Here is a 115000-nt window from a genome sequence, read left to right on the forward strand (position 1 = left end):
CACAAATTTACAAACAGAAAGCAAACCCTTTGTACTCACAGAACATTAAATGGGTTATACGGTAGGTTCAGAAATGACAAAAACACAATTGTATCTCGCAAACAATGGTCGACTGACATCAGGATCAGATACTGTTAATCTACTAATTTATAAAAATATACAAAATACAGATTCTGATTTAATTTATACTGATCTTTTACTTTTTAAGGATTTATATTATACACTTAAACTAATAAGGAGCAGGGTTCTATAAACAAAAATTCTATATTATGAAAACAACTCAAGTCTGACCAAGTAATTTGTCTTCCTTAACGTGTGTATGAAATAACAAACAAAAAAGAAGCACACTGACTAGATTGTGCAATGCTCAAAATAAGAGAAAACAAATCCTGTACAACAGGTGCACAAAACCACTGTTCAAAGAAGTGGTTCTGGACTCAAGCCATGCTTGCAAGCATGCCAAATAGGTCAACTAATAAATATCCCAGAAAGGTAACCAAGAGATACACCCTTGACTTGATCAACAAAGAAAAAAGAATATGCAGTGTTCTCAGGATTAGTACAAAAAACAAAATCAAAACTTAAAAGGGACCAACTGTATATATATTTCCTAAATTATAACAACATTTTAAACCCTTTGCCAGCAGAAAAGAAAATATTTTACAAATAAAATTACCATACACCCTATATATATATATATATATATATATATATATATATATATATATATATATATATATATATAGACATAGACACACACACACACCACCTAGTTTTATCATTGTGCCCACAGTTTTAAAGGTTACTGCAATTCTGACATCCTGTAGCCTTACAGGGAATAATACATAGCTTGAGTCTTTCACTTTACAGAAACTAGTTTCTTAGCATTTTATTTCTATGGTGGAGAAATTGAAAATCTGGCAAATCCAGAAATTAACATCTACAGTATCACCGTTAATGAGAAAATAGGGGGGCGGGGAGGAGCACGGTTGCTAAATAGTACTATAGCAACCGTTTTGGTTGATGGACATGCAGTTTCATCTGCTCCCAAATGTTATTCTCTGGCCAACTACAGTATTGTTTCATGTCCTTATTGTACCCATGGTGGGGCATATACATTAAAAAGGAAGTAGCAGGGTTTTGAAAAATATAGCTTTATACATCCCCACCTGTTGCTACACTGGTTTAAATAATGTACCTGTTATTTTTCTTTTCATTGTTAACATCCTGACAGCTTTTACACTATTTCAAAGCTCTTTTCAAAATGGCTGCTCTAGTGCACTGGGGTTTAAGAAGAGATGTATTCTCTAAATCACTGCAGGAAGAGCTATTAAAAGAAAAAAAAAACAACACATAAGTACTCTAGCTTTTCTGTTCCATACCACATCATGGATCGTTATTGTTGCGTTACCTGTTTGACACATCCCTGATCTCAAACCCCAGTGCACAAAAGTTGTCAGGATGTTAATGAAAAGAAAAATTACAGATACATTTAAACAGTTGTAGCAACATGTGGGGAGGTGTAACACTATATTTTTCAGAACCCCGCTACTTACTCTTTAAATTATTATTTTACTATTTTTTTTCAAAATATGCTTGCTTCAGCTTTGTTGTTAATATTTCCTTTAAATATCGGTGATCTGCATATTCCAGTCAGTTCTCATAAATGTTATAAACTAATAATGTAATGTATAATTGGACACCATTGTGTATGGATCCTGTGAATATACTATGTAACACAATTTTTGTTCCTGGGTAGTAAGTGTTATTTCCTAATTGCTTATGCCTCAAAAGTATAGAAAATGGCTATTATTCCCCACAAACTTTGCTTTTGTGACCAGGACAGTGATATTTCAAAATATCACTATTTCCAGTGGGAAAACGGGCAAATGTGTGTCTTTTCGTTCACATAAAGTCAGAAAAAAACAACATGTGAATCCAAATTAACATGTATTTATACTAAAGTAATACAAAGATGACTACAAAAGATTTAGAAGTGAGTAGTTTTTCGAGATTTACGATTATACTGTAAATACAACATATGCATCCAAATTAACATGTATTTATACTAAAGTAATACAAAGATCACTACAAAAGATTTAGAAGTGAGTAGTTTTTCGAGATTTACGATTATACTGTAAATACTTCTAAATCTTTTGTAGTCACTTTTAAATCTTTTGTAGTCATTTTTGTTATTACTTTAGTATAAATACATGTTGGATTCATATGTTGTTTTTTTCTGACTTTATGTGAACGAAAAGACACACATTTGCCCATTTTCCCATTGGAAATAGTGATATTTTGAAATATCACTGTCCTGGTTACAAAAGCAAAGTTTGTGGGGAATAATAGCCATGTTCTATACTTTTGAGGCATAAGCAATTAGGAAATAACACTTACTACCCAGGAACAAAAAAAATAAAAAAATTTTATTACACAGTGATATCACACTATCATTTCTCACCCACAAGCAACAGCAATTAGGAGTACTGTTTGTGTGAAAAACACAAACTAGTATGAAAGCTATGAGTGATTTCATAAAGGCACTGTGCGGCAAATAAGGCCTTGTGTAAAACTAGTACTCCCAATTTAACAGTTTAAAATTAGAATCTGTATATGATAAATATAGCTTTAGCTCTGAAAGAACACGTATTTGTCAAGTAATTGAACCCCCATTTGATTTGTCGTAAGCAATAATAGAAAAAGGTATGACTGGTGTGTTCAAACAATCCTGATCAATCGTCTTTTTTGCATATTTTGCATATTCATCTTAAAAATGTTTAATGTTTTATCTGGGGTTTTATTTTTTTATGTTCTTTTTATTAAATACTGCACACCTTTTTAATATACAAATTGCAAATAACACAAAACTACCAAATTTATCAGTGAGATTTAAAACACAAAAACTTGCTAGAGTTCATATCCCTGCAAAAAGGTTAAGAGCTGTCAGCACTGAGGCACATCCTTTCTTTAAGGTTCATGATTGGAAATGAATAGCTAGAAGAGTCCTGGTATTCCCAAGAAACAGCCGATTACAGACCAAAACTTAAAATTAGCACTTTGGATTATTTGGGCAAGCCAGAGACTGTTGTATATTCCACTCCTGTAGTGACACCCTTAACGAGATTTAGAGATAAAGCAGCAAAAAATAACCGTTACCCAGAAACAAGGTAAACTGTGGAATTCTGAGAAAACATTTTCATGAAAAATATATTTATTGTGTGTCCAAATATTTAGCATTAAAAGGGTTAATAGACATAGGTTTTATAAAATCACCCAAACACAGAGATCTGTGAATCTCAGGAATTTAACTATGAACATGTTTTGGAAACGTTTGAAATTTTCATAAATTTAATAAACCATCATTAAAAAGGGTAAGGACTTCAGATTTTTTTTTTTTTTTTTTTTTTTAATGGTGCATTGTAAAAAAAAAAAAAAAAAAAAAAGTTTGCTAATTTCAAGCCCAGCTAAATATTCTGTTAAATATTCTAAATATTAGAATAAGCTTGCTGTATTCAGTCACTGCTGTCATCATCATCGTCGTCATCCGATACATTATTCATGGGAAATTTGTAAGAGTCTGATCTGGGGGGCAAGCTTGCACTCAGCTGCCCACTGGAGAGCTGATCGTAGCAAAACTCACAGACCCTCACTGGCTTGGAGGACTGACTGGGAAGCAGAAACTTTTTCTCTGAGCAGGGCCCACACACCACAAACCCACACTTGCGACAGTGATGCCTGCGGCTAACCGGTGTAAACTTGATTTTCTGACAACGCATACACACGGTGGCCTCTGAATCAGGTACCCACACTGCAGCATGTTCACTGTTTGGTGCTTTTCCGCTTTTTTCAAGCAAGTCGGACACACACTTGCTGATGTGGTTCATCCACTCTGACTTCTCTGTGGCGGTAGCTGCATAAACAGCAAAGGATTTGGTAGGAGTTTTTATAAGCCATCCGTTCCGTAGGTCCCCTTCATCCTCAATAGAATCAATTGTGACATTTTCCAGAGGAATTATGTGCTGTTTGTTGTACTTCTTTTTCTGAATGACAATGTTACCGTATACAAGGATGTCATTGAAGAGGAAAAACTGCCTGGCTTTCGGTTTCTTTCTGCAGAGTTTTGTTAGCACCCCTTCTCCGATGAGGACTCTACCAGGAATAGCCAGGGGTTGACCAGCTGCTCCAAAGCACCCCTCCACAACATTTATTCGTTTTGAATTTGCTTCGCTGTTAGCCAGGCGATCCACCATCTTTTCTTTCCTGTATACATAAACAAACAAACATAAATAAATAAATAAATAAAAACAGGCTACAGGTACTTGTGCAACATGTTGTCATAACTGACTAGAAGTATTCTCTGCTGTAATTGCTCAGAACATTATCTAAATTAATTCTCAATGTGTATTATGAGGGGTTTTATTAAACATTTTCAAATCAAATCCTCTTTCGAAACAGCAAGTAAACTAAACTCTAGAATGCATAAAATAAACATGGCAGTAACATGCAATGACAGAATTGTAAAGTGGTGTAAAACTGTATGGTCTACATGTGTATAAATGAATAAATACATAGATTTCAAACAAATCATTTTTACCTGAGCTGATTTAGGGTTGCACTAGTAAAGGGGTTGAATACTTATGCAACTGAGATTAATCTGTTTTTCTCTGTAAATCTTACTTTATATGCATTTTTTTAAAACTTTAAATCAATGTGGAGTAGTTTGTGTAGATTCTACATATAAAGTTTAATTTGAAAGCGTCGTGCAGTATGATCAGGTGTCAACAAAATGTGAAAACTTTGCAGGGGGGGGTGAATACTTCTGCAAGTATTTTCTCACACACACACAAACACACTTTTACTCAGCTTCCACTTGTGCCCTCTCTGCTAAATCTGAAGTAGTGCCTTGGGTTAACTATCTATACCATTTATAATTTTAAAGACTTCAAATCAAGTCCTCTTTTTCCCTAGGCTGCACAGATTCTTTTTACCTTTCCTCATACATAGCTCCTGTCATGAAGTCCCTGGATCAGACTCGATGATGTACTTTTTGTAGTGAGATGACCAAAACTGCACACAGTATTCTAGGTGGGGTTTAACTAGGCCATTCTATAACCTTAGCATATTTCTAGACTTATATTCCACATTGGCAAGGTACTTTTAATGGTTTCACTATAACCCCCGAGATCCTTTTCAAAGTCCTCGTCCCCTATTTCCATCCCACTCATTTTATACTTAGAATATGGATTTTTACGTCTCTGTCTCACTTTTTTTTTTTTTTTTTTTTTTTTTTTTTTTTTTTAAATGTTTTAATATACAACATTTATCAAGAAACAAGATATAAGCATACTATTTCATTAACTAAATGCATCAGGTATGTTTTTATTTCCTTATTACTGATGATAGAATAAATAACTACTTTATTTATAAACATTTATTTTGAGAAAATAAAATCGAGAGTAGTGTCCATTATTACTTATAAAGTCCCTGAGAATAAACGTGTATTATGTCATTGCAATCACTCAGGTGAAACAATGTCTTGTAATTTGCCCAAACTTCATGTATCTCTAAGCAGAATACATAATAAAAAAATACTTCACAAAAATACTTAAATAAATAATAATAATAATAATAATAATAATAATAATAATAATAATAATAATAATGTGTTGGGGGGTGGGGGAAGCAAAAAGTTTATATGGTTTCTGAAGTACTTTATACCACTAATTCCAAGATGCTACTGTAAAAAAATGATTTTTTATGAATTTTTATAGGAAGAGTCAACTACAGCCAAAAAACACCTGGCCCTCACGGAGCATCCCACTGACAACTGCTTGACCTTAAAAGGGTTAAAGGAAATTGATCATTTTACTGTGTAAAGGATGTAGTCATTACACTACACTCTGTTTGTTTCATAAAGACTTGTTGTCTGGAAACACACCAGTTGTTAAACTTGGCAAATAACAAGAATGCAGAATTAGCAATATTAATTTACTTATTTTAACTATCAACATTATATTTATGTTCAAATATCAATACAAGATACAATGTGGGGAAAAACTGAAAAAATGGAACTGGTCTTTCTTGAAAAAAAGAATTTGCTATTCCCCAGAATGGAAAAATCAGTAGCCCTACATCCTCCATTCTGGTTCTCACATTTAGTGTCCGATATCTGCATGTTAGTTTATAACCTCATAAACCATTTTTAGAAATAATACAGAGATCTGTCATTTTCTGGTACCTTAGCCCCACAAAATGTAAAGCAATAATAAACAAATAAACCCACACTGAAATCCTACATTCCATATGAATTAGCATGTACTATTTGTTCACTTACATATTTCAAGAGGCGAGGCAGACAAAAACAAACATGCTCCAAAACAATTTGCAAAAGCAATACCGAATTCACTCAGTTTACAGTCTTCTGTGAGGGAGACATGTACAGTAATAGGGATGGGCATTTTCACATAATCTAATACATGTAATTTACTAAACAATTAAACTTTACATCAACGTTCCACTGGCTAAAAATAATGCTACATAATACCACTGTAAGCAAAGGTCCACTGTATCAAATGCAGCACTTAAATCTAAGAGAACAAGAATAGATACACAACTAGAGTCTGCAATTCACAGATCATTCACCACGGCGATGAGCGCAGTCTCTGTACTTTGCTGATGTCTCCTGATGTCATATTATGTCATGTCATAGGTAGATTGGTCTCAAAAAGGATAACAAGATGACCAGAGATGGTTAGATGTAACACTGAGAGGTTGTGAACAGCTAAGCCAAGAGTGATGACTAGGTCTAAAGCATAGTCACGATTATGAGTACTTAAATAAAACTTTGTTTTACACACAAATATTAACATAATAACACACTACACAAGAAATGAACACACAAACAGCCCTCTAGGTTTAATAATTTTATTATCACTAACTATGTGGGATTTTCAGATGTCATTTTTGAGCTACCCTTGGCAATAAAGTTTCTTAATTCATATATTAAATGTAATTATTGATATTCAAATCTACATTAGTTATTTAGGGAATATAGCCATTATGGCTGTTGGGCAGTGTTCAATTGGCAGCCCGCGGGCCAAATCCTGCCCGCGAGAACCTTCCGTCTGGCCTGCTGAATGTCAGCTGCAGTGCTGCCAACTGGGCGATTTTTGGCTGTTTTTAATTTCGCTTTGCAGGAGAAAATTATGCCAAGCGTGTTGTCTATTTGTGAGCGGTTTTAGCAAAATGCTGTTTTTTTTTTTTTTTTTTTTTTTTATATATATATGAAATCGCTGCCATGATTAACCCTTAGCAGTCCATTTATTCAGCGCTTGTCAGGCACATCAGGTTCAAATTATTTTCACATGCGCGGTTTATTTTACATGTGCCGTTTAATTCCCCCCCCCAGAGTAAAACAGGTTTAAGAGGCACTGAGTGGCAAAAATACACTCAGTACTACATCTCCACCCAAGCCCCACCCCTTGTTCGCTGTATTTTCCACATACCTCTTTACAGATGTGCACATTGATAAATAACCTTCTGATCTCTCGTTTTATCACCAAACTCCTCAATAATGTGATTCAAGTCATTATTTTATTACCACAACATCTCAAAATGCTCTGCAAATGTCCGCGATATTCTTTGTGCACGGCTACATTTGGCTCCTATCGGTCCCACTCCGCCACTGACAGGTTTTCTCTGCTTTTTCTGGAGAAAAAATGTCTAGAGACCTGTGCTTTTTGATGATGTCAGACAGGGTTTAACATTGGACTGGAAAGGGAAAATTGTAATGTCGGACCTGGTCCGACATAGGACCGCAAAGGATTAAGGTTTGTTTAAATGCTTGCTGTTCAACCTGTCTACTTCTAGACACTGAAAATTATCTGAATGGATTTATGCATGCCCACACAAAGTGGGGTGTAGCCCCCCTTAAATTTGGTATGCCACCGCTACAGATTGAAGTGCTTTCATTACTTAACTTGCCTCAGTCTTTCGCACTCAGGGTTTCTTTTTTTTTTATAGCACTGAAACGTATTGGACGAGTCTACCCACTCCAATCGCATTGGATGGTGTGGGTGGGGTATTGTTTTAGACACTGCAGCTCATGGAAGTCAAAATAACTGCTTAGAAGATAACCGATTTTTTATTTTATTTTTTTAAATAGTGGAAGCAAGTGTAAAAATAACCAAACCAAAAACAAAGCAAATTATGAAACTCGTTTAGTAAGCGAAAACAAACAAATCAGAGGAAAGGCAGGAGGGGGAGGCCGGGAAGCCTGTGCAAAATAAATAAATAAATCAGAAGCATCGTTATAGTGGGTATGATGTTATATGGGAAAGAAAATGGAAATGGCTTTTTTTACAGCACTGAATTAAGTGGCATGATGTACAAGCGCTGCCAAAAACACAAACAAAATAAAAAAATCTTGGAGCAGCACAGCTTGTGTAAGAATGAGAGTGAAGAGTATTGAGGATCAATATGCATCACTGTGCGTGGAGGCACAGTCATTCTAAAATGGCAACATCCTATGGAAACATGCAATGGCTGTGACTAACTGAAAGAGAGGGGCATTTATCGGTGCACTGAAGTTAAGAATGTATTAACATTTGATAAAGTAGCCGGCGTAAATATAATATTAGGCAGTGGATTGCGCTGCCTTATTTTGACCCCCTGCATTCATTATCAGTATTTTTGCTTTGAAAATAATTGGTTATTTTTTTAGCAGTCATTTGAGGTTTTAGCTTCTCGATGTACTTAACACAGAAAACCTGCCCATTCAACTCTCCGATTGGTTAAATGTTGTGTCAAGACGTAACATAGCTGTCATGTGGTTCCAAGATTTTGTTTTTTTCACCCAGCAATGCACAACTGAGCTCCTCTGCTAGAAGCTCAATCAGTCCTTATTGTTAAAGGCACAGTAGCATGGGCAAGACGGGCGGAGTGGGTTTTTCAGCCGGGCGGCAACAACCACATTTTTTACAACAACTGGCAGCTCACGGTACAGATGATCACAGATGAAGGTGTTACACTGTCATCTTTGTTTTCCAGAATTCCTGAATTGAGTTTATCAGCTCAAGACATGCGACACAGATTAACCTGCTTTATATCATCTCGCTTAATATATTTATGATCAGAATTTTTCAAAAACCGCTATGCACCATAGGTTCTTTCAGAAATTACCTCTCAATATCATCTCACAAACCTGTTTACTGTCACGTTTTGTCCAGCCTGTCAAATGCTGCGTGGGCAGTCTTAACGGGATACAGTTCAGTTACAAAACACCAACGTCGCCACATTTTTCTTCTCTAACATACTCTTATACAAATGCACACAAAAAAATTGACATCTAATTGACAGCTCTCATCAGTCGACAATTCATGCCTTTTTTAGATATTGACACAAACTGTTTTGTTCCAAATGATTCAAAATATATTTATTCTGTAGTAAAGTATATGCATTTGCTTAAATGTAAATAAGGACTAAATGTACAGTATTAAAACACTGCTCTTTAATTCACCGTTAACTTACTTTCTTTTTTTCTCACACTCACACTGGTTTATATCATGACCTGCTTTGCATCACGATTCAGAATATAAAGGGGGTTCATTTGTATTTAATTTGGATCTGCATGCTGGGTAGATGTTTTGGAGCTAGCTTGGCTGAAAAAGCTTTGCTTTTTGTGCTTTTTATTAGATGGTTAAGGGGTTTATGGTGTGATGTTCAGTTTTTTTTAAACATGAACAACCCTTTGTGAAAAAATAGATTTATTTCTGTAATATTAAGTCAATTACTGAGTTTACTGATTTTGAACTGGAGCATATATGTGCATGTATGCAATGCTTTTAAAAGAATTGCTGAAGCGATACTCTGTAAAGAGCAGTGCTGCATAAGCATTTACCTTGCAGCACCAGTACTCCACATTGCTCTGAACGTAGGCAGAGACAGCATAGCAGCAGGGGACTGGGGGCATGGCCCCTGTGTGTGTGCCTTTATTTTACAGCAAGACGTTACAATATATAACATGTTAAAGTAGAAAAATATCCCAGGAGTAAATAATACGTTGTGTAGGCCTTACTTTACCACAGTGAATTAACTACAAAACAAAGGATGCCAAATAGCAGTTCACGTTAAACTTTGTTTAGTTTATTCCTGAAATAAATAGCACATAAAGCTGACAACACATTTTTGGTACTTTTTTCATTCCTTGCGTTTACTCACAGTAAACAGTAGCCATAGGTATGCTTTCATAAAGTAATAACATGAGGTTTACTTGTGTCTTGTTATAGCTGAACAAGCAAACAAAAAGTGAAATTTAACTTTCAACTTTTTTTGGTTCTCATTTATTACATTCCACATAACAAAAAATAATACAGTTGACTCCACATAACTGCATGGGCTCAGGACCAGTGTGAGGTCATGCACATCACCGGAGTGTGCACATAACAGGAGGGAGGGAATACAATGGGATACAATGACAAAGGTCTATATATACGTGTATTCATAACTTAATTTTATTACAAGTAACCCACAATACTGAACAAGTTCAGAAAAATAAACTAACTTGAAATACGTTAAGCATTTAATACAAAAAACACTATTCTCCGGCAACATGCGCTATGATAAGTAAAATAATGTACAGTATGTTAGCAACTTGCATAAACTAAGTTATTGTAATACAGTATAATAAAACAGGTTAAACAGGTGTATACAGTACCTTACTATAGATCTTGTGACTACAACAAAGCAAAACCATATTTGATGGAAGTATGAACAGTATTCAGCTGATTGCTGATAAACAGCTGTAAAAAAAAAAAAAAAAAAAAAAAAAAAACACCTCACAAGACTGACAACCATTTGCCTCCATGAAGGGTCCTGGTGTGCTGAGGCTTGAGTTACAGATTTACTGTGTCTTTCTTGCCTGCTTTTCCCACTGTCATGTCATTGCTATGTGCTCTACGTCACTGCTATATATATATTTTTTTTTAAGCTCTTGAACGTTGTTTGCATTATGCAATTATCCAAATTAAAATGCAATGTACAACAGACTTTGGGACTGCACAGCTTCATGCAATTAAGCAAATTATGCATTTAGAGGATATGCATTTAACTACATCATATAATCATAGACAATGATGCACTAAACAACGGGACCAACTGCATGCTATGCAAATAAGCAATTATCCAATATACAAATAATTGGAGTCAACTGTGAATCTATATAAAATCACTATACAACATTTCCAGCAAGTTGGCCACTGTTTAAGAGAGGCATTTCAGAATGAGGTGCTTCCCTTTTTTCTGTCCCATGAGATTCTGACTCGCTCTAAAGCAGCATAACACCTTTTTGACCAAGATGGCCTTCCACAGAAATCACAATGGGTGCTGACGCATAATCTGGTCTGTCTACTTTCTGCTGTCTAAAACTTTTAAATAGAGGCCCAAGAGCTGCTGTGTTGATCCGGTATTTTATTTTATATATTAATCTCACATATCACATGGAGCTCTTTTTCAGTTCTTTTCACAACTTATCAGGAGGCGATAAATAAGTGCAAGGTTTTTTTTTTTGTCATTTCTAGCAAATACGAGCATCTGAGTTTCGTATCTGAATACATGTCAAAAAATATTTGTTCAAAATATTCTGATATTTTTCCCAGCACTATTATATTTGGTAAACATTCCTTTAAAATCCTCCCTTCCCCCATTTCTAGTTTTAAGTACAGGCTAAATTGTTTTCAATATTTGCTGCAAGCTTGCTTTCCGCTAGTTCATTGAAGTGCAGACCATCTTCCATATAACATGCAGATCTTCCCCAAAATCAGTCCCAATTATTTATAAAGCCAATTTCTTCTTGCACCCCTGTAACCAGCTGTTTAATGCTGTAATTCTGCTAAAACATTCATTTTGGCTCCAGGTTCACAATCTTCCTCCATTGGAAATCTATTTGCCACATTAAAAGTATGTGATCCAAATTATTCTGCTTCCATAATTAGGAAGGTAGAAGACATATTAAAGCAAATGAATAAAATTAGCAAGCTATGTTTATAACAGAGTAAATTCCCAAACGGACTGTCAGTACCAGGAAAATGTCGCCATGACCTGCACACAAAGCATTTAGAATAAAATCTCATAACAAATACCCATGGTTTAGAAAAGTGGTTCCCAAGCAAAAAATTGAAAATCACTCAATGACTGTCAGTCAATGTCAATGTAACTGTATCCATGGAATTGTGCGACATACTTCTATTATAACCCACAGATTAACTAACGCTAAGTGGCTGCATTTTCACACACATTACCGGATACCATCACACACAGTTACCCGTCCCCACGTGTTGCTCAAACTGTTTAAATAACGTAGTTACAACTTTTTACATTTACGTCTGTTTCAAAGCTATTTTCAAAATATCCTCTCTACTGAACTGCCAGTGTAAGGATTATTGCCCACACTGTCAAACAAGTAACATAGCAATACCGATCTATGCTGTGGTATTGAATATCAGTTTAAAAAAAAAAAAACACATGATCTAGTTGCAGAAAAAACACCTATTCAAAGTTCCCCCAAAAGCCAATTTTGTCATAACATAGCTCGAGGAATTCTTGCACTTATGCTTGTTTTAATTTGCAAATTTACTCCAATATATGTAAATGCTTTTGTGACTCTTTTACAAATGTATTGTTAACATTCTGTTTAAGCCATGCGGTATTTCTCGATGTTTCTAAAACTACGGTATATTAACTTTCTTTTCAGCATACTGCACATGTTTAAACTTGTTGTGACTGTGAACACCCAACCCGTCTTTCTGTTAAATCTAAATACTTCACTTTTAATAGTCAGGCCTGTGTTTAAAATTCGAAGTTCTGACGTACAAATTATGACATGAATCGGAATCCTTCAGACTGGACCAAGCATTTACATCACTATTTTCCTAAACAAACTGGCTATGCACCCTTTAACGTAAGCAGTTTCTTTTTTTTGCTGTTGTTGTTGGTTTTAATTTTAGAAAAATGTTTAACTGGAGCAACGACATCAGTGGATAAGTGACTCCGAACTTCAGTGCACGTTTCAGACAAGCATGTGTGTAGACCAAATGGCGCATATATTCTATATATATATATATATATAGATATAGTATATATATATTATATATATATATATATATATACCAGTATGAAGCACGTACTCCACAATCAGAGCCAAATTTCAAAAGTACACACCCATTCTGCATGCATCAGCAAATACTTCCACCGTAGACTCATTACTTCAAAGCAGAGATGACTGTGCTTTAACTACAGAGCAGAATAAATAACCCAAAATTGAGTGTGTGTGTGTGTGTGTGTGGTGTGTGTGTGTGTAAATATATATATATATATATACTCTCTTTTGGTTTTCAGAAGTACAGCTGCTCAAGCAGTCAAAAACTTCCCTCAATCCTACCGTGTATTTTGTAATCTGCGAGTGAAACTGATGATGACAGCGACTGTACTTCTGTTCTACCTCACACGATCAGCCTCATCAGAGAACAGCTTATCACGTTTCAGTTAATGCATCCTCTCTTATCCTGAACAAAATAAGGATGACACTGACTTAGACATATGTGGAGATATTTATTGGCAGATGATAGTATGTGTGACTGGATGTCCCTTTCTTACCAGAGCGGGGTTTTTTTGTTTTGTTTTCCTCCCCCCCCCAATGGAAACATTACTTGTAAATATACATTTGGTGCCGCATTATTACACGGTATTTGTCAAACAATTGTACGACTGCTGTTTTCCCAGCTTTTTTGACCGGGTGGTTGTCAGTAAAAACTTATAACAGAACTAAAACCAACTTGTTCTTTTCGGAACAACCCTCTGGGAGTCAGTCACATCGCTCTCATTCGGTTTAGTTTAGAAGCTGCTAGAAAGTTCAATGCTTCTCGACGTTGTAAAAAAATAAATAAATAAATAAAAAACACTTTTAAAAAAGACCTACCAGTTCTTAATTTCTGCCAGGTACTTGGAGATCAATTTATATTCCTTTTATTCCAAACTAAAAGTAGCTAGCGACTACTACCTCCACTCCGCTGGTTCACTCTTCTTTCCTGCCGCTCGCTACTTTCCAAGCAATAACAATATGGCTCCCAGCGACGATGAGGGGGACGTATCCACGTACAGTGGGAGGACTCTGCACGTCTCTGGCTCCTGCTGTTGTAAACAACAGGAATTAAGTCTTGAAAAGGCATTATCTCAAACAGACCGGGACGGCAAGTATTTAAGTTTAGATGAAGAGAATATTTTTTTTTAGTTTATCTATATTGTATTATCTCCTATTTCAGAGAAGCACGCGACTATAATTAATTGAGTAGTATAGTGCATAATAACAACCCATAAACTTTAGATCACTTAAGACATCTCTGCTTAAGCCAGGGTTTTCTGTTGCATTAATATTACACAACTCCACAAAACAGCAATCCCTGATGAAAAAACAAAAAAACAACTTGATTACTACTGAAACACTGCTATGAGAGCATTACCCTAAATACCCTGTTATTATTGATTAGCAGAAATAAAATTTACTCAATTCCTACATGACTATATAGTATAAGGCATGTGTGCGCGATGAAGGAAACGGTAAACAAGTGGTAAGCAGGGAGCATCAATTCGACTGCTGCATTTACATTTACAAAACCCTATGCCACAATTGTTAAAAAAATGTAAATTTTTCATTCAGGAGGATGTGAATGCCACTGTCAGCCAGACCTGAGCAATATTTAGTCGGTCTCTTGTGAATTTGGCAAAGGCATAACAAATGCAGCCTTACCTGTTTTAAAAAAAATACACTTCCGAAAGATATTGCCTGGTTTAACAGCAATGTAGGTATTCTGAGTTTCAACCTTTTTAAAGATTGAATGTGACAAAATGCCTAGTTTAAGAGGTTTGCACACTTGCCTTTGGTGGACTAATATAATTTGCAAAATAATGCATGTTTCAACTTCACTTGAAGTGCAATGGACAAACCCTTTCCTGCATGTACAATAAGGTTTTAATGCTAGCAAAGGATGTATTAACCCAAAGGAGCCCTTGTCAAACTGAACCACTGAACTGTTTCAATGTGTGGTTCTTGTATAATTTATTGATGTAAATATAGATCCTTGGCACTCAAACCTGTCCTAAAAGAAGGCTGTAGCATTATCAATCAATCAATCTTTATTTTATATAGCGCCTTTCTTTTCGGAGTCTGACCTGCTTTTATTGTTATAAATTAATTTTTTGTAATCCTGTAATTTTTCTTTTTAGTTTTTCACAACACTGTTTTGCGCTGTGGTTTAGTCCCATATTTCTCAATTCCTGTAAAATCTTTTGGTAGACTTTATCATTTCGGATAGTACGAGTTAACCCCGCCCCCAGCCTTGCTCAGCACCAAGCCAGTACCAGATATCTTGTGAGGCCAGAGTTTCGTGGTTCCGGCTCTGACAGTGCGCAAGTGTGAAAAGGCCATCAAAAGGATAACAAGGATAGAAAGATAATTTTTATCATGAAAACAACAGTTAATGAAAAAAATTAATTAATGTCTTGGTTAGATAGATATTCACCCCCCCCCGGGTCAATACTTGGTAGAACCACCTTTGGCAGCAATTACAGCTGTGAGTCTTTTGGGGTAAATCTCTACCAGATTTGCACATCTGTATTGTGCAATATTCACCCATTCTTCTTGGCAAAATTGTTCAAGCTCTGTCAAGTTGGATGGGGATTGTTTGTGGACAGCAATCTTCAAGTCTTGCCACTCCAGTATCGCTTTGGCTGTGTGCTTGGGATCATTGTCCTGCTGAAAGGTGAATCTCTGTCCTAGTCTTAGGTCTTTTGCAGACTGAAACAGGTTTTCTTCAAGGATTTGCCTGTATTTATCTTCATCCATTATGCCTTCTACCCTGACAAGATTCCCAGTCCCTGCCGATGAAAAGCACCCCCATAGCATGATGCTGCCACCACCACGCTTCACAGTAGGGATGGTGTTACCTGGGTGATGTGCTGTGTTGGGTTTGAGCCAGACATAACACTTTGCATTTATACCAAATATTTCAATTTTTGTTTCATCGGACCACAGAATCTTTTGCCACATCTTTTCAGAGTCTCCCACATGCCTTTTTGCAAATTCCAAGCAGGATTTTACATGGTTTTTTTTTAGAAATGGCTTTGTAACACTTGCCTGCCAAGACAGAGCGGGGCCAGCGCCACAGAATGGACAAAACGGTATAGCCTGACTATGCCACAGAGGGAATTTCACCCTCAGAATTAAAACAAACAATAGGTTAAAACACATCTCTTAAATAGATTCTTTTATAGGGTGTGGAACTGGGATACAAATCAGAAGGACCACACAAACTACAACAATTAAAAATAATTCCAGGTTTATTTGAAGAGGACACAGACTCTGATCATAAATATGCACAATAACAAACAATTACTGCTACCACCATCGACAGCATATAACTGTGCAGACATGATGGAAGAGTTAAAAACACTTAGCAGCAAATCAACTGTGCAAAAACTCTTAATAAATACTAAATAATAATAGTAAAATAAGCAAATCAAATACACCCAACACATCTTTAAATCACACATATACAAACCAATAAAAACAAAATGACTACAAAAGATTTAGAAGTGAGTAGTTTTTCGAGATTAACGATTATACTGTAAATACAGTATAATCGTAAATCTCGAAAAACTACTCACTTCTAAATCTTTTGTAGTCATTTTTGTATTACTTTAGTATAAATACATGTTAATTTGGATTTATATGTTCATATGATGACTTTATGTGAATGAAAAGACACACATTTGCCCGTTTTCCCATTGGAAATAGTGATATTTTGAAATATCACTGTCCTGGTCACAAAAGCAAAGTTTGTGGGAAATAATAGCCATGTTCTATACTTTTGAGGCATAAGCAATTAGGAAATAACACTTACTACCCAGGAACAAAAATTGTGTTACATAGTGTAATTAGTGAGCAAAGAAAAGCCACAGTGAAAATGCATTGCAACCTCTATTTTGCTCTAAATGTGCCCCTTCTGAAAATCAGGCTGAATGTTTGTAAATGTGCTTATGATTTTATAATATAGTGTGAGAGCATATGGTGAATTAAGAGGAAGCCAAGTTTCTTTGCCCCATGGATGTATGGCTAAAAAAGAGCTGGAGTAAACTATATGAACCTTGAAATGTTATTGAATTCCAAAGACCTTTTCCTGTGGCATTAAGCAGTTGTTGTAAATCTTAATGGAGTAATCCGAATCCTCCAATTGTTAATGTTTTACATAAATAGCGGTATTCTAAAGAAGATGAGACTAGCTCTGCTAATCTGGACGCACTGCAGCCAAGCACAAGCTTAGGGTCTAGAAATAGGAGACTAAGTAATAGATAAATTCCTCACTGTCACTATCAGTCAGCAATCCCAGCATACCAGCTTAGATACTAGGCCAAAACATTGTGAAGGAAATTCCAGTAGGCATGATGCTTATTCCCAAATATCTGACACTTGGGTGCAAGCTTGCTTTCAAGTTTAGCATCTTTCCTTCTCTCTCTCTCATAGCTGTAGCTGTTAAACTTCACCATTGTAGAACATGTTATGAACTAACCTGCATTCTCACAATATAATACTACTAATTGCATTATAATTGACTAGATTGTATATTAATGTAATACTTTGCCATCCTGTTAAACGCCTCACCTAAAGGAATGTTATTTTGTGGATTGACACAAAGTATTTGCTCAAATGCAACATAATTTAAGTGTAATAAACTTACAAAACACAGAATAAAGTCATATTTATATGCAGCCTTTACTACTTCTTCCTGCTCCAACAAAGAGCTCTGTTTACATCTTTCATAACCGCTTCTTTGTTTCACCCAGCAATCCTCATTATTCTGGTTACATCATTCCGTTTGCTTCAAATCTTTATCACTTCTACTAGCAAAACAATTGTGCTTCACACCAGCATTAGACATTGTGGCCTTGCAGGTGCCTGGACTCTCTAAAACTCAGTACATTCTCTGATTAACATTTTATTCAGTTCCCACCCCTATAGTATACACTGAACAAAAATATAAATGTAACGTGATAATCAGGTGGATGACAGGTGTGGCATATCAAGAAGCTGATTAAACAGCATGATCATTAGATAGGTGCACCTTGCGCTGGGCAGAATAAAAGGCCACTCTAAAATGTGCAGTTTGGTCACACAACACAATGTCACAGATGTCTCAAGTTTTTAGGGAGCGTACAATTGGCATGCTGACTGCAGGAATGTCCACCAGAGCTGTTGCCAGAGAATTGAATGTTTATTTCTCTACCATAAGCCTACAAGCCGCAGACCATGTGTAACCACGCCAGCCCAAGACCTCCACATCCGGCTTCTTCACCTGCGGGATTGTCTGAGACCAGCCACTCAGACAGTTGATGAAACTGTGGGTTTGCAAAACTGAAGAATTTCTGCACAAACTGTCAGAAACCGTCTCAGGGAAGCTCATCTGGTGAGCTGAAATCAATTATTTACGTGACTTTTTTTACATTTTCCTCTCCACACCCGTTCTCCACTCACCGAACACAACCCCGATTTAGTGTAAACATGCTGCTTTTATGCAGCTGTACCGAGACTCGATTGCTAATCAATCATTCAATTGGAGTCTCGGTACAACTGCAGTTGAATTAATAAAGTGCAATTCCCAGTGCTCGCATATTATTACATTTTACCAGTACGTGAAGTGCTGTGCAATCCTCATGCCTAAATACAGATATACATTTTAAACACTTGTGCGCATACCCCATATTACGTCCCGTGTATCAATGACTATACACCAACATTAACACACTGCACGTAACACACAACATTGAAATTCACACGGGCGGGACAACATTGCCACATAGACACAAAATAAATCCATTGGATGGAAACATATTTTGTCTTCCTTTCACTAGACACGCAGAATGGAAAAGGACGCAGACGTGCATAGTCATGGTAATCTATTACACTATAGCAATGACCGTAAAATACTTGTTGTTAAAAAAAAAATGTTCAGCAATATAACAGCACTGATTATGGTACACTCCAGCCCTGTAAGTAGCAGCAATAAGCTTCATATTTGCCTTTCCCAGCAATATTAAGGATATTTACTTTTAGGCCCTGTCCACACTACATAACCGAGCTCGAGAATCATACTCAAAAACGTTTTAATTAATCCAGCTAAAAATTTAGCGTCCACACTGAAGTACCATTTCAGCATGGAGAATCCGCTATGAATGAATGGCAGTGAATGAATAATGATGATAGCGATTGCAGTTGGAGATGATTTATGAACTGTGAAGGGCACTCAGGGCCTGATGACTGTGGAGGGGACTCAGGGCCCAGGTGAAAGATAAATTTGGCCAGAGGTCTCGTCTCTGTGTGCTCGATGGCTGATGACGTTTTGGTTAGGGGCAGATTTTCCTTCCAGAAAAGCAACCAAGTTTACAATTCATGTTTAGTCGGGCATAATGCGAACACACATTAATGCTATTAGAATTGTTTGGTTACAGTTCTTAGCAGTGCAATGAATATTGGAAATTAATACAATACTATCCCACCATGCACTGTATTTTATTTTAAAATAATGTGTCATGCCCCATATTAACAGAGGTCCATATTGCTAAGTATTTTGGAAAAAGTAAATGCGAACAAACACACACACACACACACACACACACACACACACACACACACACACACAAGTAGGGCTTGAAGTTTTGGGGTTTTATGTTTAATCAGGTGACAAATGTAGCTGATTCTGTTATCATGATTAAACTCAGAAAAAGCTGTTCATTGCAAAACAATCTTTGCTGTTACCTTCATATCTTGCCTGAGCCTAATTCTGGTCCCTTTTAATTTTATTTCAAACAGAGCTGACAAATTAAGTGAATTGTTCCTAGCCAATCCTACTTTTAACTCACATTTCATTTTTGCAGTCGTCTAATTTAATGTTGTGCCTTTGTTATTTTCTGCACTAGTGTAACAGGGATGCCCTTACAGATTTTTTAAGCACAAAATTAATACCTAGTGGAGAGTGTACACTGACAGCAAGTCAGTTGTCAAATTAGTTTTTTTACTAAGCAGTCAGCATCTTCAGGGGATTATCATGAAGAAGACTGTTCATCTGAATCTCAGCCATTTACTTCTGACTGTACTACAGTGACCGAAGCAGTTGCAAGCAGTAGTAATGCACAAAAACGCAAAAAAAAAAAAATGTTCTTATAATTTTGAATGAGAGAGGAAGTATCCGTGGCTTGTTTATCGAGACTGCAAGATGTACAGTGTGTGAAAGAGCTGTGTTAATGTATATTTGATGGATGGTGCAGTACAGTGGGAGTTAGATAATTAAAGAGGTTTTATGGGCAAACATATGAGGCATTCTGAGACCTTGTGAAATCAACATTATGTCTTGTGCTGCAGTGTGAATAACTAGGTTGAAGACTTGGGTTCATAGTTAAACACTGTAATGTATGTGTATTTCTTTAACACGCACAGGGTATACAATGAAGGTTAAAACTAAAACGTAGTAAAATGACACCTAGCTCTTGTCAGGGCTCTAACTAAACATAACTGTTCTGGTCCCTATCTATGGTTCAGATGGCTACACTGTTTACCCAAGAACAAAAAATAAAGTTCAGCACAATAACAAAATGATAGGGGTTACACATAGTAACAGAAGTGGGATGCTCACGCAGTTGATTCACAGGGGGATCAGCTCCATGCCCTGACACCAAATGGAAAATCTCTTCAATTTGAAGGCATAGCACTGGTGGGTCGACTGCTTCGGAGAAGCCTGAACGACATGCAGATATATTCTTTTTTCCCTTTAATTCTGGCCGGAAGGTCTTTAAGCTTTCTCCTCCTACCCACCCGTGCGGTGTCCTCCTTGGCACAGGCCTGTGATGCCAGATCTTATACACTGGAAGCAATAATTGGTGTGTGCCATATGCCAGGTGAGGTTGGTGGGTTATTTGATGTGCATCATATACCACTCCTAGAACTACGGTTACATGCGAGTAACCCTCATTTCTAGGGACGTGGTTAAGGTACACTATCCACAATTATGGCAGACTCCTAGCAGTTCACTGGGAGGAGCTGTAAAAACACACACCCCCCTACTGCAGAACCAAGGCTGCAAGACAAGCAACCCAGCGTAACTCAAGGTCAATATGGTAATGGGATGTACAGGTGTGTGCTGACTTCCAGGTAACAGCCCTGCAGATTTCTGGATGGGATTGGTCCCTGGAAGTATCCATTGAGGCAACAGTATATCTGGTGGAATGAGCTTTAAGCCTTGTAACAGGCTCCCTACCAGCCAACCTATATGGTTATTTGAATGTTTTGAAATACTAGGAAACGGTAATAGTGCATTGAGACATGGCAATTATGTTTGTACTTGCATTGAGATCAAAAGTGCATGCAAATATAGTTCTATTTTTGTAAAGTTTATACGGTTCTGCAGACTGAAGTGGGTGCGTATGTGTTGAATGTACATGTATATCTATTGCTAAAGCACCAGTGGACCATGGTGTTGAATGTCTCTTGTCACCTGGAAAGAGTTGCATGTTCTATGTCTTACCTGATGATGGCAGTTGCTTGTGTTGTCTGTTTCCTTTTTAGCTGCTTGTGTGGGGGTGGGAATGGTGAGCTTGGGTTAAAAACCCTAATGCCACATCTCCTTGCTTTTGTGACAATGAGTTCAACCCTAACTGCTGCATTAACATCGTTTTTTGCAAGTAGTTTTGTAAAGTTAAATAAAATATCTATTTAGTCCAGCTCAGCATTATAAAACGGGAGACTGAATACCCAGTTGCACTGGCATAAAATTCCCTTAATGTTGTTTGAGATTTTTTTTTTGTACGAATTTTCTTAAAATGAATGTCCGTATTTTTTTCTTTAAACCAGTCTTTCAATACATTAACATGCTGTGTTTTTTTTCAATCTTTGTTTTCTTCTGTTTCATTTAGCTGTTCCTCATCTACTGTTATGTGTCTACTCTTGCTGGTCGACTTATTTTATTTGTATTTTTTTGTCGTCTTCACTCAGAAAGTTGGTGTTGTCTGGAGTTTAATCCCCAAATATATTAAAGGAATAGGTGGAATGTCACTCTTTTTATTTTATATATATTATAAAATTGTATAGTTAACTTGAAATCTTCAACTGTTAAATGCGGAAAAGAATTAAAAAGGTATAATTAAGCTAATGAATAGTTCAATTAAGGGTTAAATTAAGTCATTGTTAACTTGGTTGAAGTGAAAACCAGCAGACACTGAGGTCCACCAGGACCAGGAATGGGAAACCCTGCTCTAGCTCCTTCTCCATAGCTTTTCAAAGTCTGGCCGTTGTCTTGTGGAAGGTCCTGACACCATCTTAAGTAAAATAGACAGACACATATCAACATTTTATATTACAAAACCGTGTAGCATATTGTGTTTACAATCTAGCTTTTCTCCAAATTCTTGGACATTACAGTTTTAATATTAAAATGAAAAAGAATTATGCAATTTATTCAACCATTTATAATGCAAATTAACATCTATGTAATTTACGAAGCAATGACGGGACTTGCCTGTCTCTTTTGTCATCACTCTGAAATATAGTAGCTCTGCACCTTAATTTGCGTCATTCAAACATTTTCTTTCATCTTGCAGGTTTAGTAGATTTTTATTTTTCATTTAAGACCATTTACCTAAACTCATCTCCATTGCAGTCACTGTATAATGCTTTTGTGGCTATACAGTTATATTTTAATGTTTATTGATGCCAACAAGTGTGAAGCTCTTCACCTGCTCCACGATGTCACCAATTGCTCTTTGACAGGGTGATATCAGGCTTAGCCCCACAAAAAGCTGCTTTCTCCCTGTGACTACTGCTGAACTGTCTTACCCATTTTTACAAAAGAAGCATTTCACCAGCTGTTTACCCATCACCTGCCACTTGTCACAGTCATCCACTGTCCTGCATGATGACCTCAGTGAATGACCAGTGTAACAGCTCACTATTGAATGCACAGTTTATTCAAGCATTAAACCACATTTAATAGTTAACACTAATCAGAAACAAACCCCTGGTTTATTGCATTGTGACTGTCACTGCTGGAAAGTTAAATAGCCTTGACTGACTAAACATAAAGCCAATTAGAGCTAAACATCTTTGTTTGCAATTCCTGCATTTAATGATTGCAATTTCAAGTTACAATTTGTAAACCAAGTGCTTTGCAATGGTAATGTATTAAGTTCAGCCTGGAAAGTCTGAACTACCCTGTAAATCCTTCCATTAATGGCTATCGGCACTTTCATTAGTTTTTATTGTTGACAAGGTTGTAATCCAGTTATGTAAAACACTGATTTTTATTGTCTCATCATATAAAGTATTCATTTACAGCAAATACAGCTTTCAAGAGTACAAAGTCAAAACCACAAAGTAACAGAATAGATTCATATTTTTACTGGTACTCTTTTTAAAAACATAGTTCATAAAAGTTTCTTAGAAAAGTTTTCTAGTAGATTTGCCAAGATTACTAAATAAGTATGTAAGTAATTATAATGTGTGGTGTGTTCTAGGGTGGTGTTGTGTAAAGTGAAGTGGTACCTGCTTCTTTGAGATCTGGCCTTTTTCATAATTTTGCTCTTTTTCATGTTTATTGTCACAGCCCAGGTCTGACAATACTGCTCTAGCAGTGCCAGGCTCTGCTGTAACCCCTGCTCTGTGGGTAGACAGCAGGACCAGGTCATCTGCGTAGAGCAGGAATTTCATTTATTTGTCATGTAAAGTGAATCCAGGGGCTGCAGACTGCTCCAACACCATTGCTAATTCATTAAAGTAAATAATGTTGGGCTCAAACTGCAGCCCTGTCTCACTCCACGACCCTGTCTGAAGAATTCTGTTCTTTTGTTGACAGTTTTTATTCTGCACTTGTTTTCTGAGTACATTGTCTTTATTATGTTGTAAACTTTGCCCCCTACACCACTTTGTAGAATTTTATAATTTAAACATTCATGCCAAATGGAATCAAACACTTTTTTAAAGTATATAAAACAAGAGAACATTTTTCCTTTTTATTTTGTTGTACCCCCAGATTACTGCTCACACAAATGCCTCGGTAGTTATTGGGGTTGAATTTGTCTTTTGTAGATTGGAGATATAAACCCTTGGTTCCAGATGTCAGGGAAGCAGCCTACCTGTAGTACCAGGTTGAATAAATTCAGCAGGGCCTCTTGCAGCTCAGCTCTGCTGTGTTTTAGAATTTCAGCACTGATGCTGTCAGGGCCACAGGCTTTCCTGGGTTTGAGTCCCTAGAGCTTCTCTGTTAGCTCTTGAAGGGTGATTGGGATGTCAAGTGGATTTTGGTTGTCTTTAATTGAACATTCTAACAGTTTTAGTTTGTCTCAAGTTAAATTTCATTCTGTTATATCTCCATATATCAATAGGAGCAAAAAGGTTAAATACTGTACTCATGAAGTACGGAAGTGGTGCTCTCCCTGCTCAAAAAGTGAGGGGTCGGTGCTCCCTGCCAAACCCGCAGCACTGCACCCCTGAGTAATACCCCTAACTACCATAAGGAGAGCACATTTCAAAAAAAGTTATTTTTAAGACTTCTTTTTCTCACAGCAACAGAATACAAAACCTGAATTACATTAAAAGTTCAAATAAAATACACATTTGATCTCTATATAGACATTCATTATACACACAATAATAGCCTTGACATTGAAACTTACGGAAACTCTGTGATTCTGGCTGTTTTCCTGGGGACCAATCACTTCTGCACCCCATAAGAACAACTGAAAGCATCCCTAGCTGTGGCTGACTTAGCAGTGGGGATATTTCTGGTGCCCTTTTCTGATAATGCACAAATATCATTCATTCATGGTAGAAGACTGGACTCATAACAGTTGGTTTGGTAGCGCATTCCACCCCTGCAATTTAATCAGTCCAGTTTCTACTGGCTGCCTACTGGTCTCAATTAAAACTATATTTCTGCTCACTATTGAACAGACCATTGCCATTCTGAAACCCCTACACAAAGAGGCGTGCATCACAAGAAAATGGACAATGATTCTTCTAGTCATATCTTGGCTGGCGGGTTTCTTTCTAGCTGTCTCTCCCATGATTTTGAGCAATAATATTGTTTTGGAATACGAGGTCTCCTGCCACTACCAGTATCTGGTACCTTATGTTGCTTATCCCGGCTTTTGATTTTACTCTTCTCGGCGGCACTGTTGGCATATATTGTCATTAACCACTATATTACACCATACAAAAAATACGACATTTTAGGCAGAAACGAAGAACGAGTGCAGTATCACAAGACCCATTTTTTTAATATCAAAGCTGCTAAGACTATAAGGACGTTAACTCTTGCCTTTGCTGCTTCTTTCACTTCAGTCGCGGTGTTCGAAGTGGGTAATGTCATCAGGAATGAGTGGTGTAATTTTTCATTCTTTGACTTTTGGGTTCTGGCACCAAACAGTTGCTGGAATGTTATCATCTACAGTGTGAGAGACAAAAAAAAAATAGTTAAATCTATCTCATCTCAGAGACCACAGCACAATGAAACGGGTCAGCAAAGACTTTTTAGTGTGAAAGGCAATTTTCAGGCAACACCCATGATCTATATGGGTATGTGTACAAAATAAGTTGCTTTGACCTCAGTGTTTTTTAATTGTTGTGGATTTGTACAGGTAACAACATGAAATTGTAGATGTAGACCTAATGGTTAAAAATATGTGTAAGTAATGCAATCCAATGGTGCAAGTGTATAATAAATGAGTCAAGATCTAGCAGCCGTTGTAGTGTGACTGACAGATGGGATCAGCGCAACAGGGTTCACATTTTTGGAATGAGGACCCTAAAAAGAACTGCTTTTAAAAACATTTCACTATATTACTATCTAAGAAAAAAATATGTTTTACCCACCTCAAATTAAGTTTGGCATTGGAAAATGTTCCTTTTTGTAGACCAGTCATATTGTACTGTTACTGAATATAGTAGGTAAATGTTGAGTGAGTAATACACAAACCCTTTGAATAAACCTCGATGGAGTTCAGTACTAGGAAAATAACTGATCAGGTCCAGATAGGATTAGTCCTTATCTACACATGCTTTTCAGGTTCTATTTAACTTTTAAAAATAAATAAATAAATAAAACAATTACTAAAGACAAAATGCCATAATAACAACCAGAATAAAAATGTAATGATATGGTAGCTAGAACACTATCAGATTTTAGGACAGGGTATTAAAAAGATATTTGTCAGTATGACATCATTAAAGGTGATTTGATTATGGAAATCGAATATAAGTACTGCTCTCCTTATAACCTTGCATATAACAATGCAATATTGCTAATATATATAGTCAGAATTAAAGGTGTATCACGGGTGCTTTGGTCCTTCTTCCAGGTGAATGGAACCAAGTAAACATCTGGCCAGGACATAAAGCACTTTTATAATTGAATGACCCTCATTCAACATGGAGTGGGATGCCCCCCCCCCCCCCCCCCCATTACAAAGAAAATGCCTTCTCCTTATATTACATTTGCATTTCTCAGTCTATAAAATACTCACACAAAGTACATTTATTGTTAATGCATTTTTTGTGCCTACATTATAACAAAAAAACATATTATACATTGTGTTCCAACAAAAGTAACACATATTTTTTATTATAAATGTGAAAGCTTCTTGCAACAAATACGTTCTCTATTTGTCAAGGAAATGTGTTTTCCCTTATTCTGTTTGCAGGACCACCACAATCAAATTCCATTTCTAGGTATTTTCAGCCTAATTGTCGGGATGCCTTGTGAGAAGAGACCCTTATTAAGAAAATGCAATTCCTCTTCCAATACTAGTAAAACAAAAACAAAAAAATCATTTGCTCAAATAGTAATTTTCAGTGTGCTGCTGCTTTGTAATGCAAACCTGCTTTTACCCTCTGTGGGTTCTGAACGAGCCACAATTGTAATTTTAGAGAACAGCATTTATTTCAGCTGCATATTTTTCTGTAGTTTCCTGTAAATGTAATATATATTTTCAGTCCATATGTTTTTGGTTTCCTTCTATGCAATTAACATTTAACTATGAACATACCATAAATGGGAACTAGACTCCAACTGGAGCATTGCTCATTGTAAATAACTAGCAACAGTCTCATCTCTTTTAAATGAAAAGACTGTGGGTATTTATTGAGTGCTACAGGTAAAGCAGGTCTTGTTTGATCCTGTGGTCTATAATCAAGTTCAGTTTTGCACTAAAGTATAATTCCTTGATGTATGTTTACTCCATTTCAAAAAATGTTCTGTTGTTTAATTGTTTTGTGACTCTACCCATCCACATAGGCACAAAATCAACACTCCATTTATACCCCTTTATAGATTGTCTGTGTGGCCATTTTTTCCCCAGTCAAATTATATTGAAGTGATTTTTGTACATATATTACTTTAAAACTGCGTCTTATACAAAGATAACTATAAATGAATATTCTATTAAACTAAGCAAAAAATGTAAGTCATTCAGATGATGTAAGCTTAGCATAGTCCACTTATGCTGTGATTTGATTGATTGGCTGTTGGAATTGTACATGTTTGCTGATGTGAGTTTGCCATCAGTTGAAAAATCTTTGAAGAAGAGTGAAGAACTACAATACAATGACTGAGCAATATAAAAAGAAAAAGAAACAAAGCACAAAATAGGCCTTTTACTTTAATTATTGGGTGGACAAAAAGCCTTGAGAGAGCTAGATCAGCAGCTTATATTGTTTTGAATTTGAATGCATACCCAACACATGTTACTGCAAAACATCACTCAACCACTGAGCTTGTTGTCTCTAGCAGTTCTCCCTGGTCTTTATTTATTCAAACATCTTTTTTCTTTTTATTCCTGTGAGGGTGCTGAGCTACGTTGGGATCATATTGATATTGTGCAGTTACTAACAAACAAAAAAACTGACTGGTTGGTGTATTGGTCTAGGAAGGGGCTAGCTAGCCAGAAATGACCCTGCCCTTCTTGCCTTAACAGACCTGTCTTTGGTGAACGGTGGGCATTAGTCACAGAGCCATGTCAATCATACTGCCTGTAATGCTCTTGAACCCTAACGGTCCTTGGCAATGAGCTCAAAGTGGATTCAAGAGCTGCAAGATGCAGTATTTATAAGAAAACACTGAGCTCGGGACAGATGTCAAAAGTGAATCAAGAAAATAATCTTCATTATATTTCTAAAAGCAATTGTTGCAAACAACATTAAGTGTTAAATAACAACCTTCAACAAAGAAAGTGAGTTCAGAATCAAGAAGTCAGTATACCTCTTGCAGGTTCAAAGATTGGAATCGATACCCTCTTCTTCCAGTCTGGTTGCTTAGCAGGCTCACCTGGTGTAGCTATTAATAATCACTGCTTATATCACTGTTTAATTTCCTGTTTTCCAAATGCTGTCTCAAAGTTTGAAATTGAACTTTTAATTGGTTATGCTTAATGTGGGCTTTAGTCTGTACCCTCTGTATAGCCTGTTGCAGCCACAATCTTGCACTTCCTCTTTCTATAGCAAATTCAAACCTGAATTATGTTGTATTTTGTGGTCACTTGCTATAACTGCAATCTGGCATTTCATCTTCAAACAGCTGTTCTGTTAAAACACAGGAAGGCCTGGAAAGTCAATGATTATAAAGCAATTGCACAGGGGCCCAGCCTTTGGGGGGCCCAGCTCTGAGTCCATTTTGTTTATTTCTGAGCCCACTTAATGAATAAATGTAAAAAAAATATAAGCGCTGACTAATCTACTGGGATTAGAAAAATAAACTGTAGCAAGGTAGTATTGGCGGACTATCAATCAAAACACAAATTCACAAATCAGAGCTAAGAGATCTATCTCTCACTGGCCCTGCCAGTCTACAAGTTGCGCAGAAACAATACATTTAGACTTGCTTAGATCTTGGTCTGAGTTCTTTATCATTACCATCATCATCACCTTTTACATGTACTGTATGTGCTCGTAGATTTAAATAGTATTGAGTGCCTGTTCTTAACCAGTCCATACAATTATAATTTTAACAAACAACCAATACACACTTACTAAGTCTGTTGTTACCAAGTAACTGCAGGAACACTATTGGCAGTTATTATAACTACTTTATTACTTATTAAAGCTGCCCTATAATCAAAAGTCCATATTTGTATTGCTTTATGAGTGAAAATGTTACTAGTGTCTCAAAATATGCCAAAAAGTATTTCAAATGTAAATATCCAATGAGAACAAATTACCCATTTTCTAAATCATAGAAATGAAAAACTGTATACTAAAGCTGATGATACTGAATTGTTTTCTAATGTAAAATAACTTTGCACTAAACAGGACTTGCAGCCTTTTACAGTACATAAAGCAGTGAGGCTCAAATTAGGTTTCTGGGTTGATTGCCTGAAGACTCATAATTAGCAGATACAGTACTGATTTGTAAGGGGCTTCATTCTGAGCCATATTATAAAAGCGTGTGTAAAGGTCCAAGGGACAGTACTGATAGAGTGAAAACAAAACACAGAGAGGATACACTGTGGTTCAAAGTGGGGAATGGAAAAGTAATGCTTGAGTGACCGAAGACACAAATGCGGAGGGATACTAGTCCTGTGTTGTTTCTGTCTTCAATCACAATTATATTTTTTCAGTACCCCAGGAGCACCATTGTGTATTCTGTTTATACCACACTTATTTTTCTCATTATGATTTAATTAAGTCATTTTTTTCTTAATGATTAAACATTGCCATTGCGCATCAAGCTTGTTTTGCTTGTGAGATCATTTTGCACCACTACACTTTTTTTTTAGTTTTGCTCCAAAATCCTATTTTCAAAAACCTTTTTTTTTTTAACTCTGGCCCCATTGGTCCTGTGAATATGTTGCTGATGTCCATTTTTCAATCTGAAAAGAGGAGCAAAATAGTCCATTTACTGCCATTATTTTATACCTAGTTCAGGGTGGTGTAAAATGAGGAGAAAACTATAAAACAGATTGATCACAATGGTTTTCTATTCAATTGTTAATTCACAAACGGTATTGTTTAAACTAAGGCATAAATTTAATTTCATCATTTCCAAATTTATTGTAGCTACTACAGGATGATAGACGGAGGCTTGGATGTTTTATTAAAACATGGAAACCCATCAATGCATGTTTAAAAAAATGATATTCGTAGCTTATGCTTTTCAGTTATAGCAGTACTTTTTAAAACAATTAAATAATGAATTTGTAACATTTGCATAAAATAACCAAGTTTGTATCGTTATTACATTTGTATTATTATATGTCCTGTACTGCATATCTGGTCAGTATTGGTGCTAAATTATGGATAATGTTATTTTCAACAAAATATTCAGTTTGTACAGTATGCTTTTGTACAGTCCATAGTGTAAGTTTCAATACTTGTATCATGTGACTGTCCATTTCTGAATGTTACTAATTAACAAAAGTAATGACATGCTGGTTTTTTGGTATCATTTTCACTTTGGCAAACAACTATAATCTGTAGTTAATTATTAAATAAATGGACCACTGAGCATGCACAATCTTCCAAATAATTAAGCACAAATTACTTTAAAACATGCACGTAAACTCAGTTTTAAGTTTTATATTAATCATGTCCACTCTGCCACAAGTAATAATCGTTATCAATCATTTTGTGGTAGTTTACTTCCACGTGTCAAATATGCCAGCTGTACATAATCAGTGGCTATTTAGTATCATCATTAATTGGTTGTTGAGATAGCTATCAATAAGTCCAGTCACTGGTGTAACACTAATGTGTACATTCAGTTTGTTTTTAAATACACAGTAAGAGAACTGTATTTACTGTTCAGTTTGGTTTGTAATTCTCTATTTATTTGCAGAACATCCATGTGAGTGAGATTTGAAAATATTAGGAGTCCAATTTATAATATACTCCTGTGGAAGTATACTATGGTCAGGAGATGTAGTTATTTAACAAAACACATAACTGAGAAACAAAGCAATAGTCACCCAATCTGAGCTATCAGGTTGAAGATAAAAGGTTAATGAGTCTCACTGCAGACTTGACAAGTCGCTATCAGAGTAGGTGGTTGTGATTAGGAACATTAGAAACCCCAATGACTCCAGTGATAAATGATTCCAGGCAAGCTGTATAATTGGCATATTAGCGTTCACTAAACAAGTCTGCATTAATTGTATTAATCTATCAGACCAAGCAGTGTCCCTGGAATTAATCAAAACTGGCAACAGAAGATGTGACGGCAGTCTTAATTCCTCTTCCACGTTCGATTTTCTGAGCACTTCAACTTGTTTTCCTGTCACCTGTTTGCCAACCTCTATGACAGTACAATTTTGTTTTAGTTCATTAAGAAGATGTCATGTGTGAATAGGATAAATACTTCAATCAACGCAAGAAAATAGGTATGTGGCTCAATGTTTGTAGTTCCTTTTCAGATTTTATAGTCACATCAATGACGTCCAATTTATGGGGAAAAAAACTAGACTGAACAGCTGCAAGATCAAGAGTCCTTAGGCACCACCAAACAACAAAATACTGGAACAACAGATTGTGTATTTTCTCCAATTTCTATACTCCAATAACTGCACATGTTTAATACTGTGTCATGTTCATCAAATAACTATGAAAATAACTATCCGGGGCTATATGGAGGTACAGTACTTGTCCACTCACCAGTACATAAATGCACTTTTATATTGAAATGTTTTTTTAAGTTTTTGCAGAAATGTTTTGTTTTGTTATATGTGAGATTTGGGCTTTGCAGGACTGTCAGTTTGTATGCAGGAGTATTTTAGAAAAGATTTGAGTAGAAAGAAATCCATCAAAAATCTTAAATCTGGTTACTATCATAGTTTACCATGCTGGCATATATTGAAGTAATGCAGTTTTATTTTTTTACTAAGCCCCAACACCCTATTGAAAAGGGACTATTTTGCACAAGAATATGCAGCTTTTTAAATTGGCCTAGTTTTACCTTTGAAAAACAACCTCAGTGTTTTATAATTTCGGTAACACGCAAAACATTCTAAGAGTTATAGTTTTCTGTTTAAATTATACAATTGCATATTGTAATGTGTGTAGTATGTTTACTCGTGATACTGGCTTTCATAACTGTTCAATTGTAAGTGTGTGCATATGCAGTTGCTCTTCAACCAAAAGAGAATTGATAAGTTGAATGGCCTCCTCTTGTTTGTAACTTTTCTTTAAACTGATTCCAGGCTGTTATGTACTGCACAATATTTATGTAATAAGTGTCAGATATTTCCAGTCCCTTAAGCATAATCTTTATCTAATATGTGACAGCTAAATCTGTGCTATTATGTACAGTAATTGAGAAAAGAAATGTATGCCAGTGATGTCAGAACAAATGAGATCATTATCATAAATACCAAGAGCCAGGAATCAGCTACCCAACTGATGGTTTGATTTAAGTTTTACCCTACAGTAGCAACCAGCAAGGGTTCTTCTAAGGCATCCCAGAAACACACACATACACACACAAAAAAAAAATGTAGAGAGTATTGAAGGCATTCCGTGATTATAAGGGCATGAGGCTACAATCTCCCTTTGCAAACACCATTGTTTAGACTACTATTGCTCAAGCTCCTAGAGGCTTGACAGGTGAGATCCTGGACCAAACCAGTCTAAATCACTCCCCCATGTAGTCCAAACTGTCAATCATTCCCATATTTAGAAAACAATACCTATACAAGTATTGCCTCACCATTTCAAACTAAAATTAGAAAATCTTGTGACGTGAGAGGTCATGTGATTGGATGGCCCTTTATAAACTGTGACAGAGTTGACGTCACAATGGACTGATTGTGCACCAGCTTGTCTCTCACGAAGGCACTGCTCTCTTGACAAATGTGGCATATTGTTTTTTGTTTTTTTTCCTGTGATTTTCTTTATTTCTTTTGTTCAAGCTTGCAATTCAACAGCTGAAATCACTCCATATCCAGTGTTAGGTGAGTAAGTACATATGCTTCAGTCATAGTCACTCAAGCGTGTCATGGTCAAGTATGAATGATTGAGTGATTAATAAGAAACCAAAAACATTTTGTCAGTGTCCATCATTTATGTACCTTTTTTTTTTTTTTTTTTTTTAAATAAATGTGTTATGGTGATAAGTTTCTTTAGTTGCTTGGTATACTTACAATTTTGTGGGAGTGGATGTTGTCTTTTATATGGACAGCTCAAGCTCCACACCCATTTTAGGAAAAGCAAATACAGCAGGAGGTAACAACAATTACACAGTTGATAAAATATTCTTATGCAAGTTAAAGGTTTGTGAATAGGACACATCACTATTTTAAACCAGACAAACACATTTCATATGGTCACATAGCTTTCATAAAGATTCAGCATAAGAAACTTGCCTGTTCTTTTCGAAAGCAGACTATTAAAGTGTTATTTTGCCACTAATTCTGAAAGATTGTCAAAGAAATACATGGAACTTGCATATTTTATTTATAAAAAATCTGCAGGTTCTAGGTTTTATTGAATGCTTTCTTGTTTAAGCGATGTGAAATTGTTTCGTGAGTTGAAGTTGAGTCTCATTATACTTCCCTTACATATTCCCTGGCTGTGTCTGTTCGGTAAACCCTGTTACTATGGAGACATTCCAATTCCGTGGAAACCATTCATGGCAAGTTTTGATTGATCAAACAGTGTCTGCTTATACACAAAGCAAAGTCTGGCTACAGTCAACCCTTTTAAATTAGTGAAACCATCTTTGCCAAAAAAAATTGTGCAAATTATTATTATTATTATTTTATATCATAGTTTACTCTATTAGCAGGATCTATAGAATAAAAAAAAAAAAATCTATACTGGCATTTCAGCACATCAATTTCTGGGGCAAAATGACCCATTTCAGCCTTTTCACATTTTCTGTGTATTAAACTAAGAAAATGTAGGCCCTACTGTACAGTAAAAGCATAGTTTACAAAACTAGTACAAATTATATGGTGCAGAGCGAACAGCATTGCTGGTGTTGTTGCTCCACAACTATTAGACTCTTAGGCTGAAATTCAGTCGAATGATTATTGAACGATTGCTCTTCCTTTAGGATTACTGAATAATTGCTTCATTAGATCACTTCCTCATATGCTACATAAATCTCAGATAAACCTGCCTGGGCACTGCCGTCGCAATCCTACCCTCCACCTCCCCAGCTTCCACCTCAATGCAGACAGTCCCCTTGTTGGTGGGGAAGGGTGTGTCTTCGTCAAGGTCCACCCTGCTGACTTGGCATCGTCAGATCAGTTTCTCTTTCAGAGGGTGTGGCTACTTCTTCTCCCCTTAACAGGCAGGACCAACGGCCAAACTGTCTATAATCACATCTCACCACACCCCTACAAGCAGTCATGATCCCGACATTGAATATTGTACATGCAATTGGGTTTTACTGACATTTTTAACTCCAAGCTTTTGACATGTTTATTTATTAATTTTTTTCTTCTAATAGTTTACAGCTGTATTTCTTATTATATTTTGAATTATGCATTAGAATTGGGTACAGTAATTTAATAGCGTGTATATTAAATTAATAAGTGAATATTTCATAATCTGGCTTTCAAATTTAAACCTTCAAACTTTTCATTGGATGTTCAGTAGCCTAGACACAAGTGCAGGTGCAAAACTGAGAAAGCCTAATGAGATAAGCCAAGTCTTCTTGGACTGCAAAAACAAGTTTTGCAACCAAAATCCATCTGCAGACTCACAAGGGTCATCAGACTTAATTTCTTGGCCTTGCTGAATTACACAGCTAGTCACACCAAAATATTGTCCTGATATTTGCATATTAATGTCTCAATCTGCCTGACCATCTGCTCCTAGTGAATTCAGAATGCATTCTCTTCAGCTTACCCCCCTCTCTGCAAAACACATCTTCAAACAATATTTCACAAACAGCGCCACCAATTCAAAACTGCCCACATACACGACTATCATAAAGTTCTGCATTAAGTTTAATTTGGATAATGCCATTGTTTCTGAGGACTTTTGAGATACAGAATTCCACATTCTTTTTCTAGAATTATAATGATGGGTGGGGTATGCAGGGGTCTAAGCTTTGTGACTTCATTAAAACATGAAATGTGTGAATTTCCATGGATAATTAGAACAACTATCATCATCTTACTGACACACAAATAAAAAAAAAACCTTAAGATACTGAGAAAGATTTCCCCTTGAAATTATTGTTAATAGGATGTATATGTTTCTTGTAGTTTTACTACAAGACAAGATGTTCTGTTGTTGGAAACGGTTATTGCACAACCTGAAAACATGAATGAGCATGAAACGTTTCAAATTTTGTTAAAACATGTAAACATTATCAGATTTTGTACAGTCTATTCCATATATACATTACTGTTGCATATACACGGTCTTATACACATTAATAAATGTCTCTTATTGAAAATGTATTTGTAGTCCTTCTTGTTATGGATTATCTGAGTGGCACCATTCCAACAGGGGTGTGCCGATACTCTTCATTTTCTAAGTAATTGCATTTAAAAACAATTTAAGCTGCTAGGTATTAATTAAATGGAATAAAATGTGGCAATTGCGCAACACAAAACAATGCAACCTCTTGGTTCCCCTTGTTAACACAATTATTGGTCTCAATCAATAACAATCTGAGAGTGTTAATATAGAACCTGTCATGATCAAACTAACAAATTATTTTACTGTATATTTTATAAGTGATTATTTGTTTTATCTTTCCTTTATCCTTTTGATATGAAATCTCCCCCCCCCCCCCCCCCCCACTTTCCTTGGAAACGTGTTATCTCTGCTGTGAATTATGGGACTGTCGCCCTGGGCAAGGTGCTTTCTCTGATTAAACTCGACAAAACACATACCCCCGTTTCCACAGCAGTAGCTGGAATGGTCGTTGTTTTAGTTGTATTTGATACATACTGCATTTTTTCCAGTATGGCAGTACAACAGTCAGTACCCAGGCTAAGAGAAATTCGCTTACACCAGATTTTACAATATTCAAAGCAGAAGCTTCTTTAATTGCCATTGATTGGTACTACATTGCAAAGGTGAGGGAAGGCCGGCTTTTCCTGTTTTGAAATCAACACATCACTAAGGTCGGTGTGTTTTGATTTATTTAATACCTGCCAACAAAAACTACTTAAAGATAATTACTTGGGAAAATATGAGAACCAGCACACCCCTACTTTCCAAACACGTTAAAATTTTAATATTTAAGCATGAATAATCTTATATTTTAATAGTTTACGAAATTCAACAGAATCTATCACCCCTATTGTAAACCCATATCATGGTAACCCAGGAATAATAGTGCAACTATGAAATATTGTATCAAACCTCACAATTATGCTACTTCCATTTCCTTGTATTAAACCATTACAAAATGAAGTATAAAATACAAGACATAAATATGTGGGACTATTATAAGGGTGATAGACAGGCATTAAAGGGGGCCTTTGTAACAAAATGAAAGGAGACATGTCATAGTCTGCCAGCAGGGAGATACAAATCTGCATGGTTTTAAATAGACAGACACTGACATTACAACTTAAGCGTTCATATCGTGGATTACCAAAATAAAAATCAAACATTAATGCTCTTTTCATAGCGTAATCTGTAGTGTTTACCCTCAACAGGGAATAAGCAAGAGACTATTCAACAGACATTCTCTTCTGACAGAGCCCTCATCTGGGGAAAACAAGTAAGCCAAAACATTTTTATCACAAATTCGTATTATTAGCAGTCTAAGCCAAATTCATACTGTCAGTTTTTATTGATGTTACAGTAAACTGAAATCAATTTAAATTACAGAGCAATACAAATTATTATACATCTAAAAGTACTGTGCTTTTTTTTTTTTTTTTTTAAATAGCAAACTAACTGCACTCGAAACCTGCATGTCCCATTCTGATCACAGGCATTTAAATAACAAAAGCAAGGTGTCCTCAACATCAGAGACTGAGCGACACAGATAATGACTTGCATTCAGTTTGCTGTTCAAAGGCCTGTATTATATTGTTCCTCCGTCTTTCAGATTGGTTGACAGACCATTAGCAGGAATGCTGGAATCTGCAGCAACATCTTTCTTGTACGTTGGTGCCTCGTCCACGGCTTTCAACACCTCCACTCTTGTCTGCAAGCATAGTGCAATGTTTGCACTGCTGCAAGGAAATGATGCTGATGTGCGAGCGCTGTGGCAACTCTAAATGCATCGTAGGATCAGTAAACAGCACTACAATCCAGTACAGAGACACTGATCTGTTTGAACTAGGGGGCTTGTTTTATTCAAATTTTTCTCTGGCAGAAACAGGAAATTCATGTTAAGTGAATTTGTATTAGAAGTAATTTACATAAGGAAACTGCTAAATTTGGCAGGGACCATGTAGAAAATTCATGGCATCATGAAATGTCTAATCTGAGTTTTAACGAGAATTGACTGTAGTTGGGAACTACTTAAATTGGATTATCAAAATATTAAATATTGATGAGTCTGTCTCATTGTTGTACACACAGGACCTAGTACAACTGATAATACAGCAAGACCTTCACACTTTGTACCTGTGGCACCGGCACTAATCTTAGATTACCTTACCCAAAATAGCATTAGATATTTTAAGAGAAGTGCTAATCAAGGTCTGGAATACAGCCATGAAACATTTGTTAAGCATATTCAAAAAGAGCTTGCACTTGTTTGTTCATTAGTGATACTCCATTGCATTTGCATAATTGTGATGTTGACTTGTACACTTTTTGTAAAAACATGGAAAGGGCAGGGGACTATAAGCGAGTGGAAGCGACAGCGAGTGGGAGAAGTACAGGCGTGGAAAAGTATAGAGCAGTTTCGAAGCAGTTTGAAAGCAGGTTGACGGCTGCAGAAGAAACTAAACTTCAAAAAAAAAAAACCTCAACATGGTCTTCAAGCCAGTAATCTGTGACACCTGCTTGATGTGGGAAATCCGAGAAAACCCAGCGGAGCTAAACCAAGTGTGCGTAAAGTGCCACGCGATCCAGGATTTGCATAAACTAGTAAGTATGCTAGAAATGGAGCTAAAAGAAGTGAGACAGCAACAGGATCTTGAGGAACTGGCACACCCACAATTCATGGAAGTCTGCATCACCCCTAACAGACTGAAAGCCACCAGGGAGATAGAAGGTCAGAACAGCTGGGCTCAGGTAGGCAGAAGCAGGGAAAAAAAGAAACTTCGTCAAACACAACCACCAGAAATCAAAACAACCAACAGATTTGAGTCACTTCAGAATTTTGATGAGCAGAACCAACAACAAGAGAATGAAAGGAACAACATCCAGGACCCTATTGACAGTGGTGACCAGACAGCAAAAAGAAGGGAGGTCACGATTGTTGGGGACTCCATATTGAGAAACACAGCAAGTTCAATTCGCAGTTTGGACCCCCTTACTACAACAGTGTGCTGCCTTCCGGGAGCCTCGGTCAAGCACATCACTGAGAACGTGGACAGGCTCCTGGAACGAACAGGAGACGACCCGGTAGTAGTCGTCCACATCGGTACAAACAACATTGGAAGAGACAGACCAAAATCCCTGCAAAACAAATTCAGAGAGCTAGGAAGGAAATTAAAAGAGAAAACCAAAACTGTGGTATTTTCTGGTATACTACCCGCACCTTGCAAAGGACCATATGGACAGCTGGAAATAATTAATCAAAACGCATGGCTGAAGACGTGGTGCACACGGGAAGGCTTCACCTATCTTGATCATTGGACCACATTCTACAACGAGGACTATCTGTATAGACGGGATGGACTGCATTTAAATAACAAGGGAACTAGTCTACTCGGAGAAAAGATCCTCGAGCAGGTTCAGAAGCATTTAAACTAGAAAGGAAGGGGGGAGAAATCAACAAAAAAACAGAAGGGAGACCGCATCAAAACAAGAACAACAACTCAGGTAAGACAACCATTAAATGTATTTATCTAAATGCTAGAAGTATCAGAAACAAAATTCTAGAACTTGAAGCTACTGCACTAACAGGTAACTATGATGTGATAGGTGTTACAGAAACGTGGTTGTCTGAGAGTGATGGGGACGAATTTAATATTTGTGGGTATACACTGTATAGGAAAGACAGGCAGGACAGAAGAGGAGGAGGGGTAGCGCTATACATAAGAAACAGTCTTGAAGCCCAGGTGTTAAACCTGGACAAAGAAAATAAAACCGAATCAATATGGGTCAGAATAACGGACAAAAATTCAAAAGGCATAATAATAGGAGCATGCTATAGACCGCCAGATTCAGACGGTGAGCACAATAATCTGTTATACAATGACATTAGAAATGTGTGTAGCAAAGGAGAAGCCATACTAATGGGGGATTTCAACTTCCCCCAAATAAAATGGGAAAACCCGGTGGGTAGCGCGAAGGATGAAATAGAAATGGTGGAAATGACAAATGACTGCTTCCTAACACAATTTGTGAAGGCACCGACTAGAGGGGAGGCATGCCTTGATTTAGTCTTTTCAAATAACGAAGATAGAATAACTAAAACAGAGGTCAGAGAACCACTGGCAAACTCAGACCACAACATGGTCTCATTTGAAGTGTTTTTTAAATCCCCAAAAGAAATGACTAAAGCTAAGGTTTACAATTTTAGAAAAGCAAACTATGAAGGTATGAAACAGAGACTAACAGAAGTAGATTGGAGTAAAATAGAGAAAACACCCACAGAAGAAGGATGGTTGTTCTTCAAAAATGTAGTACTAGAGGCACAAAACAATTATATCCCTAAAGTAGACAAATCTAAATGTAAAACTAAATTGCCAAAATGGTTTAATAGATCAATTAAAAAAAATATTCAGCGAAAAAAGGCACTTTACAGAGCATTAAAAAAGGACCAAAAAGAAAGTACGCAGAAAGAGTACACAGAACTGCAAACGCAAGTCAAAAAGGAAGTTAGAAAGGCCAAGAGAGAAATAGAAATGAACATTGCTAAGGGAGCTAAAACCAATTCCAAAATGTTTTTCCAATATTACAACAGCAAGAGAACATTCAAAGAGGAGATTAAATGTTTAAGAGATACAAATGGCAAAATCGTAGATGAAGAAAAAAAAATAGCAAATATGTTAAATGATTACTTTTCACAAGTTTTTACAAAGGAAGATACTGACAACATGCCCCACATGTCATCCAGTTCCTGTCCAGTTTTAAATAACTTTAGCATAACTGAGGCAGAAGTGTTAAAGGGACTAGGAGCTCTTAAAATAAACAAATCCCCTGGGCCGGATGAGATCCTCCCAGTAGTACTCAAAGAAATGAAAGAAGTAATTTACAAACTGCTAACCAAGATCATGCAGCAGTCTCTTGACACAGGGGTGGTACCGACAGACTGGAAAATTGCAAACGTAATACCGATCCACAAAAAGGGAAACAAAACTGAACCAGGTAACTACAGACCAGTAAGCCTGACTTCTATTATACGCAAACTTATGGAAACTATAATAAGATCCAAAATGGAAAATTACCTATATGGTAACAGGGTACTGGGAGACAGTCAACATGGTTTTAGGAAAGGGAGATCGTGCCTAACTAACTTGCTTGATTTTTTTGAGGATGCAACATCCATAATGGATAATTGCAAAGCATATGACATGGTTTATTTAGATTTCCAGAAAGCTTTTGACAAAGTCCCGCACAAAAGATTAATTCTCAAACTGAACGCAGTTGGGATTCAAGGAAACACATGTACATGGATTAGGGAGTGGTTAACATGTAGAAAACAGAAAGTACTGATTAGAGGAAAAACCTCAGAATGGAGTGTGGTAACCAGCGGTGTACCACAGGGATCAGTATTAGGTCCTCTGCTATTCCTAATCTACATTAATGATTTAGATTCTGGTATAGTAAGCAAACTTGTTAAATTTGCAGACGACACAAAAGTAGGAGGAGTGGCAAACACTGTTGCAGCAGCAAAGGTCATTCAAAATGATCTAGACAAGATTCAGAACTGGGCAGACACATGGCAAATGACATTTAATAGAGAAAAGTGTAAGGTACTGCACGCAGGAAATAAAAATGTACATTATAAATATCATATGGGAGATATTGAAATTGGAGAAGGAATCCATGAAAAAGACCTAGGAGTTTTTGTTGACTCAGAAATGTCTTCATCTAGACAATGTGGGGAAGCTATAAAAAAGGCTAACAAGATACTCGGATACATTGTGAAAAGTGTTGAATTTAAATCAAGGGAAGTAATGTTAAAACTGTACAATGCACTAGTAAGACCTCATCTTGAATATTGTGTTCAGTTCTGGTCACCTCGCTATAAAAAAGATATTGCTGCTCTAGAAAGAGTGCAAAGAAGAGCGACCAGAATTATTCCGGGCTTAAAAGGCATGTCATATGCAGACAGGCTAAAAGAATTGAATCTGTTCAGTCTTGAACAAAGAAGACTACGTGGCGACCTAATTCAAGCATTCAAAATTCTAAAAGGTATTGACAGTGTCGACCCAAGGGACTTTTTCAGCCTGAAAAAAGAAACAAGGACCAGGGGTCACAAATGGAGTTTAGAAAAAGGGGCATTCAGAACAGAAAATAGGAGACACTTTTTTACACAGAGAATTGTGAGGGTCTGGAATCAACTCCCCAGTAATGTTGTTGAAGCTGACACCCTGGGATCCTTCAATAAGCTACTAACAACCAAATGAGCAAGATGGGCCGAATGGCCTCCTCTCGTTTGTAAACTTTATTATGTTCTTATGTTCTTACAAATGGGGTATTTTTGCAGAAATATCTCAGTCTATTGCCACATTCCCTCCCCAAAAGACCAGCTACTTGAAAAAAATATCACTTCCGCTGTGCTGTGCTCCAGTAGTTAAATAAATAATTAAATAAATAAAGATAACGGAAGACAGTTGTTATGAGATACAGTGCACCAAAAACATTTGTTAATTGATATTGAATAACATACCTGGGTCAACAACTCTCCACAGAGGACAATTAATATTAACTAAATAGCCACCTTTTTTTTTTTTTTTAAATGAATTTTTTTCATATAAAGTTGCTGTGTGAAGTAAATAAAATGCTTCTTTTTGAAAGCACATTGATGTGTCTCACCTCTATTCCTACAATGTCAGCAGATGATAACCTTTCCAAAGAGTAATAGAAATGATTTGGATGCGATCATTCTGGCATCATTAAGAGAAGGACAGAATGTGACACAAACCAAAAAAGTGTGTCACTCATTATCTTTCATGTAAGATTTCCACTTGCACAACAAGGTGGTGTTTATCTGTGGAATATATTTATCATGAGATTGGGGGTGGGGGTGTGTGTGAAAAGAATTTGTTTGCGATTTGTAATTCACAGCAGTCAGACAGTAATACATCAATTCATATAATATAACAACAGTTTAAAAACATGAAGTTAGTAGGTGTTCTTCCATGAGCGAATATATAAATTAATGGGAAGCAGAGGGTTTCTCGTCTGTAAACTTGGGTGAAAGACATCAAAGTCCGCTTTTCTCACTTTGTCTAAATAGTCCTCCAATCCAACCTGTCACAAAACAAACATTACAGGATTTAATATTGATGGTATCAGAAAGTACCAAGCACGACATCTTATGGCAAACACTAGGATTGTCGGTTTATACATGCACACACACTTGTGTCTAAAACAGGCAGTTAATGCAATATACAATTATGCATTACGTATGAAAAAAATCAAACACTTAAGGATTTCTCAAAATTCCAGTACATCTTGTGTACCGATGTCATATTGTGCATAAATCAGAGTTCTAAAAGATCCTACAAAAATAATAAAACACCCATGTTAAAAAAAACTTAAATGGGTCAGCTACAGCACCATGGTGGTAGTCTTAGAATCGTGCCAGTCTGTAGTGGCCAAGTGACTCCTTATAGTAGAAAAAGTTAAATCCTTCACTTCATCTGGCTGGATGTTGATCTCATGTGCCACTATATGTTACTGTAATATATGCAGTAGGAAGCATGACATGAGTATCAAATCATACAGTGGAGGAAAGGTGACTTTCATTCACTACTGATGCTGGACTGGAGGTGAATTGGCAAAGTTAAAGGACTTCATATGTCACTGCCAGTTCAGCAAGAAAGCTTAATTATACAACACAGCATCTCATAACTCACCGTCAGCATAAAGGCAGGAGCAGCTTTAGGTGGTACACTTTTGTTGAACGATCTTGCCTAAATAAATAAATAAATAACATTTATTTCTAAAGTGGGGAACTGCAAATTTATATTTTACCCCCCCCCCCCCGTTTACTTCGATCCAAAGCTTAATTAAAATAATGATGAAAGCATTCTGTGAGCTCACAAAAAGGCAGGGAACAGTGGCACTGGTTAATAGTTGCCATGTAGACCGCCAAAGCCACTACACACCAGATGTGACGAGACAAGCGAATGTGCGCAAGGACAAGACGAAGTGTATAGAACCTACACTTCTGATTAGTATTTTGCACATCCCAGACGACATCCTATTTTTTGCAATTTCTTCACGTTGACAACTAGGGAATTCAGCAAATCAGAGAACAACTTCAATGCACATGGCCACCAAGTTAAAGCAGTATTCACAAGCATACATAAACTTCCAATCTGTCGCATTGTGTCTGTGTTGCTTCAGATGTGTATGGTCACGTCACTGCAAAAGCACCTTGTCACCCAACGAAAAACTGCATCGCGTCTGGTGTGCAGCACCCTTAACAGCTCTTTGGGCACACTTCAATACTACTGTAAGCTGAAAGCCTGCTACTGTTAGTCCAAGGGTTCCCTCAAGAAAAAGAAAAACAATTCCAAACAAATTCCCCAAGGGTCTAAAGAATATCCATCCTGTTAACAGTTCAGTTAAAGAAATGCAGTACACAATATACAATTTGATCACAGGGTCTATTTTATTTGACTGTTTTTATTGTATTTAGTATGTCTGTAATCCCACCTGCTAAACAGCACTGGTATTTAGCTCATTAAAGTAGACCTAAATGTCTTATAGGGGGGAAGCTGAATGAAACTTTTGAAACTTAAGGAGGGAGCAAGATATAGCAGCTACACTTCAGGAACATAAAATTGCCAACCAAAATAAAACAGCAGCAATTGTAAACATGCACTTTCCAGTCAGCTGGTTTGATGCAATGAGATGCCATCCTGGACCTTATCAAGACTGGAAACAACGTAAAAGAAATTAAATTCAACTTATTACCAAAGTGCCCAAACATTTCCTTCTAGGTACAATCCCAATGATTTTGGACCTTTTGTACACGAGTGCATTGTAGCAAAAGTCTGTAAAACCATTGCAAAGCAACACAGCAGGTCCTGTAAAAGAGTTTTAGATATGGGCCAACAAAACGTTGACTTATACATACGTGCTGTAAATGAACATGTGCTTGGCTTGCAATGTCAAAAATGACTTCCCTGACGTTTGTCTCCCGACTGCCTCGCATGAAGTCCTCCTGCGAAACCCTGTGCTGAGAAAATTAAAAAAGAACACTCACTACGTGTCTTCAGGGCCGAACTGAATTTCAGAGACAGTTTTCATGTTTGACAGAAGCAGCGAGTTACCTGATGCTTTTCAGATCTAACCTCTAAATACCCTTTAGACAGCCTTCAGGGCTGCACCAGCTGTGCTTTACAATTTACTTCCTTTTTATCTCTACCTGACTATATTTTGCTGTAAAGGAAAAATATACATTAAAAAAAAGTATTTGTGACAAAATATATATATATATACTTGTGCCATTTTCTTTTCCTTTATATCCAAAACCATATACAGTATGTAGGCAACTTTTCTTTGTGTACACAAGTGTTTATTTTGTGTTAAAATGCATAAGTGCTTATCTCCTTTTCTCATGTGATTCTTGTCTGCCTGCTGATAAGATCTTGTTGACTATCACATTCACACTGTACACACACACTTTGTGAAAAAAGTGAGCTTGTACTTTGAGGATTCTGTAAAAAATACAAATGAAAAAAAAAATTAAAACTGTGTTTGCTTAACATTTTGACTACAAGATGTTTCCTTATATACCGGTATCAAAGAGGAACACTACTGTTCATGTGCTGACCTCACTGGAAGTCTTTTCACTGGTAAAAAGACGAAGCAGGGTTGTTCTTTGATATTTTAATGTCATTCGTAACGTCTCTCCCTGTTTCTCTCTCCCGAATGCCAGCTTCTGAGACAAAGGGCTGCCAGCAGTTGTTACCCAGACAGAATGCATCATTCCACTTCACGCCTGGACCTTTTTTGGTTTTCAGCACAAGCAGCCACTCATGCCAAAGAGATGTAAAATAAAACACTCACTAGTTATACTCAAATAATCAGGCACATGAATTTCAATCCCACTTACCAGCATGCAAATATCCATTGGAAGGTAGACTCTGCGTCTGCTGCTGTTGTACGGTGTCGCTCTTAGACAGGTAACTATTCCCTGAGCTTTCCCAATGTGGCTCGCAGCATGGTCTGCATGGACATCTTTTACACCTGAGCACAAATTCATAAGAAGAAGAAAGATATGTGAGATTTCTAAAGAATTTACAGTGCGATCGTAACAGGGAAATTGATGACTAAATACCAAACAGAACAAAAAACACTTCAGCTTAGTTTTAAGTATTTTCTACTACATAAAAGCACTAGTAATTATGCCACTTTGGTATAATATTAAAAAGAAAACTACAGCTGCCTAAAAAAACTTCACATTTAAAAGGGAGAAATGATTTACATGTAAATAAATCAATTAATGTGCCTAATAAACTGGTACAGCATGCTTTAGCCATTAATAATACATATTCTAAAACATTTTGAAAATACTGTGAAAAACACATGTTCCATATTACATGTTATTTGATTTCAATATCTAATCAACGTTTAGGTATTATAAAATGTATCGGATATTGTTCACAGACAACAATTAAATAGTCTCTTTTAAAGGCTTAATTCAAAATTTGAATTGAACAGCCTCTTGGGACTTTTTATGGAGTGAAACGAAATATGTCAGGATAAACAAAAAAAAAATCCCATTCTGTTAATAGTTTAATTCACAATTTAGAGGATAATTTAGTCATTTCAAATTAATTACATCCAATATCATTTTTTTCTGAGCTATCTAAGAGAGGCAATCGGTCTTAATGATGCCAGTAATGTGATTAATTATACTCAACCTAATTTAGATGGAAAGAGCCTATAATTATCATCTTCCTATGTTATGCGGCGGGCATCTCTTGCATAAACTGTAGTTATATGAAATGATATATATATAAAAGCACATTTACTCATATGGCTTAGTCCACATGGTTTTAGCACAAACACATCTTATTTAGTATATGAAACATGTGAAAACTGTGCACTGAATTACTGGGTTACAAAATTGAAAGTTTTGACATAGGTTTGCATATCATATTTATGTGAATACAACACACATAGGCGTTTTCTTTAATGATCCAATAGTTCATTCCTAATACCACTGTTGTAAAATGTATACCTGGTTTTCAGTGGCGCTAACTTCACTGTATGCAGTAATATTACAAAGGGGTCAGTAAATCACCCTGGAGGAACACCAAGTCGTATTTAGATCTACTGCTGTTTAGACCATTAAAACAGACCCTCCCATATCACTCAGTACAAATTGAATTTCCATAGTCTGCCAGTAGAGGGCAACAATAAGTTACAACTAATTTCTTTTCTCGCATGACTTTAAAAAAAAAATAATAATAATGTATGGAGGGGGGTTAAAAATAAATTCCTACCCAGTGCTTCCAACATTAGATATATCAGACTTGATTGAGCATTCTCTGCATAAGCTTCTAGCTCTTGAATATTTTGGTAAGCCCGGTCATTCAAATCTTTTTCCTGTAAACAAAATAATTGGTTTTAAAGAAGAACGTTCAGTACAACAGCAGTAAAGGTGTGCAGAGAACTCAGACCACATTTTGTCTTTAATTTCATATCACAGTTACCTCATTTGGCCACCTGGTGGTTTAAGATGCAACAATTCTATATAATAGAAAGTACATTTACAGCATTTATACACTGGGCAGCACTGTTCTATACAAAATGCAATTCCTTATGATGAGCAATTTAATTCCAATAAATAAAAAAATTTAAAAAAAACTCTATTTGTGTTTTCAGTTACATGGAAAAAGTACACCGCCAAAAAACATAGCTTAAAATACATACCCAACACCATAAACGCAGGCTTCCAACGCTCTCCATGATTTTGGCTAAAGAATGTCCAAACCAAGTTTATTCACGACTGAATAAGAACTTCTAAGCATACAGACAAGCAGACCAACAGGATTCCTCCCGCAAACCCCCAGATTACGATACAATAATTACAATTGGTACCAAGATAAATATGTCACTGTGCATATCAAATCAACCTCTCGTTTCATTTTAAACTTACTCTTTCATCAATGATTCTAGAGAACCACCTTTTTGTCAGCTTGTGCTTATTCACTGCCTGTTAAAAAGCAAAAAAAAAATTAAAATGTAAGACTGAAATCACTTAACACTGCAGCTCTGTTAATGAGTCTATACAAACTCCACTTAACTAATCTTGTGTATGTGTACATTTCCCCATGTTATTTAATTAGTTATTTAACTATTTAATTAATTATCTTTCAGTTACTTTTACATTAACAATGACAATGCTATACTTACCATGGCTTCTAAAAATGTACCAAAAACAAAACAAAGTACAACTTTGATAAATACAAGCATTTTTTTACATTACATACAAGTTATTTGTTATGTGGTTGTTATTTTGGTTCCTTATAAAAAGGTACCAAATAACATCATAACCTTTTACAATGCGTTATTAGGACAGTGTGCAGTAATTACAGTTGTATTGTTTCCACAGCAACAGGGAGGGAAGGACATACAATTCACTGTCACGGCAGTGCCAATCACATTAAACATACCATATGAAACAACCTCCCCCTTGTAAGACATCTTCAAAAAGTAAAACACTTTTTTTTTAATGAAAAATAAAGACAATCACTTGTCAATGCCAAAAAAAAAAAAAGTACAGACCTTCCACAGTTCTATGGCAACAGGTTGAGGTGGAGGGTCATCGTTATAAATATCTTCTAGCGTTTTCTTCCAAAACTGCATTCGCATCAGCCCTATTGTCTTCTGGGACACTGAATCCTTGATCTATAAAGTAAAACATCCATTAGTTTGTAATACAACTCCCAGTGCCGGTGTAAATGGTCTACTGTCCAAGACAATTAATAAACATCGGTCACCACTGCCTGATGCCTCACAGAGAGTTGGATGGGTTTGGAGACAGAGACCTGCCCAGTTTGCAGAAAATTCTGATTTATGATTCTCAAATATAACCCACAATTACATTAAGTCAGTGGATCCAAATAAACTAAATACAAAAAATAAATACACCATGCAGCCAGCAGGTGGCAACATTTTCCAGCTTAGTCTTGGCACCTCACGTGTCATGTCAACTCTGATTTCTTTCAGTGATGATAAAGATTGGTCAGGTACAAAATTAGGAAATGACAATCCCTACTCTTACCACCTTCTTAGTACTTATCAATGTAATTTCCTGCTGTGTTCCTGAATCACATAGTGATGTGAAGAAAGAAGCTGGAATACCTGCCTGAGCCAGCTCCACATTGAAGGCCCTCAGAGCAAAGGAAGATCCACGAGCCTCTGCAGGCAGCAGCAGCGAACAAAGGAAGCCTTCATAATCCCGGGCCCTGTAAACACAGCAATGGGGCATGCCAGAAAGTACTATCCTATTGGAAACATGATCAGATTCACACCACATACTGTGTAGCTTTGGTTTCAAAATGATCACTCATAATTAAATGGTTACAGAGATGGTTGGTGGGAAAAATGAATAAATAAAAAAAAATCATTAGCACCCAACGTTATCAATAAAGGACCAATTTGGTACATTTTCCTGGTAATTCTCAATGTGAGGATTGTATTGCAATTATGCAAGTAAATAAACACAAATGAAAAATGTTTTGTTTTTCCCCAGTTCTTCACTTTCATGGGCAACCACTGGATAAGGTTACATATGCACAAACTGACAAATGCAAATTAACTTCACTGCTGCAACTTTGCTTTTTCCTTGTTGTTGTCTACGTTTTACATCAGTAGCTCATTGGGCACATACATAATGTTATTTACATTTTACATAGTGAGCAGATAGGTTTGTTGATTGTTTGAGTAGTGTTGTTCCTTGGGATAACAAAATACTGAGCTCAAGTCATGTGATTTCATAAAAAACCTAAATTGCTAAAATGTTGATTAAGAATCTGTATAAATAGCCATTTGAGAAGACATAATTTTAAGTATTATAAGAACAGCGAAAGATACAATCATATCCTGCTTCAGTAATGAAGAAGGTCTGGTTGCTATTGGCGTGATTGAAGGCGGCCTGTCTGTGAGAGAAGCCTGGAGAATGAGATGTTATGCCTCAACAATCACCAGACTAGTCCAGAGAAACCAGAAAATTCAACTGATAACTTGCTTAATTAGACCTTTTTACTTGTTTTCAGCTCTTGAACAGTTGCTTATTTCAAGTTAGCTGTAAAATTTTATAAGTAACTTGAACTGCAACTGTTTAAGAGCTGAAAACAAGTAAAAAGGTCTAATTAAGCAAATTATCTGTTCAATTAAGGGTCTAATTATGTAATTAAGAGCTCGGCTGGAATGAAAACCTGAAGCCACAGGAGGTCCCCAGTACCGAGTTTGAGAAGCCCTGATGTAGAGAAAACATTATCATAATCATCATCTATTTATTGGGGGCTTACTCTTTCTTATTATAATTTATCTGGACATGTACAGTTGTCGAATAGTCCGAGAAGTATTGAGTCAGACTCCAAACTTGCTGTTGGAGGCGGGGCGTCATTCAAGCAAGCAGGCAGGGAGTGGATTGGCTGGTGCTGAAAGAACTGAAACAGGGTTGGGAGTTGATTGGCTGATTTTGAGGGAGGGTGTCGTCCCTGTTGATTTGCTGTCCAGTAGCTGCGAATTGAGCCTTCATTACCGTGTCCTGTCACAGTTATTAGTTCCCTTGTCTCTAGAAAGTATGTTTAAGTTATATATATATATATATATATATATATATATATATATATATATATATATATATATATATATAAAAAAAAAATCAGATTAGTTGTAGTTTAGAATGTTAATGGGAAAAGCCAGTATTTGTGCGCGGATTCATTTTAAAATATAATTCACAGTTAAGTACATACATACTGTATAGGGGAAGGCACTCATCAGCTTTTTGCACTTCACGGTCTCATTCACTGCGTTATCAATGAGCAGCATATTAAATGCAGGTCATACACATTCCTTTAGTGACAGCTCGTTTTTGAAATTTTGTGCGACAAAAAAAAAAAAAAAAAGATATTAAATCTAGCCATACCGAAAAACAATTACAAGACTATTCTGGGCTGATTTAGCTGAATCACACTGACTCAGGATTAGGTGCAAACAGGCACTACCTTACAACCAAGCAACTACATAGAGACTAGATAGGAGTGAATTTAGTTTTGAAGCGATGTTCGAAGCGGAATTAAATTGCAATGTCAAACAATTGCCATTTGTTGTTTTCACATTTAACTCGTATTCTGTGTCTTTCACAAGACACTAGGTTGTGTAGCACTAGAGCAAAGCAATATATCGTCCCCCTATTAGCGGTGCAGGGCATAATACAAGTATTAATTGGAATTAGGGAAATTAAGTTTTCTAAATCGAGCGACAATGCTTCTGTATATATTAGATGCTTATTATTTCAATATAACAATGCATTCAATTGAAATGTTGGGCGGATTTTAAACTGGGATACTTAGTGCTTACCTAACGAGATCAATGCAGTACTTCTCGTTGTTCTTCGATTCGGTGTTTGAGGGTGTCGTTGAGGCATTCCTTCTTGAATCTGCACAGGACCATGTCTGGACAAGGCTAGCTGCTGGTAAGAATGTTTTTCTATAGCTGGCAAATAAAGAACATCTAAAGGTTGCAAATATTTTACTAAAACTCATGCCTGCTGCCATATTGGCAATAACCTGTTACCCTTCAACTTTGAACTTGGCTTTTTGTGTTACTACTTCGTGGCGTCCTCCCTAAAACAGATTTCTCGCGCTTTTGTGTCCGGTTTACTTTTTTTGAATTATTATTATTAATAATAATAATAATAATAATAATAATAATAATAATAATAATAATAATAATAATAATAAATAGATGGCCTGTTTTTTTGTAATCGGCGTTATAATATAATCGCTGGTCTTCGCTATTTAAATGTGTTAACAGCATTAGGCCTAAGTATTTAATTATTCGTTAATGATGTTTATGTGTTTTTTTCTCATTCAAACGCCACTGTCAGATGTGTTCTTGTTATTTTTTTAATGGCTTCGTTTGTTACGGTCACATATCCTAGTCCTACAGTTTTATTTAGTTTGCAGAACTACATCACGTGGTCAACCTCACTTATCTGTCATGTGATTAAATTCCCGTCTGACCAGATGCTGGAGAGTATGTACTTAAAGTACATTTTGATACAATCTTAGTTTACATTATGGCTAAACATTATTTAAGGTTTCATATAACATTGTTGACTTTTCTTATTATACGTTGCTGTAAAGGATCAAATGTTGGGTAAGTGCTTTTATTTCATTTATTGTGTGTATCTTCTGAACTCTGTACTTGCAGCTCACTACCAAAAAAATCAACTTCCAATGTGGTTTACGTTTTAAGTAATTTTTACACATTTTTCACATTTGTGTGTGAAAGTGGTATTAGTTGGTTTTGAGAAGTAGCTGCATTAACGATGATCTTGTGATGGCCTTTTTTATAGTACAGTATTTCCGAAGATGCGTTTATAGTTCACAAACTGCGAGCATTTGTATTTTTGTTTAAGATAAAGTAAGTTATTTAGAGTAAAAGAGTTGTGTATAAGTGGGTCTTGTGTGTGATTTCTAAAACAACTTCTGTCTCTTCTGACAAAAATTCCAAACTGGTTGATTTTTAGACTTGTTTTTTGTGTAAATTGAAAATGAATTATTATAAATATTATAAATTCATTTCCCAACATTAGCCAACATTCTTTGATCACAGGTTATTGATAGTATCGGAATATGGTGATCAGTAGCATCTCTGTTCGTGGGCTGTCTGCCACAGTCCGAGTGTGTGTGTGTGTGTCTCTATATATATATATATATATATATATATATATATATATATATATATATATATATATATATATATATATATCCCTAATATATTAATTACCCAGGGCTGCACAGTTGATTTATTTCTTTGCATGTGAAACTACAGTAAAGTGTGTTGTGCTGTGTTTCTTTGTGGATCATTTTATACATTATCACCGTGCCGACAGAGCTAGTATAATTCTATGTGATCTTTTTTGTAATGAAGCGTGATGTCATGTTTTTGCAGTGGTGAAAAATATCACTCCCTACCAGCGGTTGCTGTGTGAATTGATCCAAGCCTGGACCAGCAATAGATAGGACCAAATCATAAGAAAGATATATTGAATGAGAAAGATGTGTTGATCAATATTTTCTTAGTAAAATGAAACATGAGCCAGTGTATCTGTGAATTGTCTGCTTCCCATGTATAGTTTTCCTCTGCGCACCAGATAAGAAAAACATTTATAAAAAATGTAATAATGTTATCAGCAATAAAGGTGAAAGGGTGTTTATTCATTGTTGCTGACGTGTTCGGAGAGATATTTTTGTGGTCACCATGATCTTGAGCAACCACAAATGCACAATGCAAACCTCATCAGGCACACAAGTCCCTGTCTCTCTATTTCTTAAACAGTACACTGTTTTGTGCAGCAATGAAGGCTATACCATTTTAATTGTCCCTCTTGCTTCTAAGAGTTTAGTACATGACTGTATCTCTGTTTCCCATTTATGGCGGTGCATGAATATGGTTACCATTGAAATGTGCACAGAATGTTGACATTAAGACACTCAATAGCTTTTTTTATTTAATTTTTTTAAAGGCTACAGTACTATGCCTATATGCCCAACAGCTTTTGTAACATCTTAATTTGAGAGAAAAGAGGAATGACAGAAACTCTTACAAGTGAAAAGAAGACACACTTTAAGGAATTGAACTATTAGTAATAGTTCAAACTCACAACATGCAACTGTCAGTTGGGTCCAAAATAAGGAGAAAAGTGGGATTGAAAACTACAAAGCTGCCTTTGTAATTACCATAGAAACATACCTTAGGAACTTATATAAGTTGTTGATTGTTATTGATTCTTTTTTGTGTTTGTTTGTTTCCTTTGTTGTCCCCAATCATATTGGCTTTAAATCTCTATACTTTTTCATGACTTATCTAGCAGCACTTTTATCTTTCAGAAACTCCTTAAATGATGACCTGCTGTTGCCCTACCCCCTGTCACAGGGACATGGGCCTCAACACAACAACAGATACGTGAGAGACTGCCAGCCTGTCATTCATGGCAATGTGACTTATGAAACCTGGACCAGTGATAAAACTGCTGATTTTCCTGTAGCTACTACCAAAGTATTTGTATCAAAGTTTCCCGTTGCAGATGGGACAGTAAAATCAGTCTATGGCCATATGACTGTTGTAAGAAACCCTCTGAAAACAGTATCAGTTTTGGAACCTGGAGGACCTGAAGGATGTACCAAAAACCTTACTGCTACAGTAGAAGAAACGGCAAAACCAAGAAAGTGCCTGGTTGCCCAGAACGGCGGCTTTTTTAACACCCTCTTAAAACAGTGCCTTGGAAATATTGTGAGCGACGGGAATTTGGTTCAAAATAGCAAAGGAATTCAGAATGCTCAGTTTGGGATCAAGAAGGATGGTACATTGGTCTTTGGGTAAGCACATGATATTACATCTTACATAATGTTTTCTTCACTGGTGTCCAACTTTCTCCACAAGGAGAGCCACTGTTACAGAATTTGGCCAGTGCTGAGCCGATAGCTTATTTTATTGGAACAATTAGATACATCTATAACTATAAAACACCCAATGGTAGTATATGTAGGAATACTTTTAAAACCATATGACAACAGCTTCAACTAGCAATCTTTCTTTATCATAGAATATTGTGAAGGAATTCTTGTTGAAATGTTTGTCATGGAATTGTATAAGTTTCTTTTAGTATTACTACCTGTCCGATGCAACATTTGAAAAATGAATAAAATGCTGAAGCCCATACAGTAAATGTCTCATTTTATTCCGGTCACATTGTTGCTTGTGTTTAAAATGCAACATCAGTATAACATAGTATAAGGAGGGGACTAGCCATAATATTTAATCTAGTTTCTTAATAATTTGACCTCCTTACACAGTATGCCCGTTGTTGTGGACTGAGTACAATTGAACTTGTCTGACAGGCAACTCGGTTCAGTGACTTGGAGGGCTGCATTTGGTCATTTATGTATATGGTGTGAACATTAACTAAGGAAGCAAACAATATGGTACATTTTTTTCCACATGATGTTTGTGTTTGGATAGTTTAAATGTCATCGAGATTGTACCCCCGTCTTGCTGTCCTGCTAACAGAAACAGACACACATAAAACCTGCACATTAAAATACGACTTTTGTTCTCGATAATAATGTAGTAATAAAGTATGGTTGTAAAAAGGTTATTTATAACCTCTTTTTTCACAAATAGCTACTTGTTGTAAGCATTAAAATGTTAAGGAAAGGTGAATAAAAAAAATACAATTACATTTAAAGCTACTAAAGTAGCTGTTGCAAAGTAATTAAAATAGAATAGAATTTACCATCATTAGTATACTTTATTCTTGCAATCGGTATGTAATATATATATATATATATATATATATATATATATATATATATATATATATATATATATATATATATATGTGTGTGTGTGTGTGTGTGTGTGTGTGTGTATATATATATATATATATATATATATATATATATATATATATATAGTGCCTATAGAAAGTCTACACCCCCCTTTCAAACTTTTCACATTTTGTTAAGTTATAGCCTGGAATTAAAATGCATTAAAATAGTTTTTTTTTTTTTTTTTTTTTCCATTTATCTGCACATCCTACCCCACAACTTCCAAGTGAAATCCTAAATTAGCTCAGGTGTAACCAATCGCCTTCAGAATCACACACCAAGTTAAGTGGCCTCCACCTGTGTTAAATTGTAGTGATTCACATGATTTCAGAATAAATTCAGCAGTTCCTGTAGGTTCCTCTGTTGGGTAGTGCATTTCAAAGCAAGGACTCGACCATGAGCACCAAGGCTCTTTCAAAAGAACTCTGGGACAAAGTTGTTGAAAGGCATTGGTCAGTTGATGGGTATAAAAAAATATTAAAGGCCTTGAATATCCCTTGGAGCACGGTCAAGATGATTATTAAGAAGTGGAAGGTGTATGGCACCACCAAGACCCTGCCTAGATCAGACAGTCCCTCCAAACTGGATGACCGAGCAAGGAGGAGAAATGTCAAAAAGACTACCAAGAGGCGAAAGGCAACTTTGCAAGAACTAGAGGATTTTATGGCCAAGACTGGTCAAAGTGCGCATGTGACAACAATATCCCAAGCATTCCATAAATCTGGCCTCTATGGTAGGGTGGCAAGAAGGAAGCCATTACTCAAGAAAGCCCACCTTGAATCTCATTTGAAGTATGCCAAAAAACACTCAGGATATTCTGTAGCCATGTGGCGAAGTTTTTAGGTCAGACATAACAAAAATTGAACTTTCTGGACTAAATGCGGTGTTTGGCGCAAACCCAACACAGTGCATCACCCAAAGAACTCCATCCCTACTGTGAAGCACGGTGGTGGCAGCATCATGGGGATGTTTCTCATCGACAGGGACTGGGGCACTTGTCAGGATAGAAGGGTAAATGAATGGAGCAAAGTACAGAGAAGTCCATGAGGAAAACCTGCTGCCCTGTGCAAGAAAGCTGAAACTGGGATGGAAGTTCACCTTTCAGCATGACGACTCAAAGCACACAGCCAAACCTACACTGGAGTCGCTAAGGAACAAAAAGGTAAATGTTCTTGAGTGGCCCAGTCAGAGCCCCAACCTAAATCCAATCGAGAATTTGTGGCATGACTTGAAGATTGCTGTCCATCAACACTCCCCAAGGAACTTGACAGAACTTGACAGAGTTTGAACAGTTTTGTAAAGAATGGTCAAATATTGCCAAATCTAGGTGTGCAAAGTTGGTCGAGACCTATCCCAACAGACTCACAGCTGTAATTGCTGCCAAAGGTGCTTCCACCAAGTATTAACTAAGGGGGGTGGAGACTTTTTATGATCTTTCAGTTTTGTATTTTTAATATATAATTTTTTTCCCCTTAACAGTGTGGAGTATGGTGTGTAGATAGTGCATGAAACTCTGAGGCACTGACAAAACAAAATGTGATTAAAAAGGTGGTGTAGACTTTCTATAGGCGCTAGAGAGAGAGAGAGAGAGAGAGAGAGAGAGTGAATGGGTATGGGTTTTTGTAACCCAGCCACCACAACGTTGATGGATAAATACTCATTTGATTGATACAGAATTCACAGTTTGAAGTAGTGGCATATGTTCAGTAACCCTAAAAACTGCAGATTGAAATACATCCTGCATGTTTGATTTTTCATAACATTATGATCTTTTATTAATTATTTTGTGGTGGTATTTATATCTCTCACTAAAGCTCCATCATACAGTAGGGATTAACTGTTTCACTGCCCCATTGTTTTAAGCTCTGGCCATACCAATATATACATTTTACAATCCATTTGGTCAGATATGCCACTAACATTGTGCCCCCTGGGAATGCTTTGTTTTTACTCACCATTTCTGTTTTTGTTGTTTGTTTGTTTTGTCTTTCATCACAGTTATCTGTCTGAAGATGATGTCCTCGATGAGAGGAATCCTTTCGTTCAGTTAGTAAGTGGAGTGGTGTGGCTCCTCAGAAACGGGAACATTTACATTAATGAGAGCAAAGCTGCAGAATGCAAGAAGACTCAGGAGACTGGTGAACCCTTCTTTTCATTACAGTATTTCATATTGTAACTGTGCTTGAAACATTTTGTCCAGTGCACCAACTTAATTTGCAAGATGTCTGTGATAGTCTCATTTTTTATTTTACAAAAAAAATGACACTTCAATGTTAAATATATATATATGTGTGTGTGTGTGTGTGTGTATGTATGTATGTATTTTTTTTTTAGGGACTTTTGACAAATTTGTTGATGTGGTGTCTGCAAGAACTGCAGTTGGACATGACAGAGAAGGACGGCTGATTTTAATCCATGTGGATGGACAGACAGGTGACAGAGGGTAAGACAAAGGAGCTGTATTCTTAAACAAATGGGTGAGCCCTGCTTGTTAGTAAATAAATTAAAGTAGGCTCTGTATTTTAGGATGACTGCCTTTTATGACGGAATGGCTTAATGGAGTCTGCTAAAAAAAAAAAAAAAAAAAAAAAAAGTTTCTTACTTGCTAAGGTAAACAAGTTTCTTGAGAAATATACCAGAAATATGATCTCCAGTGCAAGTCTAATTTTTTTGGTTACTTCAACATCCCACTTCAGTGCATATCAAAAGATAACTATTGTAAGTAAATAAATAAATAATTTTAAAAATGGGGTCTTACAAATGTCAAATAAATCAAGAATTACTGTATGTTAATCTAGGTTGTGACATACAACATACAAGTACAATCATTTCACTATTCACCTTCCACACTATTAAAACATTTATGGTATTAACCTATCCAAATGTACATATATATCTATATATATATAGATATATATATATATATATATATATAATATAATATATATATATATATATATATATATATATATCACACACACATAGAGTTGTAGTCAAAAGTTTACATACCTCATTTCCACTATTGTTTCTATTATCAAGAATTACAAGACTCATGGTACTGTCACAACACCCCCTCGGTCTGGAAGAAAGATTCTTTCACCAAGAGCAAGTAGAATTGTGAGGAAGGTTAATAGCAATCTGAGATTGACTGCCAAAGATATTCAAAGTGAACTGGCTGCAAGTGGTACTGGGGTTTCCATTTCAATCCTAGGTCTAGTATTGCATGGTGAAGGTTGCAATGGTCGCAGGCCAAGGAAAAAGCCACTCTTAGGAAAACATCACAAGGACAATCGCTTAAAGTTTACAAAACGGCATTTGAATGATGGATATGAGTTCTGGTCAAAGGTTTTGTGGAGTGATGAAACAAAAATCAGGCTATTTGGTCACGATGATAGTCGTTATGTTTTGAGAAAGTCAGGTGAGGCGTACAAAGAAAAGAACACCATACCTACTGTCAAGCATGGAGGTGGTAATACCCTTCTATGGGGCTGTTTTTCCTCTAATGGCACAGAAAATTTAGTTCCAATACATGGTAAAATGGATTCCATAGCATACCAAAAGACATTGGGCGATCGTCTGAAAACTTGGTTTAAAGCGCAACTGGACATTCTAATACGACAACAATCCAAAGCACACATCAGAATCTACTTCAGTTAAAGAAGAATAACATCAGGGTTCTGGAATGGCCTAGTCATTGCATTGAGAATCTTTGGTATGAGTTGAAGAAGGCTGTGCACAAGAGAAGTCCTCAGAATTTGAATGAACTGGAACAATTTTGCGTTGAAGAAAGGTCAAAAATCACTCAAGAATCATGCCAAAAGCACATTGACAAATATCCTAATCATTTAAAAGAGGTTATTATTGCTAAAGGTGCCTTAACTAGATAATAATTTTAATTTTCTTTGTCACGGTATGAATGCTTTTGAATTTGCATTTTTGGAGTTTTGCAAAAAAAAGTTGCAGAAATAAATAATCTATTTCTTGTAACTTTTTTTTTCCACAAAAGCAAAACATTTGCTACAAAAGATTTTTGTTTGAGAAATTTCTAGAAATTATAAATTTCCATTGGGGTATGTAAACTTTTGACTACAACTATACATTTTGTGCTCCCTGCCCGGTGTTTGTTGTGTCTTCCACTTTCATAGAATCATACTGCTATGTTTCCCTTGCAGGATAAACCTGTGGGAGATGGCGACATTTTTGAAAAGTCTTGGAGTTGTTAATGCAATTAATCTTGATGGTGGAGGGTCTGCCACTCTTGTTTTAAATGGATCTCTTGCAAGTTACCCATCAGATCACTGGTATGTAGCAAGCAATACAAGAATTACTTTCTCTTTTGCGACAATTTACTCTGGAGCTATTCCTAAATCTTTAACCCATTTATAATCAAGATTAATCTAGACTACAGCTTAAGCAGTTGTGAAAATCAGATTATTTTCTATTTATCAGAACAGACATTCAAGCGTAAAACATTTGACTCACGAGCTTTGTAAATAATGCCCAGAGGTTGATTATAAAATCACTCAGTCACTTTGCGCATCTGTTGTTAAATTAAATAACCACTGAGCAATACTAAGGGATAAGAGGGTGTTGCTGTAGCCAACACCTATATACTGCCACCATTTGTTTGCACATGCAGTGCTATTATAGCAAATGGTGATTGCAGGATATACAATGTGTCTTAATCGATAACTGAAATATTTCAGGTTGAGTATGATTGTTGTTTTCCTAGCAGCAATGCTAGCCAATTAACTTTATTCATGTGTATGTATGTGTGTGTTCTTATGTTTCAGGATTACTATTTAATCTTTGTGCCATTATAAGAATGCCAGAAATGTAGGAAGAAAGCCTAAGAAACCATTCCTTTCATTAGATAACAGTAGAAGCCCTGTAGGTACCCCTGAAGGGTCTGTTTAGTGAGCAAAGCACAGTTGTCTATTTGAGCCTTAAGCATTAAATTGTGGGGCCCATTTATAAATTAACTGCAAAAATATATACTGTTGGCTTATTGCAGTGACTTTTTGAAAATGTTGTAAAGTGTGTTATCATACCATTCCTGTTATGTAATAATTATTACAAAGTATGGGTTGTGGGTTTAGGTTTATACATGTATGAATATTATTATGCAGTATATTTGAGATTATGTTTGTTATAAGATTGCATGTATGTTCTTTAAAAAGTCAATAATAATAATAATAATAATAATAATAATAATAATAATAATAATAATAATAATTGCACCAAAATATATGACCAGCATAATAATATTTGAGTCATACACTTTGGCAATAGTTCTCATCCTTTTATTGTTTCTCCTAGTATGCAAGTATGGTAAGAGATATCAGCATAAATATATACAGCAGTTAAAAAGAAAGATGTAACAGTGTCAAACCTTAAGACCAAAAAAACACATGTGATGCCTGTAACATTCGCTGCCTCCTGTGGTCAGGTGGGATCTTGTTGGGAAGTTGTAAGCTGTTCGATGTGGCTGCAAATCGAGTCAAACACAGACAGGCTTAACATAGAGATTCATTGCCAGTGCAACATCTGGTGTTTTTTGGGGTTTGCATCAGGACTTCATGTGCTTGGTTTCTTATATGAGTGTTTTTGAAGTTCTGGATGAAGTTATGTCACTTGTAACAGCTGAATATCATGTGTTACTCTTTGCTGTTTGTTTTCTGATTTAACGTGTGCTTTCAGTACTGATGATCCCATGTGGCGTTGCCCTCGAAATATATCCACTGTCCTGTGTGTGCATGAGCCGCAGTGTGACCCTGCCAACTGCAGTGGACATGGTCAGTGTCTTCTGGGAGAATGCCAATGCACATCCAACTGGAAAGGTCCTGCTTGTAACCTACTTGAATGTGAACCTGCAGGCTGTGGCTCCCATGGCATGTGTACTGCAAGTAAGTGTCATGTGGTGCCTTTACCACTTTTGAAGCACATCAAATTAAAAACACTTTCAAATCATTAATTGATCTATTGTAAATGTTTGGCTTCTGAACCACCTAAATAAATATCTAGGGGCAACAGATGAGAGGTTAAGAATTCATCTGACATGTATGTCCCATATGCTCTAAAGAATAGGGATGTGTATATCCAGCTATAGGGATGTAGTGGTATTGAGTGTATATGTGTGTGTGTGTGTGCTTTTTTTTTACCCCCATCTTCAGAATCTCACATCCAAAATGAAAATTACTGATTGGCTTTAAAATTTAAGATTCCTTTAACTACAACTTTTTCTTTTCTTTAAATAGATGGCTGTGTCTGTGATGCTGGATGGATGGACCCTAACTGCAGCGAGGGTAATAATTGTCTATTTCCTGTTGTCTTTATATTACCATGCTGTAGATAATAAGGATTTATTATCTTATTATAATAAGGCGTTATCTTGACTAAAATGAACTTTTTATCATTTTATGATTGGTCATTTAATGGCGACCAGATTGTAACTATTAACCTGTCCAAATGCAACACTAGGAAATGGTGACGGAAGCAGAACATGATACAGAGTGAACCTAAACAAGAAGACCATATTAATTAGGATTACTCTGATATTTCTTACCAAATGCATTTTTAAGTTTTAACTTTAAACCAGAACATTTGGTTGTGTGGATTATCAAACCATTTGAAACAATAGCTGACCAGGCACCCAGTGAGCTCAGGCAGACACCTGCAGGGCTGGCCTTTGTCCTCCAGATGTCAGTAGCCACTCACATCAGCTCTCGGGGGTGCTGGGTGATTGGGCATTTCAAATTAAACAGAAAATCGGGGGTAATAATAATTGGGCACGCTAAAATAAATGTGAAAAAAAAAAAAAAGTTAATAATTTTTAAACAATTTTGTTGTTTTGAGCTCCCTGAGCTCAGAAGCTATTTTTTCAGATGGTTTGGTAATCCACACAACCAAACGTAAATCATTTTATAAAGCACAGGGTACAAATTGATATTTTTTTATAGTTTCCATTAGAAGGCAACACAGTGCAATGTAAAGCACAGGCAATTGTAGAATAAAGGATCATCTAGTGTATTGTTGTTTTGTGTTTGTCAGAAAAGATTAAATAAGCACATTCTCTTTAAATAATTTTTTCAAACGCTTAATTGCTTTACACATGTCAATTCCGTTACTTTAGTGAAAATTCCATTATCGTGAAAAAAAAAAAAAAAAACATTCGCCTTACTGTATGTTAAGCAAGACAAGCAAATGGTGTACATTCCAATGCAAGATTAGGATTAATTCATTTTAACAAGATTATGTTAACTGCCCAGAATGCATTTGGAAAAGGGTGTCTTGTAAAGACAGCTACATAATGCTTTACATTAAGTACAGATAAGGGTTGTTGACGGTAAATGCAATTGTAAAGAACAAACTACACACCTACCTCACAGAAATTTTGCTTTCATACCCTGTAAACATTTGCATACACAAACACAGATAAAGCACATAGTTAACAGTGCAATGTTTACTTCTCAGTTTGCCACAGGGGGTTTTATGGTGATGGCTGCAACAAGACATGCTCCTGTGAGAATGGTGGTACTTGTGACCATGTCCATGGGTCCTGCACCTGCCCGCCTGGTTTCCATGGACACTTCTGTGAACAAGGTGGCCCAAAAATACACATTTAATACAGCATTTTGTATTATTGGTATTTGTAATTAATTTAGATCGATCTGTTGTCAGTGCAGCAGAGTCAATCTGTAAAATAAATCCTTCACGTTAATAGTACAACCAATGACTGACAGTACCTTTTTGTCTCCTGTGAACCAAAAGCTGTATCCCTTCTTCACATGCTTTGGTCCTGAAACATGTTTTCGACTTTCTCTTTAGGAGTCTGGTAATTTATGAGTAATTCAAAAAGGTTCTGTCAGATATTAACTGCTAAGTGTTTGTTTTCGCTTTAAAAAAAATAATAATTAAATAATACTAATCCTGTTGTACGGCTGTGGCCAAAAGTCTTGTATCATCTAGAATTTAGGTATTTTATTTAACATCATGGAATCAAAGACACTACTGGAAGGCATTATATGTAGTACAGAATTTCCTGTTAGATTTTGAAATGTAAATTTTTTTAAATTTCTGGCAGTTTTTCATTAAGGAAGGTGTGGTTGAGTAAGTGGAAGATGTGGTTCAGGGCAGAGGCTCTGCACACTAAGAAATGTGTGTTTTGTGGCAGCCCATGCAGAGCCACTTGTTAAATTGTTGAATTGTGTGATTTAACTGGGGGGTATTAGTTAAATGAAAAGTGTGGTATGTGTCCAGGTAAGTAATTGACTGATTGTCAATTACCCCTGGTCACACCCTGTAAAAATGAACAAGTAAATGTGGGCGAGTGCTTGGGGGAGCACATTGAGAAGGTGTGTGGAGGAGCGAAGAGGGAGCAAAGGTCTGCCGAGCCTGAACAGCATGAGGTGCGTTTTGCTACTCCTGCCACTGATCAGCCTTGAGTGCCAGTCACGTTACCATAAGAGCTACAAAGCGGTATGTAGTTCAGGATGCTATAATGTAACGTTATTCAGCAGGTTTCATTCGACTTTATGAAGCAAAATGTTTTAGTTATATAGGGTGATGCAAAACTTTTGGTCATAACTGTATGTACAACTCTGAAGTATGACATATGTGCATGCATTGCATATAACAAGTGGAATTGTGGGGTTATTACAAATCAGATTAGAAGGTCATGTATTGAACCTTAAGGAGTGTACATTTTTGCACATTCCCACCTAATATTAATAATAAGACACTAATAATTACAAATTTTTTCACTGTATTTTAAAGAATGTCCATTCGATTTTTACGGGCAAGACTGCAAACAGCAGTGCCAGTGTGAGAGCACGTGCCCCTGCAACCCTGTGACAGGAAGCTGTAACATCACATACCAGGGCGAAACGAACAGGACCTTGCACAGAGGTAGGCATGAACACTGATCTCAGTAACACAATGTCCAAAAACACAACCGTGTTCCTACCCATTGCCAAGTGTGTTTCTTCTACTATAGATTCATTATATAGTGAATTTTGAAAAGAACGGCTGAATTATTAAATGTGGAACACTATTTGGGTTTTATGGTTGTTACTGGGAGGTGTGACATTATATAAGCAGGGATTGATTATGCACGTTGTGCATATTTCATAATTCAGCCTCATACATGTGTACATTGAACTGCAGGAGACTGAGATGTGATTTTAAGAGATTATAATATAATGATTGACAACCACCGATAATAATTCTTTCACATTTGCAAATGGTGACACAGGTGCTATTCATTGATAGTTTGACCCCTCTCACAAGTAATAGTTACAGCTTATAGACAGCTTTTTTTACTCAAGGATATAATGATTCCACGTCCATTTCAAAATATTTACTGAATCACTATTTACTGCCTATTCCCTGTTACTTTAAATTGTCTTAAATCTCTGTTTACAGCTGTTCACTGCCTGGCCACCCACATATTTGAGTCATGGAAGCACAACGTTATTTCACAAGAACAAACTTATTTTTCACAGTAAGTTTCAATCGCTGCAGTGCTTAATGACCAAATTGCCAACCTTTTGAAATAACTTTGAAATATGAATTGAGATGATGTGGTTAAATATCAATAATGAGGTCAGCAGTGTCCTCAGAATGATCAAAGGGCTTGCTCAACTCCAAAGGGCGCTTGGAAACTCCGTTCACAACATTCACTTCAGGTGCTTCAGTCAAAGAGCAATATTACATGCTACTAGAAGACCATCACTCACTTCACACCTTTATTTGTTTATTTTTAAAAGGTGACTATTTCTTCATTTTAAATGTTTTTTTAAACGTTGGACAAGTGAGCTAGTCTTTTTGTGGCATACTCTATTAAAGTAAAAAAAATATTGCAAAATATACATCTTAAAAAGTTAGCTTAGCAGAGAAAGTTTGAAAACATTAGAAATTATTAAAACGGTTATTATAAATCGCTGGAAGATATTTTACTTTATTCTCATGCAAATTTTATTTGTAACTGGGTATGACACACCACCCAGAGTCATTTTGTAACATGCTTACAAATATGTAACTATTAAATATTCTGGCAGTTTGATCCTACAATTGATCCCTGAAATGTATGGAATATAGAGTGGTAAGAATGTTTGTGTTTTTATTTAATTTAATTTTTTTAAACTAACTTTTGAAATGGCTGTAAAGTACAAACCAAGGAAAAAAAAAAAAAGATGCATAAATATTTATACTTTAACATGGAGTTGCCATCCTTTCAAAGTGCAGATCTAAATTCTGGAAACCAAATGCCGTAATGGCAGGCACTCAAGAACTGCATCTTTTTAAATGCATTAAAGTGATTGAGTTATGTTACCATGGTTGCAATTACTACTTGCACAGTGATGTTTTGGAACACTTTGTACCATATTTGAAAGCACTGAACACAAAAAGCGACTATACAAATTATTACAGGAAAGTAAACGATAGAAGTAACAAAAAACATTCTTTCTGGTGGTTTTTCTAGGACAACCTGGATAATTATCACAGCCATCTTGGGGCTACTTTTGCTAACCAGTACCATTGGCAACATGATCTGGATTTATGGAAAATGCAGGCATGATAATGACACCTCCCATTCTCGGAGTAATTACTCCTACCATCCTCTGAATGAAGTCAGTGAAAAGTTAAACTGTGCAGAAATCCCGGAGCCAACCTCAATGGAGTGGACTAACGGAAGCATTCAAGAGTCTGTGGATTTCTATTGAATTATATTGGATTGGTTTTACATGAGCAGCCTGCTGATGAGCTGTTCCTTTAGGAAAAAAAAAAAACATCTTCCACATGAATGTAAGCATTGAAGATACACTGGAACCAAAGCGTCTGATTTTTACAAACATAGTTTCAGTACGCCAGTAGAGGAGCACAATTAAAATGTGCCGCAGAAAAGTTCTTTTCAGCCCAATCTGCCAAACACTGTGTATGTATAGAATTAAGAACGTGTTACTGTTTTTCTTATTCATAATTATTAGTACTGGTTTACCCCATGTACTTGTTTAAAATTGTTTTTTTATAAATAACCTCTCGGTACGAACTTGGAAATGACAGGGACTTTAATAGAAACGGCTTCCTTTTTAAAATGTCAATGATGTTTCCACATATGAAAGAGATTATTGCACTTTTACCCTGTAACTTGGGTGCAAAAGTTAGGAATTTGACAATGTGATTCACCAGAGGAACATTTTCAGGGGTGTCCAATTGCAGCTAAACAAAATGTTTTCAGAAAGCATTGGTTCTAAATAAAACCATCAGTTATTTCATTTTGAATGTATATTTTTAGTTTTTTTATGTTTCTTTGTATTTTATTTATTTTTCAAAATAACATACCTATATTTTAATGAGAATACACAAAGAGATAAAGCCATCCAAAATTGAGGCTCTGTAGTTCAAGAATAGACATTTGCTCTTCGTGTCGGGAGAGTCTTGATTTTCGTGGAAGAACAGCACACCCAGCAGCTGGGTATTCTCTCCTTCAACAAGCATCATAATTCTCTGAACTAACGCAGGTTGAAGCTCTTATCCAGAATAATTCAACAGTCTTGCCTGTGTGATAATTATGTATATTGCATCCTCTCCAAATAATTGCGGAGGGTAACCTTACAGGCAAAAGTGATCATAGAATCTTGACCGGAGTTGAAGGGCATTCATTTGTAGGTCCTGTGACTTCTGTAGCAGTGGCATCTTAGTTTTTTCTCTGAACACCTTGTTTACATGACATTGAAATAGTTTTACATTGTTCTATTTCCCGCAGTATATTGGGTGACACTGAATTAAGACACTTAGAGTTAACAGTGGACTTATAAGAAAGGATTTACTTGAAACATTCCATTTTAGGGTCAACATAAAGCACTTTGACTGTGTTTGTTATTGATCTCTATTTGTTTGCTTTTAGTGTTAACTTTTGAGTGGGAGTTGTACATGAAATGTAATTACCTGCACGGAACACTCAGTGTATCTGTAAAAAGTGCGTACTTATTTCTTGGAAAGGGCTAATTAAGATCCAAGATTTAGCTTTTTTTTAAATTTATTTTGGATGTTTCACACTTTTCTTGAAGCACCGTTTGGACTGTATGATGAGGTGAATTATAAATTAGGTGTGCCAAAAAAAACTCTGTTGGAAAAAGTTTGTTTTGTTTTATTAGCCCTCGCTGGGAATCCATCTCCCAGATGAAGGGGTGCAGTGGAGGCATGTCCCAGATGAAGGGGTGGAGTGGAGGTGCCAGTACACACACAGCTGTATATCTTGAACTGCTGATTGATTATAATGAGGAGGTGGAGGTGCCTGTCACCTGTCGCTATGTGCTCATACAGAGTCTGCCTGAAGAACCTGTCCATCTGGAAGCATGTCACTTTTTCATGATACTGCTTTTGTATTTACAGCAGTGGTGGGAATGTCTGTTACTAATATGTAACTTTTTTTGGGGGGGGAGTATACAGTAGTTTGTTTAACCCTGAAATACACATTGGTGTATTGCATGATAAATTGCTTTGCCACCCCCTGCAGCATTGTGTGATTTTTAAACCAGACCTTAAACCTCCACTTTCATATATAGTACATGATGTGTTGCCTATTTGGTAGGCATAAGTGCATTGCATTGTAAAATGTAATTTATAGGGCAACAGATGTAACAAAATTGCACTATTGCCACCAGAACCACATTGTTTTTTTTTGTTTTTTTAAACTTCAGAAAAAACATTTTACAAATAGCTGAGAGGTTTCATGAATTCATATATTGAGAAATATATTGAATTCACTCCACCTTGCTAATATGAGCCATAAAAAAATGCATTGACCAAAGAGCAATAATAAGCTGACATGATGAGCTTTCAGTGCAAACCAGATCTTCCTCGTGTCCATTTTGGAGTGGGTGAATACCAAACCCTATTTATTTAATCAAAATAAGCTTTAAATAAACTGTTAGTTGTGAATGGGGCCCACGCTGTGGAATTTTGGCTTATATATTATTTTATGCAAAAAATATAATTATATACTTCCTTATTTTGGTACGTCTTCAGAGCACATCAAGGTTCTCCCAACAAGTTCTTTCCAATTTGCATGCTTTTAATCTGACATAGCATTCTTGGGAGTATCTTTCTTGTAAATGACATTCTCTGTAATATTGCTGTTCTTAAAAATGCCAAATATACTTGATACATGCTTGACAGTATTGACAGTTTTATGGCAGAAGCTGAGCACTACTGTTTGGACTACTTTTATTTGAGCTTATTTTATTTGTATGTCAACTTTGTATAGTGTGTTTTAATCTGTTTCGCTACCATGCAAGTCATTGCCTTCTATTTGCAAAAGGTTTATATGTTGTCATCCTAAAATGAATAGGTTGTACTGAAAATAAAATTAAAAAACAAATCTAAGCAGTAATATATTTGTGTTTCTTTCATTGTTATTTAAAATAAGTTGAGTAATAAGAACAAGATTTTTTGCATAAAATGTGTTGCAGACATTCATCTTATGTGAGGATCATTTCATGGTGGTTATCGTACTACATTATTTGAACACATTTTTTTTTAAAACTGTCATTTAATAAAACAAGCAGAGGCATGTGAAATCAAACAAATCGCAAAAACAATATTATTTTTAAAAAGAGTAATAATTATTAGCAGTTTGCACTTCTAATGCGGGTCTCTTTTGGTTTTCTACAGTATGTTTAGGGAGTAGATGAAGAGTACAGGGTTAACATTGAACTTTGATGCATTAGTGCTTCAACCAGGGTCAGTCAATAAGTCTAATACTGGTAATCACAAGCTTTTGTAATTGCTAGTAATTTAAACATGTACAGTACATATCATGACTGCTTGTATGGGTATGGTGAGGTGATTATAGACAATTTGGCCACGCCCTTCCCCACCAACAGGGGTACTACCTACATTGAGGTGGAAGTTGTGGAGGTGGAGGATAGGGTTGCAACTGGATGGCAACAGCAACGCCCAGGTAAGTTTATCTGTGATTTGCATATCATACGAGGAAGTGATCTAATGAGGCAATTATTCGATAATCCTAAATGGGAGAACAATCATTCAATAAACCCTCCCCCGAATTTTAGCCTGAGCTTCTAAAAGTTTCATAGATACATGTTAGAAAATTGTGTTGTGTAACTCTGAATTTGATATCTTTGGATTTTTTTCTGAGCATTGCCATGCATTTTGATATAGTTCTGTACAAGCAATACATGAGCTTTGGTAATCTAAAACTTGGCTGTAAATGTGCCTTCTGTTTTTATGGTCAACTGATCTTTGTTTTGTTTCAAGCTTCTGAAGGTTTTCTGTTACAAGTCTGAAGTCATCTTGTTGGAGTTTGTTAATTGGAGCCTCCATCACTGTGGCAGTATAATGTAATATGCATGATGATTCCAGCACTACTGGTTGAACAAGCAGAAGTGAGTAATCTCCCAGGCTGATTGAATATGTTAATGAAAGACATGTCTGTTATGCCCCAGGGTACTCTGCCTGCTTGGAGAATATGTGCTTGGTAGTTAGGGGCCCCTAAATCTTACAGTAGGTTATATGCCAGTCAGTCATGGAGAACTGGAACTGGCAAAGCTGAGAAAACACAAGTATTATTTTCTCTGTAGCTTGACTTGTGGGGACCTTTGCTGGAAGAAGAGGAGGAAGCAAAATGTTAGATGAATTCTTTATACAGTGTATGCATAATATTAATTTGTATCTGTTTATTATCCCATAATGTATGTTTTAATCATCACATATTACTGTTTCTGCATTCTCCAGCATTGCTATCCTTCTCTGAGCAACAAAGATTTATGTAATGAGGATACTGGGGGGTGTGCATCTCAAGTCTTTTGAAAATTGCAGCCATAATTGTGGTTTAAAGGTGTTAGAAATTATTGGTCAGTTTAATTTCCATCTTGTTTATATGCTCAGGGCCCAAAGGTAAAATGTGATGTGATGACTTAAACATGGCTAGTATTCACAAGTGTATAAACAGTAGAAATGTGTGACAAAAAATACACGCGGAGGGGAAATTATATATATATATATACACACACACACACACACACACACACACACACACACACACACACACACACACACAGCTCTGGAAAAAATTAAGAGACCACTGCAAATTTTTCTTAAATCAGCATCTCTACATGTATGGCAGCCATTCCATTCCAGTGTCTGTTGAATTCCAACACAGGCACACCTCATTCTACTGAATGAGGTACTGATTAGGGGATCACCTGAACCAAATCTTATTTAACGAGGAAAAGTATAAAAACCACTCTTGTGGTCATCACTATCCTCTTGCAATAGGACTAGCTGGTTGGCAAAACAGTGCTAGTACTACCTCAATAGTGACTGGAATCAAAAAATAACTATTGACCATGCCCAAAGAGCTGAAAAGGAAAGCTTTGAGTGAGGAAAAGAAGGGTTCAATTCTGGCTTTACTGGCAGAGGGATACAGTGAGCGTCGGGTTGCTTCCATCCTTAAAATTTCAAAGACGGCGGTTCATAAGAACAAGGTCAAGCAGCACACATTGGGGACAACAAAGCTACAGACCGGCAGAGGGCGAAAACGACTCTCCACTGACCGGGATGACCACCAACTCATTCGAATGTCATTCAGCAACCGTAGGATGACATCAAGTGACCTACAAAAAGAATGACAAACGGCAGCTGGGGTGAAGTGCACGGCGAGGACGGTTCAAAACAGGCTCCTAGGGGCAGGGCTGAAGTCGTGCAAAGCTAGAAAAAAGCCCTTAATCAATGAGAAGCAAAGAAGAGCCGGGCTGAGGTTTGCAAAAGACCATAAGGATTGGACCGTAGAGGACTGTAGTAAGGTCATCTTCTCTGAGGAGTCCAATTTTCAGCTTTGCCCAACACCTGGTCATCTAATGGTTAGACAGAGACCTGGAGAGGCCTAAAAGCCACAGTGTCTTGCACCCACTGTGAAATGTGGTGGAGGATCGGTGATGATCTGGGGGTGCTTCAGCAAGGCTGGAATTGGGCAGATTTGTCTTTGTGAAGGACGCATGAATCAAGCCAAGTACAAGGTTGTCTTGGAAGAAAAGTTGCTTCCTTCTGCTCTGACAATGTTCCCCAACTCTGAGGATTGGTTTTTCCAGCAGGACAATGCTCCATGCCACACAGCCAGGTCAATCAAGGTGTGGATGGAGGACCACCAGATCAAGACCCTGTCATGGCCAGCCCAATCTCCAGACCTGAACCCCATTGAAAACCTCTGGAATGTGATCAAGAGGAAGATGGATGGTCACAAGCCATCAAACAAAGCCGAGCTGCTTGAATTTTTGCACCAGGAGTGGCATAAAGTCACCCAACATCAATGTGAAAGACTGGTGGAGAGCATGCCAAGACGCATGAAAGCTGTGCTTGAAAATCAGGGTTATTCCACCAAATATTGATTTCTGAACTCTTCCTAAGTTAAAACATTAGTATTGTGTTGTTTAAAAATGAATATGAACTTATTTTCTTTGCATTATTCGAGGTCTGACAACACTGCATCTTTTTTGTTATTTTGACCAGTTGTCATTTTCTGCAAATAAATGCTCTAAATGACAATATTTTTATTTGGAATTTGGGAGAAATGTTGTCAGTAGTTTATAGAATAAAACAAAAATGTTCATTTTACCCAAACACATACCTATAAATAGTAAAACCAGAGAAACTGATAATTTTGCAGTGGTCTCTTAATTTTTTCCAGAGCTATATATATATATATATATATATATATATATATATTATATATATATATATATATATATATACGTTTGCACCTCTGGAGATATATAGAGTATTCCTTTAAGACTGCTTGTTTAATTATGGAGACTAGGCTTTTTTTACCCCTTAATATTTTATCACAGTTAAAAATAAATGACCACCCTAGGAATTAAGCCCATGTACCTACCATTGGTGCTAGCTATCCAGACGCTCTCCTCGCTGAGTTATCAATAGCAAACAGGAATTCCTAAATCATTAATGCTGGCAGGTGCATTGCAAGCCAGATGTCTAAAAGAAGATGGGTTAAAATAATACCTAGACAATATAGTCAAGTGCTTGAACACTACAGGGAGGTATACGGAAGGTATGAAGAGATTTAGCGTGACTGTTCAGAACAAAGCTAGTAATAATATATAGCACACACCTTGATCGTTGCATATCTTGGCATCATAAGTGGCTATAAATTCTTACTATGTTCAAAAGGCATGTTAAGCACTTGATGTACTGTGTGAGATGATTATCGGATGACAATCTTTCCTGCCCTTTTAGTCAGGGTTACCACACCCACTGCGCAGGAGAAGACTCGACCTGCCGATGTAATCCAGACCCGTCATTGCTCAGGTAAGGAGGTTTTGTCACAGTCCCCGATATTTATTGTTTCCTTATACTGAAGTTGTAAAGTAAATAACAATGTCCTCTCTGTACTCACATACTCAAATTGTCAATACAGGTGTTAAAAATAGAATAATCTGCTTAGAAAGCATTCTGAAAATGCTGTGCATGGAAAAGTACACAGATCTTCCCCTGCTGAGATATTCCAAACACTAACATGGATACACAAGAAACGCAGACAAGTTCAGAGAAGTGCGTCCAATCATCAAAAAAAAAAAAAAAAAAAAAAAAAAATTGGCTTTGTGTTGCTGTTAAACAAAAAATAAATTACCTATATTTATCGCTTGATAAAATAACATTACATGTTTTGCTTGTATAGCCTTTGCATGCAACAAAAGGGACATGGCTCTACAGGCAGATTGGTGAGTAAACAGTAATCTGCTGTTTCACTGCACTTTGAGGATCTTTTAAAAACGACTCGAATCTACTTTATAAAGTTACAGCTTGAAGAAAAGAATAAATGTATGTCGGCGTTATACTTTTTCTAAGGGTACAACACGACCATATCTGAAGCTGGTTATCATATATCATGATTTGAAACAACTCTGAATTGAACCTTGTCTTACTTTTTTTGCTATATGGTCTCCTTTTTTCAAACAGAAATGAAAAAATAATCATTTTAAAATGTCGACACTGCATCATGATAGACAGAAAGGTAATTTACACTCCACAGGTGAGCGTATTTATCTAACAGGAACTTGCAGGAGCCTAGAGTATTTATCTAGCAGGAACTTGAGTCCAGTCAGGTGCTCAGTAGAAGTCTAAAACAAATGAACAACCAAAAAATAAGTATGATCGTGTAACACCTCCCTTACTTTATTTTTTGCATTATAGCCAATGGTTATAAAACTACAAAGCGGAATGTAATTCAATATGCTGATGTAAGTTTATTCAGCAGGTTTAAGTCGACTTTATGAAGCAAAATGTGTTAATTCTATAGGGTGATGCAAAACTTTTGGCCATAGCTGTAGATCTAGATTTGGTCCTCTGGTGCAAACATAGACCCACTGTGTGTTTGCTTAATGTAGCTTGAAATGTGTTCATTGTTCACAGTTTCAGTTTCTTTATTGAGAAAAATTTTCTTGATTGGTTTGTTTCATTACAGGTAATTTCTAATTAAAAAATGTAATTTTGTATTGAAATTACTGTGTGTCCAAAGCAGTATATTTTTTAAATAATCAGAGTATTTTGTATTGAATATATATTTACCAAAGTATTTTGCCCAAGCCTGTTCTTCCTGCTATAATTCTACATATTTATTCTGTAAGAAGAATGTGCTTCTCTGATAAACAGAGAAGCCTGTTGCAGCCTTGAGCAGATGAACAGTCTCCACCACTGTACCCACTGACCAACTTCTCTGCAACCTCCTTGAACCCAAGAGGCCACAGTACTTCATAACACATATACGAGAATCTTTATGGGGCTGAGTTCCATACAAGAACAGCAGTTTTTTTAAAAGGATAGCTGCAGGGGTGACGTCAGTATCAAACAAGTATCCCACCATGGCTGACCTAGCCCTCCCTCCCCCTGGTCAGCGCTCTGCCAATTGAGCGCCGCCCTCCGGGAAGCTCCCATCCTTGGTCGGCAAAGGAATAGCCTGGACTCGAACCGGCGACATCCAGACTAAAGAGTGCATCCTGCACTCCACACGGAGAGCCTGTACTGGATGCTCTACTCGGGAGCCCCCTATTGAGTAGTTTTAAAGTGAATGCACACATTGTGGGCATTTCCTTAATAAGGGCAAAACTAACAGAACTTGTAAACTTGGTTGCTTTTTGGAAAGAGAATCCATCCCTAACTAGCACGTCATCGGCAAGCACATAAAGGCTCTGTGTGTTATTCTCCCATGTCGCTTCTTTTGTTTTGGCCTCTCAGTCACACACATCAGCATACTTGAGGTTGTGTGTTTGTATTGTGACAACCAATTTCTCAATTGTTTTTATTAATAAAAACATATTTTATAAATAGTACACATTTTGAAAAAAAAAAAAAAAAAACTTTTAAAAGTTAGCTGCAATATCAGCAAGTGCATACAGCTGTAAGTGTCAGACAGCTATGTGTACACACTCCCGCCCTGGAGGTACTTCCTGCTGTCAGCTAGCTGATGTAACTTAGAAGTGTGTTGTGTTCATTCTTCCAAACATTTCAACCATATATATAATGAAGCCAATGGAAGTTCATGCCACAAATTCATACAGGGAAATCTAATTAAGTTTACTGTACATACTGTAAAATAAACCTCTTCTCTCCTGGTTTACAGTGTTATATAACCCTTTGTGGAATTATTTAAAGGTAATTTTGTGGCCCATTTTATTTTATAATACAGTACTTACATTTTTACAGTACATAAAGATTGTGCTTTTTTAGGTTGAACTGATAAAAGAACAGTTTCAGAAAAAAAAACTGATTTTAAATAAGTATTTTATTCACTTCATAATTAATAAGTAACATGGGAATGTTAAATATTTCATCACGTTTGTATTTGAGTTACTTATGGCACGGCAATCGATTTGGAAAGAGATCAGACTGCAGCTATTCTGTACAGCTATGGCCAACAGTTTTGCATCAAGTCCAATTTTAGGATTGTGACTATATATATATATATATATATATATATATATATATATATATATATATATATATATATATATATATATATTATATTACTGTCTCTATATGCGTGCACACATAGAGACGTATTACTTCAATTTGGCGCCGCAGCGTTTATTTTAAATTGATTTAAATGATTGCGGCCCTTAAACGAGGGCGACTTTTATTAATCATACCATGCTTTACAAACGCTACGATATTTTATTACATGATTTAAGGCACTTTAGAAAGGGCCCCGTGACAGGCTCAGATCTGCAGCACTACCCTTCTGTTTTTTTTTTTTTTTTTTTTTTGCTGCTGCTTGAATACAGTACATTTACTGATAGTTAACGAATACCTGATTTGGGAGGGCAGGGGAGTACTGTACCAGCGAATCAGGAGTGCGCATTGGTTGCTATGGGGCGGGACAAGAAGAGGAGAGAGAACGGTAGTTGAGTGTGATATATATATATATATATATATATATATATATATATATATATATATATATATATATATATATATATATATATGTGTGTGTGTGTGTGTGTGTGTGTGTGTGTGTGTGTGTGTGTACGGGACTGAGTAAAATTAAAAAACAAAACAAAAAACAATTAAACCCCCTACAAGAAGATGGCCAGATTTCGGATAGTGCTTAGTTCCTCTGAGTTTAAGTTTTCACCATCCAAGCTAAGGAGGAGGTAAACAGACAGTCTTTGTTTATCCCCTTGGGTTGTCTGTCGGGACTGTACCATAAAATAAAACGTGCTTACTAAGGCGTGTGTACATTATTTGTATTACCTGGTGGATTGAGGCTGCAGCCTTTTCGGGGTGTCACATGTACATAGCCGTTTCCTTATTTATTTTTTGAGCAGGGGTAGGAAAAAAAAAATACCTTTACGTTTTTTTATTGAGAGGTTTTTTAGTCCAGTGTTTCATGTTACATTTTTCAATTTTTGTTAGTTTTTCGTTGTGTTTGAAAAACTACAAAGCAGTATGTAATTCAATATGTTAACATAATATTATTCAGCAGGTTTCATTCGATTTTATAAAGTAAAATGAGTTAATTCTATAGGGTGATGCATAACTTTTGGCCAAATATGTAGGTCCTATCCCTTTATTGTAATACAATAAATACCTACAGTACTAGTACAAAACTGTTAACACATGATAGGTAAACTATGGAACTGGAAAAGGGATAGGAAGAAAGGTATCTCTAGTAAGACTGGTCCTGCTTCAAGCAGACAAATATCTGCTTTAACTGGTGCATCTCTGCTGGCCATTGTATAATCTTGATTTTGAGGTTATGGTGTACCCTTTTTATCTAACTGTAAGAACAGGATATATTTGGAAATCATTGCTCAAGGCTGAAACATGCTGTTTAAAGATGTATACACTCATTATGCCATACTCAGTATCCTAGTACTAAGCAAGCAGCATATGCCCCAACACACACGAGGGAACATTGCGGTCTTGTATCTGTGCCAATCAGTGATTATCTTCTAAAGGAGTATGATGAAATACAATGCTTACTGTTGTGTTGGGCATGTTACTCCATTATGTCCCTGCTAAGATGTTAAAGCAATTTGATTTAAAAAGTGCACCAGGTTATTTTATTATTATTATTATTATTATTATTATTATTATTATTATTATTATTGTCTACTTCATTTATTTTTTCACATACATTTTAAGCGAACAACATGACGTAGCCCGCCTACACAGATGAAAGCTCGAATTGTCACTTCATACGCTCCTTTGTCAGTAGTGAATTTTAGCACCAGTAAACCAAAAAACCTACAGAGAATATATACAATTTATTTAATCACATCTTTCTGCCTCAACAGAATTTAAATGATACCTCATAGTTTAGCCTAACAATAGCTGTTTATTTAACTCGGCAACACCAGTTTCTCGTTGTCCTAACGCAAGCCTCCCTCTCAAGTTGCTGCTTTGGTAGTTGCCCAGACTTGTTCAGTCGCTCGCAGGCAGGTCACGTGCGTTAGTGACAGCTTTTAGAAAGATCCTATTGGTCAGATGTTTGTCGGCGAAAATGCTCCCATAGGCCTGGCAAACAAAAAAAAAAAAAAAAACGTCAGCACCGATCAGCTGTTAATGTTCCACAACAATAACAAAGGGATCAGTTTGGACCTAGAGAGAGTAAGGAAAGTTATGCGAGCCACAGGGTCCAGCAACTAACGTTTCTTCTGAGAAGAAAATCTTATTTTTGTAACATATATTTTTGTTTTGTTTTTCTACCTCAAAGTGTTAACTGTTCAAGATTTTACCTGCCTATTTACAGAAAAGGACAACAATTAAAAACAAAACTACAGGTCAGTGTTCTTTGTAATAATAATAATAATATCCATAGATTTGCTGCAGCAAATATATATGTGAATGGCTGCATTCGTCGCGATTAAACGATGTTGTGGTGTTTAGGGAAAGTTGACAAGTCGGTGGTTGGACAATGTTTTTCAAAGTACGACTGCATTAATGTTACATTAGCTGTATTAAAAAATATGGTCCTTCGGTTCGTATTAATCATTTAAAAGAGGAATAGCGCTACCAATGTACGTTGTAGATAGACGGTATTCAAACAGTTCCAGAGTGGTAGCCGTCCGCCCAAGGGTGTTGGGTTACTTTTTTAGTATTTTTTTCCTCGGGGTCCAGACAGCCCTCCCCTGGCAGGAGGCAGTACACAGTTGCCTGAGCGAGGGCGCGAGCTGTTTTTAGGCGTAACTAAACATAACTCAAGTGGACCTTTGCCGGTTTCCTGTTGTAGATCTGAAGGCTAGAAATAACATCGCACGTAATTAACAAACACTACAGACACGCTGACTACACAGATGGGTTATTTTTAATCCCGGGCAGAAGACCTAAAAAACGAAATATTTTAAGGTATGCGTTCATGTAGAATAGATTAATATTCCAAATTATGCATACACGTTTTAATTGAAATAAAACCATGTGCACCTGAAGTCTGGATATTATTAATTTAACTAGGTAGGATTCAATAAGTTTATAGACTTTTTGTCCTTGGCTCGTCACAAGCGTTTCAGAGGGTTGCCTTCGTCGCCATTATTCGTATTTCGCGCAGTTAAAGGAGCCTTGCAGCATAACGGGCTTTGACTTGAAAAATCTTTTTAAATGCAGTGTATGGAAGACAAAACAGGGCCTCAAAACACCGACTGTGACGTAATACACAGTGACAGCGTAACCTGGAAAAGTATTCCAATAGCGTTATACATGATTGGTATACCGTTGAGCATCATAAACAATATGGTCTAAACATTTTTGACGCAATATGTAGCAACTTGCCAACAGGATATTTTTTTAGACAGCTCCCTAAAATAGCATGTTACCTAGTTTGCAGCTGGATTGACTGGGTAAAGGTTGCAAGCATCTACTGTTTGTATTTCAGTTCCTTTTATCAGTGAACAGGTGCACATGATAACACAGAAACTGTTTTGCATAGATTTTAAACAAACACACAGAACCAAACAGACACAGCCATGAACAAAGGGATACATTACTCCCTCCCTTTGCTCCAGAAAGGACACAGCTGTGGTTTTGCTAAGCTGTAAAGAAGGGGGAAATACCGTTTGGACAGTATCCAATAATTAAAACAGGCAGAACCTGTGAAAAAGGTACAGCTCACAGGATCATTAAAGTGACAGTACATAGTCATTGTGCTTTTCGCAATTCCACAGCAACCTTAAAGAAAATTGTAAAGAAGACTAACAAGGTCTTTTTAACTGAGAACATAATACATTTTGTTTCCAATGTTGGTAAAATGCATGATTCACAAGATGTATTCAAGGAAAAGTAATATGTATTTATTATCGTATGATTATAATGTTTTTTGATATTTAACAAGCCTATATAATAGAACTCAAACAAAAAATTAATTAAAAGACCTGCACCTTTATTCCACTCAGCTGTGAAGAGGCTGTTATTTAAGCACACAAATGTGTGGGCAAAGTCCTATCTTTTTGAGTACTTTATTGTGTAGTACCCCACCATCATAAAAGGCTAAAACAGTTCCCTAAATTGCAGGTCATAGTCACATGCACCTCACGACTCTATTTACACTCCACCTACACTGTATATGTACGTTTTAAGAAGATTACAGGGTCTGATTGCAGTGCTTTTGTCCTTTTCTTGCAGGAGTTTGCACAAGTTGTCTGAACTGTGAATGAACTTCAACAATCTTCCCTGAGATGAAATTGTACACCTGTGCACTTTAATATCTTACCAGCTGTCTGTCTGAGCCACTCCAGTAGCTGACTTTGAGTGATTTCAGATTTCAACATTAAAAATAGTTGTTGTTGCCAAAGTCTTTGTTTCTTAACAATGTTCCAGAGGTTTACCAGCACTCTTTTTGGACGTGCTGAAGATGGAAGTGACTGTAAAACAGAGCCTGATTTTAATGAAAAGGAGGATGATGACCAATGGATTCTTGTTGATTACTTAGGTAAGAGGTGTATAACTTAATGCATTGTTTTTATAGTGTCTCCTGTAAGTGGAACATCTCTTTCTGTTCAGACTGTCTGAGATGACCATACATGCAATTTTGACAGTCCCTTCTCATACGTCCCTTATAAATGACTTACTTTCAAATACAGATACTTACATTTTTATCAAGGTTGAATTTGATCACAATTGTCAAAGTTTACATTTTTAATGAGTTGTAAACAAAAACGAGGCGATCCACCCCTAGCATTTTAACCTTATCTCTGTGTATTGTGAATAAAGTTTTTGGGAAATACGTCTTTTTGCTCTGGGACGATGTATTGCACTTGTTTTTTTAAATCGACAAACTTTATTCAGTGTAGGAATCCCAGAATAACCATAACCATGATTTTCAAACCACAGGTAGGTTTTTGAAGTTTGCGACTGCCTAATATGTGTCATAGTTCAAGGCTCAAAGCCCTTAAACTATAAATAGGAATCTTTGTTGTCTGTAGCTTTTATTCTCCTCCCAGAAATGTCTGGCTTACCCTCCTGCTAAATTGGTAAATTAAAAATGAAGGGCATGTATTGTGTGTACAAAAAAAATTGTCACAAGCATCCTTGCAGTTTTAACATTTGGCCACTGGTTAACACAGAATGCTTAAAAACAAAAATGTTAGAGGTACAAAATAATGAAGTGACATAAAATGGGTAAATAAAAATCACAGGGTTGTTTTGCAAAAGCTGAAACTTCTACAGTGGGTATTGCAGACCGTCATACTAGTGAAACCACTTTGTAGCAGCTTCTTCAGCCACTGTGGGTTTCGATACCCATCTCAAAATGACGTTTGCTCTGTATTCATTATTGTTTTTGTTGTCTCCCCCCCCCCCCCTTCCCCCGCATTTCTATTTCTGATTATTTTCCTGTATTCCATTTTATTTTGCTGTTGCTTTCTACCTCTGCACCACCTTCCCTACTTCCTTCCCAATGCAATCCCTGCCTGCTGTTCAGTCGATGCTTGCACTGCTACCTCTAGAGAAGAAGCAGACGTCTATGAGAAGGACACTTCTTCACTGGACTGCCCATCCCTTTTCTCCTCCTCCTCTTCTCTAGAGTTCACTGGTGACCCTAGTGACCCTGTCTTTCTCCAGCTCGACTGCTGTGCTTTGGAGGAGAGCTGGTTTATTACCCCTCCCCCATGCTTCACTGCAGATGGACTCACCCCTGTCCTAGTTGAGGCCAGCCCCATGGAGAACCTCCTCATCGAGCACCCCAGCATGTCTGTGTATGCTGTAAACTTCCACCACGGCATGAAGGAGACCGCAAGGAGGTCAAGGTCTGCAGATAAGCCCATTTTCAGGTACAGTATCTTACTATTAACATGCTTTTCCCATGGCTATACTACACATTTACCATAATTTACCCTGTTTTGCCATACCTTGCTATTCTTTACAATGTTACTTGTGCTTTACCATGCTTTTACTATGCTTTATTATGCCTTGCTATGATGTTACTGTGGGATTTATAAGGGCTGCCCAATTCCTGGTATTCTCTTTCTCAGAAATGCGCTGGGGGATTTAAAGTGCACACTCGTTATTTTACAATTTGACACAATTTACAAATTTGGTGCTTTACTGTATAAGGCTGAGCAACAGTCTGGCCTTGAAGTGTAATATATTAGTGGCTCACATTTATGCCAGTTTATTGTTTATTATGACCAACATGCATACGGTCACAGTTTGTGGTGTACTATATTATATTGAACATCGTTTTAAATAAAGTACAAAAGATGTTACATTAATTTTATATAAGAATCTTAGGTTGTATGGAGGTCTTTGTCTTTACAATCAGTTTTAATTACATTATATCTGTGTATTCAATTGTGGTGAAACTTGATGTCCGTACTGTGATCTAGAGGTGGAATGAAATTACATTTAAGTTGTCTGTCTTTCCTAAAACATTGGTTTATGTGTTGATTTTGAAATCAACACTTTGTTGTAAAAGTGAAGTTGCAAAGAAAAAATGCTCATCAAAATGTAATAAAGAGCACATAAAACATGATCGTCTGTATTCTCAGGGTCGATTAACATTCATCTCATGCAGTTAATAGCTGATGTTAACTGGCTCTCTTATTGCAGGATGGAAGCACAGTGTAAGAGGGGCCAATCTTTTAGCTGCTGTGCAGCTGCGATGGCTGCACACACCAGTTTCCTTGAACAGTCCACGCACACACGGCTCGCTCAACGCTCCAAGGAGAACGTAGAGAGGCCGCACTTGACCCGTAACGCCCTTCGTCGCCAAAATCTTGCCAGAGATTGCCACTCTTACCAAGCTAAACAACGTGGATTCTTGGTGCACCAGCCCAGCCAGAGGCAGTTCAACTATTGATGGTGTACTAAGCTAATTTGTCTCTGTAACAAAGATATAATCAGTTTTTTTTTTTTTTTTTTTTTTTTCCAGCTCGCAGGTCACATTACTTAGTCTGCTAATATAAAATGTTTAGAGTTTCACACTATTTTGTGACAATTTTAAAATGTAGGGTTTAATATCACTTAACGCCTTGTTAAAATTGTGGACTTTTACTGTGCTGTATAAAAATAAAAAATAAAAAAAAATCAGAAAATCAAAAAATATTTTTATGTGTATAATATATAAAAAATATATATATATATATATATATATATATATATATATATATATATATATAACATCAATATCAACTTGGTGTATGTGTGATAAATGTGAATGTTTGTATGTGTGTATGGCGTACTCAACATATTAACATGGTATGCATGACTGTGTAAAAATAGTGTCCAGAAAAGTGAAAACAAAAACAAAAGTGTTTCATTCTGTTTTTCATAATCACTTGTTTTTGATTTACAGTAAAACTCAGGGTCAGAATGTTTCAGCTGTACAGTTTATTAAAAAAAAAGATTACTTGACAGCAGTTCAATGTGTAAATAAACCATCCAAATTTCACGTAAGTGTTCTGGTATGAAATGTAGTTGTATTGTGTTTGACATATCACTTGAAAAGCATGTATCTTTATATGTAAATGGAAAAAGATATGTGCATTGGCCTAAGGACTGTGAGAAACCACCGTGGATTTGTTTTTTAAAACTTCTTTGACTGTTAAAATCTGATGAGAGAACATTGTGATATATATATATATATATATATATATATATATATATATATATATATATATATATATATATATATATATATATATATATATATATATATATTAATTATTATACAATAAATTTTTAAAACATAAATACCGCAGAATTATGTTAACAAAAAGTATAACTCACTTTAATTACAGGTTTCTATTTTAAAACTTTTTTTGTATTTCTGTATAGGGATCCAATGATTGAATAATACAGATCTGACTATTTAAACTAGTATCACAGTATTCACCTCCGTTTTTAAGAATGTTTGTTTATTCAGAATACTCAGTGACTTGGGTCTACATTGGAAGGATAGACAGAACACTGTGCCTGTCCAAAAAAAAATATATATATATTACTTGTAAACGTATTAACCAGTGGAGCCCTGATGAAACTGTAAATGTGTTATGCTTCTGTAGCAATGCAGGTATATCTGTGTTGGATTTAAATAAGTAAATTTTGCTTTCAGGGAAACATGTTTTCATTTGGTTAAAGGCACCAAATGCAAAGGTTTCATACTTGCGAAACATGCTCTACACTATTTTAGTGTTTGTTTTTGTTTTTCATTTTGCATGGTTAATATGTATATAGTACTAATCTGTTGTATTATGTATTATTTTAGTGTGTGTGTATATCTATCTATGTATCTATCTGTCTATATAGTGTGTGTATAGAATGGAGCAGGTTACATTTGTTACTAATTTGAAATAGGTTTGTACATTCAGTTCACAGAAATCATGTTTTTATTTTCTCAGTTCTGAATCATTACAGCATTGTTGTAACTTAAGGTCAAAAGAGACACAGGGAATGGAAGACAGCATTCAGAACTGAACAGTTACTATATATTGCTTGAAGGAAACTTTTTTTAGTTGTCTCCTTTTTGTTAGTAAACAGAGATAATTGCCTTTCATTCTGTCATGGACAATGTGCCTTTCTGATTAACAGTTTGATATGACAGTACACCATAATGAAGAACTTGAACTGTCCAAAGGTACAACACATGAAAGCAACATAATCAACTATGCACAAAAGGCAGCTTGTTCCTTGAGTCACTTTTTCTGTACAGCTTTTATATACAACATGTAGCAGATCTTCTTTTATTATTATTATTATTATTGTTAATGTGTGAAGATAATTGAACTGTTTGTAATTGGGCATATCTAGCCAAGTAGTGGACTTTGCTTGATTGACTGTGTTTACCGGAATAATACAGCACTTTGCCAAAAAGTGTAGGGTTGTTTAGCATTAACTGTTATGTATCTACTTGCTGATCTCATTATACCTATTTGTACAGTTAATTAAATTGTGCCATTTGCACTACCTGAAACTTAACATGTAGAAAAGCATTTTTATGATCAGAAAATGTGCAAGCAATTGACATAATCTGTTTCAAAACTGTAATCCTTTAATCATGGTTTGTGTATGTAAACATACATTTATCAATAAATGTACCATTTATAAAAAATACAAAGTTTGATGCATCTGTCCCTTTCTTCCTTGTTCCTACCTAACTTTACCTTTTGGTGCATATTTACTGATAAAACTTGATTGCATAGAAAGAGAAACTAATGGAATTCCTATATCTAATATGCCAGCCACACTCACTTTTAATAAAGCATATCATAATGAAAAAAAAAGAAATCTTGACTATAAAAAGATAAATCATTAAATCATGTAATAGTGGCCAGTAAATATTGATTGTTAAAATAATTAATGAATATAATTGAGTTAACTTAAAGGGGGAAGTTTCATATATCACATTTATCTTGCTTGAATGCTGCTCCCCAGTTAATAACTACTGCATGCACTTTTTTTCTGACTTCAAAACTCCCTTACATGTTTAGCATTATGAGTTTTTTCTCGCTGCCATGAATAAGAGTCACTTGCTTCTCATTCCCAAAATGCAGTGCCATCTACAGTTCTAAATGTGTGCATAAGACAATCTGTACACAAAACCAGAACCAACCACCTACCAAAATCGAAAGAGAGGTATTAAACTAGACAAAATGAGGCTGTTTGACCTGTCTTTCACAGCACCTGCAGTTGTAAGATGTGAAAATAAAGGCTGTGTTTTGAGAATAGGGTTCATACTATGATGCCACTGAATAAGTACAAAAAAATAATATTAAATAGCAATGTCAGATTGCCTGTTTGTTTGTTAAGAGGCTGAGTTCACAGACCAAGATTACAACTCATATTGAATCTAAGGTAACTTTAGGTAGTCGAAGATTAGTGCTAATTGGGATGTGTGAACCCAAACATGGATGTTGTAGAGACTATTTTTTTTTCACGACTAATGTCTGGGCTAACTTTGCTAAGCTGGTCAATGTTTTGTTGTAAAAAGCAATGTGTGGGGTGTATTATCCTGTTGAAACAAAAGGTATGGGCCATTGAGGTGATCTTGTCAGCATACCCCTGGGCTGTTGGCGTCCCCTCAGAAACACGTAACTGTGTCAAAGCATGCATCCCCAGACGCCTGTTACTTTACAGGGACATGAGGATCCCACACTGGTGGCATGGAGTGTGTACTTCCTGTAGTCTGTGCAAAACACATCCAAAAATATCCCTGCCTTACCTGGGGAATCTCTAACTGGCCTGTCTTGAATCACAAGTGTAGTATTGTACTAAAAACAGTTAGCTTGCTACAGACCAGTGAGCATCTTAAGCTAGGGCTCCATTTTGAACCTTCTTTACGATTATCATCTGACAGGGATAGAGTGGAGCCATGTCAGAATTGCATATTTCTCGGGAATCTTTACCATGCAAGTTATTGAATGTGTCATATGCAATTTGTATGTCAACAGTTTTGGATGCACTGTAAGTCACAGTGATCTACTTTTTACCGATGTCTGTAATTTTTTATTTACATTTGTTTGCATATTTAACATATGTGAGATGTTATACAGTAGGCATCATTTTGTTCCTATGGACAAATGCCATTTGTTGGTGTATACTCCTTTACCCCAACCCAGCATACTGAGCCCACCTAGATCCCTCACATATGCAGCACAGAAACTGCGTGAGCTTGAGTTACAAATTGAATGCTTTAGTGCAGCTTTAAAAAAAAAAAAAAAAAAACACACACACATTACCATGTCACTGATTAAAAAGCCAACATTATCATGTTATTATATCATGTGTTACTGTACATTACAGTACATCCCAAAACTATAATTATAATTTCTTACTTTTGTTTTATGCCATTTTCTTATTTTCAGTTACATTGCAAACATTTTCGCTGTCAGCACTAATTGATCCCTCATACAGCAGTCTCTTCAGAGTTGGTGTAAAACAGCTGTTTAACTCCCTTTGTGTAAACAACTAAAGGTAATTTAAAATGTACCAGTCTCAGTTTGAAAAATAATAATACAAAATAAAAAATAAAAATCCCAAAAGGATGTCCAGTTTCGCAAAGCCAATCTACATATCACAGTCTCTGTGTGAAAACAAAGTTTAAATCTTTAGCAAGTTTACAAAAACAAAATACCGAATATCATTTGAATGAACTAACTCTGCTTCCTGCATCCCTAAACATTGGCCACGCAACTCGCTTGTGTCTCTGTTTACATTTTGCAGCGCTCACGTTGTTCCTTCCAAATCGCCTTCTATTGGCTAATCCGCGTCTGTAACTCCTCCTATAGGAGGGCCGAAACAGTTCATACCGACTCCAGGAAAAGCTGCAATAAGATCAACATTACAACACAGAAAAGAAGAACTTTTTTTTTTTTTTTAAACAAAAAAGAATCTTCTGTATAGGCTATTTTTAAACAGTAACATAATTAAGTAACCAGGAAATGAGAAAGGCCATTTTTTGTAAAAAACTAAAAACAAAAAAACAAAAAAAAACTCATTTCCAAAGAGGAGACAGTTTTAGATTAAATCATCTCGTTTAATTTTTTTCTTTTTTTTTTTTTTTTTAAATTAGCATTATTAAGAAACGCGTCTATGCATCACGTTAACAGAAAATATGAAACGCCTGTTTACTATGTGCATTAATAAACTTTGAAAAGCAGTACACGCTGGTATTTGGAGCGGTATCTGGCGCACATGCGCACTAGATGCATGTCCGTGGAATATAAGGCTTGGCGCCGGCGCCAGCTGATATACACTTTATTCATCAGTCAGACCTTCTGGTAAGTAGGGTAGTTGATGGCTCAGGATCTATTATAGTATATACTGTACTTTCTGCTATATTATTTTGAAGATTGTAACGTGTAATTGAATTATTTGTTGTGCAGCAAATTTTTTTTTTTTTTAAATACTGGCGCATTCAGGCAGGGGTTAATGTTTGATGTATATATAATTTAATGAAATGCGTTTGATGTACACCAGATTAAATAATGAGTAGTATTGTTTCATTTGTTAATGTTACTTTTTAAAAATAATGTTACGATCTGTGCATTGCGTAAAACGAACCACTTTTTTTTTTTTGGAGGGACTTGGTTTCTAAACTGAAACTAAGTAGTAGGGTGCAGTAGTTTAACTTATAATGCACCGTAATACTAAGAAACAGTTTTTATTTAAACAGTACAATTCCTTTATTGTGTAAAAAAATTTTTTTACAGTTTTAATTTTATTGTTTTGGTACTTGTCTGGAGGGAAGGCTGGTACGTGACAACTGAGGTCGAATCCTTTTCTTACCCGCGGCTTAGACAAATTGGCGCGGAGCCGGCTTTAATAAAATGTAAAAATATAATGTGTTTAAATAAAAATATCACTTAATATTCTTTTGTTTTGTGTACATTAGTCTGTGGAAAACACATTGCTTTCGCTGTTATTGTAGGAAATGCACCAAAAGTGGCGCTTTACGAAAGTAGCAAGAGCCCTTAAGAGTCTAATCTTTTCTGCTCTGACAGAGTTTACCGCTGTGGCCTAAGTAATTAAAATTCATCTCCGCTTATGTATATTTATATATTCTTTTATGTTATTAGAAGCATACGTCTGTCAACCACGAGGATGTCAAGGCGCAGGTAAGTTCCGCATGAATAAACGAACATATTATTTTTATATATTTAATTACTTGTAGCACGAGCCACCACTTTTATTTTGAAATCCTGGTAAATGAATTGTATTTATTTTAACTTTGCAGTGGCCGTTTACAAGCACAACTTGAAAACACTTGTCCCCAGAAAGAACAAAATGCAAGAAAAAGAAAATCGGAGGTGAGTACCCTACAATGTAAAATACCAGACATTAAAAATGTATCATCATAAAGCCATGTATGAACTGAAACCAAGCATTGTTTGACTTTGTCCAGGAATGCAGCAGGAGAAAGCTAGAAACACACGTCTCCAAAAAACACAGCTATGAGATACAGGTAAGACAAAACCTTAAGAGTTTTTTTTTAAGTTATAGCATAACAAATACAGTAATATTGATTATTACAATACAATTTACCAACGTGAACACATCAGTACACCATTTCAAATTCAAATAAAGTAAACAGTAATTCATTAAGCGGCAGTAATAAAGTGAAGACGGTAAATGCAGTCTGTGGTTTGTACACTGGCCTGGATAGTAGGCATGAAGCTGATTCACTGTAATTGTGTCAGTAGGTTACTCTTTGCGCCTGAAGCAGCAGCTGGTTCCTGCTGGAGTTTGGTCCCTCCCTCCACATCCCTTCATACCCGCCTAAATAATCCTGATCAGATCAAGATTCTTTGTTCACTTTATTTATTTTATAAATAGTGTGAGGGAAACAAATAACTTTAACCAAACTTTTAAAAGCGTTATTGTTTTTACAGTTTATATTAAATTTAACGAAATTTAACGTAAATCTTAACCAAAACCGTTTCAATGAAACAGCTTGTAGAGATACTAATCCTGTACATTGTCAAATCACAAAAAATGGTTTAAGGATGGCATTTATTTTAGTAACTATGTTACAACAATGCTGTTTACAAACATGACGCGTTTGTTTTGAATCATGTATCATCGTATCTCAGTTTGCGCGATTGAATTTGTATTTAAAATAGCGTTCAAATTGTGGCTATACAGAAATGTATTCTGTGCATCAAATTTTAGCTAAAAAAGCTAATTGAGTTCATAGAACTAGAACTGCAATTAAACATGCATCTATCCGATAGACTTTTGCGGTATCATTTTGTAGTTAATTTGATTACATGATGTTAAATAACATCTAAATTATGTTCATATATATAATTTGTTATCAATCCTAAAATTAGGATTAAATCTCGCTGTAAATGCCACTGCCTGGTGGTGAATTACCCAATTTGCTCAAATAATTATACTTTTAAATAGGAGTAATGAATTTTGGCTAGCAAACTTTGCAATTGGTAATCGTTTGTAAATCATGACAAGTGCATAAGGATTGATATATATTGACCATATTTGGGATGTGAACGCATTTTAGTAAAACCTTAGAGGTAAGATGCACAAAACAGACGACTAACTTTCTGTAACAAACTGCTTTTATTTTTCCTTTTGCAAATTTAACAATGTGCAATTAACTGCAAAAAATACTTGAATGTATTGTCATAAAACATTTGGAAGGGTTGGTGAGGGTTTAAAAGTCCTTTTAAATGTTATTTGTACATTAAGAAGACTACAAAAAGTGTTATTGTTAAACTGTACTATATAACATTTTAGGTTGCATATATAATGAGCCCTGTTTTTTTTTGTTTTTTGTTTTTTAAAACCTGCAGAGTCGCTGGGCATCTGGAGGAGTAGTCAGCCCCTGTATGCTCATTGAAACACCTCATAAAGAGATGCAGGTCACAGACTTCTCAGGGTTCACAAAGTACAGATTCAAAAACCTTTTTATAAAACCTTCCCCACTGCCATGCTTCAGGTATGTTTGTTAATATATTCTGCGACTTGAACAGTTTATTTTTAGTACATTTTGTGTAGATTGATTACTCATAGAGCACTGTTTTAGAAATAGACTTTAATTTAACCGTTTAGTAGTTTAGTTATTATCTAGGTTGCATCACGTGCATTGTTTTTTGTATTGCAGCTGGGGGAGTTCAGATGATGTGTGGATAAAAATGCTCAACAAGGAATTGAAGTATGTCCATGACAAAAGCTTCCTGCACCAGCACTCGAAGCTGCAACCAAAAATGAGGACGATTCTTCTCGACTGGCTCCTAGAGGTGCGTTAAACATAACACATCACATATGAGTGATGTTTTGAACAATTTGATTGACATTTTCAGGTGATTGTGAAACCTAAAAGGTTAAGATGTTTAAGCTTTTAACTAAATCCTTTCCAATACGAACACCTTACCTTAATCAGTATTTGGTTAAAAGCTTCTGTACATTAGGGATGGTGTTCTGATGGCTCAACTGCCTTTTCATGAAGCATTTTTTTTTCTTTTTTCAGGTATGTGAGGTGTACACACTTCATCGGGAAACCTTCTACCTGGCTCAGGACTTCTTTGACAGATTTATGCTAACCCAAACGAATATCAACAAGAACAGGCTGCAGCTCATAGGAATTACCTCACTCTTCATTGCTTGCAAAATAGAGGTAAATATAAAGTTTATTCCTTACCTTTAGCCCAAAATACTTTTCATTCACAATACTGCACTGATCTGTGACCACTGTAATGCATTCATGAAAACGGTGTTTGTTAATATGTGTAAAACGTGGTGCTGATGATGCTTTCTTTTTAAATTTTTGTTCATGATTTCTTGGGTGCATTTTTTAAATATATTTCCTTAGGTGAAACACAGAATAGACAACTATGTGTTTAAAACATCTGCATTTTCAACGCATTTGGTTGGCAGTTTTTTCTGTCGATCGATACAAGTTTAATTGTGGTTCTAGTAGTACGAGCTCAAGTCCTGGTAAAGAACATATAATTGCTAATACTTTCTGTTCCTTGTGGCTTAAACTACAGCTGATGGCAAAGACGTGTAGATTCTTTAGGACAGACTGAAAATGTTAACAATTGTGGGTGCACAAAGCCTTTATTTTTCTCACTCTAAATCTCTTTAGGAAATCTACCCTCCAAAACTACACGCGTTAGCCTATGTCACAGATGGTGCCTGTACAGAGAAAGAAATCCTAGACATGGAGTTAATTGTATTAAAGGTATGATATTTGTTTTTGTTTTAGTTAAATTACATCTTCTTTTATAAGAAAGAAAACACAGTGATTAAGTACTTTTTTTTTTTTTGCTCCAGTTCAAAGATTGCAGTACTTCTGTCTTAAAGCATGTCATGTTGGAGACAGCTTTCGCGACAGTGGCTGACTATGTATGTCTGTGTGTATTTATTTATTTATTTATTTATCCCAATCAGGCATTGAACTGGAACCTCTGTCCGGAGACCGCCATCTCTTGGTTGAAACTCTACATTCAAATGGCCTCTTTAAAAGAAGACCCAAATATTTTACTACCTCAGTTTTCTCAGGACACTTTCTTACAGATAGCACAGGTAAATAGCCAACTTGGATTACTTGGTTATAAGAACTTGTATTTGTTCAAGTATATTTTTACGAGGGACCAAAACATCACAATAAATCACACATCTTGTATTTGTTCAGTTGCCTTTGGTTGAAGCCAGTTACGTTCTGGAGGCTTTGCCATTTATTGTGATAGATTTTAAAACACAACTATGCCTCACAGTGGGCAGAGATGAACAGTGCTAAGTGCACATGAGTCAGAAGTCAGTCATGTTAGCACAGCTCTCCAATAAGGGAGTAGGAGGCTTACGCTTATTAGCTAAAATTGACTTGCAGGACCATGTCACTACAGGCCTTTCTGATTAACTATAAGCAAATTGGACATGGACCTCCTGCATTTAAGTCCTAATAGGAGAATTGTCCCGATAAGGCGCATCGTACATTGACATTAACTGTGCTCATTCTTTCTTTTTAAAGTAGCCGCTATGAAACAAAGAAGTTATCACATTAAGTGGCAAAGTCTCTGAAACACTTCACACTATTGTGTATCCCATTGTGTCTATAGTATTTATAATATTGTTGGCATATGTAAATACTGCGTATTAACCTCTTATTTTCTTCAGCTTTTAGATGTATGCATCCTTGATATCAACTCATTAGATTACCAGTATGGAGTATTGGCAGCAGCTGCATTTTTTCACCATACCTCATTAGAAGTGGTTCAGAAAGTATCAGGTAAGAAATTACTAAGTAGTATTTAAAATGTTAATTATGACAACTGTTTAAGAATGTCAGTGTTCACAACCAAACAAACATTTATGTATTTCAGTGTTGTACAAAAATTCCAGCCTAGCTGTTTTAGATAGTCACTTATCCTTATTTTTCACCATAAAGGAGAGAAGGCCAAACACACAAAGTTTATTTTTTATTTATTTACTCCAAAGGGTTAAATTGGGACTCCATTTCAAACTGTGTGAACTGGATGGCTGCTTTTGCTACGACTGTAACAGAAAGCTCTCCTGCTAAGTTGAAAGATTTCCAGAAAATCTCTACAGAGGACAGGCACAACATCCAAACCCACACCAATTACCTGGACATACTGGTAAGTACTTTTGGAACATTAAAAGTCATATTTCTATCCCCTTGCAAATATAATATACATGTAATTACACAAAAGGGTCAAACAAAACTACCACACAACTGAGTTCCTCTTGATTGTCTAATTTTTGCATTTTAGTTTCAAAAGGATGTATTACCACCTTTTTGAGCAAAACCATTTTTTTCAAAGGCTTTGCCCTTTTGCCAGGATTAAGGTGTCCCAGTCTCCAGGAAATCTGACACAGGCACTAAAGATCTACTCTTTCTCATCAATGTAGTCATTTGAAAAATGGCATTCATAGTGACTGTACCCCTCCAATATAGCCCACCATCTGAGTACACCCAGGTCATGTTCTGTGGACAAGACTTGCTTGAACAGCTTGCTTGTAAATGCCTGGATCCTAATTATCCGTCTCTTCTTTTAGAATGAAGCTCACCAGAAGCAGGCAGAAAATCCTATTATGGGACGGGTATCGCCGGTATCGGTGGGAGGAATCTTGACACCACCAAAGAGCACAGAAAAACCTCTTTGAATCTTACATACTACCCATGCAGCAGACTTGTAGTCCAAAACACAAATCAAATTTCAGAAGAAATTAATTATATATATATATATAAAGCTGTTTTAGAAAATGATTCTGGGATTTTTACACTATTTCAGTAACACCTGTTATGTATTCATTTATACTTAGGTAAAGCATACCAAACAGATGGTCCATAAAGTACAGTACAAGTTAGTTTCCGTACCAACAAAGCTTATACAAGGGTATACACTATCCCCTACCCCCAACATATTTCAGCAGGTTTGTGGCCAGTAACAGTGTATTATGTCTTTAACAGTGTTGCTCTGTAAATCCTTGAATGAGATACCTTTAAAAGCTACCGACTATTTTCCTCTCAATTTTGAATTTTACACGAGCCAGGTCTAGGTAATGTTTTAGATACTATTCTTGTGAATTTATGTAATTCCTGGGAAACTTGAAGATATTTTATTTTTGTAATTGTGGGAAGTATGTCTGAGCTTAAAGACAAACTCCTATATTTATACAACTTGTAAATGCTGTGATAAAATGTAATTCCAGCTTGGTTTTTGTTTTTGTAAATGTTTGTTAGGCTTTTTATATACAAATGTTTATTTGTAAAAATATACGTAACAGTGTAAGAATTTACCCCTAAATACCCTTAACTTAACCTCATTGCCAAAGGCAAGTATTTAATAATTAAATGTCAATATTTATTTATATTTCACGCTTTTTATATCTAACAGCCAACCCCTGCCCCCCTATAGAAGTGTTCAGCTGGAGTAAATTTAAACGTCAGCTTTCCTTCAAGTTACATTATTTAATAAAGGGCCTTCTTGTCCAGTAGTTCCTCACAATTTAAGGCTGAACTTGGACAACAACTGTAGTTGGAATCTAAACCTCAAGAGTTAACGATGCAGAGCATCAGTAACTAGCACACTAGTTATTTTCTTCACTTTGTCAGGCTGTGATATGTGGTTATATACTAGATTAGAACATGTGATAATAATGTACTTTGTAAAAATGTAAATAAGCACTGGCAGAACATTTGTTTTAATGTTTATTTTCTAACATAAAAAATAAAAAAAAATGTTAGGATTTTTTTTCTTCTTTTATCTATACAAATGTTTCTTTTATTCACATTTCTTCAAGTAGCCAAAATCGATCAAGAATTCTAGAAATACAACTTTGCCATTGCTTGGAGAAATTTCTTCTTCCTTTTCTGGGCAGCAAGCTGTAGCACATCCTCTGGGTTACTGGCATTTAGTTCTGTTTGCCCAATAGCTTTGATCTAAAAACATAACCAAGCAAATCAGCAGTAACATCTTAAAAGTATTTAATTTTGTCAGAAAGTTCAGTGGAAACATTTAAAAATGCATAAATTAATCATCTGTTAAGGCAAACAGGAATCAGTAATATTTTCAATATGTATTATATTTTTTTAAACCCTTATTTCTGGTATTGAAATACATTCACTTATTTGTGCAGACCAGAATATACTTTCAATAAATTATTAATTTGTTTTACTTTTACATTGAAATTGAATGGAGGCCACATTTACCAAAAATCAGCACTTAGGCAACAAACTTCACGTATGGCCTTCATCAAGTCTGACACTTAAAGTCTACATTGGAAACCTAATGCTGTATTTTAGGAGACTACTGCACATTTAACAAATACACAAATCACTTAACTTGCATGTTATAAATAAAAATGGTTTCATATAAAATAGGTTTGATGTTAACAAACCTTTTCTGTTGGTGTCACTGTCAGTATTAGACAGCTTCATAAATATACAATTGTTAAAATAGTTATTTAAAAAAACTGAATATAAAATAATACTTACTGCTATTTGTCTTTTTTCAGCCTCTCCTCTTTTATGATGTATATCTTATGTTTTCATCAAGGAAATATTTAATAAAAAGCATACTAATTTCTGAAAATCATAAGCAAGGAAGGGAAGACTAGGGCTTTTTAATTTCTTGGCCAGAAAAGGATTTCTAGAATCCAAACAAGGCTCGTGGGGAATAAGAAATATAACATGCTGCATCTACCAGGCACAGCTGAATATTTGCTCCAATTAACTTTATTTTATTAACACGTGAACTGCACTCACACAACATCCCAGTCACCAGGGATATGCATCTCTAGCTGGGGACAATAAAATCGACATCTATAAAGGCAATAACAATCCAATATATTGTAATGACCTGTAATGCCAACCATGGAGACTACAGCAGAAAAGGGTTAGGCAAAAGTGAAAATGTCTAGATATATTAGGTATCCAAGAATGAAAAGCAAAACTATTCATTAACTCATTTGGAAAGTTTATTATCCTGTGCACTACACTCCAAATGAAATCATTTCTTAAATATATTACAGTAGGAAGCAAACTGTGTTCTTATTTATTAGTATTCGGTTTATGAAAGAACAGCGATATCAATCTTGCCTCCTGGATCTTCATAAGAAAAGGATACGAGTCAGATACTCCAGAATGGTCACATCCCAGATGTAGTCATAAAATGAGTCCATGGCATCATGACTGAAATACAGTACAGCAGACTGAACCAGTTTGAACTGAACACGGGTTAGATTATTTGTCTTTTCTTTGTTTTTGAGTCTCAATTTATATTTTGTCAAAATTAAAAATTGTATGATAGACCTTTGGTAACTTAAATATGCTCTTAGTCAGCGCTCCAGGTAAGTTTTGGGTCACCGAATAATTCACCCTCCAATTTAAACACTGCGTAAACTATTCTGGGTGTGTAAAACGCAACATTACCTTTTAGTCAAAAGTATTTCCAATAAATACAGTACAGACTTTAAAGCTACCTTAAGGAGTATGCATTAACTAGAGCGTTACATGTGAACTTAATGTTAATTTGAACTACTGTACAAAACTTTGAAGTCCTGCTTTAATATAATAGTCCGAGAAGTTGCTACTTGGTATAGTTAGCTACTGCGTTCACCGAGTCTTCTCCCACTAGTACTAGGCTGTTTTTATAGCTGTTTTCTGTAAATCTTCCTTTCTCAGTCTCATGTGCTCTCCCTTTCCAAATCGACAAACACCCTCCCAAAAAAACTGTCCGAAAAATATTAAAAACTACCGATACTGCACAAATGCAAATAAAGAAACGATAATACTGTATTCCTTACTGCTAGCCTTTTCTACTGAAACCCGTACTTACTGGTCACATGTTTCTGGCAATTCCCAGGAAGGCAACAATCCATTCTCTAGCTACCGCAAGAAGCTTGTGCAGCAAAATTGATATGTGTATTCTTTATGCACTCAATTTAAATATCACGTGTAACATTTATTTCAACTTGTAAAGCCCCCAGTACGCAGCTTATCTGGAGCGCTGCTCTTATCTATGGTGCTTACACAGCCACTGATTTCAGTAATAATTACACTCACCTGTGTGGAAATCGACAACCTTAAGATAAAATGGACTATAAATCAGTTTGGACTTCTGGGGTCCACATTAGCCAAGGTCCTCATTAGCGTGATCATACAGATATTAAATAAAACATATATATATATATATATATATTATGTATATATAATAAACATATATATATTATATATATATATGTATAATTCATATGTATAAAAAGATGATTCCAAAAACAGTCCTACCTGCTTTGCTCTTGTAAGGCCTTAAATGCAGTCATATAGTCAACTTCCCTGAGAAATTGACAAAGTATTGCCACCTATACAGAACAGAAAGAGGAAAGGCACTTTATGCAAAGTAGCACAAGCAAGTAATTGAAATTTTCAGTAATGAAAACCCCACCAGATTATTATTAGTAAGTAAAATCACATGAAAGATATCACTGACTAAAATAGTTTATAACATATTCTGCCAGTACACTCTAAGAAGAGAGGTATATACATGTTAGTTATGTAGTACTTTTAAAGGCTTGCAGAAATGTGGTACCTACTTGCGTGTGGCAATTCAACAGAGAACAGCACTTAATCATTCTCTTCAGAACCTGCAAAGAAATTAGAAACTTTGACCCGGGTAGTTAAATAAACATGCTTGATGACAATATTCCATCGCCTAAAATTCAAAGGGGAACATGGCCTTAGCTAAATGACGACAAAGCAGTATGCAGGGATGGAAGCAACACTCCTATTCCACACTGTAGCCATCCCAGGTTTTACTTTGATCTTGATTTGCTACATTATACAGGCAACAAGCTCAGGTGTTCTATTTACCTCACATTAGAACCAGGATCAGACTGCTATGAAATGGGAGTCTTATTTTCATCCATGGTATGCAGTGGCTAAGCATGCAAATGGATAATATATTGGGAGCCCACAAGTTGATATTCAAGCTGAACCACTTACATTGGTCTTCTAAACAAATGATAGGAACCACCCCCCAAAACTAGACACCCACAGCTAGAACGCACTGGACATGCATTCTTCAAAAGGAAGCTGTCCCATTTTCTTGATCTCAATTCAAGTGTGTTTTTGTTGGTATAATAGAGAGGCTCTCAAACTGTTCAAGGGAAGGCGCAATGGCTTTCCCTGCCACGCCCTGTTTTATTAAAGATTAAGCTTCCTGACGCTGTAACATACACACTACCAGTTTATAATAAAAGCTATTGCGCTAGTTTGTCTAGTATCTACTTCATTTCAAGTTTCCCCATCATGACTATTGTGTTTCTGAGATATAATGTCTAGATTGAGGTTTGACCAAATTATTTTCACTTGTGTGCACATAACATTTATTGTTTATCCTGTACTGCATTTTAAACTGACACATACAGCAAGAGAAAACTACCTGATCTGTGTAGACGTCTGGAGGTACAGTCTTATTGAAAAAGTCTGAACAGACAGCACCAGCTTGAAGGTAGAAGTGCAGAGCAGCAGAGTACTGATTGGTTACTGAAAAAAAAAAAAAAGCAGACATACAATGGTTGCCATTTTTCATGAGCACGAATTAGAATGCATGCATTATAATCACAGCCTTTAAACCACCTTTCAGTCATGCAACTCTTAGTGAGGTAAAACAAAGTCAAAGCATGCGTTTACAAAGTCTTACCAAAATAAATATCAGCCTGTGTGATGAGCCAGGAGTGGTTATTTGGGTTCAGAGTCAGGGCATAGTTGACCAGCTCCTTCATTGTGATTGCAACAGCTTCCACATCTACAGACTGCAAGCTGTGAAAAGCAAGCAAGCAGGGCTTGGTCAAGGATAGGAGGACCGGGCATATTTCTACACAGGAGTAAAGAGGTGGCATTCTTTCACTGCAGAACAAGGACGCAGAATCAATATCCTCATTAGGAAGCTACACTCATTGTTGCGAGTTAGAGGCTAAAATAAATATTTAAATTCAAGGAGATTATCATTAGGATAATACAAAATCAGCAAAAGCCTAGAAACATGCTGCACAGTCCACTTCCATTAGGTTTAAAAAAAAAAAAAAACACATGCTGATACAGTTCTGTAAACAATATTAGGGCTCAAGAAGTGATAAATAAAATCATTTCTTAAGTTTTTAAAACTAAAACTGCACATGATTTAATAATGTTTGATGCATCTGCAACTCAAGAGTTTACCCTGGGTAGAGAAACTTGAAATTAAAGCAGTGACCAGAAACAAATGTAGTACTTTGGTACAAACCATTTGCTTTTGAGAATTTGTTGGGAGGCTAATTCCCCCTGAAAATGAAAAATCTTAGCTTACAAGAAACACCGAACAGTAAGCAGAACTCAACCTAACTACACTGGTGTCTGAAAGATACGTAGGTGTTCACACTGAGTACAGGCAATAAATAATATCCTAACAAGGCTTACTTAGGCAAGGTTGTTGGCCAAATTGACAAGTGTTCGGCAGTAACTTCATTCACAATGTCATCCTGAAGAGAGAGAATTTTTTTTTTAATTTATTTATCCTTATTTAAATAAAAACACTGAGATTACAAGCATTGTTTTCAAGTGTGACTGGGTTACCAATGTAGTTTTATAGTCAATGTATGTAAGCAGCATACATATCCCTGGGGTAATATTAAAATAGGTAAGATATCACAGGTGTTAATGACATACATCCACAGAATGTAGATCACATGTTATCAGATTCATAGAGAACAGACGTACAGGCATATTTCTCTCCAGAGTGGAATAATAAATATTGATGGTATAATACAAACCCGAACAATGCTATGCAGCCTCACAAACAAGGAGATTAGGGTCGTCAGAACTAGTGGTTCCTACAAAAAAAAAAAAAAAAAAAAAAAAAAAAGCAAATCATTTAATACTTGAAAAATAACCTTTAGTTCTGTTGATACAGTAAGGAATAGTTATGGTTTTGCCCCCTCTGTATCAGAATCCACCAGGCATTATATGAGCCTGTAGTACCCTAGTATAAAGACTCCTTTCAAGTACCCCCTGGTTCCAAAGAAATCACATGACAGTGACCTTTCAACTCTGCCTGCCCTCTGGTAATAGTGTTAAGAAGGATGGGTCCAGCACTTGAAAGGTTGGCACATCAAAAGGAGATCGCCACTAGGATACTAGGCACAGATAACGCCAAGCGGAATCTGAGAATCACTGTAACGATCATAAGGGAAAGGCGAATAAATAAACAAGATTACATTTGATGCAACATAACCTTCAATTCACCTGAACCATTGCTAAGACACATCTTTAATATTTCTGTATATTCAAAGCAGTCAAAAGCAGACAAGCAGTTCCAACCTCCAATCAAGTGGCTGTACCATGATCATAACCTACAGCCTTGCATGTATGTACAGTAGACTTTTTTTAATAAGCACTGTAGACAGAGAATTAAACACTCATGTTATTGCTCCACTGCACATAATGGTTAATATTAGAAGTTGATTTATTACCAACTAACAGGCTTTTAAAATTATACTGAACACTTTGACCACTTACCCTTAGCTTCCTGATGAAAATAATAAATTTGTTCCTAAAAAAACAAAAAACATGTTTTTTGCTCAATGATAAACATAATATAACAACAAATAACATTAATTGGTTATGACCAAGACACCAGTTTGCTTACCCCAGAAGAAATAACCCTCATCTGTACCTCTCTCTATAAGCTTCTATCCGACTGGTGCTATGAAGGACTGTGATGACTGCACTGATGTACCTACCATATTGTGCCAGTACACAACTTACCGGGGCATGATCCCCAGTGTGGACTCTCTCTGCTTTATAAGACTGACTCGCCCATCATTGGCTCGTTTATGCTGGTTTGATAGACTGCAGATTTGAACAACCACTTCCCAAAGATCCTTAGCTGTCCTCCGACTCTCCTTGGGGCCTGGGAGCTCCTTACAGGTGGCAGCCAGAAGCTGACCCAGCTGTGAATGAAAAAAAAAAAAAGAACTGATACAGCAGCAAAACAAATTAAAACATACAGTAATGTAAACTGGATACATCTTCATCTTGAACAGGATTAAGACATTTATCTGGATAACTACACTAAGAATTCCTGAGCTCCTTCCCCACTGGCAACTGTTTATTTTGATTTGGGAAATACTTTTGCGTCCTTCTCAAACTGATTTGTTAGCTCTTTTCTTTTGGAGAGAAGCAAATAGACAGCAATTGTCAAAATGCAATCTGATGAGGTGCAAGTAGGAAATATAAAAAAAAACTGCTACCATTGTGCATATAATCCACCTTTCGTTTAACGTTTTGTTTTCTTGTTTCTATTCTGTATTCTTAAATGTAATTTTCTTGGCTTGATTTGAGCCTACACTAATTTGACCTAATCTGTTCCCGAAGCCAATCAATAATAATAATAATAATAATTTTTAAAAACGTACAGTTTGAAACAGACATTCATCCTCAAAGTTACTGGAATAATACAAATACATTTTATGTGGTTAATAAATCTTATCTTAAAATTATACAAATGATTATATACTGTATAGTAAAACAACATTAGACATTAAGTTTTGACAGCGGAAATCCATTATAGGTCACATTTATAAAAAACAAAACTAAACTGATATATCACAATCAAAATGTTTAAACTGACCATGTACTGAATCTTGCTTCTAAATATTTATGTCTTGAAATCATATAGCTGTGTGAAAGGGTGCCTTTGCAGGGGTGATGTCAGAACCAGGAACAGAAACCAAAAAACGCTTTTGCTGGCGGGTGAAAACTGAGCCGTGCACTCAGTTTATTTATTAAATACAAACAAAAACAGTTTAAACAAAACACACAAACCAAACAAACATGGATGAACCCAACAAACAAGTACCGCGCTGGCACTTCCAGCACATCATAGCAATTGTTATTATTTTATTTTAAATTAACTCTCCTCTCTCTCTCACCCGTTCTCCACTTCCCAATCACACAACCCTGAGCGAGTGCTTCGTGCATCTATATATACAATTGTGCTGGGATTCAATTACCCATTAATTATTCACTTGAATCCCAGCAGGTGAATTAATCTTTGTACTCCCGTGCTCACATATACCCACTTGAATACGCACGTGGCGTGAATTGTGCCATCCTCATGTCTAAATACAAATTACACTTTGTAACATTCGTGCTCATAACCCATATTTATATCCTGTGTATTTTATACCTAACACAAACATTAACACACTACATAAAACACAAATAAACAAAAAGGGGCGGGACACTCTGCCACAAGCTGACAGCAAAAGATGTATTTTTTTCCACCTGAAGCCCTTACCTTCACATATGGGTTTTTGTGTACAAGGGATGTTGGAACCTGCAGAGTTAGATATTCATTCTCTCTCCAGTTCAACATGAATGCAACTCCCTCCTCTCCTACAACCTGGCGAAGTGGAATATCTGTGAAACAGAAATTGTGCGTGTGAGACTAGGGTGTGTGAACTATGCATCAGCTTCCAACAACGTCTCACCCGAAAGACGGAGAACAAGGAGGTTAAGTCACTTGCTCGGGGTCACACAATGACTCAGTGGCTGAGCTGGGATTTGAACCGGATACCTACTGGTTGCAAGCCTGTTTCTTTAACCACTGGACCACACAGCCTCCATATGTCACCTACATGCATACAATCGTGGTCTTCCCCAGTGTTTTCTTACCGTGAATCCTCATCTCCAGATATCCCCTGACCCTGCTCACAAGGTCTGGAGGAGGGCGCTCCCTGCTGCTCCCAGCACCAGCTTCATGCACGCTGATGTCCAGGAGTAACATTTCATTCAGCATTACCTGCCGCAGTCTCGGAGAAAACTCTGTAACCAGCTCAAGACAGGCAGAAAACAGCTGCCGGGCATGCACAAAGTCCTACAGGGGACAAAACACACACTATTCAAAAGATGCATTTCGTTTGTATGCACATCACAACATTTTATAAATTTGAATAATCAAAACAAATCAGACATTGTTCTTCCTTGCTATATCAGTTTGCAGGCAGCTACTGATTAAGTCTTCTCTCCAGAATGTTAGTTGGGGTAATTTTCTGCTTATAATTTATAATTTAACATTGTCCCCCTATACAATGTTAAAATAAAAAGCAGAACAATGCAAGCAAAAATAAATAGTGGTAAATAAATCAATCATCACACACTTTCCAGCCTGGATCAGATGAGTAAAATTGTTATCTGGGGCCCATAGGCTTACTTTTAGCAAATAGCTGACCTATTTACTTACTTGATAGTTTTGTATTAGGATTTCTAAGCAAATTAAAATGTATTATATATTTACTCATGCAGAATCATATTTTCTTTGCTCTTTATCCTACTTAAAAATCTGTGCCTGTGGCTCTAAAACTGTAGCGGTTCAATTTAAATTTTCTATAAATTCAAAATGGCTTTACTAGATATACATTTTTTATGTTTTCTTTCATACACCGGTTTCCAAAACTTTTGTTACAGGACGAAACCTGGCATCTAAACAGTATAGCCATATACAGGATCAGATTCTAAGTTCTACCAAATCTTGCCTCTAGCTTGGCAGGAGATAGTCTGGCAACACACTGATATAAAAAATGGCTATTAACAGCAAAGCATTTGGATATGTTGACATTTTTTTCTAAAAATAAGCCCTGAATTGCAGTAATGTGCTTGCTTCCACATGGATTAAAACAGCTGTAACTTTCCATTACGTAATGAAGACCTGGACATTCACAAATATGCAGAGTCCAGACACCAAAAAACATGGCAATACCGGGGCGAACACTCATACTATATGCTGTATTAGAACAAATGGCAAGGTTTCATCAGAGACTTCTGATCTAACATCAAATGTGCATATTTACTGAAAGCAGTTGTATTGTAATGTACTGTAAAATCATCTGGTGAAATGTAAAGTTTAAGGCAATCTGCCCGATAGCTGTATCTAGTGTCATTGGGTGGTAAAAATACCATTAAAAAAACAGTATTACCAGGTTAGACAACAATTTTGTAATCTTTGATGCTCATAAAACACAAACGTATACATGCCTGACGGATACAGCAGGTCAACTACTCAAAGAGGACTACAACGGAATTAAAGATCCTGTAAAGAAATGTAACAACAAACCAACAGCTGACCTTGATTGCCATGCAGTGTAAACCCTTAGCCATGAGAATGTAAACCAAATCCATGGTAAGGTGATCCTTAATGCCCAAAATCACACTGCTGTAATCCGACGGAACTTCCCACTGGTAGAAAGGACAATAATACAAACATGAACATGTAAAAAATGTGAAGCTCAATGTTTATAGCAGAACCCTATATACACTTGACATTATACTGTGTGTATGTGTATGTAAGTATCACGTTCATTGATGGGATTCTTGGGATCTGGTTGGAGCCATTGCTGAAATTTAATCTGCATATTGTAAATCTCTCAAAGAAAATAGCTTTAAAAAAAAAAAAAAAAAGAAAAAGGGGGTTTCTTTTTCGACAGTGAAAAAACTTTACACTTCAAAGTAGAAATAGTGTTATAAAGAGCTGGATTTTTCCTTTGTTTGACTATGGTGATGCTTTATTTTTACATGCCTCTGCTAAGCAATTAAAATGGATCAGCTAAATGAAGAATAATGACTGATTTTAAGTAGGTTCCTAGAATTATCGAAGTGTAAATGTTTCTGATCCCAGCTTGCGATTGTCTTTTAGAGTGCTGTTGTTTTTAGGGATGTGAAATTACTGCTGTCTGTTTCTGGTCATCTTGCCAGGACATCTGTAAAGGAGGCCTAGGTCTCAATCCTTTTTTTTTTCCTGGTTAAAGAATGAATGAATGAATAAATAAATATACAAAATAAAGGCGTAATTGGTTTTGTTTTGTTTTGTTCATAAGGAGCCCACAAATGTTACTTATGTTTGAATGAAAGACTAAATTAAATCCAGTCTCAGTTCTTGTGCATTATAGTTTGCTGTTAAACTCTTTCATGGATTGACGTTGTTCTGTAAAAAAAAAATCACATTTACTAAAATAAAAATAATAAAAAATTCCTATTGAGCTTATTTATTTTTTTAGATTCAATGCAGAGCAGCAGATTAAAAAAAAACGTTTATGTATATATATATATAAACTCAACACCTTGGCTTAATTCAAAGATTATCCCTTATTTTCTCCATATAAAATATATGCATTCTGCCTCTTCATTCTTTAATTCAACATCACGCTTTACCCGTAACTCGACACTTGTTACCAGTACCAAAGGGATAATAACTATTAAAAAGACTAGTGGACAACTCAACACTGTCGTTTCACATGACTGACCTCTGACTGCAAACGGATCGTTCATTCATTCATATCTACCAAGTGCAGCTGGGTACAGCGTCAGTTCATAATGAGCGAGAAGTGAAAAATGTGTTCTTGTTCAGTTGGCTTTAAAGCTCAGGTTATTTGGGATAACAAACTTGTCAGCAGAACTTTCGAAGCGCATATTTTTGCATTCAAAACAATTGACAATGTTTGATTTCTGTGTGAAACTAAGTTGTTTATTATGATTATTTTGTTCACAAAGTTAATTATGTATAATGTACATTTGCTAACTTTTGCTATTTAAGCCATCAAATTGGACAGTACAAGCCAATACCGAAAAGTATAATCAACAGTTTGTTCACAGTTCGATCTCCAGGCTATGGGGCGCATCCTGCACTCCATGCAGAGCGCCTTTACTAGATGCGCCACTCGGGAGCCCCTGGGAATAGGTATTTTTTAATAAATTAACAGTTAGTACGTGGATTTTTTACCTTACTGGAAACTCTCCAGAACTGCCGCTCCGTCATGCCGTGCAACTCAATCAAAATCTGCCGAATCCTCCAAGGATCTACTGACAGGATCAACTGATGCTCCAACTGACCTATGTTAACACTTGCTGATGCTACAAAAACAAAGGGATGTTAGTTTAATACAAGTTTATTCATCAGCTACTGTCTTATCTTAAATTTTGATATTATAAACATCTTTGATCATCTCAGCCAATCAGGTGCTGAACAGAAGTCAATATGATACGGTTCTGGTTACACTGATAAAGAGCTCTCTTGGTTTATGTGTCTCTTAATGGAATCACAGCCTTATTAACTATTGTACAGTATTATGTCCTTTATCTTATGTCTCCAGTAAAACAAGTTCTGGTAGACTCAAGTCAGTTGCCAGTGTATGCGAGCACACATTATTAAACCTTCAGAATTTTGAAGAACTCATTGATTTGTATCATTAGTAATCAAAAAACATCATTATGGATTACATCATAACTTGTTTTCGTTCAATGTGCAGATCACCTGGTAACATGCCTAGTCCATTGTTGAACACACATAGTGTTCTAGAAGGAAAAAGACTGGAATTTTCTGAATTATTCCATTTGATCTCAGTTCTCATTTGGATTTGATTAAAGAAGGTTTGTTTGCCAGAGTTTCCTGGAGGAAGCCTGTATTTTTTTATTCCTGCCTCTTCAGCCTGTTGGACAATTCCCTCAACAATGTGGTCATGTACTCGTATGAAGTTAAAGGCTTATTTTTTGTGTGCCACTTCCCACATTTCAGGTGAAGTCACTCAAATTAGCTGCTTAAATTAGTGCCTGTGCTGCTGCCTGTTACTTTATATATTACCCGAAGAGGGCATCTTGTCTGATTGAGCAGGAGAACAGCATCCTGATGAAGACATCTAACAAGATAGACCACTGGAATTATAGTTTGTCGAAGCCAGAAGACTCTGACAGAAAGAAAAGTTTCCCAACGTGTAGTGCATACAAGAGACTATGGGAGCTGTGCTTCAGCACCTCCTGCCTTGGACTGCCTTGATTCCTACTCATGCCGTCTGAACACTATTCAGCCATTGAGTTATGCAAGAACCTCCTCTGTCCCCTCCTTTCTAATCTTCTCTGAAGCTGTAGAGCAGCCACCTGTATACAACAAAGCATGGACCTCCATCCGGGCTGGTACTGCTAGAGGAAAATCCACATCAGCTCCTTCTATCCTGTCACCCTTTAAAGATGTCGGGATCTGAGAATGTAATTTGACCCTGAAAGCGCGCAAGGAGGATGACAACTTTTTAGTGATCAGCAATGAATTGCATAGCCTTGACTACCAGAACATGCTCCCGATGAAGTCCTTCTCGGCTCCGGATGTGTCCCAGTTTCAGTCTCTATCCAATGTTAGTGTTGAGAACATCAACATCACATAGCTGGAAGAAGAAATCCTGAAGTCTGCTGTGGTAGGCACTTCAGAGGCTTTCCTTGGCTCAAGTGGAGACATGTTCTTGCACCACCGGATCCCACAGAGTTCAGATCCAGTGGCACAGGTGGAGCACCTGTTTCTGGCTGGAAAAAAGAACTTGAAAAAGGCCTTGCAGTGTCTGGAACAAGCCATGGCATTGGAGAATAATCCACTTGAGGATCCAGATCATTTCCTTGACTCTCTGGCAGAGGGGCTGTTCTGCAGTTACAATATAACCAATTGATGGAGCAGCAGGAGGGCTGGATGTCAAATCTTTGCTGGAAAGGGCCATACTTGTCCTCAAGCAGCTCAAAGAGCTGGAGAGAGATTTGATCATGAGCCCCCTACCCTGTAACCCTTAATGAAAAAGACTGGCTAATCCAATCTGCATTATCACTACTTACCAGGAAAAAAACAAACAAAAACACTGTACCTCTACATTTTATAATAAATATGAATCCCATATTAAATGTTTATCATATTTTTCTGTAATTAAACAATACATCCTTTACAATATAAAAAATATAATTGCTTTTTTTTTTTTTTTTTTTTTTTTTTTTTTTTTATAAACTGAAAAAGTTAAAAAGGAACAAAGTATGAAGTGACCAACACATACTTACTATCTTTGAAGACCTGGTTGACAATAAGTAGGGAGAGGGATTTGTCAACAATATACAATTCATTGTAACACCTAATTTCAGAAATGCAGCTTTAAGATAGGGCAAAGCGGTATTATGCAAAACACTTCTGATAGAACATTAAATTGCGATATATGCCATTATTAAAGATGCCTCAAGCTGTAACCACTGGACTGCACTGCCTGCGCTTCCTGCCCTGCCAAGTTACTAACCTGGAATATCATAAAATGAAGTCAGTGGTTTGGTGCAGAGGTTGATGCAGGAGGACCTTTTCCTTATCTGGTCGATGAGTGTCTTCCTTTCATCATCTTTCAGCAGAACCATTAGGAGCTCATGGGAAGAAATCATGAAGACAAACTGCAGGTCCTCCAGACTCTGACACAGGTTCCTGAGTCAAACACATGCAGTGTTAAATAATAAACCAATGCTGACCAGTACATAATGAGAGAGTCTGGGCTTTGTGAAACATACATGAGAGACATAGTACTGTGTGAAAAAACACACACAAAAAAAACATCGGGAATAGCATTACCATTTTCTGTCTTGCACAAAATATATCATTTATTACAAAATCGCAGGGTAAACTACCTTACCAATTCTAAATTCTGAAAACAAATACATTTTCATCAAAAGTATTTTATGATACATGGGTTTACAACGGGAATAAATTCAGCCATTGTAATGTTTTTCTTTATAAAATAAATGACCAACTACGTTACAAATCTGTCATGGATCTCACTTACTTTAAAAAGGCTGCCATGTTTCTTTTAGAAAAGTCTGAAAGATGCTCAATTTTTAATGACCTTGTGCACACCTATATAAAAAAGCAAAAATAAAATAAAAATAAATTCAGAACACCACATTTCAATACAAAGCTCCACACCGAAGGCTAGCGATACACACAGTACATTACATGGACTACTCAACTTGTGTAAGAGATCAAATCTCACTATTTTCCATGCTTTAACCTTGAAGACACTTGATTGAACTGACCCAAGAAGTGAAACAGCAACCAAACTGAGTACTACTTTTTTTTTTTTTTTTTTTTTTTTAACTAGTGTAGTACAAGATAAAGAAAATACATGTTTGTTGTAGAAAATACATGTTTGTTGTTTGTTGTACATGTTTCTCACAAAACTGCTCAACTGAGACCTACAGTACTGTATGGAGAGAACAGAAGCCCATGAGAGTTCAGATTAATGAAATTACAAACTAAAATGTTATAGAAATACAGATTTAACAAACCAAGCTCTTACCCTAACAAACGCTACAGCAAGCTCCTTATTCTGCAGACTTTTTTGTTTTATAGAATTCATTTTCACTCTAGAAATCCATTTAACTTACCACCACTCTGTATTACGCTAAAAGCAGTAAGAAAATGGTCTTGGTTATTAACCCTTTAATGGACAATCAAGGGACCGCACAAGCAAAAATGACTCCAGATAAGAAACCGCATTTACCCTTCAAGAAGCACTCCAATATCTCTGAACATGCGAGTGATCCCCACCGACACTCACAGAATCTTAGCTACCGGTAATGCTTAGCAGAAATGAAGGAATATGTCCCATATATACATGGCCGAGAGGTTACGGTGTGTCAGCCATCCTAAAGTCAAGGTGCCGTTCTGCCTAGGGATGTCATATTTGTGATAGAGGTATGTATTGCGATACAAGACCAAAAACACAACAACTCACTGTGGTTCACCAAGTGGTTCTTGAACGAAGAATAAGTGTGTTTTATAGTTGGTATTAATGTATATTCTCTGTATCTCATTTATTTTTTAACAAAAATAATCCATCATAAAATTAGCACTTGTTCTTATTATACAAGTAGCCGAATTGATTAACCTATACCTCACCGGGAAGAGCCATAGGTAGCTTTAAACATTTTACAGCACTGGGACACACCCCTGGATTTCTATCAAACTCCTATTTTGAGGGATAAGCCCTGGATGGATATCCTTCAAATCTGGTGGCTAATGAGGTCCAGGCTGCAACATCTTATGGGCAGCCTTTTAAACCTCTACAATTTGAATTGATACTTGCTGTATGTTTATACTTAAGCTAGTGTCCAGAAGGTGTCATTGTGTTTAGAGCAAAACACACAGCCCTTACCTCCAGAAGAAAGTCAATCTTCTCTTTTGTTGGTTTCAGAAGCAGCTGCCTGAATTGGACACTGACGACTTGACCTTCCAGGACATCACGCACTGCATTGCAGGCACAAATCTTATAACATACTTCATTCAGGGCTTTGTTCCTAGGCAAACATGATAACAATCCAGAGTTTAGTGTAATTGCACATAGGAAAATATAATGCGCTTAGCCTTCTTAATTGCTTATTAAACACAACGTTAAAAATAAATAAATAATTAATTATATTTTATATTATATAAATATATATATATTATGATATATATATATATATATTGAAATATAATTGAAATAATAATAAAAAAGTGATTTTTTTCAATTCATGTCCCACCTTCCTGACTTCCATCTATCATTGATTCGTTCTGAATACTTTAAACCTGCCCCAACTACTGAGTGACAGCACATTCCTACATTTCTATTGGAGATTCAGTTTGCGAGATTTAAAATAAGATTACAATCAGGATGGAGGCTTGTTAGCGAGAATTAACGCTGTATTACAGTTAAGATACGAAGGACTTAAAACAGAATTGTGGCGAAATGTACAAAAATGCCTACACACAAAAACCCCAGAAGATCGTGCCCGTGGCCACAGGGATTTCATTGCGGAAGACAGCAAAGGAAAGAAGGTACAACTTAAGTGTGCAAGTACTGTTGAGTTACGATTATACATATTTAGACAGAAAAAAAACTCAAGTATTTTGGAAAGTAACCAAAAACACTAATTTCATACAGTATATCAAAAACGAAAGCCCCGAAAAAAAAAAAAAGATTTACATAGAACTCGAAAAAAGCTAAAAATAAGCACTGAAAAAACAATTAAATAAACCCGAAAAACAGAAGCCCTAATTATATTATGCAAAAATGTTGACTATAAATCGTTTTTTTTTTTTTTTACAGTTTGATTTGAGTTATATAAAACAGCTGCTTCTTCCAGTAGTGCAAGGCCTTATCAAGATGATTAAATCCTTTGGCCATTCCCTTATTGCTGTTCATGCAAGTTAAAACAATAGGCATCTACACTTGAAAGTTCAAAATATACAGTACCAGTCAAAGGTTTGAGTACACCTGCTCGAAACCAGGGTTTTCACGATTATCTGTTTTAAACTGTATAAACTTGTCTCATTATATGATACATGTACTTATATAAGCTGATAATCGTAAGTGAATTGCATTCAAAAATGTAATTTTTAAATGAAAATGTAAATCTTGTCAATTTCAATGAAATGGTCACCCAATGCAAGGGGATTTCAGTCTGAAGCCCAAGTCAGTTAAAAGTCTGAAATGTGTATAACACAGTGTTACAACACTGGCCCAAGTATAAAAGTGTCTTTGTTAGATGTTCTCTGAGTTAACTAGCATGTTACCTAATTAACCTTTTGTTACCAATTATTGTTTTATACCAATTGTTACCATTGTTAAAACGCCAGGATACAACCTGGTCCGTTTTTAAACAGCGCATGTAAAATAAACAGCACGTGTGAAAATAAATTGGACCTGACGTGCCTGACAGGCGCTGAATAAATGGACTGCTAAGGGTTAACAGGGTCCATGATTACTATAAATATAGGTAGCATAGGCACAAGTTTGTCATTCCTGATGTAAGAGAGCAGAAAACGGCAAAATGCGCTGTTAAGCAAAGAAAAAAGACAGTCTGTAAGAAATGAAGGTCAATCTTTAAGACAAATCGCAAGAACTCTGCAAGTGTCTGTAACTGCTGTGGCCAAGACCATCAAACGATTTGAAGAAACTGGCACTCATGAGGACCGAACAAGGTCAGGCAGGCCAAGGGTGACCTCAGAATCAGAGAACAAGTTCATTCGAGTCTGCAAAACCGGCGAACTGGACGTTTGAGGAGTGGAAGTGGGTCTTATGGACCGATGAGTCAACATTTGAAATATCTGGATCCAACCGCCGAGTATTTGTAAGATGCAGAGAGGGTGAGCGGATGAGTTCTGCATGTGTGGTTCCCACTGTCAAGCATGGAGGAGGCAGTGTTATGGTCTGGGGTTGCTTTGCTGGTGACAGAGTTGGTGATCTTTACCAAGTCCATGGCAAGCTTAACCAGCATGGTTATCATAGCATACTTCAGAGGCATGCCATTCCATCAGGATTACGGCTAGTTGGGCAGTCCTTCATTCTTCAGCAAGATAATAACCCGAAACACACGGAGAAGGAAAGTGAAGGACAACTCAATCTAATGACCTGGCCTGCCCAGTCTCATAGAACTTGTAAGGGATGAGAAGGACAGAAAAGTCAAAGCAAAGCAGTGCCCTACATCTCTGGGAATTGCTGCAAAAGAGTTGGGAAGACATGCCGGGTGATTTCCTGCTGAAACTTGTTAACCGAATGCCTCATGTTTGTGAGGCTGTTATTAAGGCAAAGGGTGGCTATTTTGAGGAATCCAAGATTTAGGAGACAATTTTCAATTTTCTTGAACATTGCTTTGATACGCCTTATGTTTTGTTTTGTATATTGTAACATGTGTTTTCATTTTCAAGTATTTACAGAAACGTATACCACGTAAAACATTGTCAATTATGAAAAAAAACTACTTTCCAGCAAGTGTACTCAGACTTTTGACTGGTGCTGTATTTTGCTCAGCTAAATCATTAATCTATTGGGTATTATATACTCCATTGCCTTTGACCAACATTTTGTAAAAAGATTAGATCTGTCAATGCTACCATGTCCTACTTTTTCTAATATGCTGCTTGCTGAAAGTAGTACCTTCTCTTTGTACTTGGGTAAATCCAGGTTGATGCATGTCCCAATATTAATCGAGATGGCTATCATATTAGACACAGGAATACTAAACACTTCACTCTCGGATTGAACACTCACCCTTGCTCAGCTTTCTGGAAGAACTCTCTCAAAACTGACTGCCTGAAGTGATTTGGTAGACTGAGGGCCAGGTTGTCTTCAAGAAAAATCTCAATGAGCCCCTAATGGTGTGGTGAAAAACAAATGTATCAAAAAGATATCACAAACAGCTAATGAATGTTTGTGGCTCTACACTATAACAAAGCTAAGTATGAACAACAAGAAAATAAAAATCCCATTACCAGCAAAGATGTTTTTGCACATGCCCTTAATGACTAATAAAGCACAATTCATTATTTATAAAAGCTGTTATTGGTTTAAAATGTCTGTATCAGATTGAACTTCCCACCTTATAATTTCCTGATCTGATGAAGCTGTGTATCTGGGTCATTGGAGTCGACTGCATATCACTGGCATCAGACAATCCAGTCAGGACACCACATGCCTGGCAGTAACCTGCTAATCTCTTCTCATCAATCCGACAATGCACTGCACCATCGCCAAGCTAGAAGAGAATGGGCAACAGTCACATAAACATGAAGAAAAACATGTTTAGATAAGGGTTCAGTACATACAGCTGCACTGGCATCATCCACTGTAGGCTGTCTATTTAAAATCAAAGGCCACTTTCATGGTCAGGATTATTAACTGAGCAGAACCTATTAACGCTTTCATGATGCTGACCAGACCCCGAAGGGATTGTCACTGATCACAGAACTCATTTCAATTGACACGAAATGAAACTCACACTTCAAAGACTAACAAGACCCACTCATTTTGAAACTGATTAAGTATTTTTTTTAATTTAATTAACTACTTCTAACCAGTAGGAAACATATGCTTTACAACGCTGTTCAGATCGGTGTCGATATATTTTGACCACTGCATTATTATTGAGTTTTAGAAATACCTTGGAAAGCAGCTCTCTGGTTTTTAAGAAATGCTCCCTGGCCTTTTCATAACAGGGTGGATTTGTGCAGCCTTGCTGAAAAAAGACTGTACCCAAGTCATAGCGAACCTGAGAGAAATAACAGAGTTACTGACACCCAGCACAGTCAACTATCAAATAAGGGCTATTTTAATCTAACTTACAGTGACAAGGTGTGCAATACATTAATCAATAAATAGAACCAGCTGCATATTATTGTATTACTGTGCTACCACTGTAATGCTATAGCAGGGAGCAATATGTAAGGGACAGTGCCATTGGAGTAATGATAAAATAACTGCTATTACAGTAGCCATGCCCACACTGCCTTATAACCTGTTCCCTGGTACAGTGAGGGAGCAGTGTAATAACTAACTCAAGGCTCATATGTTCCACTGCATACCCCACGCTTAGCATATTATTGGTAAATTAATGTTACTAATAAACAATTCTGCACCACAAACTTTTGGGTAAAAGTTTACGCTGTTATAAATGAGTCTGTCTATTAATACAGAAACAGTAAATGAACTGTAGCATGTTATGAACATTACAGGTGGTTGCAGTGGTATACCTGACAGTGCAGTTCATCTGCACTTATTCTCAGCCCTGCAGTTGAACACTCTGTCTCCCCATTTGCAGTGCAGGGTTCAGCTGCCAGGAGATCCAGGGTCCTCATTGTGTGAACATAGAAGTCCTTCTTTATACCCAGCACACCCTCTAGGACCATGATGAAGTCGTCTGCCTGCTCTTTAAGCTGAAGGAATAACCACAGCTGTCAGGTTTTCGTACTAAAAAAATTGATAGCTTGATGAAGAACGTAAAAAATAGAATTCCAAGCAACTGCACAGACACAGATAATATGTCAGAATAGTCTGCTTTTATATGGTCCAGAGAGACCTGGAGTCTAGAACCAATGTATAATCAGAATGTTGTGGATTCCTCCCAGATCTGAAGAGAACAGCCTGCAGTGGAGGACATTCCCTTCAGGTCTTTCTTATGGACACGGGGAGAGCATACAAAGATCTGGGTTATATTTAGATTGTAATGCAATCATAATGGCATTTTCCTACAGGTCACGACTTTCAAAAATATTCATGTGCTTCAGATGCCAGAACAAATTCACACTCCATTCACAAGCATTTTATTCTGAAGATATTTAAATCTTACTCACCACTTTTAAAATGTTTTCTGTTAATTCTTTTTCTTGCTGTACATGATTTAACCTACCAAAGAAGTAAACAAGAAAAACTGGCATTATGAAAAAAAAAAAAGCATGGAAACTCTGTAATAAATGCAAAATTTAAAAGAAAATTGCACAAGCTAGTTAAATTGCAGGAAAGAAGAAATAAAGAGTACAAGGACCAAAACATACATGTTCATCTGATGAGGTCCTGGTTTGGCCTGCTTTATAGGAAAACTGCTCTGAACTGTTGTCCGAATAGCCCTGTAAAAAACAAGACATTAAAAATGCACTTCTCTATTACTGGTAAAAGACATCAATAAATCAGCACATCTTACCATCTGTTGTACAAAAGCACAGCCATAGCGGTCGTGGGAGGCAAGGTAGAAAGGTCCAAATCCACGTGCTTAACGCCAGGAGGTACTTTACTGACACACAGCAGTTCATTTACAAGCATGTTCAGCACTGCGATGGACAAACTAAGAAAAAAAAAAACAGTGTACATACATTAAATTATAAAACAATATCCAATTGCAACGGAAATCTATTCACATACATGGTATGAAACATTCTTCGATTCAAATCAGGAAAAATAAATAAACAGCGACGACTGCTTAATTCTGGGTTTGCTCCATATTTAAAAAAAAAAAAAAAAAGACGGTAATGTGCCTAAAGTAGTAAGAAAAAATGATATATTTTCATCTTTCATAAATAAATTGTTTGCCCTTGAACAAAGTTAGAGGCCTGCATGTTGGCACTTTGACCTCAGTTTGTAGGTTTCTCTCCAGTTTTCCTGATTTACTGTGCAGATTGATTAACAAAAATAAACAACAGACGAGATCTGGACGCTTGTTTATCTGGATGCTTTCAAGGAAATGGTGGCATCTCAATGAATGAGATGGGACAGCATATCACTGGAGCCCATTTATAGTGGATGCTCTAACTGTATAAAGTGAGAACCAGTCCTTCGTCCTATACCCCTTTTCCAGCACGTCCAAATTCCATTTCAAATGGGCGGCCACTTTCAGAGCCAGAAGCTTTAAGGTCCGATTCCTCCTGTTATCAGCTGGAGGCTGGACCTGGTTCTGCTCATTCACCGAGGGTTTGGAGGCCTGCTC

General features: G+C 36.3%; 6 protein-coding genes and 1 pseudogene across 11 annotated transcripts in view; 4 read left to right on the forward strand and 3 right to left on the reverse strand.

The window, feature by feature from the left end:
• Nucleotides 1-3196: 3196 nt before the first annotated feature.
• On the reverse strand, nucleotides 3197-14122 carry LOC121314964 (pleckstrin homology domain-containing family F member 2). Of its 2 annotated transcripts, XM_041248768.1 has the most exons (3): nucleotides 13976-14122; nucleotides 13439-13562; nucleotides 3197-4263 (listed from the first exon to the last, which is right to left on the reverse strand). In XM_041248768.1, exon 3 carries the CDS (start codon nucleotides 4251-4253, stop codon nucleotides 3516-3518), a length of 738 nt encoding a protein of 245 aa, XP_041104702.1. In that variant the 5' UTR covers nucleotides 4254-4263; nucleotides 13439-13562; nucleotides 13976-14122; the 3' UTR covers nucleotides 3197-3515. The 2 variants fall into 2 exon arrangements, with proteins under 2 accessions (XP_041104702.1, XP_041104701.1); XM_041248767.1 differs by lacking the exon at nucleotides 13439-13562 and having other exon boundaries at nucleotides 13976-14121.
• LOC121313987 lies at nucleotides 14117-26855 on the forward strand (annotated as a pseudogene).
• Nucleotides 26856-41751: 14896 nt separating this feature from the next.
• Nucleotides 41752-51148, reverse strand: ndufaf6 (NADH:ubiquinone oxidoreductase complex assembly factor 6). 3 transcript variants are annotated; one of them, XM_041248769.1, is made up of 9 exons: nucleotides 50900-51140; nucleotides 48678-48777; nucleotides 48095-48217; nucleotides 47466-47522; nucleotides 46810-46912; nucleotides 45414-45547; nucleotides 44433-44534; nucleotides 43204-43260; nucleotides 41753-42595 (listed from the first exon to the last, which is right to left on the reverse strand). In XM_041248769.1, exons 1-9 carry the CDS (start codon nucleotides 51094-51096, stop codon nucleotides 42467-42469), a joined length of 1002 nt encoding a protein of 333 aa, XP_041104703.1. In that variant the 5' UTR covers nucleotides 51097-51140; the 3' UTR covers nucleotides 41753-42466. The 3 variants fall into 3 exon arrangements, 2 of the variants coding, with proteins under 2 accessions (XP_041104704.1, XP_041104703.1); XM_041248770.1 differs by lacking the exon at nucleotides 50900-51140 and having other exon boundaries at nucleotides 41752-42595; nucleotides 48674-48774; XR_005950180.1 differs by lacking the exons at nucleotides 41753-42595; nucleotides 43204-43260 and adding an exon at nucleotides 44798-45015 and having other exon boundaries at nucleotides 44442-44534; nucleotides 50900-51148.
• Nucleotides 51149-51524: 376 nt separating this feature from the next.
• On the forward strand, nucleotides 51525-66931 carry nagpa (N-acetylglucosamine-1-phosphodiester alpha-N-acetylglucosaminidase). The gene is made up of 11 exons (XM_041248771.1): nucleotides 51525-51700; nucleotides 53437-53925; nucleotides 56935-57074; nucleotides 57271-57379; nucleotides 59109-59237; nucleotides 60637-60842; nucleotides 61194-61241; nucleotides 62410-62538; nucleotides 63712-63843; nucleotides 64360-64438; nucleotides 65420-66931. Exons 1-11 carry the CDS (start codon nucleotides 51621-51623, stop codon nucleotides 65658-65660), a joined length of 1782 nt encoding a protein of 593 aa, XP_041104705.1. The 5' UTR covers nucleotides 51525-51620; the 3' UTR covers nucleotides 65661-66931.
• A 10118-nt stretch (nucleotides 66932-77049) lies between these two features.
• Nucleotides 77050-82001, forward strand: LOC121314967 (tumor protein p53-inducible nuclear protein 1-like). Its single transcript, XM_041248772.1, has 4 exons — nucleotides 77050-77258; nucleotides 79093-79399; nucleotides 80390-80738; nucleotides 81517-82001. The coding sequence occupies exons 2-4, from the start codon at nucleotides 79279-79281 to the stop codon at nucleotides 81764-81766; spliced, it is 720 nt and encodes a 239-aa protein (XP_041104706.1). The 5' UTR covers nucleotides 77050-77258; nucleotides 79093-79278; the 3' UTR covers nucleotides 81767-82001.
• A 4622-nt stretch (nucleotides 82002-86623) lies between these two features.
• Nucleotides 86624-92628, forward strand: ccne2 (cyclin E2). Its single transcript, XM_041248776.1, has 12 exons — nucleotides 86624-86684; nucleotides 87483-87521; nucleotides 87641-87713; nucleotides 87809-87868; nucleotides 89217-89362; nucleotides 89528-89663; nucleotides 89894-90040; nucleotides 90512-90607; nucleotides 90817-90951; nucleotides 91543-91654; nucleotides 91864-92021; nucleotides 92443-92628. Exons 2-12 carry the CDS (start codon nucleotides 87508-87510, stop codon nucleotides 92548-92550), a joined length of 1185 nt encoding a protein of 394 aa, XP_041104710.1. The 5' UTR covers nucleotides 86624-86684; nucleotides 87483-87507; the 3' UTR covers nucleotides 92551-92628.
• A 997-nt stretch (nucleotides 92629-93625) lies between these two features.
• Nucleotides 93626-115000, reverse strand: part of ints8 (integrator complex subunit 8) — a 23406-nt gene continuing 2031 nt past the window's right edge. For all 3 annotated transcript variants that reach the window (XM_041248773.1, XM_041248774.1, XM_041248775.1), the window contains exons 3-28: nucleotides 114861-115000; nucleotides 114221-114361; nucleotides 114075-114146; nucleotides 113874-113925; nucleotides 113274-113456; nucleotides 112685-112792; nucleotides 112124-112279; nucleotides 111796-111896; nucleotides 108919-109060; nucleotides 107548-107618; nucleotides 107017-107192; nucleotides 104703-104833; nucleotides 103052-103162; nucleotides 101603-101804; nucleotides 101226-101347; nucleotides 99692-99876; nucleotides 99443-99476; nucleotides 98698-98757; nucleotides 98345-98406; nucleotides 97590-97708; nucleotides 97329-97432; nucleotides 96481-96531; nucleotides 96176-96249; nucleotides 95016-95080; nucleotides 94385-94428; nucleotides 93626-93829 (exon numbers count right to left, since the gene is read on the reverse strand). The exon at nucleotides 114861-115000 is cut by the window's right edge and continues 35 nt beyond it. In XM_041248773.1, the coding sequence (XP_041104707.1) occupies nucleotides 93713-93829; nucleotides 94385-94428; nucleotides 95016-95080; nucleotides 96176-96249; nucleotides 96481-96531; nucleotides 97329-97432; nucleotides 97590-97708; nucleotides 98345-98406; nucleotides 98698-98757; nucleotides 99443-99476; nucleotides 99692-99876; nucleotides 101226-101347; nucleotides 101603-101804; nucleotides 103052-103162; nucleotides 104703-104833; nucleotides 107017-107192; nucleotides 107548-107618; nucleotides 108919-109060; nucleotides 111796-111896; nucleotides 112124-112279; nucleotides 112685-112792; nucleotides 113274-113456; nucleotides 113874-113925; nucleotides 114075-114146; nucleotides 114221-114361; nucleotides 114861-115000 (2823 nt within the window). In that variant the 3' untranslated portion in view covers nucleotides 93626-93712. The remainder of the gene's footprint in view (nucleotides 93830-94384; nucleotides 94429-95015; nucleotides 95081-96175; nucleotides 96250-96480; nucleotides 96532-97328; nucleotides 97433-97589; nucleotides 97709-98344; nucleotides 98407-98697; nucleotides 98758-99442; nucleotides 99477-99691; nucleotides 99877-101225; nucleotides 101348-101602; nucleotides 101805-103051; nucleotides 103163-104702; nucleotides 104834-107016; nucleotides 107193-107547; nucleotides 107619-108918; nucleotides 109061-111795; nucleotides 111897-112123; nucleotides 112280-112684; nucleotides 112793-113273; nucleotides 113457-113873; nucleotides 113926-114074; nucleotides 114147-114220; nucleotides 114362-114860) is intronic.

The sequence above is a fragment of the Polyodon spathula genome, chromosome 4 (genome assembly GCF_017654505.1).
Source record: "Polyodon spathula isolate WHYD16114869_AA chromosome 4, ASM1765450v1, whole genome shotgun sequence".
NCBI classification, from domain to species: domain Eukaryota; kingdom Metazoa; phylum Chordata; class Actinopteri; order Acipenseriformes; family Polyodontidae; genus Polyodon; species Polyodon spathula.

Excerpts from the sequence above, each read along its gene's own strand:
- ndufaf6 (XM_041248769.1), bottom strand. The coding sequence starts at position 51,096 with ATGGCAGCAGGCATGAGTTTTAGTAAAATATTTGCAACCTTTAGATGT. Across the intron at positions 48,778-50,899 it reads TACTGCATTGATCTCGTTAG|GGCCCGGGATTATGAAGGCT; the intron begins GTAAGCACTAAG and ends CTGTGTTTACAG. Across the intron at positions 43,261-44,432 it reads CACATGTTCATTTACAGCAC|GCAAGATCGTTCAACAAAAG; the intron begins GTATGTATAAGT and ends TTATTTATTTAG.
- nagpa (XM_041248771.1), top strand. The coding sequence starts at position 51,621 with ATGGCTAAACATTATTTAAGGTTTCATATAACATTGTTGACTTTTCTT. Across the intron at positions 51,701-53,436 it reads TGTAAAGGATCAAATGTTGG|AAACTCCTTAAATGATGACC; the intron begins GTAAGTGCTTTT and ends TTTATCTTTCAG. Across the intron at positions 53,926-56,934 it reads GATGGTACATTGGTCTTTGG|TTATCTGTCTGAAGATGATG; the intron begins GTAAGCACATGA and ends CTTTCATCACAG.
- LOC121314967 (XM_041248772.1), top strand. The coding sequence starts at position 79,279 with ATGTTCCAGAGGTTTACCAGCACTCTTTTTGGACGTGCTGAAGATGGA. Across the intron at positions 79,400-80,389 it reads GATTCTTGTTGATTACTTAG|TCGATGCTTGCACTGCTACC; the intron begins GTAAGAGGTGTA and ends CCTGCTGTTCAG. Across the intron at positions 80,739-81,516 it reads GCAGATAAGCCCATTTTCAG|GATGGAAGCACAGTGTAAGA; the intron begins GTACAGTATCTT and ends CTCTTATTGCAG.
- LOC121314964 (XM_041248768.1), bottom strand. The coding sequence starts at position 4,253 with ATGGTGGATCGCCTGGCTAACAGCGAAGCAAATTCAAAACGAATAAAT.
- ccne2 (XM_041248776.1), top strand. Across the intron at positions 90,952-91,542 it reads CTTTCTTACAGATAGCACAG|CTTTTAGATGTATGCATCCT; the intron begins GTAAATAGCCAA and ends TATTTTCTTCAG. Across the intron at positions 92,022-92,442 it reads CCAATTACCTGGACATACTG|AATGAAGCTCACCAGAAGCA; the intron begins GTAAGTACTTTT and ends CTCTTCTTTTAG.